The following is a 144,179-nucleotide window of genomic DNA, read 5'->3' on the forward strand; positions in this document are numbered from 1 at the left end:
TTCCAAGGTGGGGTAAAACATTTTCAGATCGAAGGATACATTGAACTTGGTCAAGTTTGAAGATCTGATGGCTATGATTGATCATGGGAAATGTGATCAAGGAGATTAAGCGGTTGGCGAATGGTTTATAAATAAGGAACCGTTGATAAACAATGTATGCGGGCAAGTGTATGCACAAGGATGCTACATAGTGATTATCGAGTACAAAAGCTTGAAGACCTATTTGAATAACAGAGTATAGAGCCCAGGAGATGGACAAGATAAGTCCTATTGTATTTAGCAAATAAGAATCTGCTTTAGCATTTTAGATGTGAAGTTGCAGATAGATTTTTATTACTATTATTCTGTGAAGTGATAGAAAATCTCTTAACCGAGTGGACTTAATAGTCTTATTTGTAAAAGCCTCTAGCAAGGTGACATTCTGCTTGAGTGTTTGAAATCCTTTAGCAAGGTCACTTCTAACAAGGTGAAGATCCTAACAGATCTGAGGGAAATCCCTTAACCAAGTCAAATCTAGTAATGTGTTTGTAATCTTTAACAGGATTCGCTTTTAACCGAGCATACTCTAGAAGAGTATATTTCTTAGTGGGTCCAAAATCCCACAATGGTTTTTCCCTATTTGATTTTCCATGTTAAATCTGGTGTTATGAGTGTTATGATGTTTATATGCTTTTGAGTTTGCATGTTTAGCAGTTTGGGTTATATTACTGAAGTATATGTTACCGAGGTTGAATATGTTGTTTTTATGGAACATTAAGTTTGTATGATTCACCCCCCCCCCCTCTCATCTTATTAGATTGGCATCTATACTTAACATTAAGTATTAGAACTATCATAGGTTTTGTGGATATTCTTAGCATTCCTGATTTTCCTGAAGAGGTGATAAGAATAGTCCTAAGAAGATTTCATGGCAAATTCTTTTGGTTAGATTCAATTCATAAGATCAAAAAGGAAGCAGTTAGGGTAGTAACAGGCCTGATAGGACAAAAAGGATCTCAAATGACATAGTGATGGGCCTAACCGACGCAACATTTGACAAAAGGTCTCTAAGGGTAAATGATGTGAAGGACATCAATGTTAGATTTGTCAGTATGATTTTAGGCTACAAAGATACACATGCAAATAGGTTAAATTCAATATCTAGCCTATCTATTAAAAGTGTATATGACATGGTTAATGATAATTAAAGAATAGATGCATGTGAATGGCTTAAAGATGAATTGATAGACAATATAAAGAAGATCAAAGGAGATAAGAAAGGAACTTTTAGATTTGGAAATTTGCTTGTATGTTTAATGTTGTACATTACTAAGGAAGTAACCGGTATTGGTAGGAGAGATTTTGGCTTTGATATACTGGTAGGAAAGCAACTATTGGATTTATTAAACAACATGGGAGAAAATAGAGAGAAAAACATAAATGGACATTTTCAAGCACTAAAAACTTGAATTAAGACTAGAATAAGGCTGTCACAAGCAATTGTGGATAAATATCAAAAGAAAATATGTTTTGTAATCAAGAAAGATGAAATCTGGATGGAGGCAGTTGTCCCTAGAACTATTTGGGTAACTGAAATGGGATATGAAATAGATGATAACATCATTGAAACTTGTGCAAAATCCCTCCTTGAAGCACCAAAGTAACCCTCTGAGAAAGTCTTTGGCAAAGAAGAATCAATTGAGAGTGGCATTCAGTCTAGGAAAAGAGTTAAGAAAGTTGAACAAACAATAATGAAACACACTAGACAAACAAAAGCAATTAAGGAAGATGTATTGAAGCAAACTGGTATCAAAGAAAGTCAGTTAGAAGGACTTCAACTGGAAACTCATCTTTCACCAGTTGCAACTTCCTCTGACAGTGATATATTGGTAGTATTTAAAAGGGTAGTAAGGAAAAGAAAACCCTTACCGGCACCCTCACCTACACCCAGGAGAACAAGACAAAAACAACAAGCAGTGAGGCCTCCAGTTAAGTGTTGGCATATGCACACTCCAATGAGACATTGTATGTGATTGAAGGTTTTGTCATTGATGGCAACCTTACAATCCTATGACACCGGTAAGGCATTCCACTGATACTAGCAAGATCAGACTCTACACTGGCACTTAGGTCGCCGACACCGACAGTGAAAGATAGCATACCGACACAGAGGCTAACAGGATTTTTGTTGTAATATATTTTGTTTATTATTTGTAAAATCATTGTAAGCCGACTAGGCAAGTTGTAAAATGACTCTTATATAAGAGAGATCATTGTAGAACATTTTAAGAAAGAAAGAGGAATGTAATTAGGCAAAATAAGGTAGACCTATTATGCGAATTATAGGTTAAGGGTTTATGTTAGAAGCAGAGAAGAAACCGGTACTCAATCTGGCATTATAGATGCTATTTTGAAGTAGTACAAGACATTGGATTTATATAATCCATTTTGTAAGTCAGTGAGACTTCCTATTTTGTATTTGAGCATTGAGCTCTAGGCAATTGGCCTTCCTGCATGTGCAGACCCCTCTTGTAGCAGTAATATTCTCTTATTGGCCAGTAAGTGAATATTGTGGGTCACAAATCCCATAGAGGTTTTTCCCACACCAAGTTTCCTCAATAAATCCTTGTGTTATGGTGTGTTTTTCATGTGGTTGTTTTTATCTCTGTTTATTGCATTACTTTTTGATTAATAGTACATAGTATTAATATGCTCTACATGTTTTAAATTAAGAAAATCTATTAACCAGTTAGATACTGATTCACCCCCCCCCTCTCAGTATATGTGGGAATCTTAACATTAAGAAGTTAACTCCAAAGAAGAAGAAGGTAAAACAAGATATTGCTCCACTGAATAAAATCTTAAGTGAAATAACATAGGATGGAAAGTTGAAAAACATTAGCAAACTGTATAACACACTTTCTATTGATGACAGAGAAAGCATAGAAAATAGTGTAATTTTACACTTAGATATATACAAGAAACTTTTGATGGAAATTCTTGATGAAAAACCCATTGATCTCTACAGAAGACTTGAAGCTAGAAGGGTAGCTATTGTTGAATTGGATAAGAAAATAAAAATTGAGAAATTACTTGGAGTTCACCCAGTGAACTCACCTAAAGAGGTTGATCAATTAATTAGTAAGGCCAACCAAACTGTATTTTCAACCAGTCACTGACATGTAGCACTAATGATAGGAAGAACGATTGAAATTTCAAAAGAGATTGTGGACCAATGGGACATATTATTTGTTGCAAAAGAGGAATAGGAAGAACTCAAAAGACCTAAGACTATTAGAGTATATCAAAAGGACAAGGATAAAGGGAAAGGTAAGGTAGGTGGACCTCCTAACTTGAAAATAACAGATAACTTCCCCCCACCTCTTTCTTATACTCCACCAGCACATGCTGCTGACAATCAGCTGACTACAGAGAGTATGGAGACTCCTCAAGAGGATACAAATCCTGAGTCAGAGATATTATATACTATGAATATAGATACATAAGAGGTAAACATTATGGTAGAAAAAGAGACCACTGAGGATAAGAAGGAAGATGTGGCTACTGAGCCACCGACTGCAGATGTTAAGGTTAAGACTATAAATATAAGCACAGATACAGAGAAACTAACAGAGGACACGACTGAGAAATCATCTGAAGCACTGGTAAATGAAACTGAAGAACAATCAGAGGTAAATACAGAGAAACCAGAAGTGCATACAGAGACTACATCAGAGAAACAGATAGTTGAGAGCTTAGAGAAACCTTCTAAGACATAGATGGAGAAACATGAACATAAACGGGTTGAGACATAGGTTCAGACCATGACAGTGCCACCGGCAAAAACTGAAAAGCCTAAACCTTTGCTAATAGAAATGCATACTCAAACAGATCCTCCTTAGAGAGAGGAAATCAAAGTTATTACCACAACTGGCATCATGGAAATCATAAAAACAATTGGGCAGACTTCTGGTACTTTAATGATAGAGTTCAGACCAACAAATGTAACAGAAGTATTGTTGGATTTTATTAAGAAAATAACTGAGTGTAATGCACAAGCCTACAAGGATATTGATGACACCATTCCTATTCTTAAATTGATACCACCCAAGTGCAATGTGGATAATAAAGATTCTTTAGGTAAACTAGACACATTGTCTAAATACATCACTGGTAACATTTTGACAGTTGATCAAATCAATGAGGACACATTCAAAGAGAAAATGAATAAAGAGAAAGGAAAATTATTTGAGGAAATAGTAAAGATGAGTAAGAAACAAATAGAAATCTTATTACTAGCACTAGGAGAAACAATTTTGGATTTCAAGAAACTGTACAGGGATACATGCAAAACCGACATCTTGACAAAGGACATAGATTCAGAGATCAACAAAACACAAATTCTGATTAACACTGAAAATCTAATAGGCACATCCGATTCATTTTTGGAAATAGAAAAGAAAATTGCAGACCTTGAAGAGAAAATTGAGAAGTTAGAAAAGGATAAAGAGAAAATAAAGCATAAGGCAAAGAGCTTAAAATGCAAACTAGGTCCTAAACAAGATTACCTCATTTCTTTGAGAAAAGAAATTTCTGAGGCTCTGGTCCCCGGACTCAAGACACCAGAAGAGAAAATGCACATACTCACTAGTACAGTTCAGAGATCACAAGCAACATTAACAGATAGCAAAAGATTCAATGACAATTTAAATTTGGTTTTGGCAGATCTTTTCCTGATAGTAACCCATTGGTTACAAGGATCTAGGCAGGAACCACACTCCACTGTTAGTGAATGACAACCTTTGTCATTGATCTCAAAGGGGGGGTAGTGGAAATGAGAAAAAGGTTGACTAAAGGACATCATCTACTTAGGGGGAGCACTCATTTTTGAAACTACATTTTTGACAACACAGTTTTGGTAAGATATTTTGGCAGATTCTTTTTGGACATCATTTTGGATACTTTTTGATTTTTCTCATGAGTATTGCCATCAATGCCAAAGGGGAAGATTGTTGGAAAATTGACACTCCAATGAGAAATTGTAGGTGATTGAAGGTATTGTCATTGATGGCAACCTTACAATCATGTGATACCGACAGATAGAAATAGGCATTGGCACTGATAGACTCTACACCGGAATATAAATCACCGACACCAAAAAAAAAGGAAGATTACCAACACCCTGATTGACAAGAATTTTTTATAAATATATTTTGTAATTAATTGTAAATATTTTGTAAGCCAACTTGGTAGATTGTAACATGACTCATATAAGTATGAGATCATTGTAGATCATTTAGAAAGTGAAATATAAAAAGATTATAGCAAACCTAATGTGCAAATTATTGGGATAAGGGTTTATGTATATTGCGGAGCTTAAACCGGTATTGAATTTGGCATAGTAGATGCTGATCTGAAGCAGTACAAGACATTGGATTTGTATAATCTAATTTTGTAAGTCAGTGTGACTTCTTTCTATTACTGAGCAGTGAGCTCTAGGCACTTGGCCTTCCTGCATGTGCAGGCCCCTATTGTAATTAGTAATATTCCCTTATTGGCTAGTAAGTGAATATTATGGGTCACAAATCCCACTGAGGTTTTTCCCACACCAGGTTTCCTCGTTAATATATTATGTTATGGTGTGTCTCTTATGTTGTATTTGTTGTTCTTCTTTACTGCATTATTTTTAGTTTGTCGGTACACAGTTTTGAAATGCTTTTCATGTTATAAATCAAGTAAATTTATATATCGGTCAGATACTAATTCAGCCCCCCCTCTCAGTATCTTTGGGAATCCTAACATCAGAAACCTTAAAAAATGCATAGTTCCAGGCTAACGGCATTAGCCCACATTGGTTGGGCAAAGAGACATTTTGGTATTTTAATGTAAGAATACACACTTCTATAGTGTCAAAACTTAAAGTCTTTTGATGCAAGGTGCAAGCTTGGTGCCCAATGGACCCCACACATGTGTGCACGATTCCTGAGGTGATCGATGAGACTAACTGGCGACCAGGCAAACCCTGCGTGTGCATGGTTCCTGAGGTGAGTGATTTTTTCAATGAAAGAACAAGTTAACTAGTGAGAAGGTTTGAGGTGATCGAATGGTAGTCGCTATACCGCAATGCAAAGATGCTCGCTGGTTAGCGGCGTGACTCAGTAACAAACAACTAATGGTCATGGTGAAAGCTAAGGTAATTAAAGATCATGCAAGTTCTTCAAAGATCAATGGTGGTCACTATACTACAATGCAAAGATGCTTGATGGTTAGTGGCGTGACTCAGTGACAAACCACTAGTGGTTAGTGCAAGCGGTTAAGGTGAGCAGGCAGTCCAGTGGCAGACAAGTGGTAGATAGGTGAGGTGGCAGGTCCAAGTGGCAAACCAGTGGACCCTACGAGCAAATCATAGGTTGCCACATAGTAGGGCATCAGGAGTAAAAAGGGACCGAAAAATCAAAGTTAAATGTAAAGTCTTGACTATATAAAAAAATAAAAAAATTAAATGATGGCCTGCAAAAAAGATTATTTTGTCTCGGGGCTATTTTTTGCCTGAAATAGAAAGTATTATATATCATCGAAAATCTCTTGAGAAAAGGAATCCATTCATGCGGTTTGTTTCAACAAATATCAGATATTTTGAGAGCAGTTTCCATGGGAAGAAAAGGAAATATTTTTCAGTTAAGGAAAAAAAGACTTTTGGCATGTTCTGATGCATTCTGGTATTTTCCCCCCTCCTTCATATTCCCATTTCTTCTCATTTGTAAGGGTTCCAAAATTATGATAGAAAGGCTCTAGATTTTCTTGGTTTCTAGTTCTGGCATTTTTTCAGTTTTTGCAAATGACAGTGTGTTTCTTTTGAGTTTTTCAGTGTTGTCTTTGCTGGAGGTTTTGTTTCAATTTGTAGGTTTACACATATGCAAGGCATGTGTGAGTATCCACAAAATTGTCTCCAAGATACCATTTGAATTTATACAATTTCATTTTATCAAGGGTAATTTGGATTTGTCTTCTTTCAGTCTTATCTGAGAGTGTAATGTTTGTCTTTTGGGTATTTTTCAAGGAAGGATTTAAGTCTTGAAACCTAGCATTAATGATTTTGAGTGTGTATATTGGATATATATGAGTATTATTTTGTGATAGAGAAGGGGATTGTATTAATGTAAGGCATTAATACATGAGAATTTAATGTGGAAAGTAACTTGTAATTCAGATCTCTCTTTAAGTTTTATGCTTGACTCTACGGCCAGGATTAGGCACTGGTCTTTTATTATGTTGAAGGATTGTCAGAACAACAATTTAAACTCAAATCAAAATATCTTTATTTTCTATTCTATGGATATGTTCCACCTATCTCATGTGCAAACCTATTGAATTATAAATGCAGATTTAACCTATCTACAGTACCCTCCTTGTTTTGAACCTCTTATGAGATCTATCTGTGTTTATTGATGCTTTCATATGTGTGTAATGGGTCTAAGTAAATGCATCAAAGGTATACCCACCTAGGTTTTGTAGAGCCTAAAAAGTAGAAGGATTCATATCCTTGTTGTGTTGTCCAAGTCCTGATGTATGTCATTGATTGAAATTGGCCATTTCATAGATTAATTGCAGGTGAAGTTGGGTTAACCAGTTTTGGTGAATAACAAGACTTCTATTTTGTAGTAGAGCAGTGAGCTCTAGGCTACTAGCCTTTCTGCATGTACAGGCCCCTCATTGTAAAAAATATTTATTCATTGGCCAGTGAGTGAATATTGTGGGTCATAAATCCCACCAAGATTTTTCCCACACCGGGTTTCCTCATTAAATATCTTGTGTTATGGTGTGTTCTCTATGTTGTCTCTATTATTCTTATTTGCTGCATTAATTCTTATTTACTGGTACACTATTTTGGGATACAAAGTTCTTAATAAGTTTAAATATTCTATGCACCGGTTAGACACAGATTCACCCCCCCCCCCTCTCAATGTCTTTGGGACTGTCATTGATTCTAACAATAATTACTATAGGGGATTGGTGATCATGGCACCAAACTCAACGTTAAACTCATTATTCTCTTTTCCCTTCTATTCTCTTAAGTTCATTTCATTTATTGCAATGGTTATCTTAAGTATTTTTTAATCCTAAAAAAAATTATGATGTAATATTGTATATCGTTCCTCGTTCAAGAAGGATATTGTAATGAACTAGTAATGATGAAGGATTAGTATAGTTTGACTTTGTTGGTGTTGTTATCGAACACAAGTTATCATGTATTCATTAATTAAGTTATAATGTTCCACTATTGTTAACTAGTAGAAAGGTCGCTTTGGGTTTTAAAATGAACATAGTTATTTTTTAAGTCATCTTGGAGGGTTTTTTATTCCCCTCCTAAGATACTAATACCTCTTCTTTACATTCCTTGTCCTTTTGAGTGAATGTATGTATATTTGAGGCCTTTACAAATGTCTTATAAAGTCCTTAAAAAGTGCAAAAGTTCCATATTTCTTTATCCATGCATGTTGTAATTGTAACTAGGAATTCAAACAAAGGATTCATAACATAGCATTTAGCTAACCACACAAGCTAACAAGTAGTGAAAAGGATTCCTAATCTAGTCAATGAAAGAATGAAGACAAGATTCGAAATAAACCAATTTCAAACCAAAATGCAGTTTCTCCTCCTTTTGACTTCATTTCTCTTCTTTCAGCTTCAAATAGAATTTTGTGGATTTCACCTACAAGTGCAATCACAAGTGGAAGCAAGATTTTGAGATGAAAATGACAGAATAAAGTTACTCGAAGCATGGTTGTCGAAAATGAGCAATGAGAGCTCAGTTTATAGAAAAGAGGATTTTGAATAAACGAATGAGATTGATTTGAAGACAAGAAGAATCAATAGCTAGGATCAAACACATAGCAGATTTTTCATTAGGAGACAGAGAAAAAGTGGAAGAAATCTGGAAAGAAATTCAAAATCAAATCGAGGGAGATAATATGGGGATTTAATAAATAAACAAAATTGATTATCCTCATATTTTTCCAAATTAGTAGGTTGAAAAGATAAATATGAAGATAAAAACTAGAAAGTGGAATATAAAATTGAAAATAAAAATTAGAAGTGGAAGAGAAAAGTGGGGTCATAAATAAATAAATAAAATTTATGTATTTCACCCATACATGGTAATTAAATAAATTTTAATTAGATTAATTGGAGAAATGGATTAACATATCAAAATACTTATTTAATCATGGAAGAATAATTAGCTTAGAATAAAAGGATTAAATAATTAAGTAAATTATATAATCGAAGAGGAATAGTTAGGATTAATCAATTAAGATCAAGATTAATTGTTTAGAAAGAGACAATGGTGAACATTAATTAAATAATGAAGATTATTGAATTAATGGTTGAGAAGAACAATAATTAAATAATTAAGAATTATTTAATTATAGGAAACTAGAAGAAGAAAATTAGTACTAATTAATTAATTAAAATTAATTAATCAGTTTAGACGAAAAAAGGTTAGTGAAAAGTGTTGTCAAAGTCTTGGGATAATTTTAAGTGTCTACAATAACTTATGGAAGAATTTTATGGTGTTGGCAAGGTGATTACACACCTCCTCATCCTATCAATTTACTTGTCTTAGGCATCTAATTTTTGGTGAAGTTGATTTATCTTCTTCCTCCCAAAGCCTTTTGGCATATTTGTATTACTAAGGTTACTTCAACACCTTTATTTTACACCAACACATCTATGACATCTAGGTGACCAATCCTTAGTTTTGGTTTTCTCAATGACCAAGACACATGCATGTCTAGCTACAAACAACATAGTGTAGGGTTGCAAATGACATTAGCACCTAGTTTATATAGGTTAGTGCACCTAGAGGACTAGGGTACTTCCAGAGGACTCTAACATGGTGTGATATTTCCCTCTTGGAATACTAGTGTCTTGAGTGGCTACCCAAGTCCACCTAGGACACCAGAGTCTAGGGTTGTTTCACGGTGGGTCTTTTGATGTCATAAAAGTACAATTTTAGGTCACTAAATTTTCTCATCATATCTTGGAGATTTTATGGAACCTCTACAGTGATCCACATATCTTTTCAATGAGTTATTATGGTTATGATTGCAACAGTTTGTGAGTTACTACCAGTAGCAAGCTAACCATGTTACACCTAAGATCGAGGATAGATATTTGTAAGGTTTGAAACCCCTTGTTGACCTTCCATAATGTGTTTTGAGTCTTCTCCTATGCTCAAATTATGTTCTGGTATTCAAGTCTTCTACTTGTGCACTTTCAAACTTGAGACAAGATGTCATAAGTGTGTTATTTGGGCTTGATTGTTTTACAAGTTGTTTATGCTTAAATTAAATGTTTAAAAAAAAATCCATGTTTACTTACATATTCCTTGCTTTTGTCCTTTGGGTTTCGTTGGTGAGGTATTGCATTTATATTCATCACATTAGATAAACCAAACTATATTTATTATATAATTTTAAGAGGATCACTAAGCTAATGTGGATAATCCAACAAATGAACACAAAAAATTAGACTTTAAAAATAAAAGTAAATATTGTGATTGAAGTTCCCTAGTTAGAAGATAAAAATGGGCAAACATAACTTCTAAATTAAAAAAAAGCCACAAATGAAAATAAATATTAAAAGAAATATAGCCTATAAAAAAAAAATTAAAACCTCATTAAATAAATCAAATTTTTTCATATGTATGACATCTATCTTCATTAGATAAGAAAAACGTAAATCCCTTTTCTACAATATTTTTAGTAACTTTTTATGTTAATTTGAAAATCTAAAATGGAACAAAAATATAAATTTTAAAAAATAAAATTATATCTAATTATGGAAACCACTAGATTAGTATATAAAAATATACTAGAAAAATTAAAAATGAGAAACAACTAGATAAGAAAAAATAGGCTATAAAATATGAGAAGAAAAAGATAACTAAAAATATTCATAATTACATAAATTTCTTCATATTTATGACATCTACCTTCATTTTCTAAGACAATACAAAAATCCATTACCTATAGCATTTTAGTACAATTGCTAAATGCTCAACAACAAAAGAGATCAAGAAAAAATGATAAAACAACTAGAGAAGACAAAAAAAGAAAAAAAAATCTCATGAAATAAAGGATGCAAAAGGCATTAAAAACTTAATAAATAAGAAAAAAATTCATATGTATGATATCATTACATAATACAAAATTGAAAGGTCCTCGATATTATTCTGTAGAAAACCACATATCATATCAAAGAATAACTATTTGAAACAAAAAAACAAATTCACAACATAATGATCAATAATAAGGACATTGAATAAAAAACATGATAGCTAGTTGTAAATATTAAGGGATATCAAATAAAAACACAAACAAGTCTTACAAGCTCTATAATAGTCATCATAAATCAAAACATATCAGTCGAGCTTTAAAAAATCATATGCTTGAGAAAAATGAGGGGGTCATTTGAAGAAGTCCATTAAATTAGTTATTATTAAACTATAAGAAGCTATATTAATGACCTAATATGCTTCCAAGGGGTATTGTTTGATAGTCTACAAAATGATTACAAGTTGATAAAATAATCAACCTAGGTTATAACTAAAATAATTGTTGTCACAAAATTCTATACCCTTGATGAACTCTTAAGCTCATCAACCCTGTGACACATTGAAACAACCTCCAAGTGTGGGGCCTTTCAGAATGTGAGGATGAGTCTCTAGAGAAGGTCGACTTCCCTATCAATCTGATGCAAATGTTGGACTAACCCAACACACATAAATCCTAACCTATTGGTTTGAGGAAGAAAACAAGACGAAGTTGTGATCTTCTTGCCTATAACTACACAAGGCATCAATAAAACTACCCAAAACATGCACAAGATTCTATCCTAATTAGTTTCCTAAGGGTGAGTGAAGGCTATAATTATTGTAAGATGGTAAGAGAGATTGAAATTAGTCCACATGTGACATATACAAGGGGATCAACACAATCACTTACACTACAGAAAACAAAAAAAGAATGCATTCAAACAAAGAGGTAAAAGCATTACATAGGTTGTAAGAACTAAATGAAGGAAAAAGGCAAATTCTATTCATGCAAAGGTAAAGAAAATTTACAAATACAAAGAAACTTAAGTTTTATGCATAAGAACTAAAGAAGATCCCTGTAACAAGGTTACAAAATTGCCTTTTATAGTTCAAGCATAACTGAAATGAACTACAGTTAAGAAAACATAACCCTACCTAGGGTTAGGTTATGAAATATCAGAAGGAGGATCAAATCAACTAAATTCATCTGATAGTGTGTATTATAGTCTAAAAATATCCTCCACATCTAGGAAGAAACAAAATATCCCTCTAGATGAATGCATCTGAAATTAACTTCTAGGGCAAAAGTCTTCAATCCATATTGAAGAGCTACAAGTGGCATCTGAATTCGGTCTGTAGAGTCAAGTCTAGAGTTATGGCAGAGATTTTGGTGGTTGAGTTGAGATTTGATTGAATTTGGGGCACCACCTAGGCCAAAAAATTGATTTTGACAACCCAGTCGGCTACCATCCTGCACAAAGAATTTAAAATCTCGCCTGCTTGGGAGATTTGAATTTTGGTCCTTGGATCATCCATTCGCACATAGATGGAGTGCGAGATCGTGCCACACAACCCTCCAAAAGGCTCAAAAAGAGTTTAAACACCATTGTTCAATCAAGCCTTTATGAAAATTGGGTGCCCATAATTGTGCCACGTAGTTGGCTAGCCCTACTATATCTAGCATTGCTTCATAAGGCTTGAAAGGTCTTCATTATGTGTCATAGCAAAGCAGCAAAATTTACCCTTTTGTATATAAGAATTTTCACCAAATCGCGGGTTCAAGTGGTAGTCAAATTTGACCACCGCGACCTTGTGAAAAGCATTTTCCTCCCACTCTGTGGGTCCATCGCTATTTCGTGGGCTAGGGTTTAACATTGCCTTGACCACTAGCAAAATGAAAAAAAAAAATTATATTATCACGAGTACTTCGTAGTTTCACAAGGAGGGCCCCACCTTGACATTTTGTCTTTGCAAAACCGCAAAGTCTTCAAACCCTATCATTCTTTGTCTCTGCCCTCTTATCACTATTTCGCTAAGGGGCGCCCACTATGGGCCTCCCTCTTGCTAAAATGGAAAAAACTTTTATTTAGCCACCGAGGAACCCTTTTCGCCAGTTTGCGAGGGGAACAAAATACCAAGTCCCCGACTTCGCAAAATGCTGAAAGCCATGAAGCCTTGCTTGCTGGTAAAGGTAAAAAGGGGGAAATCGGCCCTACCATGTTTTAGAACCCTCCAATCAGTATAGTTTAAGTGATTTGGCTGCTTGGGCCGATCAACATAAAAATAGAAATTTAAAACCTGAATAGATGTAAAGGCATAAAAGCCTTAGGGTTAAGACAAGGTTTTCTTAGCCAACTAGGTGTTCAGGTTGGTAATTTTTTAGGGCTAAGGTTCACATGAATTTAGTTAACATTTTTTGTGACTTAGAGGGATGACAAGCCTGCTTGGAAAATAAGACTAGAGGCATTAAATATTCATTGGGAATATAGTTAAACAACAGGAAAAGATGGGGAAAATGGTAAATTTTCTACCCCCGCAACCTTAAGCACATGGTTTGAGGTGAATACCATTCACTACTACAGGGACGGCTTTGTTATCACTGTTTTAAAATTGGGTTCTTCTTTCCCCATAATTGGCTATGGTACCTTGAAAATTTTCACATAGGGTGTAGTCCCAAGTGCCTCAGCTTTGTTCTAAACCTAGGGGGTTTAAGGGTTTTTCTTAAGTTTTGGACCTTATCTTTTTGTGTTAAACCCTTTGGTTTCTAATCTTTCGTTACTTTATTTACTTAAGTTATGGGTCGCGGGGTCGTAGGAAGTGTCCCCCCTTGTTATTTACCTAGGCGGTTACGTTGATTATTTGAAAATTTTATGCTTTGTATGCTTTTCTTCTAAAGTGTCAGGCCCAGTAAATGCCATTCAACTTAAGAGATGATCTGATGGTTGGTGCTATTTCACAAGGGTGAGATGCTTCCCCTTTAAGCTCACAAAATAGCAAGAATGAACGAGGGTCGTCCATGTGTCATGACAGAGGAAGTAAAAGGTGTAGCTGTCAGAAGTAGTTGGAGCCCCGTGGTTTTCTTCTGGCGTATTAGAAGGTAGCACATGGCACAAGTCACCACAGTCAGCGGGTCAGGATTAAAGGTTCAGAAGTGGGCCCCAAAGATGAGTCGGGTCGCAGGTGGAGATGACCTAGCAGGGACAGCTCTTAACAATTTATTGAGACCCCATGGCTCCTTCCAGCAAATGACAGGATGACAAGTCAGCTCCGAAAGTGACAAGGTTCCAGGTGTCTATGACGGGTCAGTGGGCCCACCATTTTATGAGAGACTTTTCAGAAGATTAAATACCGATCAACTTAAAAGGTGATCCAACGGCCCGCGCTATTTCGCAAGGGTAAAGTGCTCACTCTTTAATCCCATGAAATAGCGAGAATGAATAAGAACCGTCCACGTGTCGTGATGACACGCGGTCTGAAAGCAAAATGTGGGTCCCTATGGTTCTCTTCTGGCAAATAAGAAAATGACAAATCAGCTCCGCAAGTGATAAGGATGCCATGTGTTCATGACAAGTCCATGGGACCACCACCCCTGAAAGCTTTTTCAAAGAATTTAATACCGATCAACTGCAGAGATGATTTGACGGCCCGTGCTATTTCACAAGGGTAAAGTGCTTACCCTTTAAGGCCGCGAAATAGCGAGAGTTAATGAGGGCCGTCCACGTGTCATGATGATGACATGGTCAAAAAAAGAAAATGTGGGCCCATCGTAGTATAAAGGGAGACACGCGGTCAGTATCAAGTGGAATGTAAAAGGATTTTTAAGGCCAATGGTTGGGTGCCGCGTGGTATTATGTAGCCAATAGAAGAATGGGACCCAGACTAAAGACAAAGCCATCAAAAATGAAAAGGTAATAGTGAGACACTTGCAGGAAGGTTGCGACCCGTTGGAGCTAAAATATGAATTCTCGTATGAATTCGATTTTGAAGGGAAAGCTGAAGCATGTGGAATCAATGTTATAGTTAAGGCCCAGAGTACAAGTATTTGATTTCCTAACAACCAAGTAAGGATATCTTTTAAAAGATTTTGTAGAAGAGCAGACGTAGAGTTATCCTTTTCAGATACAGAGCAAGCGGTTCAGTTGCAGAGCAAATTCCTTCAAGAAAGCATCAGGTTCTCTCATGTTTTGAAGCAATTCTTGTGTGTTTTTTTAGATAAAATCATTCTTGTATTGCAGGATTGTTTAAGAGTGTATTCATTTTCTTGCATTTTCCAATGGCTCCTAAAAGGGAATTTTCTGGCAAGGTTGATTATCTAGAAAGAAGTGTATGTGATGATTTTTTAGAACAGTTGACATTGTCAACTAACTAGGCATCAAAGGCCAAAGAGTTAGTGCCCAGGGCTCCCCGTCTGAAGATAGGAGAAGGATTGTATGACAAAGGTAATTGGTTGAGAGACCCACAGGTTGGACTGTCTAGGTTGGGGCTGTTCAGAGTCGGATTTGGAATGAAGAATTCTCCTGCTCCTCAAAATAGCATTTGGGAACTAGATGTCGGGAAATTAGTAGTCCCAGGGGTGTTCATGGATACAGACTTATTAACCCAAATGGCATTGAATTATGATTCAGTCACAAGATGCATCCGGGATGTAAATGGGAAAACCCTTGTGGAAATCAATGCAGAGGAATTAAGAACAGCTTTTGGGCTCAATGAGTTCACAAACTTCCTGGAACCCATAAATTTCACACAATTAGCCCAAGTATACAGTGCACAGAGGAGTCATCTTAGGAATGGGCCTCTTAAAGAACTTTTTCTAAAAATAAGAGGGTTAGCAGTTGTAGGACCCAACACACAAGAGCCTTTTTCATTGAGTATGTTTACCTTAAGGGCTAAAGGAATGTATTGGGCACTTTGCCAAGTTCTAGGAGAGGATGTTGAAGCAAATATGCCAAATCATTACTTGTTAATGATTGTTCAGATTTTGAATCCTTCTCTTGCTATCACATTTGATTATGCTTCTTACATTGCCGATGCTATCCATGGAGGGTTGATAGGAATAAAAAATGGAAAGGTGGATAGGCTATTCGGATGGTATTCACTCTTGATGCACCTTTTTCTTTTCAAAGGTGGTGATTATTTCGCCAGTGGAATGGACCTGGTAAAAGAGAAGGAAGGAGAGAAAATGTCAATGCAACTATGGAGTACTGTGTTGTCATGGGACAGAGAGGATGCTAGTTTCCTAAAGTTTGATAAATATTTTGCATCTAAAATAAGGACTCTCCTTTGCTCTGATAACCCAAGAGTCCCCAAGGTTCTTCTGGAATTCCTAAGGCCAAAAGAATTCGTAGAGAACATCAAAATTGTTCATAATTGGGGCGACATGTACTTATATCCAGTCTCCATGGTTTTCAGAATTTTTGGTTTCAGGGGTACCCCATTTTTGTTACCTTATCAGGTACCTCTCAAAGTGGGAATAGCTAAGATCCTTAGACAAATCGGTGGCCTACAAGAGGCAGAGTTAACAGGCAGAGGTAAAGGGACCATTTTCCCTACAGCTACCATAGCCCACCAATTTGTAATTACAAAGGGAGGTTGGAATTGTTTTGAGGATTTCCACAAACCCTACCATTTATCCACTGCAGTGTCCAGATGTGCTGATCTAGAGGACTTCTTCAATGGTGTGTTCAGAAAGAAGGTAGCATGCAGAGGTAGGCCTCATCAATTCCAATTTCCTAAAGACCTCATTAGGAATGAATTTGATTTAGATGAGCAGGAGTTGAGAAAAGAAAAGTGGGTGGCTTACAAGAAAGCCTTGGATTTTGTACATCAATTTGATGCTAGCTATGACCCATTGTCTAGCTTCTTCCCATTGGAAGAAAAAATAAATTTTTTGATTTTTTGCTTTGAAGATGTGATGCAAACACTAAAGGAGAAGAGGGAAGCTATGATTAAGAGTAACCCTGAAAAGGCTAGAATGATTTTGGGCAAGTCAGCTTCCACTAAAGCAATCCCTCCTGGTGACTACACCCTGCATAAGAAATCAGGTTACAGTGTGCTGGTGCCTACAACAGGGGAGCCCTCTTCATCCAAAGGAAAGAGGAAGGTACAAGATGTCATTGACATCCAAGACAGCCCAAAGAAGCAAAGGGTGGGGAAGGAAGTGCAATCAGATACACCCTTGTATTCCCCATCCCAATCCCCTATCCACATAGGAGATGAACAAGCAGCAACTGAATACCTCTCGCAGTTGGGCAGCTTGGGGGAGATTGCATATACCTATGATGAAGTGGAAGAAGGGAGGCCAGAAGAGCCCACTGAAGCACAAATGGGCATCACCTCAACTAAACTTAAAGGCCAGGAGTGGGATCCTAAGATAAAGAAGGCCAGTAGTGCCTTTTTAGCTGATGACAACTTTGTCACATCTGAAGCATTCATGCAATTCATCTGGAAGCAACATATAAACAAATATAATGCTAGATGTGAGACAAGAAAGGCAGAGTATCCCAACAAAGATCCAGCCTCTGTGGAGGAAGAAATAAAATAGGAGATGATGGAAGAATTCAAAACCATCACTCCTGAACAGGGAAGGGATCTAGTAGCACAAGCTGGAGTGCTCATTTTACCAGAATGGAATATTGCTGATGCTCTGGTGCTAGATGCAGTAAGAAAAGAGACTAAACCCATGGAAGGGGTTACATTCAGTAAGGACAATGCTGCACTAGTTATGTGGTCCCTCAAAAGAAATGAGGACAAGAAAGGTAAAGACACCCCAGGGTCAAGTCACCTTGGTGGATTGATGGTTAAAAGAGTATAGAGTACAGGGGTAGTAGAGGCTGCTAGCACTGTGTTAGAGACTGCAAAATTCAGTGTTGCAGTGGTTGAGAAGGAAGCCAAAGAAAAGGAGGCCCTCCAAATTAAATTGGAAACAGTTTTGAAGGCCTATAACAGTGCCAAGGAGGAGGTAAGAGGCAAAGATAGCATCATTGCCAAAGTGCAGAGCTAGCTGATGGGACAACACCAACAAGGTGAGTCTTCAACATTGATGATTTCCTCTTCTCCTGCAAGACCTCCACCTACTAGCCCCATTATTGAATTTCCACCATCCCCTGCACCTTCCAACTCCCAAATGATTGAGATAACTCCCCAAGAATTAGAGAACCTAAAGCAGGTTCAGGCCTTTTATGCGAGGAAGTATGAGGAGAAAATAAAAGCCACAATCTCCAGTTTTGCAGATACTATAAATGCCTCACTGCTTTACAACAGTGTGGGAAAAGTCATGGAGATATGGAATGAATTGAGGAGAGATAAGGCCATTTTGACACCCATTTTTGACAGATGGAGGCCTAGGGAGCAAGATTTAGAGTTCATGTGTGTTTCCTGTGATGAAGCAAGGGCCAATCCCATTATAAAATCTACCTCTGATGTTGCTAAAGTTTTAATGCAATTGGCTGCACATGTAGATAATGTGGATAGGAAGGTCAATCTATGTAAGAAGGAATACACTGATCAGGTTTTTGAGTTGCTCCCAGGAATTTTTGCCAATCCAGATCAGCTGAAAGATAAGCAAATATGGCTCAATGAGATAAAAGTCAAATTGTCAGCAAGGGTCAAGGGAATCATTGATCTTGATGATACCTCTTTCTTTGTTATAACAATACAGGAAATAGAAAGAATTAAATCACATTATAGTTTTCTTAACTCAGAAGTCAACAAACTGAGAAATTCTTGGAAAAGGTTGACTAAAGTTAAAAATGATGTGATTAATTTTTCATGGCCGACAGAAGAGACATATAATGAGTGGGGAGTTAAATATTCCACCCATGATCTGGAGCAATTGGAGAGCGCCCCTGAAAAGCCAGAAGAGGTTGCAACCGAACAACTTGTTGAACAGACTACAGAGGCTGAGAAGAGTGCATAACTGTTTTGCGTAAAAATTGTAACCACTTCAATTTTTGAAATAATTGTAACAAACTCTCCTCGAGAATTCCGAAGCTTTGTGCATCCATTTTGTTATAAATGGATACCAGGACTAGAGGGAAAGGGGATCACAAAAATTTTGTAAGAAAACATTGCAGAAATATTATCTGAGCTTTTCCAAAGTTTAATGGAGAATCAAAATTTCTTGTAACATCTCTTCAAATGAATATCAATATACAGGCCATTGGTTTTGAAAAAGCTTTGTGTCATCTTCAAGTTTGTTCACAAATTTATTTACTGCTTTCATTCTGAATGATCCAGGATTTTTCTGTTTGAATGGAATTGCAAAGCAATCTCAGTATAAGTGTTTGTTAGCTTTTCTCTTTAGGAGGGAAATTAAAATATGCGAGATCACTTATACCAGTAAATTCTTTGGAAGGAATGTTGAATTCTGAGGACCATAGTTTAGTTTGAAATGATTAAATTCTTGTATGTGTCAGGCATGTGCAAGGATTAGTGGAAACCAAATTGATGGGAAGTATAAAGATATATTGTTTCAGGAGTTTTATTTGAGTTTAGGTGACTCTGTAACCTTGGATAAAGCACTGGTATTAATCAAAGTTGTTTATTGCATGCTTTGTTGATCAAAATGCTGAAGTTAAGTATCGTTCCATCCCATGTTTTTTCAGTTGATTTCAAGGTGAATAAATCCACTGGTTTTCTAGACTAGTTTGCTGTGGGTTTATTGTTTAAAAGTGTGAAGTTAGTTCACAAAGGTATACCCACCTGGGCTTCAAGGAAGCCCGCAGTGTAGAAGGTTTAATCAAACCTTGTCATATGTTGTCTTTGAGATTTCTTTATCTTTGATGTCTCCTCTGCACCCAGTTCAGATCATATTACTCTAAGGACATTAAAGGGAATCAGATTTTGAAGACAACAGGCTTCACCACCCAACTTGGTCAAATTGAAAGAATTTGCCTCCTTGCAGCCTATAATCACATAAGGACCACTCCATATTGCATCAAAATTTGTGTGTCATCCTAGATTTTCTTTGTTAGCATCCCACTTTAGGTTAAGTTCCCCAACCTAGAAAGTCCTAAAAGTGGCCTTCATGTCAAAATATTTCTCTTGTCCTTGATGGACACTTAGGGTTTGCATGAACCTTTCTCTAACCTCTTCCAACTTTGTTAGCTCTTCATACCTTAGTGATATGGAATCACTTTCTAGGAGCTCTAGTTGGTGTGCTAAATTTAGAGAAGACAGTTCAAGAGATCAGAGAAGCCTTGCTTCCCTTCCATATACCAACATAAAAGGTGAATTTCCCAATTCTCTCTTAGGAGTAATTCTATCAACCCATAGGGCTATTCCTAATTTTAGGTTCCAAGACCTCTTATTATCATCTAGAGTCCTTTTGATGATCTTGGTTAGATTCTTATTGGAAGACTCATCTAGGTCATTGCCTTGAGGGTAGTAGTTTGATGATGTCTTCAAGAACACATCATGTTGGACTGCCCACAAGTTGATATGAGATCCTACAAAGGCCTTTTTATTATCTAATATGATTGTGGAAAGGGCTCCAAATCTAGTTGCAATCCCCTCAAGAAATTAAACCATTGAGTTCTCAGTTGCAACCTTCAAGGAAACTACCTTTGTCCACCTTGTGAAGTAATCTATGGTGGCAAAAATCCACTTATGACCTGAACTTAATAGAGGATTAATAGGACCAATAAAATCAAGGCCCCATTGTGCAAAGGGTTGACCATTATGGATGGGATGAAGAGGGAGGCCATCTAACCTGTACTTGCTTGGAAAGAGTGCACACTCTTTCCATTGTCTAACCCACCTGTGAGAATCATTAAATAATAATGGTCAATAATAGCCTTCCCTCATGATCTTCATGGTTGTGGATCTAGTTGAAAAATGGCCACCTGAGGGGCCATTATGCAATTCTTCTAAAAACATGTTGATCCGGTCTCCTATTAGGCACCTTAGCAAGACACCGTTTAGGTTTCTTTTAAACAAGAAACCATCCACCAAGGCATAAGGGATGGATTGATGTCTAAGATGTCTTCTCTTGGTTTTGTCAAAGTGAGAAGGATAACTGCCATCCCTTAGGAAGGCAATCCTATCCTCAAACCAACCAGTTTGTGCATCTCTTTGACTATCAAGTTGTTCTTCTTCCTATAGCAAGAGGGAGACCTTTGGGTCTTTTCCAAATGTTGAAATAAACTACTCATGCAATCCCCTACCTCTTACTAGCTTGGTTATCTTGATGTTAAGGTCATATTCCATGACCTTGGTGATTCATCTAGCTCTCTTTTCACCTATATCCCTGTTCAAGAGAAAATATTTAACACTGACATGTGGAACTAGGAGATAAATTTGGCTATTTGAGACCATGTGTCTATCACCTTTTATTGTAACCTCTCCAACATTTATTTCTTTTAAGGCCTCCTTAAGTAGGTCTCTCTAAGATGGGATAGAAAGAGCATCCCACATAGAGACATTAAGATTATCCCTCTTCATTTGCTCCACTATGTTGAATGGAACCATAGCCTCAGTGGGAGCCTTTGTAGTAACAATATCTAGCTTTTATATTGTAGGAGACTTAGGTGGATCCCCCTTCTTGACATTTTTTGTCAAGTCCTAACCTTTAGCTGGAGCAGCCACCCTATCGAATGTCTTTGGCATTGAAGTTCGTATGGTAGCCTATGAAGCTTGAATTCCTATGGTAGTAGATGCATCACTACCCATGGCTCTTTTCTTAGATCTAGTATTGTTGGCCATAGAGTCACTGTTAATCTGATTAATACCACAAAAGTCAGCCTCCTGCCTATTTATAAAAGAAGAATCTCCTTGCGTATTGTTTGGACAATCCCCAAATTGTTGCTTCCCTAAAGTCATTGGCTCATTTTGAGCCACTAATGTCTAAGAGAACTCTCCATTTTGACAAGCGACCTGATTATGTGGTGGATTGCATTGATTAAACTATTATTTCTCTTGAGCAATATTTTTTGTGTTGGTAACAATGCTTTTGAAGTGCGTACAACCATGGGGTTTAAACTATTCAAGGGCCTAGAATTACTCCATTTATTTTTCCCTTGAAAGTTATACCTCTGCTAATAGCTCTGATTTGATGGTTGGTAGGGACCTTTATTAGTCTACAACACCTATCTTTTGATCGAGACTAGTTCATTCCCAAATCCCTGCATTTTTTGGTCCATTTTCTGCATTGAGGTATTAAGTGAGGTCTGCAGCAAGGTTTGTAGCTCCTTAAGCTCTAAAGATAATGGAGTAGGTGCAGGTTTGAGCAATTGACTTGTTGATGCCACCCATATGGGTACCAAGGTAGGTTGTTGTGCAGGAGCCTCTGGGAATAAGGGCATTGGAGGCCTAGGAGATAGCTTATGTGCCTAAATTAAACAATTCTCTACCTTAATGGTAGTATCATAAGCTCTTGATAGATTATCTCCTCTGAGTGATTGAATCGTGGCAGCAATGTCATTATTTAGAGCTCTAAGAAAGTATAAGAATGCATGGTTTGATGATGGATTAACCAACACTAGTATCCTATCCCAGGTCTTTTGAAATTTATAATTTAAGTCTCCCATGAACTCATGGGGTTCTCTCTTAATGGTTGTTAACTTCTCAACCAGTGACAAATGGTCACTTTTATCTTCAAAGTGCTTGCACAATTTTTCTCCCAATTCATCCCAATTGTGAATGGAATTAGAGGGCAATCCCCTCTACCACTATAGTGCTTTTCCCTTGAAATATGAGGCAATAAGCCTCACTACAACATTATCCTCTATTACATCAACATAGTGTGTATATGCTTGCCACATCTTGAATGTGTTAATCTAGGGTAACAGGGGTTTCTCCAGTAAAGAATGGTATGGCTTTTAGGGCTACAAGTAGGATATCATTCTTTTGGGATAATACCAAAGGGTTTCCACCATTAAATGTGATGAATGTATGTGCTCTAGGGATTGCCATAGGAAATATTAGCCTATTGATATGGGTGGCAGGTACTTTACGTTGTTCAAATCTTGTAAGTGGAAGGGTAGAATGGGATCTTAGGGATATGGATTCTTTTTCTTGATTTCCCCTAATAGGTGACAAATAATTCCTCTCTCCTCTTCCTCTAGAACTTGAATATGAAAGTTGGATCTATTGTAAATTACCTCTAGAAGATACTCTAGTTTGTGTTATTGGCATGAAAGTGGTAGCTGGTCATGAACAAGAGTCTGAATTTTTTCCTCAGTCACCAAGTGTTGAATGCATTTGCCTCCAAAGGTTGGATTGCTAAGATCAGCATTGAATTCTTAGCATGAGTGTTGAAATGTGTGTCCCACCGAACGTGCCAAAAATTGTTGTCACAAAAATCTGCACCCTTGATGAACTCTTGAGCTCATCAACCTCGTGACATATTGAAACAAACTCTAAGTGTGTGACCTTGCATAATGTGAGGCTGAGTCTCCCAAGAAGGCCAACTTCCTTATCATTTTCATGCAAGTGTTGGACTAACCCAACACATATAAATCCTAATCTATTAATCAAAGGGGGAAAAGGGGAAGAAGGAATGTTTGAAAGGGGAAAAGATGTTTGCACCTAGATGAAGTTGTGGTCTTCCCTGCCTATAACTGCACAAGGCTTCAATAAAACTACCCAAAGCATGCACAATATTCTATCCTAATTAGTTTCCTAAGGGTGAGTGAAGGTTGGAATTCTCGTAAGATGGCAAGAGGGACTGAAATTAGTCCACAGGTGACATCTACAAGGGGATCAACATAGTCACTTACACTACAAAAAACAAAAAAATGAATGCATTCAAACAAAGAGGTAAAAGCATTACATAGACTGTAAGAACTGAATGAAGGCAAAAGGCAAATTATATTCATGCAAAGGTAAAGAAAATATACAAATATAGAGAAATGTAATTGTTTTGCAAAAGAAAGAAAGAAGATCCTTGTAACAGGGTTACAAAATTGCCTTTATAGTTTAGGCATAATTGAGATGAACTACAATTAATAAACCTAACCCTACCTAGGGTTAGCTTACAAAATATCAGAAGGAAGATAAAATCAACTAAATTGATCTAATAGCGTTTATTATAGTCTGAAAAATATCCTCCACATCTCAGGAGAAACAAAATATCTCTATAGATGAATGCATTTGAAATCAACTTGCAAGACAAAAGTCTTCAATCCGTATTGAAGAGAAACATGTGGCATCTAAAATAGGTCTGTAGAGTGAAGTCTATAGTTATGGAAAAAATTATAGTGCTTGAGTTGAGATTTGATCGGATTTGGGGCACCGCATAGGCCAAAAATTTGATTTTGACCACCCAGTTGGCTACCACTGCATAGAGAATTTAAAATCTCGCCTGTTTGTGAGATTTGAATTTTGGCTCTTGGATCATCCATATCACACGCAGAGGGACACACGAGACCACACCACACAACCCTCCAAAGGGCTCAAAAATAGTTTCAACACTGTCATCCAATCGAGCCTTTATGAAAATCGAGCGCCCACAATTGTGCCACGTAGTGGGTTGGCCCTATAATGCCTATCACTACTTCATAGGGTTTGAAAGGTCTTTGTTATGTGTCACTATGAAGCAACAAAAACCTCTCTTCTATATAAGCATTTTTTCCAAATTGCAGGGTCAAAGTGGCGGTCAAACATGATCATCGTGACCCTACGGAAAAGGCATTTTCCTCCCACTCTATGGGTCTATTAGCATTTCATGGGCTAGGGTTTAACATTGTCTTGACCACCAACAAAATGGAAAAAATTTGTATATTACCATGAGCACTTCGCGCTGTCATGGGGAGGACCCCACCTTGACATTTTGTCTTTGTGAAACCGCGAAGTCTTCAAACCCTAGCATCCTTCGTCTCTGCCTTCTTATCACTATTTTTATTAGGGGGGCCTACCATGGGCCTCCCTCTTCCTGAAATGGCAAAAACTTTTACTTAGCCACCAAGGAACCTTTTTTGCTAGTTCATGGGGGGAACAAAATAATAAGTCCCCCGCTTCATGAAATGGCAAAAGACATGAAGCCTTTCTTGTTGGTAAAGAAAAAAAGGGAGAAAACCTTCCTCGCCATGTTTTAGAACCCTCCAGTCGGTATAGTTTAGGTGATTTGACTGCCCAGGCCGGTCAACATAAAAATAGAAATTTAAAACCCGAATAGATGTAAAGGAATAAAAGCCTTAGGGTTTAAACAAGGTTTTCTTAGCCAACTAGGTTTTCGCAAATTGGTCATTTTCAGGGCTAAGGTTCACATGAATTTAGTCAACAATAGCATTTTAATATTAAGAATAGATGAAATAACTAAACATGCAAATATGAAGCATGACCATTGAAACACAAGATTCTTTCATTTCTCTTTTCCATTCATCTATAGTGTCTCTCTTTACCATGGTAAAAATAAGTTATATCTTAATCTCCCATGTGGTCAAGTACTAGACCCTCTTCCTCTCTTTCCATTATATTGTAGTCCAAGTATCAAGTGTTTTTCTCATAGTTATACAAAGGGTTGTTTGAGTTTTGGATTGGTGGTATTTCATATGGTGTGGAATTGATTTGTCTTGTTTATGGAATATGTTATGGAATTGATTTGTCTTGTTTATAGGATATATCAATTGTGAAATTATTATACCTTATGTCAATGAGTATAAAAAAACTTTTACTTGTTGTATAAGTCTTTTTCATTCTACACTTACACATCACATGATTAATGGACATCCGTTAAATCAAAATTCACATCTATCCTTCCTACTAAGAATTGATTAAGGATTATTATCAATCACATAGCTATACTATTCCAATGATAAATTACATCTCGTGTTTCTTTATTATACCAAACTTAATGAATGTAGGAGCATCAAGGGTGCATGGACAATCTTACATCACCCAAAAGTATTTTCTTTTGATTTTTGTTAAGTTTGGTGATTATTCCTAAAGCTTATCTCCTTTAAACTCCTAGATTATATTTTATAATTCGATTTTTTCAAAAAGGGCCAAAGATAGTAGTTTTCTAGTTTTAGTTAGTTTGCATAAGAGCATGTAAGGACTTCAAAATTTCTTTGAAGCTTCAAAATTGTAAATTTCATATTGTCGGTGTGTTTTGAGCCATAGCAATTCTAAAATTAAAAATATTAATTATTTAAGTTTCCAAAATTCTTGGTTTTTCTTTTCAAATTGAGTTTCGATGCTTGAAATAACCTTTTTTTAGTCATAATATGTTTTGGGATCATAGAGAACTTTGAGCACTTTAGTATATTTTTTTACTCAATCAAATTCTTGGATCAAGAGTTATGGTTATCTAAAGTTGAGCTATTTTTGAGAGCGACTTGCAAATTTTAAAATTTTGCTTGAAGATGACTAGGGGGTATTTATGACCATGTTTCGAGCATTTTGAAGTAATGAAGAAGGAAAGTGGTAAATTGTAAGGAAAGAAGGAAAATCAAAAGCAGATTTGAAGATACGATAAGGTAGAATAGTTTAGAAACCAAAAGAAAGAAGTTGTAATGTGTCGCAGCCTATGAAAAATTTCAACCTCTATTTTAGTTCTCATTTCTATAATCCAGCTTGTTCTCAATTCAATAAAAGAACATTCATATTTCTTTATGAACAATCTATATCATGTAAACTATCCCTCATTTACTCTAAATATATCTTATTTCATTTTGTGTATCACTAAACATTTTGTACAAGAATGTGTATTACAAAAGTTTACATCAAAAACTGTCCTATTTAGTAAACAGAAGCATTGTCAAAGATTATTAAAACAAAGACAATTACAACTCACCATTTCAATTCTCGACATAGACTAAGTTGCAATTGTTCTTGCTCTAAGTGTTAAATCAGACTAATAAATAATTACGACCATAAAAATATCCTTCCAGAATACTGACCCCACAATTTGTTTTAAAATGATGTTTCTCTACAGCTGGAGTGAACTGAAGTACCATCTATTCAATTAAGAACGTTAGTGAAAACAATATTCTAATGTTCTCGTTAATTATTGAAGTAGTAATGATGACAACTTTAGTCGAGCTTTGACTTATATTCTCTCCTTATCATACGGCTAATTTGTCGGCATTATAATTACGAAAGGGAGATTCAATGCACCTCCTTCAGATTGAAATGTGGAATAAGATTCCAAACAGTCGCTATAATGGATTGCCTTCTTTACAAGCTTCCTATCTTATCTTGTCAATGCACAAGCCTTTGAATATTTTATTTACTCATAGCCAACGACAAAATTTCCTTTCATATCTGACCATATTTGGATTCACTTGTTCTTTCTTTTTTCCCTTTGTAATATATATATATATATATATATGAAATAATTGAACAATTAAATATGGAGCAAATTAGCATAAACATGATTTTTGAGGTTATTTGAGATCGATAGATTTTAAGATTGATATATTTTCTTGTCTTTTATGTTTAAGATATTTATATTACATATATTTTAATTTTTAGTATAGATATATTTGATGAAATGTCATCAATTGTTTTATATAAGTTATAAATAATCTAAAATTTATCAATCAATCTTTTATTTTAGTAGAATTTGTAAATAAAATTTAAAATGTTTTTAAAGAGTTTTGTTGAGATTATGAAATATAAATCTATGGAAAGTAATATGAAAACAAAGATTAGTAATTAAAATTATTGACATACTAAAAATAAAAGATATATTATAATGCTACAGCTACAAAACCACTCAATATTGACTCAAATAATTTAATTTCAAGATAGGATAAGGCTCCTCTTAAAAAAATTAAATAATATAAAGCTATCACCATCTTCACATTGTAATTTTCATCTCTCGCAAGAAAATTCAACAAGAACCAATAGAAAAATATTGTGAAGATTTCCCCAATCAATTGCACATAGTGAGAAAGCTTTGAACCATCCACTTAATCCACATGGATGGCACATGAAGTGATGTAGATACATCACCTTCCACCAACATATTAACCATACAAATTTATTATATTCAAATTGATTTCACTCCTATCAAGAACAATATGGGTTTCACTTTGGCTTCTACTACATTTAATCTCATTTCTTATACTTCAACTTCTCTCATATTTGCTTCCAATAATTAATAAATATTTTAATAACTTATTGAAGAAACTAAACCTTTAAAATATAAACTAACAACTCATTGTGGGAGTTATTAACACAAATCATTCATTTTTCCTTTGATTTGTCTAATCTATCACAAGGGAGTTATAGAGATCTTAAAAGCATAATTTGGGTCTCTCACTATCATTTTTTAATGTCTAATAGAAAAATATTGAAAAGATTTTCCCAACCAATTGCACTTTGTAACAAAGCTTTGAACCCTCTACACAATCCACATGGATCACATGTGAAGTGATTTAGATGCATCACCTTCCACCAACATATTAACCATACAAATTTATTATATTCAAATTTATTTCACTTCTTTCGAGAACAATATGAGTTTCACTTTGGCTTCTACTACATTTACCCAACAAGAACCAATAGAAAAATAATGAAAATATTTTCAAATTAATTGCACATAGTAATAAAGCTTTGAACTCTCCACATAATCCACATGGATGACACATGAAGTGATGTAAATACATCACCTTCCACCAACATATTAACCATACAAATTTATTATATTCAAATTGATTTCACTCCTTTCGAGAACAAGATGAGTTTCACTTTGACTTCTACTACATTTTCTCATTTCCTATACTTCAACCTCTCTCATATTTGATTCCAATAATTAATCAATGTTTTAATTATTCTACTTTATCAAGTATAAAATCATAAAATCACACCACCAAAAAATACAGTTTCATATATAATTGTCCATGTTTTAGAAGAGGGGCGTTTAAAACATGAACTTATTTTCTATTTTGAATAATTTAAGATCATAAATAGTCTATTTTTAAAGATTATTTAAAATAATAATTATATTTTTAAGTATATTAGATTTATTCTAAATTAAATTAGGTGAATATTAATATATCATATAAATTGGCTAAAGTTAAGGCAATTGACGAAAAAATATTTATATTATTTTTTATATTTTACACAGGACACAATTCAAACTAAAAACATTATCATTAAATTTAATAAAATTTATATTACTAAATTCAAACTATTTTTTATTTTCATTTTATAATAATTACAAATACATGCACTGCTTAATTTTATGTATTATATAATGCAATTGAATTACATAATTCTAGAAAGTTATATAATTAAAACTATATAATGTGCCTATTTTTTTATTAAGGGAAAAATAGGTTCTTAGGGGAACTCGAAACCTTATATAATAGGTTTTAAAGGGACCTAAATGTTGGGATATGGTTGGATGAGTGCTGCAAATATGGACTTATGAGATATCTTTGAGTATTTGAGAAATGTGTTGTCATTGATGTCAACATATTTTCTTTGTCTAGTGTAGTGATGCAATGAAATTCGGTTAGTTGGTTTATGTTGTATATGTTAGGATTCCCAAAGATACTGAGAGGGGGGGTGAACCAATATCTGACTGGTAATAATATTTTCTTAACATATAACATGAAAAGCATATTAAATTTGTGTACCGGTAAACTAGAAATAATGCAACAAATAAGAATAACAACCACAACATGAAAAATACACCATAACACAATGTTTTGATGAGGAAACCTAGTGTGGGAAAAACCTCGGTGGGATTTGTGACCCACAATATTCACTTACTGGCCAATAAGAGAATATTACTACTACAATAGGGGCTTGCACATGCAGGAAGGCCAAGTGCCTAGAGCTCACTGCTCAATTACAAAAGAAGTCACATTGACTTACAAAAATGGATTATACTAATCCAATGTCTTGTACTGCTTCAGATTAGCATCTGCTATGCCAAATTCAGTACCGATTTAAGCTCTACTACATACATAAACCCTTATCCAATAATTCACATAATATGTCTACTACCTTCTATCTTTCACATCATACCCTAACATATATTAAGTGATCTACAATGATCTCATACATATATGAGTCATATTGCAATCTGCCATCTCGGCTTACAAAAGATTTTACAATTAATTACAAAATACATTAATACAAAATTGTTGTTGGCCAGGGTGTCGATAATCTTCCTTTTCAGTGCCAGTGTCTTGTATGCCGATGTAGAGTATGTCGGTGCTGGTGCCGGTGTTTTCCTGTCGGTATCACATGATTGTAAGGTTGCCATCACTAACAATACCTTCAACCACCTACAATATCTCATTGGAGTGTGCATTTGCCAACAATCTCCCCCTTTGGCATTGATGGCAACACTCATGAGAAAAATTCAAGAATGTATCCAATAACTGAAGTCCAAAAATCTTTGCCAAAAACTGTATGTCCAAAAATGTATGCTCCCCCTGAGCAAATAATCTCTACTTCATTCTGACCATTTTTCTCATCACACTACTCCCCCTTTGACATCAATGACAAAGGTTGTCATTCGTCGTCAGTGGAGTCTTCCCTGGATTCTTGTAACTGGTGGGTTACAATCTGAAAAATATCTATCAAAACCAAATTTAAACCATTGTTGAATGATTTGCTATCTTTTAGTGCCTCTTGAGTTCTTTGCACTGTATCGGTGAGTATATGCATTTGCTCTTTCGGTGTCTTAAGTCCAGGAACTAGAGCCTCAGATATTTCTTTTCTCAAAGAAATGAGGTAATCTAGTTCTGGACCAAGTCTACATTTTAAGTCTTTTGCTTTATCCTTTATTCTTTCTTTTTCCTTCTCTAACTACTTGATTTTCTCTTCTTGATCTGCAATCTTATTCTCTATCTCCAAAAATGAATCCGATGTACCTATCAGATTGTCAACAATATTGTTAATCTTATCTTGTGCTTTGCTGATTTCCTTGTCTAGATCTTCTGTTAAAATATTTGTTTTACAAGAATTTCTATACAGTTTCTTGAAGTCAATAATTATCTCTCCATGTTTTGGTAATAATGTTTCCATTTTCTCCTTATTCTTCTTCACTATTTCCTCAAAGAATTTCTCTTTTTCTTTAATCATTCTCTCCTTAAATGTATCCTCATTTATTTGATCAATAGTCAATATGTTGCCGGTCATGAACTTAAACAATGTGTCTAGTTGACTTAAAGAATCCTTATTATCTACAATGCACTTTGGTGCTATCAATTTAAGAATGGGAATTGTATCATCAATAGCCTTATAGGCTTGTGCATTACACTCTATGATCTTCTTTATTGAGTCCAATAAGACCTCTGTTACATTTGTAGGTCTGAATTCTGCCATAGAAGTACCAGATGTATGTCCAACTGTCTTCACAATAGCCATGCTACCGGTTGTGGTAATCACCTTACTTGATTTGACCTCTGGTAGGTCAGTCTGTGTTTGCATTTCTACAAATAAAGGTTTAGGCTTTTTAGTTTTGGCCGGTGGCACTGTTTCTATCTGAACCTGTGTCTCAACCTGTACCTGTTCCATTTTCTCTATTTGTGTCTCAGAAGGTTTCTCTGAGCTTTCAACTACCCTTTTTTTAGATGTAGTCTCATTTTGTACCTCTGTACTTTCCTTAGCCGGTTCTTCTAATGCTTTTTTAGTTGTATCTACTAGTTTCTTAGTGGTATCTTTTGTCGATTGCTCTGTCTGATTAGGTTTTTTTGTGTTTATATTTACAGTTTCATTTACCTCAACCTCAGTATCTACAGACGGTGACTTAGTAGTCACACCTGTCTTCTTGTCCTCAGTGGTTTCTCTATCAACCACAACATTTACTTCTTGAATGTCTATATATACAGTGTACAAAACTTTAGACTCAGGATTAGTATCCTCTAATAGAGTCTCCATACTCATAGTAGCCAGTTGACTATCAGTAGTATCTACCGATGGATTATCCAAAGGAGGTGGGGGTACATTATCAGTTATTTTAAGGCTTGGAGGACCACCTACCTTACCTTTTCCCTTATCCCTGTCCTTTTGATATACTTTAATAGTCTTCAGCCTAAGTAATTCTTTCTATTTTTCTTTTTTCACAAGGAATATATCCCATGCATCTATTGTTTCCTCAGAGACTTCATTTACTCTACCTGCCATTAGTGCTACATGCCAGTGAGAAGTGGAGAATACTGTCTAGTTTGCTTCACTGATTAGTTTATCTATTTCATCAGTTGAGTTGACTAGATGTACTGCAAGTAATTTTTCAATCTTGATTTTCTTGTGCAGCTCAACAATGGCTAACCTTCTAGCTTCTAATCTCCTATACAGATCATTTGGTATTTCATCAACAACTTCCATAAAAAATTTCTTATAAATATCCAAGTGTAAGATTACACTGTTCTCTATGCTTTCCTTGTCATCTGCAGATAGTGTGTTGTATATTTTGCTGATGTTCTTCAGTTTTTCACCTTCAGTTATTTCACTCAAGAGTTTATCTAGTGGAGCAATACTCTGTTTTGCCTTCTTTTTCTTTGGAGTCATTTTCTTTACCGAAGGCCTAATTGCCTGTTGTTTTTGTCTGGTTCTCTTTGGTGTAGGCAATGGTACCGATGAGGGTTTTCTTTTCCTTTCTACCCTTTTAAATATTGTTGGCATATCACTCTCAGAGGAGGTTACAACTGGTGAAAGATGAGCTTCCGATTGAAGTGTTTCCAACTCACTTTCACTTATACCAGTTTTCTTCAAAACATCTTCTTTAATTGCTTTAGCCTATCGGGTTCCTTTCCCTACTGTTGCTTCAACTTTCTTAACCCTTTTCCTAGACTGAATTCCACTTTCTATTGTTTCAGCATTTCCAAAACCTTTCTTAGTAGGTTCTTTGGGTGCTTCAAGGAGGGCTTTTACATAAGTTTCAATAATATTGTCATATGTCTCATAGCCCATTGCAATTACCCAGATAGTTCTAGGGACAACTACCTCCATCCAGATTTCATCCTTTTTTTATTACAAAACAAATTTCTTTCTGATACTTGTCCACAATAGCTTGTGAGAGTCTTATTCTAGTTTTCATTCTAGCCTTTAATGCTTGAAAGTATTCATTTAAGTTCTTCTCCAGGTTTTCTCCCATGTTGTTCAATAGATCCAATAGTTGCTTTCCTACCAAAATGTCAAACCCAAAATTTCTTGCACCAATACTGGGTACTTGTTTAGTTATGTACAACATTAGACAAACAAGAAAATTTCCAAATCTGAATGTTCCTTTCTTATCTCCTTTAATCTTCCCCAGATTTTATATCAATTCATCTTTGAGCCATTCACATATATCTATTCTAGCATTGTTGTTAACCATGTCATAAGCACTCTTAATACATAGGCTATAAATTGAGTTTAACCTATTTGCATGTGTAGCTTTGTAACCTAAGATCATACTGATAAATCTGACATTTATGTCCTTTACATCGTTTACCCTTAGAGACCTTTTGTTAAGTGTTGCATCGGTTAAATCCATCACTGTCTCATTTGAGACTCTCTTCGTTTTGTTAGGTCTACGTAACCCTGTTACTGCCTTAACGACTTCCTTTATGATTTTATGAATTGAATCTAACCAAAAGAATTCACCATGAACCCTGCTTAGCACAATCCTTATAATATCCTTGGGAAAATCCAGGACACTAAGGATTTTAGTAAAACCTAGGGTTTCCACTATCTTATGTTCTGGCTTGATATTTCCTGACTCATCACAAATCACAATTCTATATATATTTTTTATCTCATCATCACCTAATTCCTCTATTTGACAATGTATATACATCCTAGGGTCTTCAGCATATACTACTCCCTTAGGAATTTGAGAAAATGCACTTATTCTATCATCTTTCTTTGCAATTTCAGGAACCAGTTTGAAAATGGGTCTAGGGCACTTAATTACTTCAATCATAGTAGGGTTTGCAATAAATTCAAGAGTGGATGAAGATGCCATGATTATAAATACCTCAATCTACCTTAAGGATGAATGCTTTGATGAACTGCTTCACTTTTTCGCTAAGGATGCCTTCGCTCTAGAATTTTTGTGCTCTCGAAGGTTTGAATGGTTAGTGAATAAAAAAGGAGTCAAAACACTTGCTTTATAATGTTATTTTCTCCAACTACCACATTTATTGCTCACCGATTAAGTCACAACTTAACTCATCTACTGGTATAGAAGTAATTTCAAATTCTCACCATCAACTGAGGGAATAATAGCATGTTTTTCATTTTGTTGCTAAACCCTCAAGGATTTTTTTTTCAGTTAGATGAAGAGTCTCCTGTCGATGGAGTGATACTTTGTTCTACTGGTGGAGGGGTCTTCCCATCAACATTCTGATTTGACTTTCTGATCCATTGTTTTGAGAATTCTTGCTTTACCTCTTCAACCTTTTATTTACCTTTCAAACTAGGACCTTTGTTATTTGCCGATGCGGACTTGCTTCTACAAAATTTTGCAATATGTCTAATTTTGTTACAAGCATAACAAGTCACATTGTTTTTTTGAATAGCTTTCCCATATCCTATGCAGGTATGTGTTCTGCATTGATTAGATAAGTGTCCAAATCTTCCACAAACATAACATCTTACATTCATTATGCAATTTTTAGAGTTATGACAAACTTTGTTGCATTTAGAACATTGACTAGTGGGTGTAATAGTGTTCTGATAATTTCTAGATCAATTTACTCTATGACCATACTTGTTATAGTTAAATCATTCCCCATTGAATTTGTAAGCATTAGGTTGTCTTACTGGTTTGCTATGTTCATGATTGTTTGTAGTACCAGAGCTTTCACTAGTGTCAAATCCAAGGCCATTTGTATCGCCATTAGGTTTTTGATTCTTCAGCATGTCACCAAGTTCTTCTGAACTTTTCTTGAATTTCTCCTTGTGTTGATTTGTAGGAGTCAGTTCATTCTCCAAGATTCCTTTCTGTCTTGTGAGTTAAGTTCTGTCATTTTGTGTATGCATCAGATCTGTCTTCAACATATCATTTCCATGACTGAGTCTTGTGTTTTCATTTCCAACATCATTTAGTCTTCTAACCAAGTCTTCTTCATTCTTCTTTCTATCTTCAATTTCTTTACAAAATCTCATAGTTATAGCTTGCATCTCATTCTTTGTTGTACTGATTTCTTGTCTTAGCTTGTTTACCAAATCATTAAGAGTTTCCTTTTCATCTTCCTCTTTCTACATCTTCTCACAAAGTTCTCTTCTTTTATTCCTTGCTATAGTGTAATTTTCTTGAAGTGCTTGAATGATATCTTAAGAAGCCTTCATATCATCCTCAAGTTTGATATTCTTCACCTTTTCTGCATCACAATCTGAAAGAGTTGTTTCTAATTGATTTCTAAAGTTTTCCATCTCTATTGGTGACAAGATCTTCCTCACTTTATTAGGCTTCTGAAAATAGAGGACCAGGCTCTGATACCAATTGTTAGGATTCTCAAAGATACTGAGAGGGGGGGGTGAATTAGTATCTGACCGATAATAATATTTTCTTAACTTATAACATTAAAAGCATATTAAAACTGTGTATCGCTAAATAAGAAATAATGTAGCAAATAAGAATAACAACCACAACATGAAAAATACACCATAACACAATGTTTTAACGAGGAAACCCAGTGTGGGAAAAACCTTGATCGGATTTGTGACCCACAATATTCACTTACTGACCAATAAGAGAATATTACTGCTACAATAGGGGCCTGCACATGCAAGAAGGCCAAGTGCCTAGAGCTCACTACTCAATTACAAAAGAAGTCACACTGCCTTACAAAAATGGATTATACTAATCCAATGTCTTGTGCTACTTCAAATTAGCATCTGCTATGCCAAATCTAGTACCAGTTTAAGCTCTGCAACATACATAAACCCTTATCCAATAATTCGCATAATAGGTCTGCTACCTTCTACCTTTCACATCATACCCTAACATATATTAAGTGATCTACAATGATCTCATTTATATATGAGTCATATTACAATCCACCATGTTGGCTTACAAAAGATTTTACAATTAATTACAAAATACATTAATACAAAATTGTTGTCGGCCAGGGTGTTGGTAATCTTCCTTTTTGGTGCTAGTGTCCTGTATGTTAGTGTAGAGTCTGTCGGTGCCAGTGCTGGTGTTTGCCTGCCGGTATCAAATGATTGTAAGGTTGCCATCAATGACAATACCTTCAATTGATAACTCAAAGATGAACGGATAGTACCAAACTAGTACTGAGAGCGGGGGGTGAATCAGTATAGACAAAAAACACACTCTTAAACTAGTTTGTCAGTAGACACTGTGCATTGACAAACAAACAGTAACACTGGTCCTAAAATAGAGTACAACTGGCAAAAACCTAGAATAACTGAGACAAGCATAAGCTGGTTGATACCTATCTTCTCATATACTCTAACACTTCATTTCCATTTCACCCTAATACATGACCAAGTAACTTACCATCAAAGATATACATATGAGAAACTAGATCAATATGATTCACCGCTTGACAGAAAACAACAAAGCATCACATGAAGAAGACATCACACATGACACACATATTTTTCACATGGAAACCCAATTGGGAAAAACCACGGTGGGGATGAATACTCACAAGCTTGTTTTTGAACTCTTTAGAAGTCCACTCTGTTAGGAGCCTTTTCTGGTTAAATATTGATACAATAGATTCTATTAGGAACCGATCCTATTAGGGATCACCCAGTTAAGGGATGGCTAGAATACTCGGTTAAGGGTTAAACCCTATTAAAGGTTATCTTGTTAGAGGATTTCAAGAACTCAATGGTTTTGAGTCACCCTGTTAAAGGATTTACAACAAGCTAGTTAAAGCCACCTTGTTAAGGGATTTTCCAACTATTGAGGTGGTTAGAGATCAACAGGTATTACAATGATCTAGTAACAGCACTCAATGCCAATGTAGATCCGCTTAAGCTCCTCTTCGCCTTCTGCACTTACACTCTGCAGGTATCACCTCTCGCCTTTGGTCTAGCAAGAATCACATATCCCTTCTCTTAGATACACACACAACTTTTGCCAACAACCTCAAAAAGAGACACAACATCAACCTTATAGGAAAACAAATAGGTCAGTAGTATAAACCCTAAACTCTAAACTTGTTAGGTTAAGGAATTCAAATGGTTCAATCTTGACCAATGAGAACACTGCATTAAATGCAACAGTCTTGATCTAATCTCAAGACATTCTCCATTGTTCATTTTCACCAAGTTCATGGCGGCCGATAACCCATCACACATTATCACTGTTTTACAGACTTTGCGCATTCCCGAGGTAGATAGGAACAATCTTCTTCATGCAAGATCCTTCACACGCACAAGGCTTATGTGGCAACATGATATGTTCTTCATTACAATGCTAACTCATCACAAAAATTCATTGGTTGAGACACGTAGGCTTGAAGCACTTCAACTGGAAACCCTGAAGTTGAGACTACCAACCGGTAGTGATACAATGTTTCCATGTGTCAGTTCCCTAACTATATGTCGATTCACCTTGAACAAACAGACCGCTTCACTTTGGTACAAATTTCAGTTCACAGCGTTATACCAGTTCTCACATATGCTGGTTCTCACCTCTTCAGCATATTGACATCAATGACAACATACAATGTCATTATGTCATCATACCGGTTCACATAATGCCAACAATCTCCCATGTTGGCATTGATGGAAATATACAAAGATATCTCTCTGCTTCACATCTTCTCCCCCAATTTTTGTAGATATCTTCTTCGCTTCACATCTTCTCCCCCTTTGACAATAATACCAAAGTAGAGGCACAAGCTTCCCTGTTCCATTATGCTACTCCCCCTTAGGAGTAACATCCTTGAACACATCAATCCTGAAGAAAATTTTGACTATGCAATATATGATTGATGTGGAGCATATACCTTTAGTTTACCTCCTGAAGGGGCAACACCCCTAATTCACCTCTTAAGTACATAAATGTAGCCTTTGGGAGAGGCTTGGTGAATATGTCTGCTAACTGCTCCTGACTAGAAACATGTTGCAGTGCAATTTCTTTGTTCTGAACATTTTCCCTCAAGAAATGATACTTAAGCTCAAAGTGCTTGGTTCTAGAATGTAAAACCAGATTCTTGGAGATATTAATTGCACTAGTATTGTGACAAAATATACTTACCGGTTCAGATACAGGAACTTTGAAGTCATTTAATACATACTTCATCCAAATTGTCTGAGTGCAGTTCATGAAAGCTGCAACATACTCTACTTCCACTATAGACTGAGAGATATAACTCTGCTTCTTACTCATCCATGAGACCAGCCTACCACCGAGAAAGAATTCACCACTGGTTGTGCTTTTGCAGTCATCTACATTACCTGCCCAATCAGCATTTGTGTAAACTTTCAAGTTGAAATCCTTGCTATATGGATACCACAATCCATAGTCAATAGTTCACTTCAGATACCTAAGAATCCGCTTGATTGTAACCAAGTGGGATTCTCTTGGGCTTTTCTAGAACCTTGCAGTAATGCCTACTGCATGTGCAATATCTAGTCTTCTATGCACTACATAATGCAACTTACCAATCATTGATCAGTATTCCTTCTCATCAACCAATGCTGAGTCATCCTCTTTGGATAGTTTACAACCAGTCACCATCAGTGTACCAACTAGTTTGCTATCTTCCATGCCAAAGGTCTTCAACACCTCTTTGACATACTTGGACTGAGTGATAAAGATTCTATCTTTCATCTGCTGGATCTGCAGTCCAATGAAGAACTTAATCTGCCCTATGAGTGACATCTCAAACTCATGACTCATCTTGTCATCTCCTCCAAAGATAATGTCATAAACAAATACCTCATAGATTAGGATCTGATCTCCTTTAGAATTCAAGTAGATATTGCTATCTTTACTTGTTCTCTCAAATCCAATCTTCACAAGATGAGAATGCAAATGTTCATACCAAGCTCTAGGTGCCTGCTTTAGACCATATAAGGCTTTATGTAGCCTACATACCATGTCACTATCTTCAGATAGGGAAAAACCATTTGGTTGCTCTATATACACCTCCTCTTCAAGTACACCATTTAGGAATGTAGATTTTACATCCATTTGATATACTTTGAAACCTTCAAAAGCTGCATATGTAAGAAGCATACGGACTCCTTCCAATCTGGCTACAGGAGAAAAGGTTTCTCCATAGTATTCTCCTTCTTCTTGGGCATATCCTTTGCACACCAATCTGCCTCTATTCCTAATCATTGTGGCATCCTCATTCAGCTTGTTTTTGAAGACCCATTTAGTACCAATGACATTTTTATGCTCTGGTCTGGGTACCAAAGACCATGTACCATTTTTCTCTATCTGGTCAAGTTCCTCTTCCATTGCCTTGATCCAGTCTTCATCTTTATGTGCCTCTTTGAATGATTTAGGCTCAAATTTAGAGATCATACATGAGTTTTCTCTGACTTTTCTTCTTGTAAGGTTCTTGCATCCTTATCACCTATTATCTGCTTAGTATCATGATTCAACTTGACATACCGAGGAATGGTCTTGATGGATTCCTCTAGCTTTTCTTCTTCATCCTCATCTCCATCAGTATTAGCATCTACATCTATCGGTGTAGGAACATTGTTAGTGGTACTTGGCTAACTGACAACCGATTCCCAGAAGGTTACAACTAGTTCATTTACCGCTTGCTCATTGTCAGTTTCCTCCATTTTCTCAGATGTTTCATCAACTCTTACATTGATGCTTCCCATGATTCTCTGAGTCCTATTGTTGAAACACTTGAGAGATTTCCTTTTGGTAGAATATCCTAAGAATATTCCTTCATCACATTTTGCATCAAATTTGCTCTGGTGTTCACTCCTCTTGATGTAACATTTGCTACCAAACACTCTAAAATAGCTAACCACAGGTGTCTTACCAATCCAATACTCATAAGGAATTTTATCCTTACCTTTCTTGATGCGTACCCAGTTCATTGTATAGACTGCAGTGCTCACCGCTTCTCTCCAAAAGGTGTGAGCTACCTTTCCTTGAATCAACATGGTTCTAGTTGCTTCAACCATAGTCCAGTTATTCCTCTTTGCTAGACCATTTTGATGTGGAGTCTAGGGGGCAGACAGTTGTCTCTTGATGCCATGTTCTTCACAGTACTTGTTGAATTCACCATAAGTGAATTCCCCTCCTTGATCAGTTCTCAGGCACTTGATCCTTTTACCATTTTCCTTCTCCACTAATGCTCTGAAAGCTTTGAACTTTACAAAATCTTCATACTTATCTTTCAATAATGTGACCCACATCATTCTTGAATAGTCACTAGTGAGAATCATGAAGTACCTATCACCTTGCACACTCCTAGTTTTCATAGCACCACACAAATCAGTATGCACAAGATCAAGCAAATTGTCAGCAGTGAAAGATTTACCTTTGAAGGTTGAGGAAGACATTTTTCCCAATTGACACTCTCTGCACAAGGTATTATCTAGTTTGCTTAGCATCAGCAACCCTCTAACTACCTTGATCTTACTAGCCTTCACAATGTTATCAAAGTTTACATGGCAGAGTCTCCTATGCCATATCCAGCTATCATCAAATTTAGCCATAAGACATGTACTTATATTTACATTCAGCTGAAATAGGTTACCTTTGGTCTGCATGCCAGTGGCCACCAATTCACCATTCTTTCCTTTGATTCTGCACACTCCATTCTTGAATTCTAGAGTGAGACCACTGCCATTCAGCTGGGCAACACTCAAAAGGTTGTTTCTAAGACCATCAACCCAATACACATTTTCAGCACTACTCTTTCCATTCAGAGAGATGGACCCTCTACCTTTGACCATGCATGGTGCATCATTACCAAAGTGAACCACACCACCATCATACTCTTCCAAGGATAGAAACTTGCTCTGGTCACCAATCATATGGTGAGAATAGCCACTGTCAATGATCCATTCATTGGAATTATCAAACCATGAGACAAGAGCCTTCTTGTTTGACACATCTTCCTTGACAACAACAAACACAATATCTTCATTTTCTCTGCTATGTCTTGTTTCACCACTAGTGTTAGCTTCAAATGCCATCAAAATCTCCTCATCATCCATTTCTCTGCTATGTCTTGTTTCACCACTAGTGTTAGCTTCTTTTCTTTTTCTAGATGGTACAACAGAAGCTTTAAAAGATGATTCAGTCTTTTGAACATTGCCATCAAAACTATTTAGCTCATAGTCTATCAACTTTGCAATGATGGAGTCTAGGGATACCTTAGTCTTGTCTATTGATCTCATCTCCTAAATAGCAGCAACCCTTATTGCATAGACCGGCAATAGGGATCTCTGGACTTTGCTTACCACAGTGGAATCTTCCATTTTACCACCTGCACTCTTGATATCACCAACAATGGTTTTGATTCTTATTCCATACTATTGAATGGTCTCACCTTCAACCATCCACATATCTTCAAACTTCCCTCTAAGGCTTTCTTCCTTAGCTTGTTTTTCATGCTCATCACCGCCATAGATATTTTCAAGAGTATCCCATACCTCTTTGGGTTTACCTTATCTTGGACATCAATAAACTCAATGTTAGATAGACTACTAATTAGGGCTTCCATGACTTGCCCATTCTCCTATATCTCTCTCTTTTGGTCATCAGTGAGAGTACCAGTAGGGGTAACATAGGCATTCTCAACATAGCTCCAATGTTGAGCACCCATGCTTCTGATGTATATCTTCCTTATGTCTTTCCATTTACTAAAATTTTCTCTATTAAACTTTGGAGCTTCCCTCTTCATCATTAGACTGGGATCTTTACCTCAAGTGGTTAAGCTTATAACATAAAGGACCTGGAGGATGCTCTGATACCAATTGATAACTCAAATATGAACGGATAGTACCAAACCGGTACTGAGATGGGGGGGTGAATCAATATAGACAAAAACACACTCTTAAACTGGTTTGTTAGCAGACATTGTGCATTGACAGACAAATAGTAACACTAGTCCTAAAACAGAGTACAACTGGCAAAAACTCAGAATAACTGAGAAAAGCATAAACCGGTTGATACCTATCTTCTCATATACTCTAACACTTCATTTCCATTTCACCTTGATACATGAACAAGTAATCTACCATCAAAGATATACATATGAGCAACTAGATCAACATGATTTATTGCTTGACAAAAAACAACAAAGCATCACATGAAGAAGACATCACACATGACACACATATTTTTCACATGGAAACCCAACTGGGAAAAACCATGGTGGGGATGAATACCCACAAGCTTATTTTTGAACTTTTTATAAGTCCACTCTTTTAGGAGCCTTGTCCTATTAAAGACTGATACAATAGGTTCTGTTAGGAATCGATCCTATTAGGGATCACCCAGTTAAGGGATGGCTAGAATACCTGGTTAAGGGTTAAACCCTGTTAAAGGTTACCTTGTTAAAGGATTTCAAGAACTTAATGGTTTTGAGTCACCCTGTTAAAGGATTTACAACAAGCCGGTTAAAGCTACCCTGTTAAGGGATTTTCCAACTATTGAGGTGGCTAGAGATAAACAGGTATTACAATGATCTGGTAACAACACTCAATGCCAATGCAGATCCACTTAAGATCCTCTTCACCTTTTGCACTTACAATCTGTAGGTATCACCTCTCTCCTTTGGTCTAGCAAGAATCACATATCCTTTCTCTTGGATACACACACCCAACTTTTCCCAACAACCTCAGAAAGAGACACAACATCGACCTTATAGGAAAACATATAGGTCGGTAGCATAAACCCTAAACCCTAAACCTGTTAGATTAAGGAATTCAAATGGTTCAATCCTGACTGTTGAGCACACTGCATTAAATTTAACACTCTGGATCCAATATCAAGACATTCTCCATCGTCCATTTTCACCGAGTTCATGGCGGCTGATAACCCATCACACGTTATCACCATTTTATAGACTTCGCACATTCCTGAGGTAGATAGGAACAATCTCGTTCATGCAAGATCCTTCACGCGCACAAGGATTACGTGGCAACACGATCTACTCTTTTTTACGATTCTAACTCATCACACAAAGTCACCAATTGAGCCATACAAACTTGAAGCACTTCAACCGGAAACCCTGAAGTTGAGACTACCAACCGGTAGTCATACAATACTTCCATGTGCCAGTTCCCTAACTATATGCTGGTTCACCTTAAACAAACACACTGCTTCACTTTGGAATAAATGTTAGTTCACAGTGTTATACCGGTTCTCACATATGCCAGTTCTCACCTCTTCAGCATATTGACATCAATGACAACATACAATGTCATTATGTCCTCATACCAGTTCACATAATGGCAACATCAATCACCTACAATATCTCATTGGAGTGTGCATTTGCCAACAGTATATTGATGATCAGTATTTGCGGATTAAAGGGTTTGTAAAGTGATATCTTTATATGATTCAGTACAAGTGTCAGAGGCCCACATGAAGTTTTGAGTGAGTTATGAGTATCTGTGTTGTGGCCAATTTTTTGTTGTTCAATACTGCCAGTGTTTAGTATTTTGATTTGAATTGCTCTAAATTATAATATCTTGATTTTTGGATCTGAAATTATGTTTGGGACATTGATGTGTATCCTCAATTCAAGTGGTTCATGGTTTGGATCTCCATAAGTGATTTTTCCAAGTTGATAGTTAGTTAAGTTAATGTTCTTGAAGTTTGGTATAATGGTGATATGATTCTATTAATTTGAGTTGATGTGCAGATGTTGTTGTGGTAATTCATGATGCTTGTGGATGTTTCTAGATCGTGTGCTATTTGTGTTGGTGGTCTACATTAATTAGTGAGCACATGATTGATGAATTTCTTTGATCTGGTGGTTTTCTTCATGTTCTTGGCCGACATGATGCTTGCAGCATGTTGTAGATTTTGATGCATAATTATTAGAGGTGTTCCATATTCAAGGTGATTATTTAGGTCATTCTATGTCTTAGCCAATATTATTTTGGTTGGCATGTGATACTGTAGCGTGTATGTTTATATTTTTATAATTAGGTGATATATTTTGAGTCAAACTTGATGATATTGGTCCAAGGTTGATGTTATGTATAAATCAATGTAATATATTTATAATTGAGTATGTCATGGATGAGTGTATGTACGAATAATGTATTGATATTTCAGAGGTAGAGAAGGTGTGAGAAAATGAGGTTATATGTGCTTAACCAGAACTGTAACCAGGCATTAGGAGATGCTATTTTCTTAGTTTATGATACTTCATATGTAATCTAAATGTGTCTGTAAGATAGTGAGTCTTCCCAGGGTTGTTGTCCTTTGTTATTTTTGAGTAGTGAGCTCTAGGTAGTGTGCCTGAATGAATGTGCATTCTCTATTATAATATTTCATATATTTCTAACAAGATAGCATCATATTGTGGGTTTTTTCCTTGATCAGGTTTTCCACGTCAAAAATATTGGTGTTATGTGTGTTCATGTTGTATTGTTGATTTATGATTTCACTATTAATTATTAGATTTTAGATTAAAGTAAGTTGTTGAAAAATTTGGTGACAACTGGTTCACCCCCCCTCTTAGTTGTTTGTCATATTTTCATCAATTGGTATCAGATCTAGTTCCTCTAGAAAATTTTAATAGCTTGAGATGATCCAAGATGGAAACTTACAAGAAGGAGAGTTTGAGATTTGATGGAACAAATTATTCTCTTTGGAAGAACTGGATGGAGTATCACTTGAGAGGCACTGGCGAAGATTAGTGGAAAATTACTAAAGACAAATATATTGTTCCTGCAAATGGTCCTTCAACTCTGGATGTGTTAGAAATTACGATCTTAGGATACTAATCATTATAAACAAGATCATAAAATAAATAAAATGAGAATCATACATGCATAAATGTACACATTACACAAGATATACATGGGGAAAACCCTTTCGAGTAAAAAACCCTGTAAAGCATCATTTTATTAAAACACTTACAAAGATAGTCTATCATAAAATAGACTCGAACCTTGGGACACTCCTCCAATACTTCCACATGGCCAATAGTACCTCATATGCATAGTAATACAACTCACCATAAAACTCCAAATTATCACAACTCCCTAAATATAGGAGGAAGGGTGGCTTCACTAGTCACACCTTTTCAATAGCCCCCACTCATAAATAATTAATAATCTAATAGTTATTAAATTATAATTATTTCAAATGGGATATTCTTATAAAGCATATAATATATAAGATTTTATAACCCTATATTAGAACATTATATATAAATATTATAAGGATGTGATCCCTAATAACATTATGTTCTAACACTCCCCCTTAATGTTAATAGGGGATCACATGTAAATTTCTATAAAAGAAAAAATGAAGTACCCCAGTAATGTAGGTCTTCTTTGATAGTGATAAATAGGGACACAAATATATGCCAACATGAAGATCATGCATTCCAGACTACATGAAAGTCATCTAGTCATAATTTATAATCCCAGTGTTTTAAAAATGATGCTATGAGGTCTTAAAAAATTGTAATAGAGCCACGGTCTCCTCAAATTAGCCTCTCCCTAGGTTCATTACATAGTTCCTATAGGACTTAATACAATGCTTTCACAAGTGGAAGATTTACAAGGAGAAGAATTTACAATATGCCCATAGGACTTAAGCACAAATGTGCCTATTGGACTTACTAATGCCTACCTAGAGTATTTAAAATAAAAAAGGACTTACATATGCCTATATGTAGGCTTAAAGAACTTACTAATGCCTATATAGGTCTTATTTTATAACTATTAGGACATATGCCTACTCATAGGATTTATTACTAGGATTTAACCACTATGTGGTGTCATTGGCATGCACACTCCCCCTCAATGGCATCACCTAAGTCCAAGCATTATTTGAATTTTCAGCATATAATGCCTAAAGGTCTTATGCCTATTAGGTCATACATCTAGGATTTAGCCACTAGGTGGTGTCATGTACACTCCCTCTTAATAGTATCACCTAAAACCAATCACTACATAGAGGATTTCAAAGTGATGGCTAAAATTTCAATATATAGAATGTGCCCATAATGTTCAAAGTGTCTTTATTATATAATGATTTCACTTGAGTTAGGTGCCCATGATCTTCAAGGCACCTTTATTATAGAATGCTTTCACTTGAGTGAGGTGCCCATTATCTTCAATGTTCATTTTGATCTTTAGAAATGATATTCTCTAGAAAGAGTAAAGTAACTTCAAGTAATATGGTACTTTCATGTGTATCCAAATGCAACTCTTCCATAAATCTTCAAGGCCATATTGATTCTTCAAGAGCTACATTTATATTTGACCCATTTGATTCAGAGACACACAGAATATAGTCTTCTTATTAAAGTATTGCACCATCCATGTAATAGAACTTGCACCATATGTTTTGAAGGTGTAACCTCACCATAGAAGAAACAATATAGTTAGTAACATAGTAATCAACTTCATTTTTGGTGCAAAGAAAGAACATAATATTATTTTTTTTGTCATTTGCCAAAGATCATATAATATTCCTCATAAATGTAAAATATAGTCTAATAATTTGTAGCAAGGAGATCAACATATATTTTCATGAGAATAAGCATGAATAATTAGTTGTCTTGTTTAAAAAATAGACATACTACTACATATAGTAATGATCCATAAAAAAAGTTAGGCAATGGGTGAGCTATCCTTTCCAAGTTTTCTCCCTAGACAGTTTATAAGAGCGTTGACCACCCATTATAATAAGGTCCACTAAACTCAAGAAGTAATAGAGGGTTTTTTCAATACATGATATTATAAAAAAAATGTGAAATATAGGTAAATATTTAACCTCTTATCATATTTAATCTTATAGTGATATTATAATAAGGTCCACTAACCTCTTATTATCTTTTTATTTAATGTGGTTACAAATTTTGAGAAACTTTCACACTCCAATAGTAAAATGGGGGTAAGCTTAAGTCTTAATTTTTTCCTTTTGAAGAATATTTCATGGATTTTTAAGTTGTAAGATTAAGAAACTTTCTCATGCAAGTGGGCCTCTTCTTATTTCCCATATATTGACCATAAGCCTTGCCTTATTAGGTATGTGATAGTCATCAATAGTGCAATTTTCTTTAGATTCATGGAGCAAAATCAATGTGATTAAAGTGCCTTTTTACCCACATATTGCAAGAATTTCATATTTACTATATAGAAATAGATGCTTCTTAAGGCTTGCACACACAAAAATACTAGTTCATTGAAAATAATTTACAATTATATTTAATAACATGTCTTAGGACTCAGAGGCAACTGAGAGGGGGGGGGGTGAATCAGTTGTCAATTAAATTCAACCCAAATATAACTTAATCAAAATTGATACTTAATACTGGTAAACCAAACTTAATGTTGGTTAATAGATTAACAGTTAATATTAATACTGGTGAAAGTTAATGCATGAAACAAAAAGAGAAACAACATCCAAAACGCATAACACAAAGATTTGTACATGGAAACCTTGTAAGGGGAAAAACCATGATGGGGAACCTTACCCACAATTCAATGATACTACTACAAATAGTATGTGTGTACAAATGGGGTGTGCACATGTAGAAAGGCCAACTACCTAGAGCTCACTGCTCAATCACAAGATGGGAGTCACACTGACTACAATTGGATGATTAAATCCAATGATAATGTACTGCTCAAAGTAGCATCTCCAATGCTAGATTTAGTACCGGTTAAGCTCTGATAATCTTCTTCAAACCTTCCTTGAACCTTCAAATGATGTCTATGTGAGTAGCTCTACTTATATTCGCATATACCAAATATCACAACCTTACCATACCATATTCTAATCTCATAAATGAGATCTTACATATATACCAAAACCTAAGACCAAATGTGTAGGTCGGCTCACTAAGAATATTACAATTAAATCAATTACAAATAAGTCAAGATGCAATGCATCATATTGGCTTAATACAATTACAACAATAACCAAATGATTAAATCATCTCCATAACGTGTCGTGCTAATCTGGATTAGATAATGCATGTTGGTCCATAACCTAGACCAATTTTGCCGGTAATAGCAAATATGTGAGGCCAATTAGACCAATAACCAAAATACCAAAACCAAGTGTCCAAACCATGTCTTCAACATAACCAAGTGATCTCCAAATGATAACAAGTCATCCTTAGTGTCGATGAACAATATAACCTACTGGTGAACCAAATATCAGTGACTATGCATAAGTCACTAAACTTGCCAGTGAACATAACCAAAGATCTGCAGAAGGATAAGTGTTGATAAGTGTTGACATCAATGACAAAACCAATGCAACATATCCATAATACCAACAATCTCCCCCTTTGGCATTGATGGCAACACAAGATGGAAATACCATCTAAGTGCCAACACAAAAATGCCAAAAACCAAAAACCAACAATCTCTAGAATAGATCAATACCAGAAATCAAAATATAAATCATCTCTACATTTGTATAATCACTCCCCCAATGAATAATCTCTCCCCAAAGGATAATGTTGTTTTTCCATAGATATCTCTCCCCTTTTGACATCAAATGCCAGATTAATACAAATACTAGATACAACCAATTACAATACCTAACTGTTATAACCAACTACTCCCCCTGAGAAGTAGCTCTCCTCCATCAAAGCCAAAAAAAAGTTTCTTTGTTATTTCTATCAGTTTGATGCCAAGCATCAACTGTCTAAGTCTCTACCAGTGAGGGTAAAACCCCAAGCTTCTCTCTAAGATATTCAAAAGTTTCCTTAGGCAAAGGCTTAGTAAAGATATCTACAATCTGCTCTTTAGTATTCACATAAACCAATCTCACTTGTTTTGCCTCAACATTTTCTTTTAGAAAATTATATTTGATAGAAACATGTTTACTTTTAGAGTGAAATACCAAATTCTTAGATATATCAATTACTATTGAATTATCACAATAAATGATTATAGGTTCTTTGCATTTTTCCTTTATGTCCTTCAACATTTGCTTAATCCATAATACATGAGTACAATTAGTTGTTGTTGCAACATATTCTGCTATTGATAATGATGTACAATTCTGTTTCTTTCTCAACCATGAAATCAATCTGCTACCAAGAAAGAATGCCCCACTGGTGGTACTCTTGCTGTCATCTGCATCTCCTACCCAATTAGCATCGGTGTATGCACATAGCTCAAAATTTTCATCTTTAGGATACCATAAACCAAGATTTGTTGTGCCTTGTAAATACGGAAAAATCCTTTTCACTACTGATTCATGATTTTCTCTAGGATTACTCTGAAATCTTGAAGCAATACACACTGCATTCATTATATTAGGTCTTGTTTGTGTTAAATAGAGTAAACCGTCAATCATAGATTTGTATCTTGTCAGATTAACAGGAGTTGAATCATCCTTCAATGATAGTTTATTAGTTGTAGTCATAGGAGTACTTACCAGTTTAGAGTTTTCCATACCAAATTTCTTAAATAGTTCCTTCAAGTACTTTGTTTGACATATGAATATACCTTTATCAGTCTGTGAAATCTGCAATCCTAAAAGAATTTTATCTCCCTAGTCATAGACATTTCAAATTCTTCCTACATCTTATTAGAAAATTCTTTACACAATCCATCTTCTCCTCCAAAACTGATGTCATCAACAAAAACTTCAATAACCAAGATGTCTTCATTAGTCACTTTGAAATATAAGTTGTTGTCATCATTACCTTTAGTGTAACCAATCTTCAAAATATATTTGTCCAATCTAGCATACCAAGCTCTAGGAGCTTGCTTCAATCCATATAAAGCTTTCCTTAATCTGCAAACCATATCTTTATCTTTTGTCAATGAAAATCCTCCAGGTTGTTAAATGTAAACCAATATCCATGTATTGTTCTTTTCAATTTGTTCCAATTCATCTTCCATAGCCTTAATCCAATGTTTATCTTCACATGCCTCAATAACAGATACTGGTTCAATTTGAGAAATTAAACATACCTCTTCATTTTCTAGTCTTCCTCTTGTCATAACTCCTTAATACTTATTCCCAATTATCTGACTTTCAGAGTGATTCAGTCTTACATACTTGAGTGTATTCACTTGCTGCTATTCTTCAGTCACTGTGGAATTTTTTGATGATGTCGATGTGACTGGATCTATATTTTGTGTCGATGCATTCTGTATAGGTTCATTTATGATCATTTCAACTGCCAGTTCAGAATCCATAGACCTTGAATTTCCTCTAAAGTGTTCATCTATCTTCACATTTTCACTCTCAATGATTTTCTGTAATCTTTTATTAAAACATCTATATGCTTTGCTCTTAGATGAATAACTAGGAAATATACCTTCATCACTTCTAGGATCAAATTTGCCAACATACTCATCTCTCCTAATGTAACATTTTCTTCCAAATATTCTGAAGCATTTAAGAGTAGGAGTATTACCAAACCATAATTCATAGGGTGTCTTACCGGTTTCACCTTTGATGTGAACTCTATTGAAGTGGAAACCATTGTATTTACTGCTTCTCTCCAATACACATGAGGTAGATTTTCTTCTGATATCATTCTTGTAGCTGCATCTAGAATAGTTATGTTCTTCATTTCCACAACTCCATTTTGTTGAGGTGTCCGAGGTGCTAATAGTTGTCTTCTAATCCCATTCAGTTTGCAAAATGTATTGAACTCCTTAGATGTAAATTCACCTCCTTGATCTGATCTTAAACATTTGATTTTCTTACCAGTTTCATTCTCTACAAGTGCCTTGAATAATTTGAATTTTCCAAAATCTTTTGATTTCTCCCTAAGAAAAGTAACCCAACACATTCTAGAATAATCATCAATAATTAGCATGAAATATCTATCTCGCTGTAGACTTCTTGTTCTTGCTAGACCACACAAGTTAGTATGAATTAATCAAGAACATTATTGGATTTCTCAACAATACTCTTAAAAGTTGCTCTAACTTGCTTTCCCATTTGACATTCCTTGCATACCGGATTCAAAGGTTTTACAATCTTAGGTAAATCCCTTACTGCGTTAGATGAATTAATATTTATAATGCAATCAAAATTCACATGACATAGTCTTTTATGCCATAACCAACTTTCATCAATATGTACAATCAAGCATGTCTTTTCATTGTTATTCAAGTGAAAGATATTACCTCTATTCTGACTACTGGTTGCAATTTCCAAACTAGTTCTATTCATGATTTTGCATTTAGTGTTCTTGAATTGTAACTGAAATCCCTTTTCAACTAATTAACCAACACTCAACATATTATGCTTCAAACCTTCAACATAATAAACGTTGTCAGTATTGTGCTTACCATTAAAAGATATAGTGTCTTTTCTTTTGATCAAACAAGCCTTTTCATCTCCAAATCTAACTAGACCTCCATTGTATTCCTGAAAAGATAAGAATTTACTTTTATCACCACTCATATGATGTGATTGTTTGCATATGCATACTCCAATGAGACATTGTAGGTGATTGAAGGTTTTGTCATTGATGGCAACCTTACAATCCTATGACACCAACAAGGCATTACATCGGCACTCGGACCACCGATATCGACGGAGAAAGGAAGCATACCGGCATAGAGGTCGATAGGATCTTTGTTATATTATATTTTGTTTATTATTGTTAAATATTTGTAAGTCGACTTGGCATCATTGTATAATGACTCATATATATGAGAGATCATTATAGAACATTTTAAAAATGTAAGAAAAAGGAATATATTTAGGCGAAATAAGGCAGACCTATTATGCGAATTATAGGGTAAGGGTTAATGTAAGAAGCAGAGCAGAAACTGGTACTAGATATGGCATTATAGATGCTATTTTGAAGTAGTACAAGACACTAGATTTGTATAATCCATTTTGTATTTGAGTAGTGAGCTCTAGTCAGTTGGCCTTCTTGCATGTCCAGGCCCCTCTTGTAGCAGTAATATTCTCTTATTGGCTAGTAAGTGAATATTGTGGGTCACAAATCCCACCGAGGTTTTTCCCACACTGGGTTTTCTTGTTAAATCATTGTGTTATGGTGTGTTTTTCATGTGTTTGGTTTTAATTCTATTTATTGCATTATTTCTTGCACATCGCTACACTGTTATAATATGTTCTACATGTTTTAAGTTAAGAAATTCAATTCATCGGTTAGATACTGATTCACCCCCCCCTCTCAGTATCTATGGGAATCCTAACAATTGGTATCAGAGCTTGGTCCTCTATTTTCAGAAGCCTAATAGCTTGAGGAAGATCCTGACACCGATAGTGATGGAAAATCTGATGAAGCAACTAGAAACAGTTCTCTCAGACTATGATGCAGAGAAATTGAAAAATATCAAACTAGAAGATGATCTAAAGGTAGCCCAGGATATCATTCAGGCACTTCAAGAAAATCTTACCATTTCAAGAAACAAGAGAAGAGAACTATGTGAAAAGATGCAAAATGAGAATGATGAAAAGGAATCACTTAATGATATGATAAACAAGCTGAAACAAGAGAACATGACAACAAAGAATGAGATGCAGGATATGACTATGAGATTTTATAAAGAAATTGAAGATAGAAAGAAGAATGAAGAAGATTTGACCAGAAGACTAAGTGATGCTACAAATGAGAACACAAGACTTAGCTATGAAAATGATTTATTGAAGACAAACCTGATGCACACTCAGAATGACTCAAATGAACTGATGAGGCAGAAAGAAGTCTTAGAAAGAGAACTTGATACTGCAAATCAACATAAAGAGAAATTCAAGAAAAGCTTAGAAGAACTTGGTAACTTGCTAAAGAATCAAAAACCTAAAGGTGACACTTCTGGAATTGGCTTTGAAGTTGGTGAAAGCTCTGGTACTGCAAATACTCAGGATCATAGCAAACCAGTAAGGCAACCTAATGCTTATAAATTCAATGGAAAATGCTTTAACTATAATAAGTATGGTCATAGAGAAAATGAATGTAGATCTAGAAATTATCAAAATATCAATACACCCACCGGTCAATGTTCAAAATACAACAAAGTTGGTCACAACTCTGAAAAATGCAGAATGAATGTGAGATGTTATGTTTGTGGAAGATTTGGACACCTATTTAATCAATGTAGAACATATACCGGCATAGGTTATGTGAAAGCTATTCAGAAGAATAATGTGACTTGTTATGCATGTAACAAGATTGGGCATATTGCTAAATTCTGTAGAAGTAAAGGATCACCGATAGACAACAAAAGTTCTAATTTGAAAGGAAAAGAAAAAGTTGAAGAGGTTAAGCAAGAATTCTCAAAACAATGGATTAAAAAGTCAGACCTAAATATTGTTGGGAATACTCCTCCACCAGTAGAACCAATCAACACTCCACCAACAGGATGGAGTAGTGCTTCACCAGCAGGCCAGAGTAATACTCCATCAGCAGGAAGCTCTTCATCAAATTGAAGAAAATTTTCTTGAGGGTTTGGTAATCAAATGAGACTTATGCTATAATTCCCTCGGTTAATGGTGAGAGTTTGGAAATTACTTCTATAGTAGCAGATAATTTTAAGTGACTACTTAACCGACATACATTAAATATGGTAGATGGCAAATAAACATTATAAATTTGTGGTTTTGGCTTGACTTCACTTCACCGAGCATTCAAACATTCGAAGAGTGCAAAATCTCCAGAGCTAAGGCATTTCAAGCAAAGAGGCAAAGCACTTCAGCAATCAATCCATCCAAAGGCAGAAAAAGGTATTTATCATCATGGCATCCTCCTTTGCACCTAAATTCATAGCAAACCCTACAATAGTCGAGGTTATAAAATGCCCTAGGCCCGTATTTCAGCTAGTTCTCGAGGTAACTAAGAAAGATGACAATGTAGGTTCTTTTCCCAAATTCCAAAAGGAGTTGTTTTTGCAGAAGATTCCCAAATATACATTCATTGCAACATAGAGGAATTAGGAGATGAATAAATTAAAAACATGTATAAGACTGCTATATGTGACAATTTCAAAAATGTAAAACCTGAACATAAAGTTGTTGAAACCCTAGGATTCACTAAAATCCTCTGCATTCCTGAATTTCCCAAGGAAGTGATTTAGATAGTTGTAAGGAGGGTACATGGTTCATTCTTTTAGCTTGATTCAGTACACAAAATTACAAAGGAAGCTGTGAAAGCAGTAACAGGATTACCTTCCACCAGTAACAGACTAGACAAGACTAAGAAGGTCTCCAATGACCTAGTAATGAACTTAACTGGTGCAACATCAGATAGAAGGTCTCTGAGGGTTAATGATGTGACTGATATAAATGTGAGATTTGTTAGCATGATTTTAGTGTACAAAGCAACTCATGCAAATAAACTTAACTCAGTTTCCAGTTTATGCATTAAGAGTGCTTATGACATGGTTGAAGACAATGTAAAAAATGATGTATGTGAATGGTTAAGAGATGAGTTGATTAATAACTTAGGCAAAATCAAGAAGGATAAGAAAGGAACTTTTAGATTTGGAAATCTACTTGTATGCTTGATGCTACACATAACCAAATAGGTTCCTAGTATAGGCAATAAGAACCTTGGATTTGATATACCGATAGGAAAATAGTTAACAGACCTATTCAACAACATGGGTGAAAACAAAGAAAAGAATATTCATGACTATTTTCAAGCACTAAAGGTTAGGATGAACAAAAGAATCAGACTATCACATAATATTTTCAACAAATACAAGGATGAAATATGTTTTGTGATAAAAAAGGATGAGATCTAGATGGAAGTAGGTCATCCTAAGAACAATTTGGGTAACAGAGATGGGCTATGAGACTTATGACCACATCATTGAAACTTATGCTAAAGCACTTCTGGAAGCACCAAATGAACCAAAGGAAGAAGTATTTGGTAGTGATGAGACCATAGAAAGTCAAATTCAATCTAAGAAGAGAGTGAAAAAGGTTGAAGCAGTTGTGAGAAGAGGTTCTAGATAGACTAAGGCTATTAAAGAAGATGTACTGAAACAAACCGGTATCACTGAGGATGAGTTAGGAACTCTACAGCCTAAGACTCACCTATCACCGGTAGCTACTTCTTTAGAGAATGACATTCTTGCAACTTTCAAAAGAGTTGTAAGGAAAAGGGATCCTTCACCGGCATCCACACCCTCACCTAGAAGGACTAGACAAAAACAACAGGGACTAAGGTCTCCGGTTAGAAAGACAACACCAAAGAAAAAGTTGACACCAAAGAAGAAGAAGAAGACTAAACAACACATGGCCCCTCTTGAAAAATTGCTATGTGAAATCACAAAGGAAGGGAAACTCAAGAATATAGGAAAGGTCTATGATACACTATCAGCAGATGAAAAAGAACAAGTTGAAAACAGTGTCATTTTACACATGGACATCTATAAGAAGTTCTTAATGGAAGTGATAGATGAACTACCAGATGATTTGTTCGAAAGACTGGAAGCAAGAAGACAAGCTATTGTAGATCTTGATAAGAAAATCAAAATTGAAAAGTTACTTGTTGTTTACCCAATAAACTCACCTAAGGAGATAGATGACTTAATTGCAAAAGCCAACCAGCTAGTATTCTCTACTACACATTGGCATATTGCATTAATGGTTGGAAGAGTGAATGAAGTAACAAAGGAAACATAAAATGGATGGGACATATTGCTTGTGGAGAAATAAAAATAGGAAGAGTATAGGAACCCCAAACCAATAAAGGTATACCAGAAGGAGAAGGACAAAGATAAGGGTAAAGGAAAGGTTGGTGGACCTCCAAGCATCAAAGTAAAAGACAACTTACTCCCACCGCCTCCAACTACATCACCAGTAACAACTACTGAAGATCAACCAGAAGATGAGAGTATGGACATAGATACAAATCCTAACCCTGAGGTACTATACAAAGTTGATGTTGATACACAAAAGGTCAACATTATGATAGACAAAGATACAACTGGCAAGACAGATATGGCTAGTGAGCCATCGACAACTGACAGCATTGACAATACTGAAAGAAAAGTTGAAATTGATAACACAGAGCAACAAGTAGAGACTCAGACTCAGACTGAAACAAACCAACAAATAGAATGACAAGTAGAGCAATAGGCTCCATAATGAGAACAAGTTCACATGGAAACAGTGCCATCGGCAATAGGAGAAGATAAAAAACCATTGCTTAAAGAAATGGAAACACGGACTGACCTACCAAAGGTCACTACAAGCTTGGTCACTTCTTCCACCAGTGGAATTTAGAATGTTGGTTCCTCCTCAATAGGTTACAAATCACCAAATGTAATTGAAGTACTTTTGGACTCCATCAAAAGGATAACGGATTGTAGTTCATAGGCTTATAAAGCTATAGATGACACAATCCCAATTTTGAAGATGATAGCTCCTAACTATAACATAGACAATAAGGATTCTTTAAGGCAACTTGACACTTTGTGTAAATACATCACTGAGAACATAGTGACTATTGAGCAAATAAAGGAAGAGGCATTGAAGGATAAGTTAGAAATTGAAAAGAAAATTTTTTTTTAAGATCAGATAAAGAAGTGTACTAGAAAATTTGACACACTTCTACCAGAACTATGTAACTTATTGAAGGAATTTAAAACTCTATACAAAGATACTTGCAAGACACACTTTTTGACAGTAGACATAGATAAGAAAATGAGCAAGGTATAGGATGAAATCAATAAACTTGCAGACAATTTTGTTAACTCACCTGATACATTATCAGTTTTTTAACAAAGGATAACAAGTTTTGAGGAAGAGTTACTTAAGTTAGAAAGAGAAAAGGAGAGAATAGTAAATAAGGTAAAGAATTTGAGACTAAGACTGAGTCCAAGATTGGACTATCTAGCATCATTATGGAAGGAAATATCTAAGGCATTAGTACAAGGACAAAGAACACTGGCAGAGCATATTCAGCACCTCACCGGTACAGTTCAAAGAATAGAGACAACAATAAAGGATAGCAAGAAGTTTATGGAAAGTATAAACTTGATTTTGGGAGATATTTTTCAAATTGTAACCACCCAGTTATAAGGTTGAGATAACAACTCTACTGACATCTTGACAACCTTTGTCATTGATGCCAAAGGGGGAGTAGTAGTATGAGAAAATAACCGGCAGAAGACTTATCTACTCAGGGGGAGCTCTTATATTTTTGGTAACATATTTTTGGAAACATTTTTTGGATTACAAGTTTTGGATACACTTTTGAATTTTCTCATGAGTGTTGCCATCAATGCTAAAGGGAGAGATTGTTGGCATATGCACACTCCAATGAGACATTGTAGGTGATTGAAGGTTTTGTCATTGATGGCAACCTTACAATCCTATGGCACCGGCAAGGCATTACACCGGCACTAGCAAGATCAAACTCTACACCGACACTCAGACCACCGGCATCGGCAAAGAAAGGAAGCATATCGGCACAGAGGCCGACAGGATCTTTGTTATATTATATTTTGTTTATTATTGTAAAATCTTTGTAAGCCGACTTGGCATCATTGTATAATGACTCATATATATGAGAGATTATTATAGAATATTTAAAAAAGGTGAGAAAAAGGAATATATTTAGGTGAAATAAGGTAGACCTATTATGCGAATTATAGGTTAAGGGTTTATGTAAGAAGCAGAGCAAAAACTGGTACTAGATCTGGCATTATAGATGCTATTTTGAAGTAGTACAAGACACTGGATTTGTATAATCCATTTTGTAAGTCAATGAGACTTCCCATTTTGTATTTGAGCAGTGAGCTCTAGGCAATTGGTCTTCCTGCATGTGCAGGCCCCTCTTATAGCAGTAATATTCTCTTATTGGCCAGTAAGTGAATATTGTGGGTCACAAATCCCACTAAGGTTTTTCCCACACCAGGTTTCCTCGTTAAATCATTGTGTTATGGTGTGTTTTTCATGTGGTTGCTTTTAATTCTATTTATTGCATTATTTCTTTCATACCGGTACACTGTTATAATATGTTCTACATGTTTTAAGTTAAGAAATTCAATTCACTTGTTAGATACTGATTCACCCCCCCTCTTAGTATCTGTGGGAATCCTAATAGTGATCATCCAGAATCTATAATCCTTTCATCCTTTTCTTCAATTTTAGCTGCCAAGATCTTCTCTACCAGTGGATTAGTAGGTCTCAGTTGATCTTCTATTATTGCAAAAAAATCCCATCTATTGTTTGTCAGTTATTCATCAGAATCATCAGTAACTCCTTCATCAACATAGTAACATGATTTGTCTCTATTCTTCTTAAATCTATATCTCTTATATTTAGGGTTAGGCTTGTATGTTCTTTTAGCTTCTTCTCTTAATCTTGCATGTTTATCAAGGCATCTAGATTCCATATGACCAACTTTATTGTAGTTAAAACATTTAAATGGTGCTTTACCTTCATACTTACTTCCAATAGGACCTTTAGGCATTTTCCTTACAAATAGTGCTTCAAGCTCTTCTAGTTCTTCATTTTCCCTCCTGATATCCTCAAGTTCTCTTGTATAAAGTGCTTTCTAATTAGTTTTATCAGATGATGATGTTGATGATGTAGATGATGATGATTTGAAGGCTAAATCTATTTTAATTGTAGCAATAGGACCAAATTCCTCAAGCTCAAATGTTGAAAGTTTTCCTACCAAGGTATATCTAGATACTGATGTATTAGGAATTGTTCTCAACTCATTAATAGTAGTTACTTTCATTTTGTATGCTAGTGGAAATGCTCTTAAAACTTTAGAAACAATTTCATCTTCACTTAAGGAACCTCCACAACATTGTATTCCGAAAACAATTTCATTAACCCTTTCCATAAAAGCAAAAAATATTTCATCTTCTTCCATTTTTCAGATTTTCATACCTGACCTGAAAGCATTCCAGTTTTGTAATTTTGACAGTGGTATCTCCTTCATTCAATGTATCCAATTTATCCCAAATAGATTTAGCAGTAGATCAGTTTGATAATCCCATGATTTGTTGATCTGACAAGGCGCTCAAAAGTGCTTCTCTTGCTTTCCAATCATTCTCTTGATCCTTACCCAATGTAGTGGATTAGGTTGACTTGGTGTAGGACCAACATAACCATTCTATGTAACATCCCATATGTCTTTTGCAATGCAATTCGAATGTGTCTCCATTTTGATCTTCCATATACCATAGTTAGTTCCATCAAGTTTCAAACTGTCCTTCTTGAAAAAGTTAGCTGCCATAGAATCTCCTCAAGTTGTTAAACTTCTTCAAAAAGAGGACTTACCTCTAATACCAATTGTTAGGAACCAAGGGCAACTGAGAGAGGGGGGGGGGTGAATCAGTTGTCAATTAATTTCAACCCAAATATAACTTAATCAAACTTCATACTTAATACCGGTAAACCAAACTTAATGTCAGTTAACATATTAATAGTTTATATTAATACCAGTGAAACTTAATGCATGAAATAGAAAGAGAAACAACATCCACAACACATAACATGAATATTTGTACATGGAAACCCTATATGAGGAAAAGCCATGATGGGAAACCTTACCCACAATCAGATGATACTACTACAGATAGTATGTGTGTACAAATGGGGTCTGCACATGCAGAAAGGCCAACCGCCTAAAGCTCACTTCTCAATCATAAGATGGGAGTTACACTGACTACAATTGGATGATTAAATCCAATGATAATGTACTTCTCAAAGTAGCATCTCCAATGTTGGATTCAGTATCAATTAAGCTATGATAATCTTCTTCAAACCTTCCTTTAACCTTCAAATGATGTTTGCGTGAGCAGCTCTACTTATATTCACATATACTGAATATCACAACCTTACCTTACCATATTCTAATCTCATAAATGAGATCTTACATATATACCAAAACCTAAGACCAAATGTGTAGGTCAGCTCACTAAGAATATTACAATTAAATCAATTACAAATAAGTCAAGATGCAATGCATCATGTCAGCACAATACAATTACAACAATAACCAAATGATTAAATCATCTCCATAACATGTCATGCTGATCTGGAATAGATAATGCATGCTGGTCCATAACCTAGACCAATTTTTCCGGTAATAGAAAATATGTCAGGCCAATTAGAACAATAACCAAAATACCACAACCAAGTGTCCAAACCATGTCTTCGACATAACCAAGTGATCTCTAGATGATAACAAGTCATCCTCAGTGTCAGTGAACAATATAACCTGTTGGTGAACCAAATACCGATGACTGTGCATAAGTCACTAAACTTATCAGTGAAAATAACCAAAGATCTCCAGAAGGATAAGTGTTGATAAGTGTTGACATCAATGACAAAACCAATGCAACACATCCATAATACCAACAACATGAAGTTGTAACTTAAGTTTATTACCAACTATGTTTATATAATCCATATTGTAAACATTCTCTTGTAGGTGCTATCGAAGATCATGCTCCAATTTAAATTACCAAGTAATCTCACATGCTCATATATCATGATTAGGAGTGCCAACCAATATTTTATTGAACATGAAGTTAAAAACTATAAAAAAAATTATAAAATTTTGAAATGAAAAATATTGTCACTTCTCATTAAGGAGGTACATGACTAGCTATCAAAGATGAGAAATTATTTTTACATGGTCAGAGTGCAAGAATGATCTCAATATATTACCCATCCATTGTGTTGATTTAGCATAAATAATTTTTCCATCAAGTTTTATATGTCTTATAGTATAACCTGTAAAAATGATTAGTACTAGCCTAACCTGCTCTATACCATGTTCCCAAGATAGGATAAGGGCCTGCATCTGTAAACTTTGAGGGAGCCTATTGTGTTTTAGTATCTAAGCGCTTTGGTAACATAATCATCTCCTTCTTCCTTAGGAATTAGTAGTAACAAGGATTGAACATTGCATTAAGAATTATGGATTAGGGATGATAGAATTAATTATCTAGTATGATAAATTGACAAATTATTCATTAATGTGAGATAAATTAATTTAACTGTGATAGCTTCAAATAGGGAGTATCACAAATTTTATTTATGTTAAGAAAGAACTAAAAATATAAATGTAGCTTAATTATTGTTAAATAGGCCCATACCTAGTAGGGGACATTACAGGTATGTGCATAGGGAAGTAAGGAGAGGTTGTATGTCTTTATGTGAAAAGTTTATGGTAGTTCGCCTATGCCAAGGGGCCTTAGTGATTGAATGAATGAATGAATGTTTTTAATGTCCATGAGGCTAAACAACCTATGCGACCCACAGATAACCAACAAATCAAATAAGCACAAAGGTAGCACAAAGAAGAGACCAACAATCCTTGTCTACCTAATTTCCTTTTCTTTATATATCTTGATTCTTCTACTATGTATCTTGACTTCAAGTCACTTCATTGATAAAAGAAGGGACCACACGGAAAATTCTTATTATATCAAATGAGTTCTTCACATTAGATATTTACTCTACCAACACCTGTGGTTTATTAATCTTGTGTCTCAATCAACATTGACTATTGATCTAGGCTTAATACACAAATAGTTTAATTAGAGTATTCAACCCTATAGTTTGAAGACCAATAGAGTGTCTATGTGAATTCTTATGTGAATTAGTGTCATAGGGAAGTAGGGTCACATGGTGACATGTGCCCTTCATTAGCTACATCAATATAGTGAGACCATTTTTTATGTTATTGTTGGCTCCTCTTAAGGTTGGCACACATTTCCAAGCCCTAAATAAACTTGATAGTTTGTCTTAAAAAAAAATCTCAGGTCCCTATGAATATTTTATGATCTATGTGATTAAAATTGTGTTATTTAGTAACCCATGGCTGATCAGTCAATATTTTAAGCAATAACTCAAGTATATTGTTCCTAAAAAAAAATGGTATATTTTTCGGTAGTCTAATCGAGGTGTTATAGTTGACAAATCACTTTTTGTCATTTACTACAATATTTTTAATTATCATTATTTTAATACTTTACTTTCAAAATATTTTATTTAATTATATTTTCAACTTGTTTATTTTGTGATATGCTTATGTTATTTATTTATTCTAGATTTATGTAAAAGATATTTTATTACATCTTTAATTCTATTGAACCCCTCCACTCGTACACCCCTTAAGATATTATCTTCTAATTTATTTTTTTATTTAAATCCAAGAGTGGTTTATTTCACTAAATCTTATATATTTATCTTTACCATACCAATCTAGGGTTTGCTTATGCTACATGATACAACTCACCATAAAGCTCCAAATTATCACAACTCCCAAATGAGAGAGAACCTCCTTAAATATAGGAGGAATGGTGGCTTCACTAGCCACACCTTTTCAATAGCCCCCACTCATAAATACTTAATAATCTAATAGTTATTAGATTATAATTATTTCAAATGGGATATGCTTGTAAAGAATAGAATATATAAGATTTAATAACCTTATATTAGAACATTATATATAAATGATTGGCATTGTGTTGTCATTGATGTCATTGGTATGGAATGATTACTAGTATGAGTGATGTATGTACAACACTATCAAGGAGGAGTACATGTTGAGATATATTTGATATCATCTTGTGTTGCAGGACACCAGTATGGTAAGGATGAATGACCACTAGAGTCACCGGTACACAAGTTAGTGCCTGACTTGTGTGGATGGAATGGTAAGGTGACCAATGTACAAGTTGAATGGCCAAGGTGCTTGAGTTTTTGTTTGTAATGAATAGGCAGAATGTTACCTAAATTACATCAACACTAGAAGAGAAGAATGAACAAATAACCGATATGCGTAAGGTTGCAGAATAGCAGGACTCTCACTGGATGAAGATGCAGTCATCAAGAGAAGGCAAGACTAAGAAGATGCAAATAGAAGAATGTGGTTTGATTGAAGATGGAGTCTAATAAAGGTTGATGACATAGTGTCATCAAGAGTGTTTATCAGTATGTAAGTCCATTGGTAATATGGACAATATGTAGATGCAGAAGACTCCCCATTTGATGAAGATGTGCATAAGGTAGGTTATCAAGAGTGCTGATTGAATGAGTAGTCCACCTAAAGAGAAGCAGAGTGCAAGGTTGATGATAGACTAGTTTGAGGGTTTAACCGGAAGGGTTAGTAACTAGTAGAGTGTTTGGTCGGTGATCCTATCTGGACTAACATGTAAAACCAAGCTGACAGTTGGTCAACATGAATACCACATGGAGTTAAGGTGGTGAATTTGTATGTAGTGGTAGATGGAGTGTGCACTGACAAGGTAGTTGCAAAGTTGGTCGACATTAATGGTAGATCCCATAAATCATGGGATGTGTTGCATAGCCATTGTAGAGGTTTATGGCTCAAGGTTTGGAGGACAACTAAGAGACAACTCAAAATTATTGAGGAGATCGAGGGAGATGAAGGAAACCACAAGATCAATCTTGGTGTTTGACCAAGAAATCAACTGACAAGGTAAAAAGTAGATTGCCAAAGATAGAAGGAAAGACAATGGTGGTGATGAGGAAATAGTTGTCTAGGTGATCAGATCAGGCAAGATCTGATTGGATTTGGTTTGCCTCAGGGTAAGTGATGAAACCCTAACCACTCAAAGTTTGAATTAGTTTTTGGCAAGAAAACTAGTCTACAAATATGCAAGCCAAAAACAAAGAAAGTTGCCACTGGATGAGAGAGTGGAGCTATTGCATAGAAGAAGAGAGTGTTACTTCTACATGTGAGAGAAAATTAGTCAAGTACTCAACAAATATCTGAGAAGAGATTGATTGTGAGAGAGAACCAAGTTGAAGTGTTCAACTGGTAGCAGTGCAGAACCAATAGTGGTTATACTGGCAGAGCAGAAGTGAAGAGAGTTGTAGAGAAGGTAGACAGTGGACCGACAGAGTGTAGTACTAGTGAAGAGCAGAGCAGTGAGGAGGAGATCTAATAGACAAGAAGGAGAGTAGAGGTAAACTACTAGAGTTTACAGACAGTGAAGCAACAGATGATAGTAGTAGGAGAAGTGTACCAGTATAGCAGAGAAGGTATCTCACCGACAGAGTAAGGTATATGAAATAGTTACAAGATTCAATTTTAACAAAGCCAACTACTTTTGTAATTGATTTTCTCATTGTGATCACTAAGTTGTAGCTCGGTGCAGGGGTTGTAGCCCGTAAACAAGTTAGGGGTTGGTGCCCTAAATCAGGGGTTGTAGCTCCTTGGGTTGGTGCCCTAAACATTGTAATAGAGTTTTGATTGTGAGGTTGGATTGGAGCGGTAGACTCCAACAACATTTCTCACCAAGGTTTTTCCCATCTTGGTTTTTCCTTGTATATGCTGGTGTCATGTGATTTCCCCTTGTTGCATTTATGATTGGTCTCCCCACTAACTGGTAGGTCTTTTCTGAGTTAAATCCCATAACTGGTATACATGCATAAGATAGATAAAGGGAAAAGTTTGAGAACCACTGATTCACCCCCCTCTTAGTGGTGCATTGTGTCTAACAATTGGTATCAGATCATAAGTTCTCAATCAAATGAGTTTTCTCCAGCTTGGGTAGATTATGGCTTAAGGAGATAGTATCAATCCCTACTCCTATGTTTGATGGTTCAAACTATTCTACTTGGAGCTATAGAATGGAAGTCTTCCTATCCTCTCTAGGATTTGATGTATGGATGTCAGTCCTCCCATTGGATCTGAAGAAGAAAGAAGATGCCTATGTAATGAAGAATCCATGAAGGCCATATTCAGTGGGCTCACCAGTGATGTCTCCTCACAAGTGGACAGATGCAAAACAACTAAAAGTCTATGGGATAGACTAAAGAAACTCTATGGAAATGAACCCTGCACCACTGAATCAGCTTGTGAGAGTGAGAAGAACAATCTAATGAATCTTCTCTTCTCTTTAGGGGTACAACACTTTCCCAAATTGACAAACTTAGGATCCTCTTCATCACCAATATTAATCCTCTCATAATCACCAGAATCATGATTTGCTAGTAATCGTTCATCCTTCCTCTTCATGAAATCATCTTGATGATCAAAAAGGTTCTCTAAAGACACTAACCCTCTAGGAATCTTATTTCCTTTAAACTAGATAATTTCATCTCATAGTCCCTCTCTTGGATCTGAGGAGAATTCCTTACATTCAATTTCAGATCCTTCAAAGAATGTAGTCATGAACATTTCCGCACAATATAGAAATTTTTTTATGTGCTTATCATTTTCAAAGACTTGCCAAAATTTTGAGTTATCAGGGACACTTGGCCTATATATTAACTCCACTCCGTAAGTATCTACTATGAACTCAGGATGAGGAATCAAGAGAGAAGTTAGCCCTACCAAAGAATTAGCTTTAGAATTGAATTCACATGGGATGGCTTCAATAGAAAAAGCATGAAAGCCTTCAATTTCATCCCATACCCTGTTCTGGTAGTGCTTTAATCTTTCATTCTTTATAGTGAATAACCCTCTTACTTGTTTTACAATCAACTCGACATCTCCTTTTACCCATAATAGTTTCACTCCCAATTTTTTTGCTTTAGCTATTCCCAACAATAGGGCCTCATATTCAGTAGTATTATTTGTGTTCTTAAACTCCAAATTGAAAGAGAAATGAATATGTTTGCCAAAGGAAGGAATAATAACTACTCAAACTCCAGAGCCAGATGTTGAGCAACTTCCATCAAGCTCCATTATCCATAGCTCCTCAAGTGTCGTAGGCTGAGACAAATTTCCTGCAACTTCATTATCAGATAAGATCATATAATTCCCAAATTCATATTCATGGTACAATATTTGTGCCTTTGCATCATCGAAAGGAAAAATAGTGAACTTAGATTTAGCCTCTTATTATAAAATGACCCGTTGTTTCCCTATGGGAATAGTGGCCTAAGACCAATCCATTTTAATTTTGCCTCCTAGGTCTCTACAAAATGTATGACTAAGCAACATGCCATAACTCATAGGAATATTAGCTATTAGAATAGTTAACCTAACTCTTATTAGGATGAGCAGAAAGGGCTACTTGAGCATCTTTAATTTGTCCTAACAAGGGTATTTGTTTGGAGTCCATGGAGTAGCATCTACCAAAGGTTTTAGTCAGGGGTAATCCTAGAGCCTTGGCTACAACAGATGGCATGATGTTATCTGAGGCACCAGAGTCTATAATACAATTATTAAGTTTATGGCCATTTATGAACAGGGATATATAAAAGGCTCAAGTTTTGATTCAAGGACAAAAAACATGTCATCAATTTCATGGGCAATTAATTTAGGGGAAGCTTCACAAGTAGCAAGATAAGTTGACACATCTTCTTTGGAGGAAAAAGTGGCATTAGTTGATTACTGTATCATATCAGCTTGTAAATATGCATTATTTCCTTTCACAAACTTAACCAACCTATCAAGTTCCTTAAGGTTTAATTTAAGATATTCAGCCAGCATAATTTGAATCCGAGAGGATTTACAAAATTCAACAATTTCAAATGAACTCTCAGTGTCTACAAACTTCAATGGCCGATGTTCTTGAGACCTCAAATCATTATTATGAAACCAGGAAATGATTTCCTTACCTTTGGGGTTCACAAAAGAGGATGAAGAAGCACTTTGAGGTTTGCCATTCTACTGGTTTCTAGTCAGTACAACACAGGAAGGATCCTCCAAGGTAACCAAAATATCACCTCCTCTTTCTAAATCAGACTCATAGTCTAGGAAGTGGATTCTAGAGTCGCCAAGCTACCTGGGGGATTCCTCTTCACTTGATTCCAACAATGCCTACTTTGAACCAACCAGTTGAGCATAACGTACCGTCTATGGGCAAGAATTTCCATCTTGACCATCAGTAAGATGAAAGATACACATGTTGGCTTTAGGTGGGGGTGCCTCAATTGCCAGTCTTTGTTGCATAGGAGGTGTATACAGTGAAAATGGATACAACAATATTGAAAGACTAAATGAATTCAACCACAAAACCCTAGCCTAACAACAACAAAGATCCACCATAATATATGAAGATTACCTAAGATAATGCAAATTAAATGAAATCACAAAGATTATACCATCACATGTCCAATAGGGTTTGGATCTCCATTCTTCCTATCTCCATTGATCTTGCTTGATATATTTTCTCTCAGATTTTATACGTGCACAAGAGCTCAACAAAGAAAAAAAATGTGGTTGCAAGTAGGATCACATATGAAAGTTCAAAGGCATAGTGTAGTAGAGTAATCATCGGGGTGCATAGGGTTGATAATGAAGAAAGCATCTCCTTATATAGAAGACACTATAAGAAATGGAGGGATAAGATTGAGAGGTGTAAAAGATAAATGGTCGGCTATGATTAGAGAGTAGGTAAGAGAAATAATAAAATAATGAGGGTAGATAGTGTATGAATTAAGAGATGAATGACATGTGTCATGGGTAGAAAAGGTTAATGAATTAATTAAATAAATAAATAATTATTTAATTAATAGAGGAAGTGGGATCAATTAAATAAATAAGATATTTATTTAATTTAAGAAAAAGGTAATTTAAATAAATAAATGTATTTATTTAAATGAGAAATAAGGCTAGAAGAGGATAAATGAATTAATTAAATAAATAAATATTTATTTAATTAATAGAAGATTTAGGCTTAGATAATTAAATAAATAAAAATATTTATTTAATTAGACATGACAATTTTAGGTGTCTACATTTTGCCCCTCTTTGAGACAATGCAGCTTGTCACATTGTTTCAAAGAAGATAATATGAATTGATACAAAGTTGCCCCAAGATGGGAATGATATGCCCCCTCAAGAGATTGGATGAAAATGTTTGGAAAGATCGCAAACAATCTCTTGATAAGAAAGAAAGGCTAGAATGGATTGACTAGACAAAGTGACAGAGTCACGGGATAAAGAAGACTGACTCGGGAAATGAGGGCTAGGGCTAGGGCTAGGGCAGTCTATAAAATAGACCACGAGGGAAATGCATCCTCATTGTCATCCACACATTCAAGAGATTAGAGTGTAGATTGAGAATAGAGCAGCAATAGTTAGCAGCGATGACATTGGTTCACAGATTTGATCGTGTTCGCCGATTTCAGAGGCCAGTAGATGCAAGAGAGTCGGTAAGTACCGCAAAACCTCCTTGTACTTTGTTGCAATAAATTTTATCATTAATGCATCTTAGGTAGAGAAATAAATGCATGTTTAGGTATTTCAAGCCAGGTCATAAAATGTCAAGGCATGTCTGTGCTGGTGCTTGGCGTGTCTAGGTTAGCTAGGCATGTCTGTGTTTGTGCTAGGCGTGTCTATGAATGAAAAAATGTCTATGCCAAATGCGAGCACGTCTCCATTATGTAGGCACATTTGTGTTGTGTTGGCATGTCTATGCAGAGCAGGTGCGTATGTGCAGAGCATAGGCATGTCTATGTATTTCAGGTGCGTCTGTGCAGAGCAAGTATGTTTATGCAATATGTAAGTGTGTTTATGTCATGAAGACATGTTTGTGTCTTCAAGGTCAAATCGGCAATTATGTGATGAACATACGTTGTCAATTGGATAAGCTGCTGAGAGGATACACTCAAGCAGGTCCTCTAGGGAAGAATAGAATAGCAGATAGGGCTAGGATTGACAATTTTGTGATAGAACATATGTTGCCAATTAGGAAACTACTCAAGAGGATACACTCAAGCAGAGGCCCTAGGATATGATAGATTGGGGCACTTTGTGATGAACAGTGAGTACCAATACATAGTACTTTGTGATGAACAGGGAGTGCAAATATGAGCAGCACTTTGTGATGAACAGGGAGTGCAAAATATGTAGTACTTTGTGATGAATAGGGAGTACCACTAGGATCAATAGCAACACTTTGTGATGAATAGTGAGTGCCACTAGGATAGAAGCAACACTTTGTGATGAATAGTGAGTGTCACTAGGATAGAGTATCATAAGCACTTAAGATAAAAAACAACATTTTGTGATGAACAGGGAATGCCACTATGATTGACATGATTGGTTTGCTTGACTATAGGAGTATCTACCTATGTTGGAGTCACGAGAGAGATTCCCGTTGACTTAGAGGTTATGACAAGAGATGACATTTGAGGACAGAGCCGCGATTGAGGTTATGGGTCTGCGATTCATTCTGTATGTGCCTAAGTTTTGGTTGAACATGGGATTACTGACTGCACTTGCTGAGAGATGGCACTCTTAGACATGCACGTTCCATTTGCCAATGGGTGAGATGATAGTCACCTTGGAGGATGTGTATAGGATTCTGAGGATACCGATCGATGGGGAGTTGATACCCTATGATCGAGATGGAGATAGGGATGCTCTAAGACGAGTGTTTCAGGATCTAGGACTAGAGATGAGGGTTGGACATGTGACATGGGATACCATGACACAGACTGGATTGGCGCTACCAGCGGTACTAAGAGGAGTGAACAGTGGGTTCCTATGTTTGGATAGGGTGACACGAGGGTTGGCTATGGGCTAGGGGAGTACATTGGAGATGCAGCATACCAGATATGCCTAGGGACCATGCGTGCTGACACATTTGTATTATGAGCTCCATCAGTTTGTATACCATGGATCCGTAGGATTGGGCTATGGGGTGACATTATTATAGGTATGGGCTTATGAGAATCTATCAGTGACCTGACTGATTCATTGTAGAGGCTGGAGCCATGGGCGCAGTTTTGTTCATTTATATGATATGATTACCTCGCAGCCATGGATCGGGAGACTAGAGCACTGGCGCAGGGTCATCGATGAGATTGACACTGTGGTATGGAGACCATACCGAGAGTGTGAAGAGTGGGAGGATGATGCAGTGGAGCTATCATACACCTTTAGGAGAAGGTATCTAATTGGGCAGACACCCTATGTGCTAGAGAGGCAGTTGGTGGATAGGGTATGTAGGCAGTTCGATAGGATTTAGTAGATGCCATGGGGTTCCGGGATGTATGCTTGGACAGTGAGAGATCAGGCACACTTTGGGCCATTATTGTCATATGATCAGGTAGTGATGTAGCTAGTAGAGATGGTGCCCATGCCTTGGGATATGTGGCCAGAGATAGAGGATGCAGGGATGGATGCAGAGTATACTGCATCTTTGGCTGAGCATCCATTTCCTTGATTGATAGATTCAGGGGAGCAGATAGATGGAGATGGTGGAGGGGATGAGGATGATGATGGAGATGGTGGGGGTAGAGGCCGGCAAAGGAGGCAGGGGATGATAGGAGAGAGGAGAGTGGCTCCATGGAGAGAGGGTGGAGAGGAGAGACAAGCTTGGGTGGTGAGAGGCTAAGGTGGTTTACCATTATAGGTGCTAGTAGCACAAGGTCCTAGGTAGGTATAGGGACAGGGATGAGGATAGGGGTAGGGGCAACCATATGAGCAGGCACAGGTATAGGGGCAAGAGCAGGTACAGGGGCAGGAGCAGCCACATGTATAGGGGGGAGAGGAGGAGGATGAGCTACTGGAGTTGAGGGAGATCTACTAGGGACAGATAGGTGAGATCTAGCATCTAAAGAGGGAGACAACTAGGCTCAAGAGATAACTAAGGGACACAGAGCGGGAGCGGGATCAGGCCATTCAGTGCTATACAGAGACTGAGATAGCACTACAGGCAAGGAGGCAAGTAGTAGAGGACACAAGAGCTGGTTATGCTTATGTTCTATGAGCCAGTGAGGAGATAGGCTACTGGAGAGACCTATACTATGGACTCGTGCGATCAGAGCAGCGGGCTAGGAGTTTCTAGAGACCATCGCGGACAACGACGACCACTAGAGGGAGGGACAGGAGACAGGCATCCAGCGGTGGGGTTATGGTTCCTCCACCACCACCAGATGGAGGGGGCAGGAGGGATGATCCTGGGGTGAGGCCAGGCGGTTCTGAGGGAGGGAGTTCATCATAGCCTTAGAGGGCTCCCTATGTATCAGTTTTGTACCATTTTGTATGATGATGTAGACACCTTTGGGTGATTGTAGCCATATGATTTTGACATCATTGTATCATGACACTTATGATTATATATATATATGAGATGATTCATCTTTGCGGCATCTATATACATGTGTACCTATGTGATGAGATGTTCCATGATGTATGTTTCTATGTGATGATTATGATATGGATGCAAATATGTACATGATGAAATGCAATATTTTTGTTCTTTTATGTTTTTAAATATGTTATGCATATGTAAATGGAGCTGGTTGATTTTCAGAGGGTAAGGCTCAAAAGATGTGTCCTACACCCTTCAAAATGGCCTATGTAGTGATGTGCAACTTTTAGAATTCAATTTGGATAAGTTTATGAGGTACCCATTTCGAGGGGTGAGCTGAAAGTGCATTTTAGGCACAAATGCAGGTTTTATTGAATAGTCTACTTCAAGTGTTTGCATCTTTTTCCCTATTGATTTTCATGAAGAAATTAAAAATAGATTAAATTATATGCATAAATGTGAGTAAGCCTGCAAAATTTCAAGTCTTAAAGAATCCATTTGCTCAGTTTTCAAAGCCAAATCCGTTTGCAGTTTGTGTGTTTTGGCAAGTCCCTGTTTCGATAGCTAGTCGGAACCCTGTTTTGCACAAGTGTAAAAGTTGTCTCAGTAAGTGTTATGACATAATGTTTGTTCCAAGATAATTTTGGTATGAATGATGAGCTACATTTCAAATTTCAAGCCTCTGTCTATCAGTTTGATCGGTTTTCAAAAGGGTTCATTTAGCCATCATTTTCAGTCTTCTACACTTTGTGTTATTTCAGTTAATGTAGCCATTTTCATAAGCGCACCATTTGCATCTTATCATTCTTGTGATCGAACTGAGATTTCTAAGATTTAATATGTACTTTAAGGTACCTATGTTTCAAATTTGAGGATCTATGGACGTCGTTTGATATTTTTGAGAAATGTATCATGTGTTGCCAAAATATTGACTTCATCAGGGCCGCAGTGTCGACAAAGCCAGTTTGTCATTTTTGCCGATTAATATCTCTTCGCTTGGAACTCATCTTGAAAAATTGCTTGGTAGTGTTCATGTTTGTATATCAGAGTACACACCTATTAGATGGCAAGCTCCAAAAAGGTGATTTGACAAGCTTGAAAAATACATCTTCGCGATTAAATGCGAAAATGTGGCGTAATCACCTAAAGGTTGCAAAATTCAGTCCAATGATCCGAAAATGATGTCGATCATTTCCAAAGGTATGTTTGAGGTCCGTGAGGCATTTCTAAGGTCAGTTGAATGAAAACAAAAAAAATTTTAATCGGACCCACTTTGGGGCCCGACCTGGCTCATGCCTATGCAGTGTTATTTTATTGGCGACTTGGCCCTATGAGCATTTCCAAAATAATATTGACATCCACGGTTGGAGTTGAATACTTATATGTTTCCCACTAGAGGATAGTGCAAAATGAAGATGCCTCTTGTGGTCAAAACAACCAAGGCATTTTACATGCCAGATATGAGTAATGGAGGAGAAGATGCACTGTCAACATGGAGTTCAAAAGTAGAGGGATCGGTTGTATAAAAACTAGATCTTCATGTGATGACAATAAGTTAGCAAATGAATTCAAACTAGATGGAGTTAATCCTCACATACCAAGTGAATATTATGCCTCATGGATGGAAGACTATTCTCCAGCATTCAATGGCACAAAGAATGGATGTGTAGGAAATAGAGACCAAATGCAATTGGCTGGTATAAAGCCATAACCCCCCTTGCTACCATGATGAAACAAGTAAATAGCAGCAGCTTCATTGCCAGGTATAAATGGCAACCTAGTGTGGAACATGGATTTGAAAAAAGCTCCAGCAGCATTCAAGATGTAAGAAAGAAGAACTATACTAACAACAGCAACTTCCTCCCTGCGTGATAATCAGTAAATAAGTTATGAGCAAATGCAAGTAGTAGATGAAGCCATGTTCTTTCCTCCCTACGTGGTTGAGGAGGCATTGATGTTTTTAGAAAATGGAATGGGCTGGTAAAGCCATAAACCCTCTTCACGTGGCATGGTGATGGACTCATAATGGAAAATAGAAAATGCTTCCAGCAAATAGTTTGGTAGCCTTTGTGTGATTAGTGAAGGCGAGCGAATGTTGAAACTCCAAGTTAATGCAATTGCAAATGGAAACGTGACTGGTAAAAGGGGCAATTTGAAACAATAAAATGCATTTGGCAGGTATAAAGCCAATGTCCATGACCTTTCTAGTGTTTTCCCTCCCCTGCATGGTGTTTGGGCATCAAAAAGTTTTAATCAAATGCAAAAAATCACCATTAAAACCCAGGAGGAAAGCTTCAAAAATGCAATTATAGGAAAAAGCTTTAATCCCACATTGACTGGGAAATGGTTCATTTTGATATTTACATGTAAATCTCCACCAGTGCATAATGTCAAAGCCTTTGGGCTTTTGATGGACAGTGTTGTTGGGCACCCAAGGCAGACCCCACGTGCATGGGCATGGATCCCCAAGGTGACCTGAGGAGTCTGACTAAGCGACGACAGGTGGACCACACGTAGGCATGCTTCCTGAGGCAAGCAGGCAAATTTTGCAGTGAAGGGTCGGCTTAACCAGTGAGCAGGTCCGAGATGATTCGACGAAGCACATTGAATCACAGGCTGAAGATGCACGAATGTTAGAGGTCGCGAAATGGCGAAATGGTTTGGCGAAAATGCATCAGTGGTAAAGATCGAGCAAGTTCGGGTTGATCTGATGGTCTACGCAATTTCAGAGATTGAAGATGCACAAATGTTAGAGGCCACGAAATGGCAAAAGGTGAAATGCAAAATGGTGAAGTCTAGTTGGTGATGATGTGGCAGGTACAGTCAGATGTCCAGCAGGTAGGTCCCGCCCCAGTGGTGATAATGTGGCGTAGAGGTGGCACCTAAGTGGTGATGATGTGCACTGAGGTGGCATACACGTGGTGGTCAAGTGATAGTGACAAAGCAGATGACATGGTGGTGATGAGGTGTCATCCCAGGTGGCATCCAATCAACCCCATCAACCAATCAGGTCCTGCCATGTGGCAAGGCATCAGGCCAAAAGGGAGGCAAAAATCAAATTTAAATGATTGTGCACATTGGAAGGATTAATTCACCCAGGGCTGTATTTTTGGCCAAAATATGAAGTATTATATGTTTCCGAAAAGCTTTCAAAGTGAGGAATACAATTATGTAGTCAATTTTTACAAAGATCAGATATTTTGGGAGAAGTTTTGATGGGAATGAAATTTATTTAGAGAGGAGACACTTGGCAATTTCAGTTGCAGATTTGATTTTCTTCCCTCTCCTTCTTATTCCCAATTCTTCTCATTTGTAAGGGTTCCAAAATTCTATGAGAAGTGCTCCAGTTTTCATAGCTTCCGTTTTCTAAATTTCTTGACCCAAACTTGTAAAGTTCTATGGATCTGTTGAGGGTATAGAGGCTATATTGTAGGATGACAGATTGCTTTCTAGTTGCAGGTCTTACTTGTGTCAAGCATGAGTAAATTTCCCATGATATTGTCTCTGTGCATGTATTTCATTGTTATAAATTGAATCCTCAAGGAGGATGAAATTTGTCAATTTCAAGGAGATTGTTGTGGCTGTTTATAGGTATCCTTCGGTGAAGGTTTTAAATTTTGTAGTCAGTCATAAATGATGAAATATGTATCCAGATCTAATAAATTTGTGAATGAATCAAATAGTGCATTAATATAAGGTATTGATGCATGAATATCTTGTTTAAGGAAAACAAACTTGCATCTATGATTTATATTTGTAGTTCTGTGTGTGACTCTATTGCCCAATGAACAAGGCACTCATCTTGCAAGTTTGGGGATGGTTTAGATATACATTTTAAAAGAAAGTCTAATTTCCCTTTATGTTTATGGGTCTATGCTCCATTCTTTCCAAGCTTTATTTCATCTTATTGTATGTAAAGATCTAGCCAATCTGTGGTGTTTCCTACCTTGTTGAGCTTGTGAAATGATCTATCTTCTTAGTGTTGATGCAGTTATGTGTTTGTAATCATTGTATCTAATGCATTAAAAGGGTGTCCCCCCCTATGTCTAGCAGAACTTGAAGTGCAGGAGGATCAATTAGGGTTCTATGTTATGTTGTCCAAGCCCTGATGTGTTTTGTAGATTGAAATTGGCCATTTCATAGAAGGATTACAAGTGTTCTTGGGTTATCATTTTTGGTGAACAACAAAAGTGGCGACTCTGCTAGGAAATTAATGGATTTGAATGTTTGATTGATGAGGTCAGAAGTTGAATGTATCCTTCATTCTATCAATTTCATATCTAGCCAGTTTGTCCATTGTGTATGCATAGAGAGTGAAAGTGATTTTATGAGTTAAAGAATGTTCCTTGTTCTGAATTTGTAGAATGATGTGTTATGTCATGTCATATATTACAAAGGAGTAACAGTAAATTCATTGTTGAAAGTTGTAAGAAGTTCTTGCAGTTGTATGCAAACTTTTCCCCAATTCCTTATTGGGTGGTGACTATGTGGTTCATACCAGTGTTAAATAGCCTGGAAGAGTGTTTATTGCAGTGAGATTGAAAGAGAAATAGAGAATTTAAATTTGTGATTGAATGGTATTCTGTTGTTCAAAATGTCCTCTATGCAAGAGGTGGTGACTCTGAGGTAAAAGATAGTGCTGAAATGTGAAATTAATCTTCAGATCTACAAGAGTTTACAGCTACAAATCTCGAGGTATTTTCAGAGGTTTCAAATGCAAGATGTTTATTCTAAAGAATTTAAATGAGTGAAATAGTTTTCCCATTTAGTGAACAACACTAGTAAAGAGGGAAAGAGATGATTTCAAATTAGTTTGCATATCTATTCTGCTGAAATGTCCAGTGTATATGATCTTCCGTAGTATGCAAATTTGGAAAACCTTATGTCAAGCAATGTTAATGAATAGATTTGAATAAGGATATGTTCTTGAAGTTTTTTATCCAAGTTATATAATCATTTGTGGAAGTAAGGAAGAAATGTGTAGTAAAGTTTTCCAGCCTTGTGTATTTCCACATATGACCATGTCTAGTGAAATAGAACAACCATGTAATAGAAAGAGTTTCAGTATGAAGTATTATGTTGCTTTAAACTTTGAAGGTATTCTAGGTTACCCAAATCCGATACCCACAGAAATCAAAAAGTATTTGCCCATATTCAATGGGAAGAAATTAGAATTAGCATGTCAACACGTGAAAAGAGTTTCAGATTTGATAGGAGAATTTGTAATTTGTTAGGAAGATATATGCATGAAATTGTTTGTTCAATCACTGAAAGAGGATGCAAGAGATTGGTTTTCTCTTTAGCTAGTGAATTCTATTACCTCATGGGAAGAATTGATTTCAGATTTCATGGATCAATTTGATGAGAAAGTGAGTGATTATGACTTGTTGAAAGAATTCACTTATATACAAATCAGGGAAGATGAATTGGTACCAACATTTAATATCAGATTTTCACAAGCTTTGTCTAAAATTTCCAGAAATTATAAACTTGATGATAAAGTATGTCTAGATGTTTATATGAGTGCATTTGATGAAAAGATGAGCTTCTTATTGAGAAACAAAGAACCCAAGACTTTGCATGAAGCTTTTAACACAACTAGGGACATGGAAAATAATTTGAAATTTGCAATAGCCAAGAGATTTGTGTCTACTGTAGTTTCTTATCAAAGCACCTTCAATGGTGAAATACCATGTGAAGATGAGCAAATCATTCTGTGTTTAGGTGCACCAAGCTTTGTAGTTCCAAATGGTTTTGTTGATGCATATGTTTCAGATTTAAATGAGAGTCAAGAACCTCTTCTGTTAATGCCAATTGTCTCTCACAGTAATGATGGAATGATCAATGGGAAGTGTTGTGAAAATGTTGATACGGAGATTGATATATACAAGGGATATGTACCATTTGATTTGTATGTCGGTTATGCTGATTATGTGGTTGCCAACTACCAAGTGAATCATGCATTTCTCCAGGATAATATTAATGAAAATAATGATGGTGATGACCATCAATCTTTACATGTTGCTGATGTATTTGATGTTGAAATACCAAATATAGAGGGATTACCAAGTGTTGTTCTTTGTGCAGGTGAAAATGTGCCATATGATGAAAATCAGAATTGTTTGGTGCAAACAATAGTTGACTCTCACTTAAACATTGATAATGTCAATTGTGTTGAGGATGAAGTAAATGTATTTTTAGACTTCACTTCAGATTTCACTTCTTGTAATCATGTTGATGATCTTTCTATTTTGAAAGTTATGCACAATGTTAATTTAGAAAATTTCAAGGGTATGCATGATTGCAATAAAAATATAGCACACATGGATGGACAGTTTTTTACGAAATCTCACATGGAACAACAAAGTGCAATGCAAGTCCAGAAGATTGTAGAACTTAAGAAAGCTCTTGAAGTTGTGGACAAGAAGGTTCAAATGTTGGAGAGCCTTTGAGTTGTTAATGAAGACCTTCTACAATATAGTGAAGAGGATTCTTCAGAAAAGGACTGTGAACTGAATGTTTGTATACTTCATGAACAACATGTTGATCTAATAGATGGTTCTATGATAGAAAATTTTAGTGAACATGATGAAAACTCATCTGATGAAGTAAATGGAAGCGATGTTCATTTTCATTCTTTGGCCAATGACGAGTATTCTATTGGTGAAGAAGTTCAATTATGGCAAGATAAGTATGATTATCTTGATTTTCAGAATGATGGTCATGAAATAAAATCTTATGGATGTGAAACATGGAACACTAAGGATTGTTCCAGCCAAGTTTCAATTTCTTCTTTGTCTGATGAAGATGATTATGATGATCGAATGGATGGTGTCTTTAGCAATTTTACTAATGCTTTATTCAATGCTGATATAGATATGGACCAGCCACTTCAGTGTTATAATGTTCATAAGGGGATTCTTCATTTTGTTTCTAACCCTTTGTATGAAGAAATAACTGATCAGCTGGATGTTGTAAATGATAAACCAGTCCATAATACTGATGAAATTCCAAACAACAATAGCATGGGTTGTAAAAAATTATTTCATGTTGAAGGTAAGAGGCATGGGTTGTGTGGTGATTACTTAAAATCACAAATGAAAGTATTTCAGGGGGATATAAGTTTGAATGAAAAAGATTCAACTAAGGATTTGCTTTAGCTAGAAGTATGCATTCTTTTCCATGAATGGGATGTTGAGAATGGGGAGGTTTTAAGTTTGATAAGCAAGGATAGTATGAGGTGTGATCAACATAGTGAAGTGTCACATCCAGGTTGTAACATTTATGTCCCTTGTTTGCATCAGTTGATTAGTAATGCCCTTCATTCTATGAATTTAAATGATAGGAAGGTGAGTGCTGATAGGAATTGCAATGTTGATAATGAATGTTTTACTTTTGAAGTTCAGCATGATGATGTCCTTTAAAATGATAGAGTTGAGTGGGATAGTGAAAGGTATGGCAACTTGTGGGAAGGCCTCTATTGTGATTTGTCTCATGATTTTACTTGTGTTGAAATATCATGTGATTACAAAGTTTAGAATTTGGCCGAAGGCAAGCACACTAGTTGTTACAATGATGAGACAAAAGAGGTGGATTTTAAAAGTTATGCTCAGTTGTTATTGAAAGGTGCCTTTGTTTGGATCATGGTATTAAGTGATGAAAATCAGTTTTTTGATAGAGGTAAATGCTAAGATTGATTGAGCAACTTATATTTAGTTTTAAGCATGTTTATATCTCTTGTACAGTCGCTTTGCTTTCAGTTGTGTGGTTTTCAATAAAGTGCCCTACTGTTTGGGTAGAATAAGGAAGCCCTATTTTGAGAAGAGAAGAGAAGGAGATGTCATCCATTTTTGGGTGGTCTGCTTAACCATAGATTCTATGTTCTTGTGTTGATCTTGCAATCAACCATCCCCAGTCAGAGCCACTATTAGGACTCATTAAAATTGAGTCAAGTTTAGAGGCCCAATTCAAATTTTGCTTTGCATTTCCAAATAAGTCAGTTTGAATGGCCTAGTTTGTGACAGGTCAAAATGGAGCTGGTTGATTTTCAGAGGGTAAGGCTCAAAATATGTGTCCTACACCCTTGATTTGGCCTATGTAGTGATGTGCAACTTTTAGAATTCAATTTGGATAAGTTTATGAGGTACCCATTTCGAGGGGTGAGCTGAAAGTGCATTTTAGGCACAAATGTAGGTTTTATTGAATAGTCTACTTCAAGTGTTTGCATCTTTTTCCCTATTGATTTTCATGAAGAAATTCAAAATAGATTAAATTATATGCATAAATGTGAGTAAGCCTGCAAAATTTCAAGTCTTAAAGAATCCATTTGCTCAGTTTTCAAAGCCAAATCCGTTTGCAGTTTGTGTGTTTTGGCAAGTCCCTGTTTCGATAGCTAGTCGAAACCCTGTTTTGCACAAGTGTAAAAGTTGTCTCAGTAAGTGTTATGACATAATGTTTGTTCCAAGATAATTTTGGTATGAATGATGAGCTACATTTCAAATTTCAAGCCTCTGTCAATCAGTTTGATCGGTTTTCAAAAGGGTTCATTTAGCCGTCATTTTCAGTCTTCTACACTTTCAGTGTTATATCAGTTAATGTAGCCATTTTCATGAGTCCACCATTTGCATCTTGCCAGTCTTGTGATTGAACTAAGATTTCTAAAATTTAATATGTACTTTAAGGTACTTGTGTTTCAAATTTGAGGATCTATGGAGTTCGTTTGATATTTTTGAGAAAGGTATCATGTGTTGCCAGAACATTAACTTCATCAGGTCCGCAGTGTCGACAAAGCCAGTTTGTCATTTTCGTCGATTAATATCTCTTCGCTCGGGACTCATCTTGAAAAATCACTTGGCAGTGTTCATGTTTGTATATCAGAGTACACGCCTATCAGATGGAGAGCTCCAGAAAGGTGATTTGACAAGCTTGAAAAATACGTCTTTGCAATTAAATGCAAAAATGTGGCGTAATTGCCTAAAGGTTGCAAAATTCAGTCCGATGATCCGAAAACGATGCTGATCATTTCCAGAGGTATGTTTGAGGTCCGTGAGGCATTTATAAGGTCAATTGAATGAAAATGAAAAAAAATTAGTCGGACCCACTTTGGGGCCCGACTTGGCTCATGCCTATGCAGTGTTATTTTATTGGCGACTTGGCCCTATGAGCATTTCCAAAATAATGTTGACATCCACGGTTGGAGTTGAATACTTATATGTTTCCCACCAGAGGATAGTGCAAAATGAAGATGCCTCTTGTGGTCAAAACAACCAAGGCATTTTACATGCTAGATATGAGTAATGGAGGAGACGTATTGTCAAGATGGAGTTCAAAAGTAGAGGGATCGGTTGTATAAAAACTAGATCTTCATGTGCTGACATGAACTTAGCAAATGAATTCAAACTAGATGGAGTTAGTCCTCACATGCCAAGTGAATATTATGCCTCATGGATGGAAGACTATTCTTCAGCATTCAATGGTAGAAAGAATGGTTGTGTAAGAAATAGAGACCAAATGCAATTGGCTGGTATAAAGCCATAACCCCCCTTGCTACCGTGATGAAACAAGTAAACAACAACAGCTTCATTGCCAAGTATAAATGGCAACCCAGCGTGGAGCATGGATTTGAAAAAAGCTCTAGCAACATTCAAGATGTAATAAAGAAGAAACATACTCACATCAGCAACTTCCTCCCTACTTGATAATTAGTAAATAAGTTCTAAGCAAATGCAATTAGTAGATGAAGCCATGTTCTTTCCTCCCTACGTGGTTGAGGAGGCATTGATGTTTTCAGAAAATGCAATGGGCTGGTAAAGCCATAAACCCTCTTCACATGGCATGGTGATGGACTTATGAGGGAAAATAGAAAATGCTTCCAGCAAATAGTTTGGCAGCCTTTGCATGATTAGTGAAGGAGAGGGAATGTTGAAACTCGAAGTTAATGCAATTGCAAATGGCAATGTGACTGGTAAAAGGGGCAATTTGAAATAGTAAAATGCATTTGGTAGGTATAAAGCCAATGTCCATGACCTTTCCAGTGTTTTCCCTCCCCTGCATGGTGTTTGGGCATCAAAATTTTAATCAAATGCAAAAAATCGCCATTAGAACCTAGGAGGAAAGATTCAAAAATGTAGTTACAGGAAAAAGCTTTAATCCCACATTGACTGGGAAATGGTTCATTTTTATATTTACATGTAAATCTCCACCAATGCATAATGTCAAAGCCTCTGGGCTTTTGATGGACGGTGTTGTTGGGCATCCAAGGCGGGCCCCACGCGCATGGGCGCAGATCCCCAAGGCAACCCGAGGAGGCTGACTGAGCGACGAGAGGTGGACCCCAGACAGGCATGCTTCTCAAGGCAAACAAGCAAATTTCGCAGAGAAGGGTCAGCTTAACCAGTGAGTAGGTCCGAGATGATCCGACGAAGCACGTTGATTCGCAGGCCGAAGATGCATGAACGTTAGAGGCCACAAAATGGTTTGGCGAAAATGCATTAGTGGTAAAGATCGAGCAAGTTCAGGTTGATCTGACGGTCTGCACGATTTCGGAGATTAAAGATGCATGAATGTTAGAGGCTGCGAAATGGTGAAAGGCGAAATGCAAAATGGCGAAGTCCAGGTGTTGATGATGTGGCAGGTACAGTCAGATGTCTAGTAGGTAGGTCCCGTCCCGGTGGTGATGATGTGGCACAGAGGTGGCACCTAGGTGGCAATGATGTGGCACTAAGGTAGCATACACATGGCAGTCAAGTGGTAGTGACAAAGCAGATGACATGGTGATGATCAGGTGTTATCCCAGGTGGCATCTAGTCAACCCCATCAGCCAATTAGGTCCCACTATTTGGCAAGGCGTCAGGCCAAAAGGAAGGCAAAAATCAAATTTAAAATCAGTTAAATATATAGTTCTGACTATAGAAAAAATTCAAAAATTTAAATGATTGTGCACATTGGAAGGATTAATTCGCCCAGGGCTATATTTTTGGCCAAAATATGAAGTATTATATGTTTCTGGAAAGCTCTCAGAGTGAGGAATCCAACTATGTAGTCAATTTTGACAAAAATCAGATATTTTGGGAGCAATTTCAATGGGAATGAAATTTAGTTAGAGAGGAGACACTTGGCAATTTTAGTTGCAGATTTGATTTTCTTCCCTCTCCTTATAACCAATTCTTCTCATTTGTAGGGGTTCCAAAATTCTGTGAGAAGTGCTCCAGTTTTCATGGCTTCCATTTTTTGAATTTCTTGACCTAAACTTGTAAAGTTCTATGGATCTGTTTAGGGTATAGAGGCTACATTATAGGATGACCGATTGCTTTCTAGTTGCATGTCTTAGTTGTGTCAGGCATGAGTAAATTTCCCATGATATTGTCTCTATGCATGTATTTCATTGTTATAAATTGAATCCTCAAGGAGGATGAAATTTGTCAATTTCAAGGAGATTGTTGTGGCTATTTATAGGTATCCTTCAGTGAAGGTTTTAAATTTTGTAGTCAATCATAAATGATGAAATATGTATCCAGATCTAATAAATTTGTGAATGAATCAAATAGTGCATTAATATAAGGTATTGATGCATGAATATCTTGTTTAAGGAAAACAAACTTCCATCTATGATTTATATTAGTAGTTTTGTGTGTGACACTATTGCCCAATGAACAAGGCACTGGTCTTGCAGGTTTGGATATGGTTTCAGATATACATTTTAAAAGAAAGTCTAATTTCCCTTTATGTTTAGGGGTGTATGTTGCATTCTTTCCAAGCTTTACTTAATCTTATTGTTTGTACATATCTAGCCAATCTGTAGTGTTTCCAAACATGTTGAGCTTGTGAAATGATATATCTTCTTAGTGTTGATGTAGTTATGTGTCTATAATCATTGTATTTAATGGATTAAAGGGGTGTCTCCCCCTAGGTCTAGCAAAACCTGAAGTGCAGGAGGATCAATTAGGGTCCTATGTTATGTTGTCCAAGCCCTGATGTGTTTTGTAGATTGAAATTGGCCATTTCATAGAAGGATTGTAGGTGTTCTTGCATTATCACTTTTGGTGAACAACAATGCGGACTCAAGAAAGATGATGGAGGTCAATCAAGAAAAGTGGGATGCAAGATAGAAGATAGGAAAGTGAAAAGAGCTTCTTGTGTGTTATCATCATTGAGCTTTATTATGGCAAGTAGGCTATGACAATCGAGGCATATGTTCGATCCAGAAAATCATTGTACCTATTTGCATGGATATAAGACAATCCCAAACAAGGAATGACCTAGTTCACACTAGACTCTCAGTGTCCTCATAGCCTTCGACAAGTCATAGCATTACTAAGAGACAATCCATAGACAACAAAGAAAATAGGTGATGATACCCCATCCTCACCTTTCTAGTCAAAGACATCTTGGAGATAAAATCTCTAGTCAGAGACATCCTGGAAAAGCTAAAAGACATGTCACTAGATAGATAAAATCAAAAGAAAACCAAGACTTGACACCAACATCCATTGTAGTCCTCAAGTTTAGTGTCTCTTGTCACTTGTATAAGTCATATTTGATTATGGTCACAATGTTTACTTTTACAGAAAGGATAGATAGCACTGAACCATATGTTATCTGAGTCTGTTGAAAGATTTGATTTGTTGAAGCCCCTTGTTGCTATTGTGTCTCATCTGAAACTAACTGAATCCATGCAACTGATACTTTATTGCGGAGAAGATGAAACTTTATTGTGGATCGGCGATGCAAGTGTTTCTTTATTGCAGATTGTGTGCAGATAGATTGAAGAAACCTGGAAGAAACTGTACTCCTCAAAATAGGCGATGCTCTCAGTTCCACACCCATCACTAGATGTAGGATTTTCCTTAGCCACAGATAGGAGCTGATTTATTATGGATGGAAAGGGGTGAACGGATGTTTATCATGAATGGCTACCCAATCTTAGGTAGATCAATGACAAGCCATGATGGGAATGGGTAAGTTTATTATGGATGAAGAGGTTGTGAGTGTGTGCAAAGTGAAGGATGAAATGAAATCCTGAAGGAGGGAGGAGCAATGTCTCTACGCATGGTGCTGGTGACCCAGTTTTCACCATGGTACTTGCCCAGGGCTCCACCAAAGTAGTTTTTCACCATTGGATGAAATATATTTTTTTTTTTTTTCCATTTTTATGTTTATGTTTTTATTTTTAAATTTTTTTATGATTTTTTTGAATTTTTTTTTTTTTTTTTTTGTATTTTTGAATTAGGATACTCTGAAGAGCTATGTGTAAAACTTGTGAAGGTACATGTTGTTGATAGGATCCTCCAAAGGTTCACCCTCTATGGTTGAGAGCTGATATGCACCAGATCCATATGCTGTTGTGATGATGTAAGGACCAAGCCAATTTGGTTTGAATTTGCCCTTCTTCTCTCTGTCTTGCTAATTTTTAGGATTTTCTTTGAGAACTATGTCACCTACCTCAAATGTGTGAGGCTTGACTTTATGATTGTAGGTATGACTCATTCATTGTTGATAATCCTTGAGATGATTAAAAATAGTTTGTCTTCGTTCATCCAATAGTTCAAGTTCTTGTAAGCGAGAGACCCTGTAGTCTTCATCACTGATAATGTTTTGCAAAGATACTCGTAAAGAGGGTAATTCGACCTCAATAGGCAAGGTAGCTTAAATGTCATAAAAAAGTGAATAGGGTGTAGCCCCTGTAGGTGTGCAAATGCTTGTGTGGTAAGCCCAAAGTGCAAGATTAAGCTGGATATGCCAATTGTGGCTAGCATCGTCGACTATCCTTTTTAAAATTTTAAAGATTGTTTTATTAGATGCCTCAGCTTGACTATTACCTTGGGGGTAATAAGGTGTGGAGAAACGTTGGGTAATATGGAAGTGGTCACAGAGTTCACGAACATCCTAATTTTTGAAGGGACTCCCATTATCGGTGATGATGGAAACAAGAATACCATATCGACAAATGATATAGTTGAGAATGAATGTAGCAATTCATTTTCTAGTGACTTATGTACAAGGCACCTCTTCAATCCATTTTGTGAAATACTCTGTGGTAGTGATGATGAATTTATGACCATTGGAGGAATGAGGGTGAATCTTGCCTATGAGATCGAGTCCCCATTGGCAAAAGGGCCAAGGAGTCGCAATTGGTTGAAGTTCTTGTGCTGGTGCATGAATAAGGTCTCCATGAAGTTGACACTAACATTTCTTGAAAAACTGATATGAGTCTTTTTCCATATTGGGCTAGTAATATCCAGTCCGAATGAGTTTCTTGGCTAAGGTAGGACCACTAGAATGTGGACCACATATCCCTTCATGAACTTCACGTAATGCAATCTAAGCTTCATCTCTTTCTAAACATCTAAGAAGAGTGCCATCTATACCTTGACGGTATAGGATATCGGCTAAAATGACGTATTGAGAAGATTGGTGAATGAAAGTGTGACATTGGTTATTGGATAAGTCAGGAGGAAGGGTATTATCATGAAGGTATGTGAAAATAGGACCATATAACTGGGACTCAGGACCGACGACACATATCATCTTAGTAGGAGTGATCTCATATGAGGGAACTAAAAGGTTATCCACCAAGAACTCATAGCGGGTCTCATTGTGTGTTAGATCGATTAATGAAGCAATTGCGGCTCGATTCTGCTCTCTTGGTATCTGCTCAAAGTCTAACTTTGTGAAATGTTGTTTCAGGTCATCCACCATTCTTTTCTAAGGCATTAATTTCTCATCCTTTGTTTGGTAGTCATCAGTTGCTTGATGAATTACAAGTTGAGAGTCCCCACAAACATGAAGTTCCTAGATTTTCCACTGAACTACAATCCGTAATCCAGTTGTTAATGCTTCGTACTCCGCTATATTATTAGTGCAAGGAAATGATAATCGATATGATTATGGTATAGAATCCCCTTGAGGAGTTATGAAGAAGATACCAGCTCCTGCCCCATGCTGTGTGTATAAGCCATCAAGGTATAGCCGCTAGGGTTTTACATGTGCCACTGTCAAGATGGACTCATCTGGAAATTCTGAAGTTAGAAACATCATCTATCATGGAAGCATCTGCTAAATGATCTTCTATACCTTGTCCTTTTATTTCTTTTCTATCCACATACTCAATGTCAAATTCACTTAGGAGCATCACCCATTTGGCTAGTCGTCCAGTAAGCGTTGCTTTATTGAGAAGGTATTTTCATGGATCAATCCTAGCAACCAACTTAGTTTTATGAGTTAACATGTAATGTCATAATTTTTGCAAAGAAAAGACCACAGTGAGACATGTACACTCAATTGGTGTGAATTTTAGCTCATATCCCACTAATGTGTGACTGATGTAGTAGACTACCTTTTCTTTGCCCTCAACAACTTGTTGTGCTAAGAGTTCCCCCAGTGTTGTTGAAGTAGCTGATATGTATAGCAATAGAGGTTGATATGGAACTAGTGGCATCAAAACTAGCGGATTCAGAAGATAATCTTTGAGTATCTAGAAAGCCTGTTGACAGTTATCATCCCATTTGAATTTGATGATTTTATATAGCAAGTGCTAAAAAGGATTACATTTATCCGCAAGTTGTGCTATGAATCTTCGTATGGACTGGAGTCTCCCTTGCAAAGATCAAAGTTGACTGATGTTTCATGGTGGTTGCATCTCTAGGATGGCCTTGAATTTTGCTAGATTGGCTTCGATTCCTCTTTTTGATAAAATGAATCCCAGGAGCTTCTTGGAGGTTACTCCAAAGACACATTTCTTGGGGTTTAATCTTACTTTGTATTTTTCCAACCGATCAAAGATGACTGAAAGTATATCCAAATGTGTATCTCTATCTATTGATTTTCTCAAGAGGTCATCAACATAATCTTCCACAGTAATGTGCATGAGATCATGAAAGATAGTAGTCATGGATCTTTGATATGTAGCACCTATAGTTTTGAGCCCAAAGGGCATGACATTCCAATAGAAAGTTCCCCAAGGACAAGTGAATGTTGTTTTATGCTGATCCTTGGATGCAATTTTTATTTGATTATAACCAGAGAATCCATCCATCAAAGATAACATTTCATGACCTGCTATGAGATCTACAATCAAATCTATGTTTGGTAATGGGAAGTCATCCTTAGGACAAGCTTTGTTGATGTCTCTAAATTCTGTACATATTCTGATGCTATGATCCATTTTACTGATAGACACTAAGTTGGAGATCCATTCAAGATAATCAATTGGGCGTATGAATCCGACATCCAATAATTTTTCAAGCTCTGCCTTGACTAATAATGCCACTTGTGGGTGCATCTTTCTTAATTTTTGTTTCACTGGTTTTGCCCCCAATTTAACTATCAAATGATGCATTACAAAATTTGGATCCAATCCAAGCATATCAATGTATGACCATGCAAAATTGATTTGTCACTCTATGAAGAAACTTATGAATTTTGATCTTTCTGTCTCTATCAGGGATTGAGCCAGGAATATGTTATGTGGACTTTCTTCTATACCAATGTTTGTTTTGATGGTTTCCTCTACCAACATAGATGATTTTTCTTCATAGGATGCTGGGAGAATGTCGAGCCTTCCATCCTCAGGTGCCTTAGAGAGGTTTTCGCCCTCATATATGTCCTTTCTTTTTATTTTTTTGGGGTCAGACAGTGCCACAAGGTGGTTTTCACCATAAGACCCTTGATTTATTTTTATTTTTATATTTTTGGGACTGGAAGGCCTGACACCCTCACCAAAATATGCCACGTTGTTGAGTTCTATAGTGTATCCTGCTTTATGGTCCCTAGGGGGAAGATCATCTCGTATACCTAGATAATCAATAAAGGCTTCGTCATTTTGGAATGTGTCGAACTGTGCAGGTCCTTCATGGTCCCAGTCAATAAGTTGGTGGTGAACAAGGGGAAGGCCTTTGATATCTTTGAAGTTAGTGGGGCTAAGAGTGAAAATGCAGTTATACTCAAGTATGTCGAGGTAATGATTGAGGTCATCATTAGCACTCTCCTCATCTGTCTCAATCATGAATGAACCAAAATTGTCATCACTAGTAGCGCATTCTAGGACAAGTGTCCTCATTCTATGTGATTTCGACCTATAACCTAGAGGTAAGGACTGTGTGGGATCCTCATGGGTTGTTTCTTGACCAACTTTGAATTTTCTGTAAAATTCCTCTTCTTATGTGGGTTCACTTGGTTCTCTGAATGTCTCGGTGAGTTCATAGTCACTGTTAGGATTCTCACAGATACTAAGAGGGGGGGTTGAATCAGTATCTAACTGATGAATTGAATTTCTTAACTTAGAACATGTAGAACATATTATAACAGTGTACCGGTATGTAAGAAATAATGCAATAAACAGAATTAAAAGCAACCACATGAAAAACACACCATAACACAATGATTTAATGAGGAAACCTGGTGTGGGAAAAACCTTAGTGGGATTTGTGACCCATAATATTTACTTACTGGCCAATAAGAGTATATTACTACTACAAGAGGGGCCTGCACATGCAGGAAGGCCAACTGCCTAGAGCTCACTGCTCAATGGGAAGTCTCACTGACTTACAATGATGGATTATATAAATCCAGTATCTTGTACTGCTTCAAAATAGCATCTATAATGCGAGATCCAGTCTCAGTTTCTGCTCTGCTTCTTACATAAACCCTTAACCTATAATTCACATAATAGGTCTGTCTTATTTTGCCTAAATATAATCTTCTTACTTACTTACAAATGTTCTACAATGATCTCTCTTATATAAGAGTCATTTTACAATGATTCCAAGTCGGCTTACAAAGATTTTACAATAATAAACAAAATATAATATAACAAAAATCTTTTCAGCTTTTGTGTCGATGGTCTAAGTGTCGGTGTAGAGTCTGATCTTGCTAGTACCGATGTAATGCCTTGTCGGTGTCATAGAATTGTAAGGTTTCCATCAATGAAAAAACCTTCAATCACCTACAATGTCTCATTGAAGTGTGCATATGCCAACAATCTCCCCCTTTGGCATTGATGGCAACACTCATGAGAAAATTCAAAAGTGTGTCCAAAACTTGTAATCCAAAAATGTTTCCAAAAATATAAGAGCTTCCCTTAGGTAGATAAGTCTTTTGTCGATTATTTTCTCATACTACTACTCCCCCTTTAGCATCAATGAAAAAGGTTGCCAAAATGTTAGTAGAGTTGTAGTCTCACTCAACCTTGTAACTGGGTGGTTACAATTTGAAAAAGATCTGCCAAAATCAAGTTTATACTTTCCATAAACTTGTTGTTGTCCTTTATTGTTGTCTCTGTTCTTTTAACTGTACCAGTGAGGTGCTGCATATGCTCTACCAGTGTTCTCTGTCCCTGTACTAGTGCCTTAGATATTTCCTTCTGTAATGATGCTAGATAGTCCAATCTTGGAATCAGTCTTAGTCTCAAATGCTTTTCCTTATTTACTATTCTCTCCTTTTCTCTTTCTAACTTAAGTAATTCTTCCTCAAAACTTGTTATCCTTTGCTCAAAAATTGATAATGTATCAGGTGAGTTAACAAAATTGTCTGCAAGTTTATTGATTTCATCCTGTACCTTGCTCATTTTCTTATCTATGTCTACTATCAAAAAGTTTGTCTTGCAAGTATCTTTGTACAAAGTTTTAAATTCCTTTAATAAGTTACATAGTTCTAGTAGAAGTGCGTCAAATTCCCTAGTCTGATCTTCAAAGAATTTTTTCTTTTCAATTTCTACCTTAACCTTCAATGTCTCTTCCTTTATTTGCTCAATAGTCACTGTGTTCTCAGTGATGTATTTACACAAAGTATCAAGTTGTCTTAAAGAATCCTTATTGTCTATGTTACAATTAGGAGCTATTACCTTCAAAATTGGGATTGTGTCATCTATAGCTTTATAAGCCTGTGAACTACAATCTGTTATCTTTTTGATGGAGTCCAAAAGTACTTCAGTTACATTTGTTGATTTGTAGCCTATTGAGGAGGAACTGACATTCTGAATTCCATTAGTGGAAGAAGTAACCAACCTTGTAGTGACCTCTGGTAGGTCAGTCTGTGTTTCCATTTCTTTAAGCAATGGTTTTTGATCTTCTCCTATTGCCGGTGGCACTATTTTCATGTGAACCTATTCCTGTTCTGGAGCCTATTGCTCTACTTGTCTCTCTCTTTGTTGCTCTATTTTAGTCTCAGTCTGAGTCTCTACCTATTTCTCTGTGTTATCAACTTCAACTTTCCTTTCAGTATTGTCAATGTTGTCAGTTGTTGGTGGCTCACTAGCCATATCTATCTTGCCGGTTGTTTCTTTGTCTATCACAATGTTGACTTTTTGTGTATCAACATCAACTGTGTATAGTACCTCAAGATTAGGATTTGTATCCTCTATGTCCATACTATCATCTACCAGTTGATATTCAGTAGTTGTTATTGGTGATGTAATTTGAGGCGGTGGGGATAAGTTATCTTTTACTTTGATGCTCGGAAGTCCACCAACCTTTCCTTTTCCTTTGTCTCTCTCCTTTTGGTATACCTTTATTGGTTTCGAGTTCCTATACTCTTCCTATTTTTCTTTCTCAACAAGAAATATGTCCCATGCATTTTTTGTTTCCTCTGTTACTTCATTAACTCTTCCAACCATTAATGCAATATGTTGGTGCGCAGTAGAGAATACTGACCGGTTGGCTTCTACAATTAAGAAATCAATCTCCTTAGGTGAGTTTATTGGGTAAACAACAAGTAACTTTTCAATTTTGATTTTCTTATCAAGCTCTACAATAGCTTGTCTTCTTGCTTCCAGTCTTTTGAACAATTCATCTGGTAGATCATCTATTACTTCCATTAAAAACTTCTTATAGATGTCCATGTGTAAAATAACACTATTTTCAACTTGTTCTTTGTCATCTGCTGACATTGTATCATAGACCTTTCCTATGTTTTTGAGTTTCCCTTCCTCTGTGATTTCATATAGCAATTTGTCAAGAGGGGCCATGCTTTGTTTCATCTTCTTCTTCTTTGGTGTTGTCTTTCTAACCAGAGACCTTACTGACTATTGTTTTTGTCTAGTCCTTTTAGGTGAAGATGTGGATGCCGGTTAAGGATCCCTTTTTCTTACAACTCTTTTGAAAGCTATAGGCATGTCACTCTTCAAAGAAGTAGCTACCGGTGATAGGTGAGTCTCAAGCTATAGAGTTCCTAACTCATCCTCAGTGATACCGGTTTATTTTAATACATCTTCTTTAATAGCCATAGCCTGTCTAGAACCTCTTCTCACAACTGCTTCAACCTTTTTCACTCTCTTCTTAGATTGAATTTGTTTTTCTATGGTCTGAGCACTACCAAATACTTCTTCCTTTGGTTCATTTGGTGCTTCCAGAAGTGCTTCAGCATAAGTTTCAATTATATGATCATCAGTCTCATAACCCATCTCTGTTACCCAAATTATTCTTGGGATGACTGCTTCCATCCAGATCTCATCCTTTTTCATTACAAAACATATATCATCTTTGTATTTGTTGATAATTTTCTATGATAGTCTGATTCTTTTGTTCATCCTAACCTTTAGTGCTTGAAAATAGTCATGAATGTTCTTTTCTTTGTTTTCACCCATGTTATTGAATAGGTCTATTAACTGTTTTCCTACCGGTATCAAATCCAAGGTTCTTATGGCCAATACTAGGAACCTGTTTAGTTATGTGTAGCATCAAGCATACAAGTAGATTTCCAAATCTAAATGTTCCTTTCTTATCCTTCTTGGTTTTTCTTAAGTTACCAATCAACTCATCTTTTAATTATTCACATACATCAATTTTTACATTGTGTTTAACCATGTCATAAGTACTTTTAATGCATAAACTGGAAACTGAGTTAAGTCCGTTTGCATGAGTTGCTTTGTACTGTAAAATCATGCTAACAAATCTCACATTTATATCAGTCACATCATTAACTCTTAGAGACCTTCTGTCTGATGTTGCACCAATTAAGTTCATTACTAGGTCATTGGAGACCTTCTTAGTCTTGTCTGGTCTCTTACCGGTGGAAGGTAACCCTGTTACTACTTTCACAGCTTCCTTTGTTATTTTGTATACTAATTCAAGCCAAAAGAATGAACCATGTACCCTGCTTAAAACTATCCTAATCACCTCCTTGGGAAATTCAGGAATGTAGAGGATTTTAGTGAATCCTAGGGTTTCAACAATTTTATGTTCAAGTTTTACATTACAGGAATTGTCACATATAACAATCTTATACATGCTTTTAATTTCTTCATCTCCTAATTCCTCTATGTTTCAATGAATATATATTTGGGGATCTTCTACAAAAACAACTCCCTTTGGAATTTGGGAAAAAGCACCTACATTGTCATCCTTCTTAGCTACCTCGGGAACTAACTGAAATATGGGCCTAGGGCATTTTATAACCTCGACTACTGTAGGGTTTGCTATGAATTCAGGTGCAGAGGAGGATGTCATGATGATAAATACCTTTTTCTGCCTTTGGATGGATTGATTACCGAAGTGCTTTGCCTCTTTGCTCAAAATCCTTTAGCTCTGAAAATTTTGTGCTCTTCAAATGTTTGAAATCTCGGTGAAGTGAAATGGAGCCAAAACCACAAATTTATAATGTTTATTTGCCATCTACCACATTTAATGTATGTCGGTTAAGTAGTCACTTAACATTGTCTGCCGGTATAGAAGTAATTTCCAACTTCTCACCATTAACTGAGGGAATTACAGCATATGTCTCATTGATTGCCAAACCCTCAAGAAAATTTTCTTCAATTTGATGAAGAGCTTCCTAGCGGTGGGGTATTACTCTGTCCTGCCAGTGAAGCATCACTCTGTCCTACTGGTGAAGTGTTGATTGGTTCTACTGGTGGAGGAGTATTCCCAACAATATTTAGGTCAGACTTTCTAATCCATTATTTTGAGAATTCTTTCTTAACCTCTTCAACTTTGTCTTTACCTTTCAAGCTAAAAATTTTGTTGTCTACTGGTGATCCTTTACTTCTACAAAATTCTGCAATATGCCCAATCTTGTTACATGTATAACACGTCACATTATTCTTCTGAATAGCTTTCCCATAGCCTATGTTGGTTTGTGTTCTGCATTGATTAGATAGGTGTCCAAGTCTTCCACAAACATAACATCTCACATTCATTCTGCAATTTTCAGAGTTGTGACCAACTTTGTTGCATTTTGAACATTGACTAGTGGATGTGTTGATATTCTGATAATTTCTAGATATACATTCATTTTCTCTATGACCATACTTATTATAGTTAAAGCATTTTCCATTAAATTTATAAGCATTAGGTTGCCTTACCAGTTTTCTATGATCCTATGTATTTGCAATACTAGAGCTTTCACCAACTTCAAAGCCAATTCCAGAAGTGTCACCTTTAGGTTTTTGATTCTTCAGCAAGTTACCAAGTTCCTCTGAGCTTTTCTTGAATTTTTCTTTATGTTGATTTGCAGTATCTAGTTCTCTTTCTAAGACTTCATTTTGCCTCATCGGTTCATTGCAGTCATTCTGAGTGTGCATCAGATCTATTTTCAACAAATCATTTTCATTGGTAGGTCTTGTGTTTTCATTTGCAGCATCACTTAGTCTTCTGGTCAAATCTTCTTCATTCTTCTTTCTATATTCAATTTCTTTACAAAATCTCATAGTCATATCCCGCATCTCATTCTTTGTTGTCATGTTCTCTAGTTTCTTTTTCATCATTCTCATTTTGCATCTTTTCACAAAGTTCTCTTCTCTTCTTTCTTGAAATGGTAAGACTTTCTTGAAGTGCCTGAATGATATCTTGGGCTGCCTTTAGATCATCTTCTAGTTTGATACTTTTCAATTTCTCTACATCATAGTCTGAAAGAGCTGCTTCTAGTTGCTTCATCATATTTTCCACATCTACCAGTGTTAAGATCTTGCTCAAGCTATTAGGCTTCTGAAAATAGAGGACCAAGCTCTGATACCAATTGTCAGGATTCCCACAGATACCTAGAGGGGGGGGTGAATTAGTATCTAACGAGTGAATTGAATTTCTTAAGTTAGAACATGTAGAACATATTATAGCAGTGTACTAGTATGCAAGAAATAATGCAATAAATAGAATTAAAAGCAACCACATGAAAAACACACCATAACACAATAATTTAACAAGGAAACCCAGTGTGGGGAAAACCTCGGTGGGATTTGTGACCCACAATATTCACTTACTGGCCAATAAGAGAATATTAATACTATAAGAGGGGCCTGCACATGTAGGAAGGTCAACTACCTAGAGCTCATTGCTCAATGGGAAGTCTCACTGACTTACAATGTGTGTAGGGGAAAAAGCGAGACTAGGTTAACATGCCCTAATCCTACCTTTTGACACACATTACGGAATACGAAAGAGCCTAGAGATATCGCACAATTGGCTACTTCTTTCTGTGAAAGAGAGAGCCACGGGATATCTACTAGGATTTCTATTCCTTTGTTGAAATTGAAAGATAAAATGATGCAAGTTCAATCCCTAACCTAAAAATGCAAGTAGGAACTAATGACAAGATTGCAGAATTGAACTTAAATGATGGAAAGATGTAAACACAAGGATAAGACAAGAATGAAAATGTGTACCCAGAGTTAAAATCTGACTGAAAATGTTCGGGACGGGGGCGCGGGCGCCACTGTCCTGATTCTGCCCCTAAAACTGCTCCGGAAACTGCTGTTTTTGCACTTTGGAAAAAGCTGTCAAAAATACTAAAAATGCTGTCGGACCAAGGCGCCCAGCGCCCCTGTCCCAGGGACCAGGGCGCCCAGTAGGGACCAGGGCACCCAGAAGGGACTAGGGCGCCCAACGCCCCTGTCCTGGCAAGACCAGGGCGCCCCACGCCCCTATCCTGGTCTTTTTCTCTGAAATTTGGTGGGAAGGTCGGTCTCAGTCTGCTTCTCCCAGATCTGCAACCTGCGGCGTCGTCCGAGTCCCAAAACCTGCACTTATATCTGAAAAGGTGTTTGGGCAGCTATATAGGGTTTTGCCTTAGTCAAACCCCCACTTCGGTGATTTCCACCTCCACGAATAGCCAAGTTGTATTGTAAAATGTATTGTGTGTGCAGACCTAGTGTGTGTGCAAGGTCCTTAAATGCAAGAAAGCAAACTAGAGCAACCTAAAAAGTAAACCCTAATTGCTTGTAAATGATAATGTAAATGCTCTAAATCAAGATACAAAGTGATCTAAAGCATGAATAAAGGATATATTGAAGCTTATGCAAAGACATGAAAACAACATGAAATCATACCCAACCCTCAAGGGAGGAGTACAAGCCAATCTTCAGTCGGTAATTTCCTATTGTTCTTCAATGTCTTCCAAGCCCTAAGTGGATGAATGAATTTGATAAGTGCTTGATAGAGGAATGTTGAATGTTGTTGAAGTCTTCAAAGATCTGCTCTTTCGCTACATAGAAGGTCCTTGAAAGCCAAAAATCAGATCCTTTCAAATGAAGAAAGAGAGCTCTTATGTATGAAACCCTAGGTCTTAATTTCAACTTTTGGCCGACCTAGAGATTGAATATCCCACCAATTTCTTGGGGTTAAGCTTTATTTTATGATTGGATCGTGCTCCCAAAATTTTGGGAAAAATGTCCAAGACCATGTTGCACGGACGCCATGGTCCCAACAACTTTTCACCAAATTTTCAGGGTCGTCAGATATGATGATTTTAGAGAGAATCCCGAAGTTACAAGTGATTTCGAGATGTTTTAACCCCCGAAATCAAGCCCCCAAGTTCAAAATAGGACCTAATTAGGGTTTTTGATTAAATGATGTATTGGAAGAATAAAATGAAAGGGGCACACTTTAATGAAAGGGCCCAACTTTATGATATGGGAGATGATAAAATAGGACCTTAGACCTAATTAATTTAATTAATTAAGTGCTAAAGGGGAAATGCAATGCAAAATGCAAAATGCGCCAAGGCGGGTGCTAAACTAGGTGTGAAATTGTACCACCCTAGCAAGTGCGTACAATTGACGACGCTACATTTAGCCCCCACTTTAGCGGTCATATGAACACTACGTGCATATGCAAGCTAAAGTACAGAAAAGTAAACATTATTCTAAAAAGGATATATCCATAAGTCTGTCGAACGAAGCCCCCAGCGGTATCTGCAGTACACAGTTAGGAACCACACCCTACAAAACACACATTAGATCACAAAATCACCTAATGCTTACTAAGGAAGGTGATGAAAATTCGAGGGTAGCTATATGCCCCCCCCAGTTTCAGCTTGCTAATTTTAGTGAGTTGAAACAGGGTATCATGTTTACCACTTCGAATTGTTAAAGAATATTGATGACAAATGCTCACAAGAAGATTTGATATGAGATCAAAAACTAATGGAGAATCATTTGGTAAGAAAGAGGACTAAATCTCAATTTCAACACAACAAAGAGTGTGAGTATTTGGGAGTTCTCTAACACAAGATGAAGGATGTACATGGAAACAAAATGCAAAGAGAAGAAAAAGAAAGGAAAAAAAGGCATGAATACACACATTGGTGATCCATGAGTTAGACAAATATAACATCTTCTAGAATAAGACAAAGAAGAGAATAAGAATGCAATACTTCCTTCTTTTGCAAGGTGAAAGTGATTCTTAATGAAGGATGACGCTCCTTTTAACGCAATTAAGAGAGTGAATTCATTATAGATGTATTTGACCAAGTGCAAAAGAGGTTGTAGTCAAGGACTTACACCTCTTGTAAGAGAGAATCCTTGAACAAACAACAAATGCCTACAAGGAATAACATCAAGTAATAAAGTTCACACCATCCACGAAATAGGAAAAAAAAAGTGGATCCTTAGATAAAAATAAGGAAAGATCATTGCCTCAATGAGAAGGACTTACACAATCTTCTAGGGAGAGATTTGGACATAAGCAAAAGAAGAGATATATGAAATCACTCTTGTCCCCATAGGAACAAGAAAATTAGGCTATTATGTTGCTTCAAAAAAAAATATGATTGCACTTGACATTGTACCGTCATGAATGACAATGAGCCCCCAGTAAATGAGCTACCAATGTCACATAATGATGAGCAACATAATAGCCATTAATGTTATTTAAAGACATGATAGATTGAATGAGGTATTTGAATATGAGATGCTAAATGCTCAACTATAAGTGAGATCAAAAACATGTATAAAATTGAAGAAGAAAAGTCACAAGAACTCTTAGAAGAGGGATGAGTGTAATTTATTAGAGCCTTATCCCTGGAGGAAAGGACTTTATGATGAATAGGAGATAAAGATTCATAAGTGGATTTAGAAATTTGAGGGGATACATAAAGAGATTTGTTCATTGCCAAGATTTCCTTATGAGGGGAATGAGAGTTGATAGAAGTAGAAGATGATTTAGTTGAAGTGAGATCATCATCACTACTAAATATAGCATTCACATTGAGAGATGGTCTTTTAGATGCTTTAGTGCATTTACAGGGATTATAGCCAAGTCCAAAGGCATAATTGTGAAAATTAGTCTCTAGAGGAACTTTTAGCCCTTGTTCATGAGCGCCACAACCATTTCCATGATACCCATGCTTAGCAAAAATGCGAAAACCACGACCATAATGATCAGCCATTTCAGGAAGAGAAGGTGGTTTTTCATAAGACAAAGAATCAAACTCTTCATAATTAGAGGTGTGAGGAGAAGAAGTTTGAGAAGCGGCCACAAAATTATTTCTCATAGATTCAGGTAAGACTGATTGATCTCTAGTTTCTTCCTTCTTTTTACCTTTAAGATCTCTAGGAGGAACCCTATATTCACCTACAAAGGTGGGATTAAAATCAAGAGATCCCCAATCGTCTTCCGCAAGAACCTTCTCTGGATCAAAAGTCTTTTCATGTGTAGACTCAAGTCCAGAAGGATCTTCTTGAGGAGCTTTAGGCTCATCCAAAGAATTTTGATTATTAGAGGGGGTATCTTGTTCAAAGAGTCATTACTAGAAGAGGAAGGCTTAGAAGAACTCCCTTTGGAAGTAGATGTTTGCAAACAAGCCTGAAGATTAGTATCACCTATCAAGGTATATGTCTTATTGTTATAAATAAATTTAACTTGTCTATGCAATGTAGAGGGGAGAACTTGCATACTGTGAATCCAGGGTCTCCCTAATAACAAGTTGTATGTTAGATTTCCAGACATAACATGGATAGGAGTAGGCAAAGTAACAGGTCCCACTGTGATGGGTAAGGTGATAATACCTAATGAAGACTTAGCCACATTATCAAAGCCTCGAATGGGATGAGAGTCAGGCTCAATAAGGGATGTATCCACATTCATCCTATGCAATAGATTAATGCTACACACATTAAGGCCAGAGCCATTATCTACCAGTGTTCGTCTTATAGCAGTGTCATTTATGATAACCACAATCATCAAGGGATCATATTGTTGTTGAATTTCACTAGTAGGCAACTCATCTTGGGTAAACACAATTTGAGCTTTAGGATTCATCATAGAGTTAACCAAAGACACTATATTACTAGATGTATTAGGTGGAGGAACATTCAAATCTTTCAAGGCATCTTGTAACATTCCATGATGAGCAGAAGAAGTTTGGATCAAATCCCAAAGGGATATCTTAGTAGGGGTAGCTTTAAGTTGTTCTATGAGATCATAGTCCTTACTAAGCATTTGTGAAATACGAGGCGCTTGAGGAAGAATAGGTTGGGAAGGAGGAAGTGAAGTGGGGATAACTGGAGGAGGACTAGGTTGCCTATTGTTTCTTGTGTTATAGGTATGAGCAACTGCATGATAACTCTCTCTAGTTAGTTGCTTAGCATATTCATAAGGCCTCTTAGAAGAATAACCTCCTTGCACAGTAATAATGGGTTTCTTAGGAGTGCAAAAAGAATCATTAGCATAACCACCTTGAACCACTAAGATAGGCTTATTTAAAGGTTGAGAATTTTGAGAAGGACAAGCACCTTGGACAGTGAAGAGAGGTTTGTTAGGTGTCTCATTCACATGTATCAAATTGATTGAGGATGGTTTAGAGGAATGAACAAAAGTGTTGGAAGAATTATTGATAGTCTTCTCTTGCACTAAAATCTTATCATGGATTAAATCAATTTTAGGAGAGAGACAAGGGGTAAGCATTGATGTTCTAGTAGGAAGAGGAAAGGTCATATCATCCTCTATCATCAAAGGATCTACATGGGGAATAAACTCTCTAGGAGAAGGATCAACACTACTCTCTAAAGTCTCACTTTTGAGAGGGAGATCTTTGAAAGAAATGTTAACCATCTTGCTTTGAACTAGGGTTTCCTTATGAGTAGAACCAAGTTGAGGAGAGGGAGATGCTCTATTTTTAGAGGGAGAATAATTGAGATTCAAGGAAGGGGAGAAACTATCAAGGGAGTTTCCAATCTTGATTTCATCCCCTTTGGCTAGGGGTAGAGAATAATCTATACCTTCTTCTAATGGTTCATCCCAAATAGTGAGGTTGTTGAAAGGAATGTTTAAAGTATTGTCAATTTCGGGAGAGGAGATAACATTGTTTATTAATTCTTCATCCTTAGGAGGGAAAGCATCAATAAATGTGTTAAACTCATCCTCTTTCCTCAAAATATGTTCAATATGGTCTTTAGGGGAGAGAGAATTAAGGAAATTGCTTATTATTTCATCTTCTTTCTCTAAGGGATGCTTATGGGTAAGACAAACTTTAGGAGAAGGGTAAGCATTTATCATTAATTCATCATCTCTAGTGGGAATTTTGTTGGAAAAGGAAATGCCATCACTAGGGATTGTAGGGATAATGTCATCTTCTTGCACACAAGGATCCTCATGAAGGGAGCATTTTTTAGGAGACACAAAGGCATCAAGGGCATCATCCCACAAAGCATGATCATATCTATTAAAAGGTTTATCTTTTGATTCAAAAGGAGATATTTCCTCATAGAGGGGATTATTGAACACAACCATGTTACTAGATTCAGTGGAAGAGTTGATAGGAATGTACCCTTGAGAGGAACCATTTGACTTATCTTTCTCATCACATCTAAATGGCATAGTAACAAGGTTTATGAGTTTTTGGTAAAATGAAGGTTTGGTATATTTAGGTTTCAAAAATTCATCTAAAGCTTCATCTAACTCATAATCATCACAAATATGATCATCTTGCAAATAAAAATCTAACATTTTGAAATTGCATAAAATTTAAACACACAATGCAAAGAAACACACTTTTTTTTTTTTTTAATGAAAATGAAATGAAAACACACTAAATCTAGATCTAGATCTAACAAATGCAATGCAAGAGGAAGCAATGATAGATTCATGTCGGGTTCACCAAAATGTGTAGGGGAAAAAGCGAGACTAGGTTAACATGCCCTAATCCTACCTTTTGACACACATTACGGAATACGAAAGAGCCTAGAGATATCGCACAATTGGCTACTTCTTTTTGTGAAAGAGAGAGCCACGGGATATCTATTAGGATTTCTATTCCTTTGTTGAAATTGAAAGATAAAATGATGCAAGTTCAATCCCTAACCTCAAAATGCAAGTAGGAACTAATGACAAGATTGCAGAATTGAACTTAAATGATGGAAAGCTGTAAACACAAGGATAAGACAAGAATGAATATTCGTACCCGAAGTTAAAATCTGACTGAAAATGTTCGGGACGGGGGCGCGGGCGCCACTGTCCTGATTCTGCCCCTAAAACTGCTCCGGAAACTGCTGTTTTTGCACTTTGGAAAAAGCTGTCAAAAATACTGAAAATGCTGTCGGACCAAGGCACCCAGCGCCCCTGTCCCAGGGACCAGGGCGCCCAGTAGGGACCAGGGTGCCCAGAAGGGACCAGGGCACCCAGCGCCCCTGTCCTGGCAGGACCAGGGCACCCCACGCCCCTGTCCTGGTCTTTTTCTCTGAAATTTGGTGGGAAGGTCGGTCTCAGTCTGCTTCTCCCAGATCTGCAACCTGTGGCATCGTCCGAGTCCCGAAACCTACACTTATATCTGAAAAGGTGTTTGGGCAGCTATATAGGGTTTTACCTTAGTCAAACCCCCACTTCGGTGATTTCCACCTCCATGAATAGCCAAGTTGTATTGTAAAATGTATTGTGTGTGCAGACCTAGTGTGTGTGCAAGGTCCTTAAATGCAAGAAAGCAAACTAGAGCAACCTAGAAAGTAAACCCTAATTGCTTGTAAATGATAATGTAAATTCTCTAAATCAAGATACAAAGTGATCTAAAGCATGAATAAAGGATATATTGAAGCTTATGCAAAGACATGAAAACAACATGAAATCATACCCAACCCTCAAGGGAGGAGTACAAGCCAATCTTCAGTCGGTAATTTCCTATTGTTCTTCAATGTCTTCCAAGCCCTAAGTGGATAAATGAATTTGATAAGTGCTTGATAGAGGAATGTTGAATGTTGTTGAGGTCTTCAAAGATCTGCTCTTTCCCTGCATAGAAGGTCCTTGAAAGCCAAAAATCGGATCCTTTCAAATGAAGAAAGAGAGCTCTTATGTATGAAACCCTAGGTCTTAATTTTGACTTTTGGCTGACCTAGAGATTGAATATCTCGCCAATTTCTTGGGGTTAAGCTTTATTTTATGATTGGATCGTGCTCCCAAAATTTCGGGAAAAATGTCCAGGACCATGTTGCACGGGTGCCATGGTCCCGACAACTTTTCACCAAATTTTCAGGGTCGTCAGATATGATGATTTTAGAGAGAATCCCGAAGTTACAGGTGATTTCGAGATGTTTTAACCCCCGAAATCAAGCCCCCAAGTTCAAAATAGGACCTAATTAGGGTTTTTGATTAAATGATGTATTGGAAGAATAAAATGAAAGGGGCACACTTTAATGAAAGGGCCCAACTTTAGTATATGGGAGATGATAAAATAGGACCTTAGACCTAATTAATTTAATTAATTAAGTGCTAAAGGGGAAATGCAATGCAAAATGCAAAATGCGCCAAGGCGGGTGCTAAACTAGGTGTGAAATTGTACCACCCTAGCAAGTGCATACAATTTACGACGCTACACAATGATGGATTATATAAATCCAGTATCTTGTGTTCCTTCAAAATAGCATCTATAATGCTAGATCTAGTACCGATTTCTGCTCTGCTTCTTACATAAACCCTTAACATATAATTTGTATAATAGGTCTATCTTATTTTAGCTAAATATAATCTTCTTACTTACTTAAAAATGTTCTACAATGATCTCTCTTATATAAGGGTCATTTTACAATGATTCCAAGTCGGCTTACAAAGATTTTACTATAATAAACAAAATATAATATAACAAAAATCCTGTCGGCTTTTGTGCTGGTATGCTTCCTTTCTCTGTCGGTGTCGGTGGTCTAAGTGCCAGTGTAGAGTCTAATATTGCTAGTGCCGGTGTAATGCCTTGTCGATGCCATAGGATTGTAAGGTTGCCATCAATGACAAAACCTTCAATCACCTACAATGTCTCATTGGAGTGTGCATATGCCAACAATCATTGGAGGATTTGTTTGAATCCCATTCCCATTCATTAGAGTCTATGGAATAGTGATTCTCTTGTTGAATTCTAGCAGCTTTGATTTGTAATGCTTCTCTTGTCTTTTGAGTGTTTACCTTGGAAGTCATGAAACCAAGTTCTTTAGAGCATTGTTTTTTGAATGTCAATTTAGGTTGTAAAGGTTTAATGATGCCTTCCTTTCTTAAGCCAAGAGAACTTTTTCCATCATACCCAAATTTTTGCAGGATCTTGAACCCTTTGCCATACTTTTCACATGGTAGGCTGATGTGATCTTGTGTATCCTTTTTAGGGTCTGTGTAGAGAATTTTGTATAAGTCTTCTTCTTCCAGTTCACCCCATCTTTGAAAGATAGTAGGGTCCCACTTGAGTATAATGATAGATATCTTCTTATTAGGATGTGGTCTTCCATATTCTTTTCGTGAACTCATAACTTGTTGTAAGCACATGGTTTGATTCAAGGTGTATTCACCCATGGCCTTGTTCTGAAAGTTCCCTTTAAGTTAACCTTGTTTTGACGTTGAAGGTTTTAATGATTCAGGATCAATGTATGTAGAAGAAGGGCCAACTTCCCTATTACTTGGAATGATCGTCTCAGTTTTCAATCTCAAGTTATTGTAGTATATGAATGGATTAGGATGACCATTAAATGTTATTTCAACTCTGTTGTGAGGAAACTTAATGCATTGATGATATGTAGATGGGCTGCCCTCATTTCATGAATCCAAGGATGCCCTAGTAATATATTGTATGTGAGATCCAGTTCTAGGACTTGACAAACCATATCCTTTGTAACTGGCCCAACTCTGAGGGGCAAGGTGATTGTGCCTTTGGATGAGCGCTCTTCATCATCATATGCCTTGATGGTAATTTTGTTTGTAGAATTCACAGCTTTATCAGAATATCCCAATTGTTTAATAGTGCTCAATGTACAAATGTTTAGACCTACTCCTCCATCTATCAGGACTCGTTTTATTCGATGTTTGTGTATGAAGGCTTCAATGTGTAATAGTGCATTATGTGGTTGAATTACAGAGGTGTCATCAGCTTCTATGAATGTAAGGGAGTGTGGAATGGAAAGGTATCCCACCATGGCTTGAAACTACTCTACATTCATATCAGTAGGGATAACAGTGTCTCTCAAGATTTTCTCAAGAATAGCTTTATGCGTGGGGGATATGTGTAAGAGCTCAAGGATTGAATTAAGTGTGGGTGTCTTCCCCAACTGTTCTACAAGGTAATACTCAGGTTTGGTTGATGAGGAAGTATTTTTTTTAGCTGGAGCACCTTGCAAAGTGAATTTACCTCAACGGGTTGTGACATTACATTCAGAGGTACGTTTGGAAGAAGATCCAATGCCTTTTAGGACAATCTTGGGTCTTTGGGTGGAATTCTTAGGCATTTTGTCCTTGATAATAATGGTAGGGACATAATTATCCATCGAAATGTGATTGACAGTTGAATCATAGTTATAAGATGTTTTGGTATAGTTGGTTTGTTCATCTATGGCTTTAGCTTTTCCCTTGTCATGTTTTGGGAATGGTTCCTTAAACATCTCATGTTCTTGATTGGATGAGTGTCCTTCAATCTCAATGTCACCTCTATCAATAAGATCTTGTATGATGTTATTCAATTGATGACAATTATCTATTTTATGATCTTTTCTCTTATGAAATTCACAATATTCATCATCATTCCACCAATTTGGTTTGACCTTTGGCTCATATGGAGGAAAATCTGGAATTGTGATTATCTTGTTTGCCACTAGCTTTTTGAAAATAGACTCAAGTGGTTCTCCCAATGGAGTGTACTTCCTTCGTGACTTGGAAGTTGTTTGAGTATTCACTTGATTGTTTGTAGAGCTTGATCCAGAAAAAAAAATTTTGGGTCGCACTATATTGGTATCAACAACACCACCACTGACTGTGTTCTAGTTTTTATTCTAAAATCTTGGCTTATATTTTCCTTTAAATTCATCTTTGCTTTCCTTGAATATTTTAATGACTCCTTGCCCAATTAGGACCTTCTCTGTCACTAAGACTTTTTCAATGACGTCCTTGAAGGTGGACAAACAAGCTTTTCTTAGGTAATAACCAATGTCTTTGTTAACATTCTGGGTGAACATCTCTAGCATTTTTTTTTGTGGAATTTCACAAGAGCATCTACTAGCTAAATTCCTCCATCTTTGTAAGAATGATGAAAAAGACTCTCAATCCCTTTGCTTGGTGTTGCACAAAGTAGTGACTAATATGTCTATCTCTATGTTGTATGAGAAATGTTGGATAAATGCCTCTGCTAGTTCACCCCAAGACTTAATTCTAGGTGGGAGTTGGGAGAACCATTCCATAGCTTGATCACCTAAGCTTTGTGGGAGTAATCTCATCAAATATGTCTCTTCTGCTACTACCTCAATGCAAGTTGTGAAAAATTGTCTTATGTGTGCCTTACGATCTCCTTTTCCTCTGTACTTATCGAACTTAGGCGTCATGAAATGTGTAGGAAATGGAGGCATTGGAATTATTTTGTCAAATGGATAGGGACATATGTCTCTCATTGTGTATGTTGGCTTCAGTGTATTTATGCTCCATTTTCTTTTGCAAGTCCTTAATTTGCTGTTCCAAATTATTCTTAGGTGGAGACCAACTTCTTGGACCATACCCCATGCCTGAACCACGAGGTGGAGGAGGAGCATGTTTCATATATGGATGATATTGATCATACACATGTTTGTATGGAGGAGGTCTATAATGATGCTACGTATATGGACCACTTGGTATAGAGTCATGATGAGGAATAAAATATCTATTTGTCCATGTACACCATACTCTACAAGAATGTCATGCATTTGTTCTAATGTGTTGCCCCCAAATTTGACATAGGGTTTCCTTGTGTACAAATTTTGATCATGCCTTTGGATATCCAATTGCTTTGGTGGTTGGTCCTTAGCATTGTTATGTGATTGAGTATATTTTTATGCATAAGACTTCCATAATGGTCTGCAAAGGTGAGTATCATATGCTTGACCATGTGTGTAGGGGACCTCTGGGTTTTGAAACAAAGATGATGGTGATTCAAGCACAAGATGTGGTCCTCTATTTCCTCCACTATTAGGCCTCCTTTGATCCATGTTGAGGTGAGGTTGTTGCAAAGGTCGATTTTCCATTATTTGAGACATGTCAAAATCATGAGGGATCTTGGCTCCACTTTGTGCCATCACTTGTAAGAAGTATTGTCTATCTCTCCTCATTATTTCCTCAACTAATCTATTGAAATGAGGATCCATAATGGTGTCTTCCACTCCTGCTGAATGTACTGAAATGTTGTCCATATTGTCATTGTGTGTATCATTGTTGTTTGTAGTGTCCATGTTCTCAACATTTGGAATGTTTCTATAAGCATCCTTGTCAGGTAATGTAGTATGATCAGAATTGAAAAAGATATCATTGTCATACTCATAGGAACTCATGTTTGCTAACTCTTGAGCCTCTTTAGTTTCTCTCCTAGATTTTTGGGAATGGGTTTCAACCATGAACTAGGTATTGACCAAGATGTGTGAGACTAGATGAAAATGGAAAGAGTATGGGACCAAGAGTTGGATGGAATGTAAATGAATCTGAATTTTACTTGCAATGTCTAAAGTGTAAGACCAAGTATGTATGTAGTAGAGTAGGTGTGACTTCCAAAGAGATGATAGTTTCTCTTGATGAGGTAAGTTGACCTTGACTCTAAGTAAGACCAAATGAGACCCAATGGTGATAGACCTTGATGAGGGACCACTTAGAAAAATATTGTTGTATGTAGTATGTTGACAAAGCAAGATGAGGACAAGAAAGTGACCTTTTGACTCAAGTTTAGACAAATGTGAATGTGATGTAAGATGTAAAGCAATGATGGACTTTGTGAGACCCAAAGATAGGTTGAATGCTAGATGAAAACCGAGAGAGATACCTAGGAAGCTCAATAAGTCTGAAACTGACTGTTTCTTGTTTGTTGGACTGTAAAAGTTTTTCAATTCAGAACACAAACGTGCTTAAATGACACAGACGCTATTTTGTCAAACACAAATGCACATAAATGACACAAATGTTGTTCTATTAAACAAAGATGCATTTCTAAGATGTTGTAAGTGCAATGTTGCTCAAAGGACATAGACATGTTTCTGCCCTTCACAGACGCAGTTCTATGACATAGACATGGTTCTATCAGACACAAACGTGTTTCTGCAAACTGAGTGTGACTTTTCCAATCTTTGAAGTTGTTTTGTTGTGACCAAATCTAAATGTTTGACTATTTTTCATGATAAGAAGACACAGTGTTGATGAAGACTCAATGTTTGCAAGTGTTTAGACTCAAAATGACTCAAAAGAAAAGTGTGTTGTTTGATGTAAAATTGTTTTGTATACACTTGAAGACACAAAAGACACAATGTTTTGATGTTTGGTCTTGAATGTTTGATTGTTTAAAATAAGTCAAGCACAATTCTTATGGCTAGCTAGGACAATATTTGTTGATCCCACATGGGGTTTCCCCCGAGGCTACGCTATTTAGAGCAGATACTTAGATGCTTGACCCCACTAGCTCCACCCTCGACACTCACTTCTCAAGGCAGCCAAGCATCAGTCCCCATGAAAACTCCCCGTGGTGAACTTTGTATCTCTACTAAGAACCGTATGTGTGTGGGTAACTCCAAAGGTTCGACCTCCTGACCCAACAACTAGAAGGATTTTGTCTTCTAAAACAAAAAGGTGCTAGTAAGGGCATTTGCTCATGTGGCCATACATGCGGCACTTTCAACTCTGTAAATACAGAAGGCTTCCAGCTGGTAGGGGTTACACCGTACAACTGATCAAATAAATTTGATCAAACGGGTTTATGGGGAGACATAGTGCCAGTATGAACTAATTAACACACGTTATCCATAGTTTTCACCATGAATACATTTGTTTATAGTGGTTCAGAAGAGGTGGGTTTTCCTTGCTACCACTAGGGTCGTTCTCTCCTCACTAGTAGTCCTAATGACCACACGGGGAGATAGTCCCTCTAAAGATGAAACAAAAAGAGCCCATTGCTCAAGACACGAAAGACACTAGTTCAATTTTAGTGCACCAATTGAAGTGTTTGCTAGTCTATGAAAATAAGGCACACAATAAAGATCAAAAACCCTTGCCAAAATTTTGCAACAAAGATTTGTTAGTAGTTTTGCAATAATACCCCTCCTGCAAGCAGACAAGTTAGGTAAATTTTAGATCCAAAAGACTTTGTGAAAATAGGGGCCTTCAACAAAATGATTTCTTTCCTACTTTTGCTTTCAAGACAAGCAACACCAATTTCATTAGCTAGATCTGAAGATGTTAGCTCAATATAAACCAGATTTGAAATCCGAATGACAAAAAACCAGATCAAAGAAATCAAAATGCAACAACTACACATAGACGCAGTTACCAGAAACACAAATGTCTTATAAATTCGTAGACGCGATTAGATCTGACATAGATGCAATTTTTGAACACAAACACGGTTCCCGAACACAGACGTGCCTGAAGACTTCACAGACATGACTAGGGGACACAGATGCGTTTTCCTGGAATCTACAAAAAAAAAAAATATTGTCGAAGGCGTAGACATGATTCCAAATGTCATAGACGCGACAGAAAATCAAAAACGTGATCCGAAAGTATGCAAATGCAAAAATATCAAAATGTTGTCAAAAATGTCAGATCTACAACTTCAAAAACACAAAGTTTGCAACAAAATATGTTAAATACAAAAGGGACAAGAGTCCCACTAGGTGTGCCAAAATGTGTATAGTGAAAATGGATAGCAACAATAATATTGAAAGACTAAATGAATTCAACCACAAAAACCCTAGCCTAACAACAACAAAGATCCACCATAACATATGAAGATTACCTAAGACAATGCAAATCAAATGAAATCACAAAGATTATGCCATCACATGTCCAATAGGGTTTGGATCTCCATTCTTCCTATCTCCATTGATCTTGCTTGATATATTTTCTCTCAGATCTTATACGTGCACAAGAGCTCAACAAAGAACAGAAATGTGGTTGCAAGTAGGATCGCATATGAAAGTTCAAAGGCATAGTGTAGTCAAGTAATCATCGGGGTGCATAGGGTTGATAATGAAGAAAGCATCTCCTTGTATAGAAGACACTATAAGAAATGGAGGGATAAGATTGAGAGGTGTAAAAGATAAATGGTCGGCTATGATTAGAGAGTAGGTAAAAGAAATAATAAAATAATGAGAGGGTAGGTAGTGTATGAATTAAGAGATGAATGACATGTGTCATGGGTAGAAAAGGTTAATAAATTAATTAAATAAATAAAGATTTATTTAATTAGAGGAAGTGGGATCAATTAAATAAATAAGATATTTACTTAATTTAGGAAAAGGGTAATTTAAATAAATAAATGTATTTATTTAAATGAGAAATAAGGCTAGAAGAGGATAAATGAATTAATAGAAGAATTAGGCTTAGATAATTAAATAAATAAAAATATTTATTTAATTAGACATGGATATTTTAGGTGTCTACAAGAGGCAATTGTAAAACTCTACTTATGGCTCCTATTGACTAATTAGGGGCTTTCCTTGAAATATCTTAGTAAGGTTGCGGATAAGAAGTGTTTGTTTTGGGTAATTGCCTCTTTAGAGTTATCATATCATTCATTAGTCACTAAATCATAAGATCAGATGAAGTTGATGCTTGTGTTGTGGAAGTTTGAACTTCCCTCTTCCACTTTCCTGCAGTGATCAAATCATCTTCTAATTCTACGACCAATATTTTCACATTAGCTAGGGTTGCTACTCTTTGCCTATGGATTAGGAAACAAATCTTAGAGGGCATAGAATTAATGAAAAAGAATTCCAAATTATCATCAAAAGGCCTTTGGTTTGCTGGAATTTTATGGATAATTTTGTCCAACTTAGCCACAAAATCTCTCATCAATTTAGGGATTTCTTTCTTTAACTGGGCTTATTGGGCTAGAAGAGAATGTTCATCTTCAGCTAATTTGAAACTATCCTTGAACCTACTTTTAACCTATCCTCGAACCTACTTTTAAGATCTAGCCAATTAGTAATTACACCATTTGGTAAATGATAAAACTAATATGTTGCTACCTCAGTCAATGTTTGTACAAATAATCTCACAGCCACGTCTTCATACCAAACATCTAGAACACCACAAGCAACATTAAATACATTCAAATGCTCATCTATTGAGACCTTTCCATCACCACTAAATTTAGGAAGATGATCCCTAGCTCCTTTGGTTAAAAGATTAATATTTTCACCAAGAGCGAGTGGTCCTATGGCAGGGCCCCAAGGATTATTTATAACGATGCACAGAATGATATTTAAAGGTGTAGGGTTGATTACACTAGGGAAAGCAACACCATGTAATGTTAGGGTTTGACAAATAGGAGATACAGGAGATATAAAAGATATAATAGGAGGTCTACTCTTGTCTCTTCTTTGAGGTGTAAAGGAAGTTGAAAATTTTAAGCCTTGGAGTTCCTAAAAAAATAGAATTGATCACCCCTTCACGCCTTTGGGACCTAGTATATCTTCTTGACTCCAGCCTATTTATAATACACTAGACACTTCAAACAAGAAGGAGAATAAGACAACCCTAGTTATCTTATGATTACACATCCAGTCTTATTATCCGACTCCCCAGCAGAGTCGCCAAAAATCTGTTGCTTAATAGATTGTCCTTTGTCAAGATCTCAATTCTTCGCTTAACCTTTGTTACCCTTACAAGTCAAATTTTCAACCAAACAGTTCGATAAATGAAAAATAATTCATTCTCCTCTGAATTAAGGTACAACTCCCTTCAAAGATCTTCAATGAATTAATTTAATCTATAGTTCATGTATACTTTTAACCTGAAAGCATTAAAGACATTCATCTCCATACATCAACATGTTATGAAGATTTTTACCCAGATCAACAACCCTATATGGGGTAAAGTTTGGAATAGAATTCTTATCCCTAAAGTCAAAATGTTCCTTTGGCTTGCTACTCACAATAGGATCCTTACTATTGATAACTTGGTCCAAAGAGGTTTTATGTTCCCTAACAAGTGTGAGCTATGCCAGAAAGAGGAAGAATCAGTTGATCATCTGTTTATCCATTGCTCCTTCACTTGGGAAATCTGGAGTAATTTTTGGGTGAATTGGAAAGTTGATTGGGTTATGCACAAGAGTCTTAAGGAAATTATTTGGCAATGGACCTTTCCCACCAAATTTCCTCTTATCAAGAACCTTTGGTCCTTGATCCTTCACATGACTTGCTGGGGAATCTGGAAAGAGAGAAATAACAAAATATTTAGGGAAGCTAATTGCACTTCTCAGGTGGTCTTTGAAAATTTTTGTAGTGCTATAAAAGAAAACATAAATATTCCTCACATGAACAATAAACAATGGTTTTTTATTGATATGAATGAAATTGAAAAAGGCATCCTTACTGAATGGAACTTAATCCACAAAGTTTGCAGATCTGACAATAAGACAAGGAGAGATAATATTGTTTGGAGATTTTTTGATCATGGATGGATCAAGGTGAATTTTGATGGAGCTGCTAAAGGTAACCCTGGGAAGTCCAGTGGGGGAGGAGTCATCAGAAATGCTCAAGGTGTCTGTATTGCTACTATTGCTTCTCCTTTTGGGGTCCAAATAATCATGTGGCTGAAGCTCAGGCCATGCTGAAAAGCCTCCAGCTTGCTCAGGGATTCAAATTTAATAAAATTTGGTTGGAAGGGGACTCCTTCAACATCATTCAAGCTCTTAAAGGTACTAGTTCCTCATCTTGGAATATTACTAATTTGATTGAAAGTGATAAAAAGTTATTAAATGACTATGTTAGTATTGTCATAACTCACACTCTAAGGGAAGGCAATAAGGTTGCGGACCTTTTAGCTAATGAAGGGGTCAATTTAGATGTGGAGGTTAAATATATCAGAGAGGCCCAATGTAAAAGGGATCTTAGGGAGCAATTATTATTTGATCGCATCAATGGGTCAAGTTAAAATCATGATACCTTTTGGGGTCCGAAAATCAAAGATAGAGTTTTGGGGCAAATGAACTGTCAGTTAATGATTGCTATTAGGCATCATTTTTATGATCATATGTGTGATGGGGATTATAATAATAAGTGCTGGATCTATGCAGCCATTATTATTTTCTTTAAAATCACGGATGGGACTCTGTTTTGTTACCCCAGAATTTTGCTCAAGAACCTATGTCAAATCTAGGCCTGCAAATTGTGAGATACACCACTGGGGAATTCAACCTGTTGTTCAATATGGGAGGTAACTTAAATCAGAATGAGCCCTCTGGTTGTGAGAACTAGAAGAGTGAGAAAAAAGTGTGGAGGAGGCTTCATAGATATGGATTCATCGACTATATGGAAAAGCTACATGGTAGCAGAAAATTGGTGTCTCAAGGCTTTGCTAGGGGCTGGAACAGCAACAGAGTCACTTTGTTTGGGGAGACCTAGAAGATTGATGAGGATTTGGTTGTGGAGGTCACAAGACTTCAGAAGGAGGGCACAAAATTCTATAGAGACTGGAAGTTTGCTGCTAAAGCGATTAAAAACTTCCTAAAAACTGAGGATGAGAAGGCTCAACTTGCCAAGAATGACAACATCTCTTACTACCTCCCCCAGCAAGTAAAGTCTTTTTGGTAGAAAGTGTTAAGGGTTTTGATGGAATTCCTTACTATTGATGGTAGATTTACTAAAGTCTACAATTATCATTTTGCAATTCTCAATCATTTCCGCCATGGGGTTAAGATTTTTGTGCCCTTCTATTTAGCTTCTTCACTGAATGAGAGCTTGGCTAACCATGCCCAAAATCCCAAATCTTACCCCATAGCCCATTAGGGGCTTATTTTGCTCATTTAAAAAAACCTGAAGGAAAAAGCTATGGTTAGCAAGGATGATTACCTAGTAACTAATCCACATGTTTCTGAGAGTTGTAATGATTTTGAGTCTAATGATGACCTGTCTAATGCCCCTACCCATAAAAAAGGGAGATATGACATTGATAATGTGGACATAGAGGTGAATGATGATTTGGAGGAGGAAAAGGGGAAAGAGGTTGAGACTGAAATGGAGAGTGAGAAGGAAGAGAATGCTAGAGAAGAGGAGGAAGGGAAAAAAATGCCAATTCTGAAAACCCTAATTCTAACCCTATGGTTTCGGATAGCAGGAATGTTGCCACAAACTCAATGGAGGAAGAGTAGGGTAGGGATTCAATGAATACTATTTTGAATACTACCCAAAATTGCACACTGGAGTCTTTCAACCTCCAAAAGTGGGTTATTGACAACATAACAAGCATTCAGAGAAAATAGAGGGCCTGGAAAATAAGATACACAATTTGATTAAGGAAACAAATTTGGGGAAAAAGAGTGAGGAGGTGGAAACCAGTGAAGCTAAGGAGGAAATTGAGATGTAGGACTGATTGGAAAAAGACCTGATAAAAGGGGATTGAAACATTTGGAGGATGTTATTAGAATTGTAACAGAAAAGTTTGAGGCGAATAACAATAACATCATCAATCGGGTTGCTCAAACTGAGAAGGCTTTGAAAAGCTTCATCAAACATAGTCTTGAGGTCTTGAGAGTTTCTTCTCAAAACATGAATGCCTTGGTGGATCACTTAGAGAGAAAAACTCATAATAAGGATTTGGTAATCATTGAAGATATACCGACCTCTAGCTCTACTCATGAAATCTCCAGGCGAAGGACCAGGCATACAACCACTGATATGGAGACAAAAATGAAAGACATTCAGTTGAAATAGGAGAACAATGATTTGAGAGAAGCCACTAAGGCCATGATGCTATTGGTTCAGAATGCTGAGGAGTCTATAAAAGTTTTCATTTGACTTGCAATGTTGGGTTTTGGACGCCAGTTTCTTGCTGGCTCTTTGCTATCCTTTTGTCCTAGTTGCTGGGTTTTGTGTTGGTTTTTTGCAAATGTTTTGTATTGGTCTTATCTTCTCTTCTTTCTTTCTTGTTCATCTATCATAATGTAAGTGGGTTTCAGGACCCTTAAAACTTGATTTTCCTTAATCAAAAACATGTTATGAAGATGCGGAATAATCATATATCAATTTAAGAAAGCAACTCACTGACTATCTTAACTAATCCAACTCAATGCATAGAAAAGAAACAAGAATTTTTAACTCCTAACTTTGTAACTATTTTCAATATGAGAAATGAGATCAATTTGAACAAGAATTCATGCACACATAAATAAATTCCTTAGATTCTAACACACAGATTCAAACTGTCAAAATTGATTTCATATATTCAATTCACAGATGAATATCTTTCCTCATATCTTCAAAAATATATAAAGTATCAAGAGTTTATTTCCACACACTAACAAAAATTCTCAGACCTTTTTAGAGTATTAGAAAATAGTTTTTATAACCACAACTTGGCTAATGATTTAAAGAGGGAAACACGGAAACTCAAGATTTCCGCCCCAAACATTTTGAGAAGTTTACTTAAAATTAAAAACTAAATCTACCAAAACTAATGATAAGAAAATATTTATGATTTATTTTGATTGAGATCAGTAGTTGTGACAGTTGGTGCATTCTTCCATCCAGCATAAGCAACAGAGAAATCCTGAATTGAGGAACCATGAGGGAGTACCACGTGTATCATCTTCTTCTTCCAGAACTCTTTTTCCCTATGAACCTGTGCGACTTTGTCAGAATGACTGTCCAGGTGTCTGATGTATAAAAATAGAAGAGATTCAATCTTTGTGATCATGGACAAATCATTTGGAACTAAGTACTTTGCCTCTTTGACATAATTAATTTTTCTTTCAAATAATTCTGTTATAACCTCCGCAGCTTCGAGGGTCTTACCATTGTGTTTTAGGAACTTGATTCTGATGCACACAAGTTCATTTCACATTGATGCAACTAATTTTATGATCTAGTCGACTTAATCTTTATCCCAATCCACCTCTGGAATCACTCCTTTCTATCTACTATCTATAAACCGGGGATCAATCAATTCAATATCATCATCTTCAACATTAGCAACATTCATTTTTAGATCGTAAACCCTGACCTGTTGTAAAGTGAACCTTTGATGTGCCCTCTTCCTAATTTCAAATTCATCACAACAGTCAGCCTAGAAGTCCTCAGTATTTGACACATGAGTGAAGTCTTTTCAGAATGTTAGATGTTTAGTAGCAAATCCCTTGGCATCAAAATTAACTCGAGGTCCATACAACTAAAAATTCAATTTCTTAAACTCTAATTTTAAATTTAAAGCATCAAAGACACTATTATAGATCCTGACTGATGTTTAGCTCTATACTTTATATCAATGTAAGCTAGCTACCTACATATTTCTATCAAAATCTTCCTATCGAAGTCATAGGTTATAAGGTTCTCCTTCAAAACCTCCTACCCTTAGGTAAGTGAACCTGGGAAATTGTATGAAGTAGCTACCATAAGTTCTTATCAACTACATGGCTTCATCTGACAACCTTTTATGAATATTCCCCCTCAATTCAAACACCATCTTGCCTAGAAATATATCATGCAACTTATGATAATTTTCACAAGACCTAAGTTCTTGCAAATGTGAGTGATATTTATATATTTTCATACCATCAATCCATGTTTTATGATGTAAACCAGACCACGGCCTAACACATGCCAAGTAATATAGGAGGTATGATGACATATTAAAGTTCTTATTACCAAAGAAACACAAACCCTCATGTAGTCTGTCTGCAATAAATTATGCCCAATCAACATATCTGTTATCACCAAGGACAACCTGAATTAAGAAGTACATCCAATCTTCCCAATAGAAATCAATTTGGTTCCCCCTTACTCTGTGTAACATGATGACTATATCTTTTACCTCTCTGATTAAGTGTTCCCGGGTTAATGGACAAGGCAGGCGAGAAACTCCCCTTTGAAATTTTAATAGCCAGTTTCTTGCAATGACACTTCTATAGAATGATTTCTTCTCAGAGAAGAGCCCTTGAGACTTACAAACTGTCCAATCATCATACTTCTCTTTCTCAGGAATTCTCATCACAACAACAATGACCTCCCAAATAAACTTGAGTAGAACCTCACCATTCGCACTTTTTATACATCTCTCAACAAGGTCATATCTATTCATGCACTCCAAAACTCGCTCAGGACATGACACTGCTGGAGGGGAAGTCACCGCTTCTATTAACCCACTATCTAGAATCCTTTGCATTAAGGGAGATCTAGAAGAGTTTTGTGCCCTTTCATGAAATTCATCTAAATCTACTGACGACATGAAAATATCCCCTAACTCAGGCAGGGAACAAACTAATCATGAATTTTGGTCTGTCTTAGGCAATTTTGGTCTCATTTTGGATTTACAAACAACAAAAACACAACAAGGGAGACAAACTAAACCAATAGAACTACCAAATAAAGCTTTCAAGTATGAAATCATAGGAATGGAAGGAATATTTTTAACTCACCTTTCATGCAAAACTCTGAATTCAAAGGGTCATGAACATAAAATATTGCCTGCGCAAATTCTTTACTTGCAAAATTGGGCAAATGAAGAAGGAAAGTAATTATTTAAAAAAAAACAAATCTTGAGGACAAGCTTAAAAATCAGTCACACGATTTGCCATGATTTATAACTGCATACTTATCCATGCCAAATTACTCAAAAAACACTTAATTTTGACAATTCATTAATTACAAGTATTTTCCCTCCATGCCTTTCTTTTAAATGATTATTCTCAAGTACGACTCCTCATCACAACTCATTCCCTCGAGGTTCACCTTTTAAACTTGGAATATTCTTTATATGATTGTTGTTGATACGACGCTTCATCTCCAAAGCCATCGATTCATCGAACCTTGGACTTTGAACTTTGAGCTCCTCGAGAAATGGTTCAAGACTTCAAGTTCAAAAGAACATAAAAGGACAAACCAAGACAAAGACCACAAAATTCCACAACTCACATATTACAAGAACAAGACACAAACAAGACTCGACTTTCAAAACTTTGAACCTTGAAATTTGAACTTTGAAAAGGTTCAATAGTTCAAGTTAAATGACAGTTATTACAAAGACCTTGACTCTTTGAAAGCTAAGCTGCAATACTACATACTCTACTTGAACTTAAACCTTGAACTTTGAAGAGGTTCAATTTATAGGTTCAAGTTCAAGAAAAACTTCAACAAGACAAAAACCGAGACTTACACAAGCCCAGACTAAATAAAATACTCCTTATTTTAATGACATGAGAACAAAATTCTTAAGGAAAATGAGTAAGGTAACAGGTCTGGTGATACCGTGTAATGTAATTCTTGTTATTATGGTTTTATGGGTTTAGGGTTTAGCCGACCTTGTCAATAAGGTTGATGATTTGTGATTATAGGTGACTTTTTCATGTAATTTGGATATCGATGGATCGATGGGATCAATGGTTATATCTACACTATCAGAAGAAGGTTTATGTGTGAACAAGTGATATATCATTCGGTGAAGGTTTTTGTATTGTAGGGAAGACATTTGTGCTTAACCGGAACCATATCAAGCATTAGGAGATGCTACTTTCACAGTTCATTATTTCTAGATTGTAGTCCAATGTTTTGTAAGTCAGTGAGACTTCTTTTTGTGATGAGCAGTGAGCTTTAGGCGATTGGCCTGATTGCGAGTTCAATGCCCATTATAATTTCACATACTACTGCAAAAAAATTATCTGATTCTGGGTAGGGTTTCCCACCATAGTTTTTCCCTTTACCGAGTTTTCCACATCAAAATATTGGTGTTGTGTGTACTGTACTTTCATGTTCTATCCTTCATTGTGTTGGTTTCTTGGTGCTCTGATTTAATTGTTTTGATATACATAAGTTCTGATTTCTTATGGTAAACTGATTCACCCCCCCCTCCCCTCTCAGTTTACTCCCGATATCATATTTTTCTAACACATATCCTTGTATATAAGTTTTGGCATATTCCTATTTTTGGCATTGCTATCAAAGGGGTGAGAGTGAAGTGAAAAATGGTGAAAATCCTCAGGAGGAGCTTGTAGAGTCTTGGAGAATTTTGGGAGAGTTTGAAATTTTGAAGTTTTGCAGTCTTGAGTGTGTAATTCATTTTTCACAGTGTTGCCATCAATGCCAAAGGGAGAGATTGTTGGTAAGAGACATTGTTTCGGTGAATATTGATACATGATTGATGCTTAGGAGTTTTCATTGATGGAAACCAATTAAGAAATCATATCCGGTGTACATAGATTTGATTTACTAGAAGTCATATTGTTCATAAGGCATAAGTCTGGAAGGTGGAACACTATAATAGGTAAAATATTAGTGCAATGTGCATATCTTGATTTTGATTGTGTAACTTTGGTTGCAGTGATAAAGGGTGATGATTCGAGGTTCGAGGCATATTATTCTATAATTGTGATAATCAATGTTGATTCATGAGCTAGATTGAAGGTCTAGTATCCAGTAATTTAGTCAGAGAAAAACTATTTTTCTGTAACGTGTGTTCCAGAATCTTGGGGTTGATTTCGGTGATTGATTTCATGATCGAGGAGATTGGTCCAACTTGTATGAAGCTTCTTGTCATTTTTTTTGGGTCTACATATGGTTTTGAGGGTGGATTGAGCCGACTTAATGTTACATGTTTCATGTTGCGTGTTATGCGATTTTGGAAACTGACATGGTAAATGATTCATTTTGTTGATGTGGATATATAAGACAAATTCATTTGATAATTTTGATGTAAGAGATGAGTGTGTGAAGTCTGTATGAGCGAATGTGCAAAAACTGGTAAATGTGAGTGAAGATTTTGGTGCTCCGATATATGATAGAGCAGGAAAATAGAGCATCAAGACATAATAGTTGCTAAAGTCAATTTGAGCCTAACTGGATCTTCTTTTTGGCATATGTAGATGCTATACTTCAATTCATTCATTATTGTAGTCAATTATAATCACCTATAAGGTAGTGATCCTTTTTCTGGGTTGTAGCCCTTTTGTATTTGAGCAATGAGCTCTAGGCAGTGTGCCTGAATGCAAGTGCAGTCCCCTTATGTAATAATATCATAATCCTAGCCATAGTATAATAATATTGTGGGTTCAAATCCCACCATGTTTTTTCCCTTTCTGGGTTTCCACATAAAAATCTTGGTGTTATGGTTGTGTGTTTGATTGCTTTATGTTTCTGCACTTCACTTTCATTCTTATGCATCTAGTGGTTTAAGAATCAACTTAATAATTAACTTGTACATTGCAAAAAATTCATTCACCCCCCCTCTCGGTGTTCATTGATTCTGACACTCAGAACTTGAATTTTATGATTGGAAAATAGGAAGATCATGGCAAATCGTTCACACAAGATCATATCCAAATACAACAATCAACAAACTTCATGTGTGGAAAACCCAAGGAATTCAAAATGCCGGTATGAAAAGTTGTGTGGGTATGGATAATGGATTTTCATTGAAGAAAACTAAACTGGCCTAGTTAAGTGATTATAGAAGATAATTTTTAATCCCTAGAAAAGGCAAAAAAGCAAAAAAAGTCTTTTACATGCATAGTAAAATTGGTTGGGTTATTTTTAGAGATTCTGAACTTCGTACTTTTCCAAGGTTCATGATAAATAGACTAGTTGAGCAACATGTTGAATATCCCTTTTTGCGCTTGTTCAAGAATAATTTTATAAATGAAGCACTTATATGCAGAGATGGACTGTGTCTGAAAGGTGCAAATTCTATGACATGGGGTGGAGGATACTATAGTGAACTACCTTGTAGCTAAAGGGATATTGAAAGGCAACTGCAGTTGCAAAAGGACTTTCAAGAGTTACCTATCATCATACCTGTAAAGCAGAAAATTGTGAGCGAACCCTAAGTGTTCCCCCCACCACTCCAAGGAGAGAGAAAGGGGGTCACTAGGGTTGATGGTTTTCACTTAAGGGAGACTTTACATTCAAAAGAGGGGTTGAAACCCACAATATCCAATCCCACACAATGCAAGATTGGATTCTAAATGAGTTTCAAGGGTTAAGATAGCAAGGCTACCCTCTTTTGTAAAGAATGTAGATAGAAGGATTAAGCTAGGAATGCATGAAAAGTGAGAAAGATTCACTTATAAATAGAGATAGGAATATGGGATGAAGTTGTGGACCTGGAATTAGCAGTAAAAGGTTGAGACGGTACTGTCCTGCAAATTTGAGTGAAAGTTGACAGGACGATGGCGCCCGGTGTGCACATGGTCCTCCGAAAAATCCGCGAAATGAAGGGGGATCTGTTCGTCTCTGCACAAGGATTCCAGATCTTCAATTATGCTTGAATGCTTGAATGTTTGAATGTTCGAATATCGCTTCCACCTTTTTTTCCATCTTTCAAAATGGGAGAGGAAATGTAGTTTATATACTTGTCAATTAGGGTTAAAAGATTGATTTTTCCAACCTTAGGCCGACCTGGGAAGATTATTTTCCAATTTGCAAACATAAAGACCCAAGACCCAAAAGAGATCGGGCCCAAAAATAGGGCCAGGGACCAGGGCACTGGGCGCCATGGTCCTGGGGGACCAGGGCGCTGGGCGCCCTAGTCCTGAAGGACCAGGGTGGTGGGCACCATGGTCCCACCTCTAGGGACAGCAGGGTGCAAGGAGGATCAGGCCAGGGTGCTGAAAAATGCAGTTTTTGATGTCATGAACAAGTTTCAGGGTCCCCATTTAGGTTCAGTGTTGCGTCACCATCGTGAAGACCCAAATGCGGTCGAAATTGCAAGTGTCACAATTTTAGGATGCTACATTTAGCCCCCACTTTAGTGAGAGTATAAGCGTATGCTCATACTTCCGGTAAAGTACAAGGAAACAACATTGAAAGACTTTCACCATGTCAAGGAGGCAAGATACACCAAGCCCCCAGTGTACTAAGGATCTTATGACTTTGATTGACAAAGTAAAAGGGAAAATCACGAGGGAGAACCATGACTGTCAGTAGTAAGGTTCCCTCACTATGAGTCATGCAAGAAAAACACCAAAAATTTTCAAGGCAAAGCTAAATTTGCCAAGAAACTTTCAAGTATCCTGAAGGGATGGACGGGGTGTATGCCCCCCTATGTTAAAGCGATCACACATGCCTCAACGGGGGTGATTACTTTAAGGTAGTGATACACATAAGAAATGAGAAGGGAAAGGAGCATGTTATCACAAAGATTTAGCCCCCAAGTGTGAGATAAACCCAAGGATAATAGACGCAAAACACAAAGCACGAGGTGACTTCACTTTCCTCAAGGTCAGTATGCTGTATGATAATTCATGTATATCATATGTATGTATGCATAATTTTTCTTCATTCCCCAATCAAGGAAGGTCACCTAGAAGAAGGGAACACATGTGTCTTTTGAGTCAACATGAGAGAGACCAAAAGAGATCTCAATGCTTTGCATCGTCCTCAAGTAGACAACACTAAGAACGACAAATAGAAGAATGAGAATAACACATAGAAGAAGTAACAAAAGAGAGGAGGAGAGAGTATGCTATGCTAATGAAACTAGTCTAGCACGTCATCTACCCCTCGATCTTGCTGATCAATATTTCGAGAAGGCAGGAAACACGCTAAAGGAGGAACATCCAACACAGCAGATGGAGATATCACAAGATCCAAACAAGGGCTATGTTCATGTTCCAAGCCACGTTGTTCTTGTCTAGGAGCTAGGATAAGTGCTTTAGAAAATTCGTTAGATAAATGGTTATCAATATCAACAATTTCATATTCACTATCAGAAGCAAGAGAGGTAACATTTTCATCTATATCATCATCAAGATTTATAAAAATAGGATCTTTAACTTGCATAGGATCAAAACCATCATGCATCTTATGTTTAGGAGATTTTGGCTCAATTTTCGGCTGAGGAGAAAATGGAAGAATACTAGCTAAAGGTGTTTTTGGAGATTGCAAAGTTTGAGAAGCAGCTGCTTGAGCTCTAAGATGATGCTTTCATCGTTGTTCACGCGTAGAACGATTTCATCTAGTCTTAGTAGGAAGTGGAGAAGATTGAGGAGGAGGAATGTTCTCATCCTTATCACTTGGGTGTTTAGGTTGTGGTCTCTTAGGCTGGATAATAGGAGAAGAGGAAGGTCTCTTCTCTCCATAAGAGGAAGGAGGAGGAACTGCTCCATATAATGGAGGAATATTTGGTTTAGGAAGAAGACCAAGTCCATCATGGCGAGGAAGTATAGGTCTGCTTTTAGAAAGTTTATCAGACATAGACATAGTCACATCCATAGGAATGGGTTGGGAATCTTCTTGAGGAAAGACATTAGTTTTATCTTTCAAAGGAAGAACTTCCTTCTCAAGAACAATAGGAATATCAAGTTTGGGTGTTCTAGGTTCACTTAGAGATAGGATCATATCTGTTTTCCACTTTTGATAAGATTTGAAAAGATGATCACTTCGCGATGGAAGAGATTGGAATTGTTTAGGCCAAAAATAATCAATAGGAACACTAGAAGTTCTTTCAGCTGGTTTAAAGAGACTATGATTGATGGTAACAACTTCACCATTATGGGGAAATTTCAAACACTTATGAATAGGAGAAGCAATAGCTTTCATGGAAGATAGCCAAGGATAGCCTAGCTTCACACGAAATTGTTCGGATGAAGGAATAATAGCAAAGCTCACATCAAGGGATTTGTTATGGACCTCAATAGGTAATGTAATAGAACCAATTGCAAGAGAAGAAAATGTATCAAATAATTTCACAATCACATCTGTTTTGTCATAGATCACTTGATTCAATTGCAAAGTAAAAAGAAATTCTTCAGTAATAACATTAACCATGCAAGAAGGATCAATAAGCACTCCACGGCAAGGTGTATTCTTGACTTTTGCAACTATATATAAAGGACCATCAGGTGCCTTGATAGTTTCACTGGAATCAAATGTGATGGAAGGTTCTTTAGGGTTTTCTTGCTGCTCTACAAAGTTAATCACATTCGGAGTCATAGACACAAGACCATCAGATGAGAAAGAGGAATCATTAGTCTCAATCACATTAGAGGTATGAGAAGGTAATGGATCAGTAAAAATCTTAAGATTTTGGTTAGGAGGAGCTACATATGTGTTTCCTTTATCATTCACTCCTGAAACAGAGATAGTATTATTATCAATCAGATCTTGAATTTTACCCTTTAAAGCAAAACATTTTTCAGTATCATGCCCAGGTTGACGATGAAATTGACAAAAAGATTTGTTATCAAAATAGGGTGAATTAATCTTTGCAGGATCTACTTGCTTTATAGGAGGGAGAGTAAGCACATTTTGTTCCAATAACTTATTCATAATACTATGCAATGATTCATTCAAAGGAGTAAACTTTCTTTCTTTCTTGAAAAACTTAGAAATAGGAGGCACACCTGATGTTGCATTCACATTGTTGTTGATGATGTTTTCATTGAATTTAATGGACTCTCTGTTCGGTTTAAACTTCCCAAATGGTTGTTGACTACTATCACCCTTATCACTCGGAGCCATAGGATTTTCTTGTTCCATTTGACTCACAGTCAGTTGATAATTGTGAAGAGTTGCACACAACTGTTGGAAAGAAGTAAACTCAGAAAACAGAATTTTTTCTCTAATATCTTTTTGTAAATTAGAAATAAAGATTCTTTGAATATCATTGTCAGGCACTGGAAAAGAGATTTGAGCATACAAATGCTTATATCTACCAATGAAATCAGTCACTTTTTCTTTAACACCTTGTTTACAATGCATTAAATCAATCAAAGTAACTTTAGGACTTATGTTGTTTTGAAATTGTTGAATAAAAGCATTTGCAAGTTGTTCGAAAGAAGTAATAGAATAAGAAGGCAACGAGCAATACCATTGTAGGGCTTTATCTCTTAATGTTCTAGTAAACAGTTTTGCAAGCAACCTTTGGTCATAAGCAAAATCGGTACATATTGTTTGAAAGGTCTTAACATGTGTTAGAGGATCACCTTTACCATTATAAAGCTCCAAATGCGGGATTTCAACATGTTTAGGAGGGATAGCTCGAACAATGTCAAGAGAAACTGGGCTCGCAACATCAAATGTGGGCACACTAAACTTAGATTGATTCATAGAGGCAATTTGTTGCTGTAAAGAAGAGACAGTTTGTGCAAGATTATTAATGGTCGCTTTAGTCGAAGAATTCATATTAGACGTGTTAGATTGTGATGGAGGTGTTATGTTATTGAAAGAAGGTATTGATTGAGAGTAAGGTGGCGGGACATTATGATAGTTAGTCATAGGAGAGGATTGGAAAAGAGGAGCACCACAAGGAGGAATGGAATGGTTAAATGAATTGCCCCCTTGCGTCATGTTCATTTATGGAGATGTAATAGGGACACTCATTGAAGGAATGAATGAAGAAGTTGGATTGAATGAAGGAAGAGGGTTAATTGAAGAGAAAGGATTGCCCCCATGACTGGTGATCAAAGGCGGAATGTCTTGTATAGAAGTAGTCATTATGTTTGATGTAAAGGTAGGTATGCTAGCAATAGAAGTTGTCAACGGAATAGAATGATTGACTTGAGTGGGAGGTTGTGTATAACCTAAAGTTTCAGCACAACTCTTCATAGGCATCACATTCGAATCCACAATGTGTGCAATACCACGCAAAATATCAATTCCATTCTTATCACTTTGAACCATACATTTTAGACCCTCAATTAATGAAAGAGCTTGACTATCGAGATACTCTTGAGACATCCATTGCTGAAAATCATCAAATTGGTTATCCAATTTTGAAAGTTGTTCTATAGAAACCTCATGGAGAGCTTCTTCATCATGAAGAGGATTAGAGGAATTACCCGTGTCCTCGTTAAAAAGGCTATTCAAATTAGGTTCCATCTCCTCGGTAATTAAACCTCGGAAAGACTTAATTCTAAGGCTTCGTCTAATGGGAATAGTGTAAGTAGGGCTTATTGTTGTAAAACTCATGCACTAGAGAGGGAGAGAAGATTTTGAATTTAGAGGTAGCAAATTTCAATAAAATCAGCCAATCTCTTAGATTTAAGCTGTTAAATGCAATCATGACAATCTCCCGAAATTTCAGAAAAAATGTCAGGGACTGTGGCGAACGGAATGCACACGGTCCTCGCAACTTTTTTTGAAATTTTCAGGGATGAAAGTTATGATGATTTTAAAGCTAATCTGAAAAAATTGAGTGATTTTACTATCTGTAGATAGGCCAAATTAAAGTTGCAATCTCAAAATTGAACCCTACCAAGATTGTTGAAAAATACAAAATTTGAATTTTGAAAAAGAGAGGGAAACTGAAATTTTGAATTTTATGATTTTAGAGGGAATACCAAGAGCAATGCAAGCTTTGAAATTTAAAAATTGACTCAATTTCATGCAAAATTTGATTTTGAAAGCGGAAATCAAAGTTGTTGCAATTAAACACTTAATTTCAAAAGTCACAAATTGCAAGAATTTGAATAAAGCACTGAAATTTCGAATGAATGCCAACACACTTTTCAGATTTAGGATAGTAAGAACATAATTTTGACACAAAATTTCAATTTCAACAATTTTTGAATGATTAGAAGCCTTAATCCAAGAAATCACTAGACCCACTTTGACTTTAGTTTTGAAAGTGTTATAATTGATAAAATCAGCCAAAATTCTGGATTTTAGCAGAAAAATACAATAAGATCTAGCTCCCGAAATTTTGGAAAAAATGTCGGGGACGATGGCGCTCAGGGTGCACACGGTCCTCGCAACTTTTTTCCAAATTTTTAGGGATGAAAGATATTATGATTTTGTTGCGGAATCCAAAGTTACAGCCGATTTGGAGATGTTTTGATCAGTGAAATTGTCGGTCAAAGGTTGAATCAAGAGGGTTTTTTAAAAATTAGGGTTTTGACACTTAACCACTTAATTTTCAGAATTAAAGCACAAATATGAATTGACAATTTGCAATAGAAGGGTAAATCTGAAACACGCATTAACAATTAAACATTTCACAAGCTCAATTACTAAAAAGAAAATTTAGGGTTTTTATGCAATTAACCTCTAAAATTTGCAAAAGATCAAACATGGAAATGTAATCAAGGCATCCAATTTTCAGATCTAACCATGAATAATCAGAAAGGATGTTCACGTCGGGTTCACCAAAATGTAAAGCGAAAAATCGTGAGTGAACCCTAAATGTTCCCCCCACCACTCCAAGGAGAGAGAAAGGGGGTCACTAGGGTTGATGGTTTTCACTTAGGGGAGACTTTACATTCAAAAGAGGGGTTGAAACCCACAAGATCCAATCCCACACAATGCAAGATTAGATTCTAAATGAGTTTCAAGGGTTAAGATAGCAAGGCTACCCTCTTTTGTAAAGAATGTAGATAGAAGGATTAAGCTAGGAATGCATGAAAAGTGAGAAAGATTCACTTATAAATAGAGATAGGAATATGGGATGAAGCTGCAGACCTGGAATTAGCAGTAAAAGGTCGAGACGGTGCTGTCCTGCAAATTTGAGTGAAAGTTGACAGGACGATGGCGCCCGGCGTGCACACGGTCCTCCGAAAAATCCGTGAAACGAAGGGGGATCTATTCGTCTTTGCACAAGGATTCCAGATCTTCAATTATAGCCGCGTACTTGCAACCTACACACAGAAAAGAGAGGACGATTGGGGGGTTAGGGATTAGGGGTTTTCCCTTAGGTCAAACCTCGGTTTTGGAATTAACCAAGAAATGAGAATGTTGTAAATGTAAATGATTGTAATGTAATCAAGTACTGATACCTTGTTGTAAGAATGTTTGTATTCTTACATGCGAAGGTGTAAATGTTGTTGTATGTTGTATGTTGTATGTGATCTCCTCTTCAATTGTTGAATCCTTGTCTTGAATGCAACACTTAGCCTTGAATGGAGACTTAGAATGATCAATTGCTTGAAGGAATGCTTAAATGCTTGAATGTTTGAATGTTCGAATATCGCTTCCACCTTTTTTTCCATCTTTCAAAATGGGAGAGGAAATGTAGTTTATATACTTGTTAATTAGGGTTAAAAGACTAATTTTTCTGACCTTAGGCCAACCTGGGAAGATTATTTTCCAATTTGCAAACATAAAGACCCGAGACCCAAAAGAGACCGGGCCCAAAAATAGGGCCAGGGACCAAGGCGCTGGGCGCCATGGTCCTAGGGGACCAGGGCGCTGGGCGCCCTAGTCCTGAAGGACCAGGGTGCTGGGCGCCATGGTCCCACCTCCAGGGACAGCAGGGTGCAAGGAGGATCAGGCCAGGGTGCTGAAAAATGCAATTTTTGATGTCATGAACAAGTTTTAGGGTCTCCATTCAGGTTCAGTGTTGCATCGCCATCGTGAAGACCCAAATGAGGTCGAAATTGCAAGTGTCACAATTTTAGGATGCTACAATACCTTCATCATTTGATGATTGAGAGGCAAGGGGAGAAGAGAGGAGAACAATGAGGGTAGGGGATAGCTAGCTCTAGCAAAGAACCTGCTAAATTCAAATTGAATGCCAGAGATGGAACCCCTGTTCTCATAACAACATTGCTTAATAAGCTTCTCCTTCCACTTTACTAGCTTCTCTTCTATCTTTGTGAGCTACTCCTCTAGTTTTGAGAATGCTTCCCTTCTAGTATGTCTAGCTCCTCTGCTAGTTTGATTAGTTAGTTTTTCATCCTCAAAGTCATCTATGATGCGATGGTGGCATGGATCAAGTGGTTGGACTTCAACATTTTTTATTTCTTCATTCTAATGACTCATCAAGGGTTTTGGCACATAGTCTATTTGTTTTGTCTTTTTTGTTTCAAGTTCTATTATGGGAAGTTTTTCATTCCCATGCATGCAAAACAAAAACGTGTCAAAAGAAAAGAGGGCAGATATAAATATCTCGAAGCTTGTTGCATTCCTTGTAACTATAAAAGGAATTCCAAGGCTATGAAAAGAGACTCCGATGGGTGTGTATAGTTTTGAGGGAATACTACTAGAAATGGTAGTAATAGTATTTGAGTCATGGGGTAAGTCCAAAACAAGGAAGAATGTAAATATTCTGATGGGCAATGTCAATTAGTTATGATCTATCATGGGTATCTCTACATAAATTGTTTTCACAATGTATTCCTTATCTTACATGGATAACAATATTAAGGGTTTTGCTATTTGTCTTTACAAAGATCTTGTGAATGTGTAATACTATTTGTGGGTTCTCTTTAAGGAAGAGATTAATTTCTTTCATTTGTATTGTAGTAATTTAGGGATACGGTATAGATTTAGTAAGAATAATCTATGTACAAACAATAGGGGTTGTATTGATGTTTGGCATTAGTGCTACAAGAGCTCACTAATTAAGATGAATTGTCATTTCACACTTACATTAAGATAAGGTTTTGACTCTGCATCCTAGATTAGGCACTGGTCCACAAGATTCTCACAACCAGATTCAACGAAAATTCACAATATTCAAAATCATTTTCTCTTTGTTTTGTTTATTTCTAGTTTAAGTTATTTTGGGTATGTTGAGACATGGACTAGCTAGGACTCGAACCTATAATCTTCCATACGTTGCTAGAGTGCTCTACCATTGAGCTACTGGCCCCTCTTGGACCAATCCATCGTCAGTTTGGGTGTGGCTTATTTCCAACACCAACACCCCCTCCTAAGCCACAACTCTCGTGTGCTTGGGGCTCCTAGCTTGGACTTGACTCTGATACCATGTTGAGACATGGACAAGCTAGGACTCGAACCTAGGACCTTCCATACATTGTCGGAGTGCTCTACCACTGAGCTACTAGCTCCTCTTGGACCAGTCCATCATTGGTCCGAGTGTGGCTTATTTCCAACACCAACGGGGTCTAGCATCTCTAGGGAGATTGAAGGATAAAGAAACATGTCGTGAGAGTATTATTATTGTCCTATTTTCTCATGTGATAAAAGTGGAGATGCTTATTTTACTATTCTCAATGATTAGTTGGAAGAAATGGGATCATTATTGAGCAATTGGTGAATTCTGAATGCCCATTTTTTGTAAACTTGAAAATTGTCCACCATCAATCGCTTGTAGGATGAGTTAATAATGCTGCATGAACTTATGATTTGGGAACACTCTCTTGAGTTTGGTGGAGCTCAAAGGGAAGAGGGCTAGCCTAAGCCCTATTCTGTAGTGTTTTCTTGTCCTCAATCTGTAGAGAGGTTTGAACCATTAGCCTAAATTCCTTGTCCCATGGTTTAGGTCTCATGTTTTTCCTTAGAATTATGGGTAGTAGGAAAAGTCGTATACAGACTTCTCAACAAGTAGTGACAAAATTTCACATTTTTTAGCCTTCCATTGGGTTTTCTAGGACACAAATTCTTTTCAGGGAACCCGAGTCATGATAATTTTCCCTCATTATTCAAATCTATTCATAGAATGGGTTATCATATAACTTCGATGTTAATTTTTCACCTAAGGCCAAGTTTCTCATTTCCAAATATTATAAGCTAACTCCACCAAATAACTTTTATTTACATAGTTTTTTTCAACTATACTAACATTCCATATGATTATTAGAATAAGATGATTCTGATATAATTATTTTTTTCAACTATATTAACATTGTATACAACCATAATAAATTTTTCCTTTAAGTTTGTCATAAATGCTTAACAAAAATATGAAAGCTTTATATTTATTTATTTATTAAATTTTTAATACATTTATAAAGTTTAACTAATGATTATTTGATGAAGTGCATGCATATATACAAAAATTATATGTGAATTTGTTGTCTAAAGAAATAGAGTATTTAGTAATTTATGTTTATCAAATAATTTTACTTTAATTTACAATCAAAGAAGTGAATTAATTAGTACTCTTTTGCAAGATTATTTGATGACAACAATTTAAATATTATTTTATAAATAAAAAAACATTTTAAAATATTGATATAGATTTATTGGTTCTCTTGTTTTGATTAAGGTAAATGCTTTTTTATTGAGGCTATGAATTGACAAAAGGTTTCAAAAGGACCGCAAAGTTTTTTACAACAAGATCAACAAGGAAATTGAACAAGAACTATAGCCAAAAGATAAATCAACCCAAATAATGAACAAAACTTGTCTCTCAAAAAAAAGAGATAGAAACTTGCAAAAATCATGACATAACAAGAATTGCAAAATACTTTTGACCAGAGAAAAATGTTCATTCTATTGTTGTTATGAAGTAACTTCTTCTAGTATTTCATCTTTATTCTTATTGATGATTGTTCTTAATATTATGTTATCTGCATGATCTACTATGTACTCCTTCATATTATTGTTTAGAGTCTACAATATATCTTTACTAGTCTTTCTAAAAAAAATAAAACCCTTTTAAAACTTATCTTTATAATTCCCAATGAAAACACCCATAACCACAAAAAAACGAAAAAATCATTTACTAAAAGCTATAGAAAATAAAAACATTGCACCTCAACTTTACAAATTTTAAATAGAGACTAAACTACCCCACAACTATCCTTAACAATTGTTCTTACTTGGAATACTCATTCAGATTAAGATACATTATAACCAATAGATCATTATTATTATAGGAACCTTCTTGAAACCTCACATATCTATTCTAAGAATCACAATTATCTAAAAATAGAGTGATCAAGTCATTTTAATAATTTTGGTGAGCACGTTTTAATTAGGAATAGAATGGTGGTGCGTTATGTTGGACTTTTGACTTGTATTCGTAGGCAATTAATAAGAAAGTTGAGTTGTGTCCACCACGCTTAGATATCAAATGTCACACGCAACATGGAAGAAGCTTCCAAAGCAGTCGCTGTCATGAATATGACACCCTCCACAATCTTTCTATCTTTACTCACCAAGACCTTTCAATTGTCAATGCACAAGCATTTGAATATTTTACTCACACCCTACCACATAATTTCCTTTCATACATGCTCATATTTAATCAACAACAAGCCATCTCTAGTAAATAGGCGATTACTCAAATATTATAATAATAATAATAAGAAGATTAAGTGGTTCTCTTCACAATATTGTAGTCTAAAAATAAAAATTTACGTATAATTAGAAAAACATTTCTGTTTTTGGAGGTTAGATTGTTTTGAATTTTTTGGATTTTGATTGTATGAATAGTTTTCATTAATGTTTTGGGTTGTCTTCATAATCTATCATCAAGATGAAAAAAAGTAGATAGCAACAAGGGAGAAGTCACACTCAAACAAATCTTGATGATGGATGATAGAATGTGATCCAAAATATTGCTGACAAAAAAATCATACAATCAAATCTAAAAATAATAATATGAAAAGAAAGAAAAATATTTTAAATTTATTGACATGCTAGAAATAAAATACATTACCATGCGGGAATCATAAACAACAATATTATTGAAAATTTTTGCGATCAATATGAAGCAGATAGTGGTTCATGCTGAAGAACTTATGAGAAACATTTAGCTGTCCTTGTGTTGTCTTTGTGCTTTCCTTTGGTTGTCTAGTGTTGCTTCCTTTGTCTTGTGTTCCCTTTTTGTTTTGACTGGAAATTGTTCTATGTGTTGGTGATCAAGCACCGTTGTTTTATGCCTCTTTTATGCTTTATATTTCTCTTGCTTTGTAACAAGGTTCCAAGTTCCTTTCAAAAACCTGTTTATAATTAATCAAAACAATATTATTGAAACTCTTTAATAAAGTATTCTCGAAATATGACAAAGAAATCATAAAAAAAATAATAGTATTCTTCTTCCAACTATCCTTCTTTAAAGACCACAATTTATTTTTCTATGGCCCTCCTAAGTTTGAGATAATCCCTGATCTTTAGCATTATATTCTTCAATTTTTCTACTTTCCAGAAAAAAAAAAATTACAAAGATTATAAACCAAAACCATTTTTAATGACCATTAGTCCACACCAAAATAAAATTGTTTTTTTTTCAATCACTTGCACAATAACAAAAGTTTGTGATGTACCCACTCCATCTTTCATATTCCTAATAGCCTTAAAATATACTAAATTTACACTAATTCCACTCTTTTAAATTTTAAATCCTCTACTTTAGTATCTTAACTCTGTACTTCATCAAGTCTCATATTTCCTTGCAACAATAATGTAAAATATTTAATCATATATCAAAGAAAGTAAATATATAAAATGTATAAATATGAAATCATCTATCTTAATATTACTAGTTTTATGTATTATCATTGTGTTTGAATTTTGTGTCAAAGGTGATTTAAACTATCTAAATCCAACAACAGATATAGATACGAAAACATTGACTCAAGACTTAAGAAAGGCTAATTAAAAACATAAAATCAACAAATAACTCCATGTTGTCTCTCTTTGTTGCACTTTCAAAGTGTTTTTTCCCTTGATTGAGTAAGTTGATATGTGTGCTCATAAAATTTTGATAGCATAACATTGCATTCCAAAGGTTGTGATGAAAATGTCTTAAATAATGGAAGAATTATATATTTTTCTATTTGGGAGATGGATGAATATGATGGGACAGGAGGATCAAGGTTTCATGTTCTCTGTCCAAATTAGTAAGTTTGAGATGCATATCAACCCATCCTTTGGGTTAATCAAAGTAGCTAGGGAAAATATTCATATTTAATTTTTAATTTTTCTTTGATACGACTTGAACTGAAATTTTTCCCAAAGCTTTGGATTGGCTGGATAAGCATGCCAATAAATTTTTGTTGCAAGATCATGTCTACATTTAAGGATATTAATGTTTCTATTTTTTAAAGTTGTGAATGTAGGTTTCAAAGTAAATTTTGAGGGCTTTAGAAGATATACAATAGCCCAAAAGTGTCCATAACCAACATAGCTAATTAAAGCTTGATAGGCATGTCATGAGATTTATAGCACTTTCAACAATTCATCAATCGAACACCCAGTTCAAAAGTTATGGCCTCTGAAAGTTGGGTCTCTTGAAATAGGAAATATAAAAGTGCATTGAATACATAAATGAGCTATAAAAGGGAGGGGAACATGTTGATGTGTGTTTTGACACATCATAGGGGATATAGCATTGGAGATAATATGGGTCCACTCTATTGGGTGGTTTTAGCCCATGGTTTTGTAATACCATTTGACAATTTCATGTATTGTATCTCCTATATATGAGGTGAATGAGATGGAGGATGTGTGTAAGAGTCTTATAGCTATTGAGTTACCTATGAATCTTTGGTTGGTGATACTCCTATGATAATCTTTTGCTGCAAGTATATTGTAATGTGTTATTAATTTTTTAATAATATATTGGGTGGTTTTTGTTAGCAGCGATCGAGAAGGAAGACTGAGAGGGGAGGTGAATTAGACTTCACTAGATCTAAGCAAATTAAACTTCAAAACATAAACTAATAAACTGCAACAATAATAGATAAGCAAATTAACAACACAACACCAAGATTTTTGACGTGGAAAACCCAGTTAAGGGAAAAAACATGGTGGGAACCTACCCATAGTAAGATGATACTCTGTAGTAGTATGTGAAAGTATTACAATGAGGAATACACATCCATTCAGGCACACTACCTAGAGCTCACTACTCAAAAGATATTTGCCTGGAAGGCAACAACCGTTAGGGAAGTCTCACTGACTTACAATATGATTCAGACTACAATGTGGAAGAAATGAACTGCAATGATAGCATCTACAAATGCCTGATGATAGTTCCAATCAAGCACAATTTTCTACTCTACAACACCAATCTAACCTCAACACTTCACCAAATGATAAGTCTCTTGTTCGCACAATCACCTCTCACTGATAATGTAGAGACAATACCAACACCCAAATTACATAAGTATCTCACCTATATATACAAATCATCAATCTTGATAACAAGGTTTGCTAAACCCTCAACCCTCAACTCATAATTACAAAAATTACATTATACAATACAAAGATAGATCACCGGACCAATATTATGATTCATATTACATAGAATGGACCTAGTTCAAATTATCAAATGATCGCATTCACCTAAAATCACACCAAGACCAACCGCAACACGCTACACCACCAGAAATACCGCATAACACAAAAGTCATCATTGGTTCATAGAAATCACCAAAAACTCATACAATGATCAATGCGGATCACCAGAACAAATAGGACATGACTAGGAAACACTAGCAAGAACGTTAGAACCATTCGAAACAACTTTGTACCAATGCCACTTTTCAAATCTTCATCTATCAATGTCTAGAAGCTCAAGAGCACAACCAATCAACAACTGTCACAAAGAAAGATAACTTGCGGAGAACCAAATCATGAACCATCTAAAAAAAAGATATACAAGATCATCCCAAACAATATCCCAAAGTCTTAGCACAAGATCTGATCACACTAGAATATACCAGAGGAAATACCGAATTCAACAAAATAGTGATCAACAAAACCAAACTACAAAACCGGATTGGAAAATCTTCCCAAACTCACAAGAATAAATCATAAGAATATGTTGACATCAATGATAACAACATATCCTAGCAATGATAAACCAAATTGAACAATCCAACAATCTCTAAGAATCTCCCCCTTTGACATTGATGGCAACATATTAATGTGAAAAACAGTCAATGCAAAGAAAGAAGATATCACCAACAAACTCCCCCTAAGATCAAGATAGATAAAGCAGTTTTTCACATGATCTCTCTCCCCCTTTGACAAAAATGCCAAAGATCTCCAAAATAGAAAATCAAACTCATTTTCCCCCTTTGAATATTAAACATAAATATCTCTCCCAAAACAAAAACATGAATCTCTCTCCCTCTGGGACACATAACCAAATCAACAGACTACTCCAACAGAGGAGCAACATGAGCTCATCAATCCAGATAAAATAATAAGGTTTTGAATTCCATCGGATCGATGCAACTCAATGCATCTAGCTCTCATCGGGAGGGGTGGATACCCCTAACTTGTGTCTGAAATAGACAAATGTATCTGCGGGCAAAGGCTTAGTGAAAATATCAGCAATTTGTTCCTTTGTAGATACATATTCTAGCTACACCTTTTGTTCACTAACTTGCTCTCTCAAGTAATTATATTTAATTTATATATGCTTGGTCTTTGAATGTTGCACCAAATTTTTTGACATGTTTATAGCACTAGAATTATCACAATATATAACAGTAGGTTCATCATGAATAACTTTGATATATTTCAACTTTTGCTTCATCCAAACTATTTGAGTGCAATTACTAGCAGCAACAATGTATTCAGCTTCAGCAGTAGATAAGGATACTGAATCTTGTTTCTTGCTAGCCTATGAAACCAACTTCTTAACTAAAAATAATGCTCCACTGGTAGTACTCTTGCAATCATCAACATCACCAACCCAATCTGCATCAGTGTAGGCACACAACTAGAAATCATCATTCTTTGGATACCATAGGCCATAATCCATAGTTCCCTTTAGATATCTGAATATTCTTTTAATAGCAGTGACATGACTCTTCTTTGGATCAGATTGATATTTAGCAGCCATACACACAACATGCATAGTGTCAGGTCTGGTCTAAGTAAGATATAGCAATCCACAAACCATGGATCTGTACAAACTCTGATTAGCTTTAGCAGATTCATCATTTTTAGACAGTTTACAACCAGTTACCATAGGAGTTCCAACCAGTTTGGAATCATCTAATCCAAACTTCTTCAACAATTCCTTTACATACTTAGTTTGAGATATGAAGATACATTTTCCTATGCGTGGAATCTGCAAACCTAAGAAAAACTTCATCTCACCAATCATAGACATCTGAAATTATTTTTGCATATCATCAACAAACTTCATACTCATATCATCACCACCACCTAGGATAATGTCATCAACAAAGACTTCAACAATCAAAATTTTATCATTTTCAATCTTAAAGTATAGATTACTGTCAGCAACACCTTTAGTAAATCCCAATTTCAACAAGTATTTGTCTAGTCTAGCATATCAAGCTCTAGGAGCTTGTTCCAATCCATAAAGTTCTTTCTTCAACTTACATACCATGTCTCCATCATCCGACAATGAAAATCCATCAAGTTTCTCAATGTAAACCTCTTTCTTTAGATCACCATTCAAAAATGCATATTTGACATCAATCTGATATACCTTGAAGTCTTTATAAGAAGCATAAGAAAGAAATAGTCTAATAACTTCAATTCTGGAAACCAGGGCAAAATTTTCTTCATAATAAATTCCTTCTTGCTGTGAATATCCTTTGCAAACGAGTCTAGCTATATTTTTGACTACTTCACTAGCTTCATTCAATTTGTTCCTAAAAATCCATTTAGTACCAATAACAATTTTATCCTTAGGTTTAGGCACAAGCTCCCAAGTGTTGTTATCTTTAATCTGATCTAATTCTTCCTCCATGGCTCTTATATAGTTATCATCTTTACAGGCTTCAACAATATCTTTAGGTTCAACTTTAGAAATCAAACATACTTCTTTTTCAGCTAACCTTCTTCTACTCATCACACCTTTATTCTTATCACCAATAATCTGATTCTCAAAATGATTTAGACTGACATATCTCAGAGTCTTCTGATTGTTCTGATCCTCGAGTTCTTGCATATCATCACAAGTAGTAGGAACATCCAGATTAACAGTCTTTACCGGATCATTCTTCTTAGGCTCTTCGGGCTGAATAAGACTTAAAACAACATGTTGACCATCATCATAAGCTCTGATCTCCTTCCCAAGGTGATGCAAGAGCATCCCCGATTCATAGCAATCTTGCATCAACCAAAAACATTTTCTTTTTTGTTTGTAGTTTTAGTTTTCCATTTTGTGTGTCCCGGTTTTGGCTCACCGGATCCTATGGAGTTGGATTCTACTTGAAGACTTGATCATCTTTCTTTCTTTAAAACCACATCTCTTTTGAATCACTTTCTGGCAAGATATCGCTAATAGTTTTCGTGATAGTTTCTTATTATCGGTTGTTCCTTTGTTACCGATTGCCTGAGACCTATTCTAGTGATCTACCAAAATCCATTTTGAAGCTTGCGGAGCCTTGGACATTGATATCAATGTTTCTTGGCATGTGGTTGACCTTCTACGTTTCATCCTTTGGATTTTCCAGAGGAATCACTTGGCGGAGGCTAACCTTGTTCATTTTGCACATTAGGTCTTGTTCTTCAGGTTTTGATCCATTTTGGGCTGACCAGATCCTTTGGATCAATATATATGTTGCCATTCTACACTCATATCAGAATAGCTGACATTGTCATTGATGGCAACCAACTGGTAATATGGTTTACAACTTACACTGGCAACAAACATCATCTATCGATAGCGGCAGACATGACCAGATTATTCACATGGGCACCTAGTCTACACCAACAAAAGATCTTACCAGCAACCCAACCGACATGGAAATTATATTGTATAGCCGACATGATGTATTGTAAAGACTCATATATGTATGAGATCTTATAGGTCATTTTTGTAAGTGTGATAGGTATGAGAAATATGTATAGGTAATTAATGCAAGTGGAATATGAGAGTGAATATCTGTATATGCATTTTGATGTAATAATTTTGATGAGCAAATAAGAGCAGAGCAAAGCAAAGAAAGGTGTATGGCAAAGGTATTTAACAGAGCTTAAACCGGTACTGAATCAAGCATTGTAGATGCTATTTTGAGCAGTACATTGTCATTGGATTTAATCATCCAATTTTGTAGTTAGTGTAACTCCTTTTTGTGATTGAGCAGTGAGCTCTAGGCTATTGGCCTTCCTGTATGTGCAGGCCCCTATTGTATCAATAAAATTTATTCATATTGGCCAGTGAGTAAAATTGTGGGTAACAAATCCCACCAAGGTTTTTCCCCTATCGGGTTTCCTCACCAAAATATCTTGTGTTATGGTGTGCATTGATGTTGTCTCTCTTATTTCTCTTTATTGATTTATTGCTTGTTTACCAACACATTAATTTGGGTTGTAAAGTTGCAAACAAGTTTAAATATTTCATATACCGGTTAGACACTGATTCACCACCCCTCTCAGTGTCATTGGGACTAATCAAGTATCAAAGAATTAGTATCAGAGCCTAGTCCTCTATTTGTTGAAGCCTAACAACTTAAGGAAGATTTTGAAACTGCTATCAATGGAAAGCTTGAGACAACAGTTTGAAGGAGCTCTTGAAGATTTTGATATAGAAAAATTAAAGAATATCAAATTGGAAGATGAACTCAGAATTGCTCGGGGATTTATCAAAGCACTTCAAGATAACCTAGTTATAGAAAAGAATAAGAGAAAAGAATTACATGTGCAATTGCAAAATTTAACCATGAGACTATGCAAGGATATTGAAGATAGAAAGAGGAATGAGGAAGATTTGGCCAGAATACTAAATGAAAGATCAAATGAATCTCAAAGGCTTAGTTATTAAAATGATATGCTCAAAATTGATTTAATTCACATGCAACATGACAAAGAGGAACTTTTGAGACAAGTTAGCACTTTGGAAAGTGAGTTGGTCACTGCAAATGAATACAAAGACAGATTCAAGAAAAGTTTAGATAATCTTGATGATATGCTGAAAAGCCAAAAACCTGATGGAGAAACAATTGGACTTGGATTTGAACATGGAGAAAGTTTTAGGACTACAAACAATCATGATCACAACAAACTAGTAAGGCAACCTCATGCTTATAAATTTAATGGGAAATGTTTCAATTGTAACAAATTTGGTCATAGAGCAAATCAGTGCAGATTTAGGAATAATCAAAATACAAACTTACCCACCAGTCAATGTTCCAAATGCAATAAAAAAGATCATAACTTAGACAATTGAAGAATGAATATGAAATGCTATGTTTGTGGTAGATTTGGACATTTATCTAATCAATGCAAAACTCAAACCAGACAAGGTTATGGAAAGGCTATTCAAAGAAACAATGTAACTTGTTATGCATGTAACAAGATTAGGCATATTGCAAAATTTTGTAGAAGAAAGACTATACCAGAAAACAATAAAGGATCTAATAACAAAGGCAAAGATAAGGTGATTGACATCAAGCAATAATTTTCAAAACAACAGATTAGGAATAAAGATCAGAAAGGTGATGAATCTGTCACTACAGCGACAGAACAGGGTAATCCTACACCAATAGGAGATTATTCATCCAACTAAGGAATAATCCTTAGGGGTAAGGCAACAAGTTGAAAATCATGCATTTACCCTTAGTTTATGGTAAGAAGTTATATTTCTTCTTTACCGACAGATATGTGGAGTTTTTCACTTCATCGATGAGCATTTGTTGCTGTTGTAAGTCAAAATTTTGGTTATAAAGGCATTGTAACCTCTCATTTTAATTCACCAAGCATCCAAGCATTCAAAGAGAGCAAAATTGAGCAAAGACATTCTAAAGGAGAAGCAGCAAAGGTATTTTCAGGGCATTCAAGGATTTCACAGTTAAAAGGTATTTATCTTTCGCAATGGCATCTTCATCTTGTGTTCTTGGATTCATAGTAAACCCTACCATTGTCAAAAACATTAAGCGACCTAGACCCATTTTTAATATCATTCCCAAGATAGAAAAAAGGATGATTTTATTGGTGCATTTTCCAAAATCCCGAAGGGAGTCGCATTCACTGAAGATCCTAGGGCATACATACATTGCAACATAGAAATTTTAGGATCTGAAGATTTGATGAACATATGCATGAATGTAATTACTTAAAAGGATGGGATAGTGAAACCAGAACATAAGATAGTTGAGGATTTAGGTTTCATAGACATCCTCCATATGCCAGAATTCTCCGATGAAGTCGGCCGTTATGTCCTTAGTAGGGTTGACGGAGAATTTATGTGGTTGGAATTAGTATTCAAGATTATCAAGGAAGCTATCAAAGTTGTTACTGGTTTACCCTCCACCAGTTCTAGAACTAACAAGAAGAAAAAAATACCTAACAAGGAAGTTATGAGCTTAACCGAAGCTACATATGACAACTAGTCACTTAGGGTTAACGACATAAAGGATAAAAATGTTAAATTTGATAGCATGATAATTGGATATAAAGTTGGTCACACAAATAGGTTGAATTTTGTGTCAAGTTCATGCATTCACAGTGCACATGAGATGATTGTAAACAATGCAAAGATTGACATTTGTGAATGGTTGAAGGATGAATTGCTAGAAAATTTGGATAAGATAAAAGGTGACAAGAAAGGAACATTCAAATTTGGAAATCTGTTAATATGTTTAATGCTTTACTTTTCTAAGGAGATCCCTGGCATAGGTCATAAGGATTTTTCCTATGATATTTTTGTTGGAAAACAGATAAAGGAGGCAATCACCAATATGGGAGCTAACAATGATGAGTTGGTTAAAGATTGCCTCAAGAATTTCCAAACCAGAATGAAATAGAGAGAAAGGATTTCCCAAAGCATCGTAGACAAATATGATAAACAAATATGATTTGTTGTAAAGAGAGATGAAATCTGGATGGAAGCAGTTAGACCCAAAATAGTATGGATTACTGAAGTGGGATATTAGGTGGACTCTCACATCTTGGAATCATATACAAAAATACTCCTAGATGCTCCACCAGAACCATCAAAGAAAATATTTGGTAGTGCTGAAACAATTGAAAGTGATGTAGCCATGATGAAGTAGAGAAAAAAAAGAGACAAATTCATGAAAGATGCCTCTAAAATTGTCCAAGAAGTTACCATAAGGTTTGATGAGTCTTGGTAGTATTGTTGCTAGTATGAAAGAAAGTCAATCAGAGCAAACACCGGTAGCTCATGTTTCCCTGGTTGTTACTTCTTCTGAGACAAAAAGTGATAAAGCTGTTGAATTTAAAAGAGTTGAAAGGAAGAAAAGGAAACCTTCACCAACACCTGCCCCATCTCCAAAGAAGTCAAGGACACAAAGAAAGAAGCAACAGGCTGTAAGAGAGCCTAGCGGTCCAAAGAAGAAGGTAAATCCTAAGAAGAAATCAGAACCTAAGGCATCGGATTCTCTTACAGTGGAAGAATTGGTAAATGAAATCACACAAGAAGGTAACCTTAGAAATGTAAATAAAATCTATCATTCTTTCAAGGATGCAGATTAAAACACTATAGAGGAAAGCATTATATTACATCTTGATATCTACAAGAAAGTTCTCATTGAGATTGTAGATGATCTGCCTAATGATTTGTATTTGAGGTTAGAAGCTAAAAGGATGTTGATAATGGAATTGGATAAGAAATTAAAAGTTGAAGCATTATTGGTGGTTCACCCTGTTAACTCCAAACAGGAAATTGATGACTTAATTTCAGAGGCAAACAAAATAGTTTTTGTAAGTGGTCACTGACAAGTTAGCCTTATGGCAGGCCGAGTAAAGGAAATTGTAGATGAGACAATAGACAAATGGGACATATTCTTTGTGGAGAGAGAGAAGAAAGAAGAAAAGGATAGACAAAAAATTGATGTCTTTTGCAAAGGTATATGAGAAGGATAAAGGTAAAGGTAAAATTGGTAGAGTACCTAATATAACGGTCAAGGATAACCTTCCTCCACTGGTACAGGACACCCCACCAATAACTGTAGAGGCACCGGTACAAACTGATAGTCAACCAGAAGAGAAGGTGGAGGAAATAACAAGAGATGACACTAATCCAGAATTTGAATTTCTTTTTACCATGAATGTGGACACATAGGACTTCAACATTGTCATGGACAAAGAGACTACAAAGGTTAAGGCAACTGATGTTACAAATATTGAGATCTTTGAGTCACCGGTCAACACTATTGACTCTCAGAACATTGAGATACCAATAGAAGTTGAGAAACCTGATACCATCCTAGATGCTACTCTTCCTAATATTGAGAAACTGGTAGAAGCACAAGCAGAAGCAAAGGTAAAAGCACAAACTAAACCTATAAATGTTGACAATCAGTAGAAGGTAGAGAAACCGATAGAGAAAGAACTTGAACAGAGTATAGATGAACCGATAGTCAGCCATACAGATAGCAAGGTTGAAAAAATAGTTGAAACACAGAGTGAATAAAAGGGAGAAAAAGTGAATAAAGAAGAGGTTAATGATGGAAACAAGGAAGAAGTGGTTAAGGCAATTGGACAAGTATCTGAAGAAAAGAAAGTTACTGCTAAGCCTAGCACCTCCACCATGGATTTCAGGCCTACAAATGTGACTTATGTACTTTTGGATTCAATAAAGAGGATCACATATTGCAATGCCTTAGAATTTAAGGCCATTGATGATACATTGCCTATATTGAAAATGATTGCACTGGCTTGTAAGATAGATCATATTGATGGATCTCTAGGTGAATCGGACACATTGTCCAAATTCATTGCTTCAAATATGCTAATTGTATATAAAATAAATGAGGAGTCTATTAAGGAAAGGGTGAATGAGGAGGAAAATGAATTATTTGATAAAACTATCAAGGATTGTACTAAGCACATTGATTCCTTATTACCGGTACTTAATTTCACCATTATGGAATATAAAGAATTGTATAAAGAAGCATGCAAGCCTCACAACTTGACAAAAGAAATTGAGGAAGAGATAAAGAAAACAAAAAAAGAGACTAATGATATAGTAGACAATATGATAGGTTCTTCAAAACTCACCTCATTTTTTTATCAAGAAATGGCAGATTTTGAGGAAAAGATTGAGAAACTAGAAAAAGAAAAAGCAAGGATAAGAATGAAGGCATGTGAGATGGAAAAAAAACTTGGTCCTAGATTGGACAACCTTATAACTCAGCGGATTGAGCTATCTAAAGAAACAATTCAAGGAGAAATATCATCGGAGCAACAAATGCATTATTTGAGTGTTGTGATCCAACAGACTAAAACCATTATCTCTGATAGCACCAAATTCATGTAGAGTCTTAATCTGATTTTGGTGTTCATATCTTTCAAATTGTACACAATCAGATACAGTCTATGAGGTAGAATTTTGAATTCTTTTGATTCTTTTTGACATCCTTTGTCATTGATGTCAAAGGGGGAGTAGTAGTATGGAGAAAATGTATAGATGAGATCATTTTCTCAAGGGGAGCACTCCTATTTTTGGATCAGTTTTGGACTTCATTTTTGGATATCAATTTTTGGATTTTTCTCATGACTGTTGCCATCAATGCCAAAGGGGGAGATTGTTGGAATTCTACACTCAGATGAGAATAGTTGATGTTGTCATTGATGGAAACCAACTGGTAATATGGTTCACATCTTACATTGGCAACAAACATCATCTATCGACACCGACAGGCACAACCAGATTATTCACACTGGCACCCAATCTACACCAACAAATGATCTTACTAGAACCCTAGCTGACATGGAAATTATATTGTATAGCTGACATATGTATTGTAAAAACCCATATATTTATTGGATATTATATGTCTTTTTGTAAGTGTGATAGGTATGGAAAATATGTATAGGTAATTAATGCAAGTGGAATATGAGAGAGAATATCTATATATGAATTTTGATGTAATAATTTTGATGAGTGAATAAGAGAAGAGCAGAGCGAAGAAAGGTTTATGGCAGAGGTATTTGACGGAGCTTAAACCGGTATTGAATCAAGCATTGTAGATGCCATTTTGAGTAGTACATTGTCATTGGATTTAATCATCCAATTTTGTAGTTAGTGTGACTCCTTTTTATGATTGAGCAGTGAGCTCTACACTGTTGGCCTTCCTGCATGTGTAGGCCCCTATTGTATCAGTAATATTTATTCATATTGGCCAGTGAGTAAATATTATGGGTCACAAATCCCACCGAGGTTTTTTCCCTACTGGGTTTCCCCATCAAAATATCTTGTGTTATGGTGTGCATTGATGTTGTCTCTCTTATTTCTTTTTATTTCTTTATTGCTTGTTTACTGACACATTAATTTGGGTTGTAAAGTTGCAAACAAGTTTAAATATTTCATATACTATTTAGACATTGATTCACCCCCCCCTTTCAGTGTCTTTGGGATTGATCAAGTATCTAACAATATATATTTGTAATCATGCTTTAGAATGTAATCAATTAGAGAATAAAGATGTATCAGATAGATAGATTGTGCCTAGAAGATAGATCTTTCGATTCAAGGTCCCAGTGTGACCTATTCTACCAGGTCTGTGTGTCGGTATGTTGTAAACCCATTGTTACTAGTTGGATGTAATTAACTTTCATGCAATAAAACCATCTATTATACATTGCCTCCATCATATTTGTGTGTTTTCGTTGTATTTATTCTTGCTGACTGGTTTGGACTGATCTCCTTGAGGTCCCTCCTCACTAGTGATTGATTCAAGTGGTATGAGAGTGAAGTTTCATTCTAGAGGTTGCGCGTCATGAAATTTTGTTGTAGGGTGGGGGATTGTGGATCCGACCTGCAATTGTAGAGGACTAGCATGAATCAATGGTGCAAAGAGGAACTAGGAATGGTGGAGTGGGTGGGAATGAAAACCCTGTTGTGATAGAGAAGTTATGGAGATAGCCTAGAGAAGAGGTTGACATATTGAGGATGTGAGCAAAGATGAAGGAGAAAAAGCCTCGACAGAACAAGTGAACCTACTGACAGTTGATCTGGAGGAGGAAAGGTTTTTAAGGGTTTTGAGTAGGGAAAACATTAAACCTCATTTTACCTCACTAGAATATGATGGGAAGTTAGATTCAGATGAATTGATATATTGGATCTTGGAGATGGAGAAGTAT

The sequence above is a fragment of the Cryptomeria japonica genome, chromosome 3 (genome assembly GCF_030272615.1).
Source record: "Cryptomeria japonica chromosome 3, Sugi_1.0, whole genome shotgun sequence".
Taxonomy (NCBI): Eukaryota; Viridiplantae; Streptophyta; class Pinopsida; order Cupressales; family Cupressaceae; genus Cryptomeria; species Cryptomeria japonica.